At 45.2% G+C, this 123,682-nt stretch overlaps 2 protein-coding genes across 2 annotated transcripts; both read right to left on the bottom strand.

Moving 5' to 3' along the window:
• Positions 1-20,262: 20,262 nt before the first annotated feature.
• SOX7 (SRY-box transcription factor 7) lies at positions 20,263-27,029 on the bottom strand. Its single transcript, XM_037135605.2, has 2 exons — positions 26,591-27,029; positions 20,263-23,017 (listed from the first exon to the last, which is right to left on the bottom strand). Exons 1-2 carry the CDS (start codon positions 26,826-26,828, stop codon positions 22,098-22,100), a joined length of 1,158 nt encoding a protein of 385 aa, XP_036991500.1. The 5' UTR covers positions 26,829-27,029; the 3' UTR covers positions 20,263-22,097.
• Positions 27,030-47,682: 20,653 nt separating this feature from the next.
• Positions 47,683-117,309, bottom strand: PINX1 (PIN2 (TERF1) interacting telomerase inhibitor 1). Its single transcript, XM_053658434.1, has 7 exons — positions 117,188-117,309; positions 113,118-113,227; positions 111,367-111,459; positions 109,802-109,880; positions 102,882-102,977; positions 97,233-97,309; positions 47,683-48,383 (listed from the first exon to the last, which is right to left on the bottom strand). Exons 1-7 carry the CDS (start codon positions 117,204-117,206, stop codon positions 47,913-47,915), a joined length of 945 nt encoding a protein of 314 aa, XP_053514409.1. The 5' UTR covers positions 117,207-117,309; the 3' UTR covers positions 47,683-47,912.
• Positions 117,310-123,682: the final 6,373 nt, after the last annotated feature.

Here is a 123,682-nt window from a genome sequence, read left to right as displayed (position 1 = left end):
AGTTCCTGGCTGGTGTCTAAGGTCCATCTTCCACATATGATGAAATAGATGAAGCACTGCTTGCTATTCCCATTTGTCAAGGAATTCAATGTTCAAGGAGGTGTGGAGTGTTTACTCAGAGCCACTCGGTGGGGCAGCACATGAACCAGGGCGCAAGCTCAGGTCTCCAGACTCTCACTGCAGTGCTCCTTGCCCTGCAGCATCGTGCCTTGTGCAAACAGCCACACAGTCCTGTGGTGGGTGGCTAGCACAGACATACAATTGACAGGTGAATGGGTCCCCGAGATCAGGCCAGAAAGGACGTTTCCTCTCACTGTCTCTTCCAGGCCAGTGACCAGCTGTCTCCTCTGCCATCTGTCCCACGCCCCTTGCTCACAGTGAGGCAGGCCACAGGGCAGCTCTCCCTGGCGTTACTGTGTTTGGGCCTCCATGACCACAGCTGCTTTCTAGGTCTTGCCACTAAAGGCGTGCTTGGGTCTAGGTGTTTCAGGCAAAGTCAGCCTGCTTATGGAAGACAGGCTGGACTTAGGGAGACAGAGCCCCCAAAAGGACATGTCACCAGCCCTGGAGGCTAGGAATTCTGAGAGAATCCAGGAGACAGCAGATGCCTGGCTAGGAGGGTGTCTCACTGGGAATACTACCCTAGACTCTCCCCATGTCACCGAGGATAAATTTGTTCTCAGACAGGGTGATTTATACCTGAGACATTTGATAAGCTTCCCAGCACCTCTTTGGACAGAGGAAGGAGGTGTCAAGTTTTTCTTAAACTCTTCATTTCTTCATTCACTCACTGATGCATTTATCCTCCACAAACATGTTTTAATATCCACATCTACCATGTCACTGAAACCGCTGTGCTCTAGAGGGAAGATGGAGAGCTGCCCTCCCATCCTGTCCAGGCCTCATCAGGGTCCCAAAACACCTATGCAGCCTGTGTGTGTAGTGTGTGTATGTCTGTGTGCAGATATGTGCAAGCACGTATGTGTATGTGATATATGTTGGAGGGGGCAGAGGCGAGCCAGTACTCTTCCAGACCAGGCCATTTCTGGGGACCCGCACCCTGGCCATTGCAGGAAGAAGCCAGGCTGAGAGCCCTGCTATGGTGTCCAGGAGGCACTGGAAGTATCTGTTGACGCTGGGCCAGGAGTGTTCAGCACACAGGAACTAATGGCTCCCTCTCGCCTTGTCTTACTTCCAAGAGGAGAGCGGTTCTACCATCCTGTCCACACCCACACCCTAGTGTCCCAGCCTTGCCCTGCCAGTGCCTAGAGAGACCCTCAGAACCCCTAAGGCTTTGAAGCTTTTCGGATTCAGGCCATTTGTACCGGGATCTGTGGACAATGGGCTACTGGCACTGTCCTCCTCGGTGGACCTGACCCTTCCCAGGAGGGTCCTTGCCATGGGTGCCTCCAGTTCCCATCTTATGGGTAGACCCCCAGCCTGGCCAGGGTCATCTGCCTAGCACCAGCCAAGTGACAAAGGGGTGGGTGCTGCAGAAGCTCCAAGGGGAAGAAGGTGGTCCCCATAGCTGTGTGTCCACTCAGTCAGTCTGCAGGTCCTCCCTTCACCCTCAGGGGTGGCTCTACCCCTAACCTGGAAGGGCTAGGGTTGGAACTAGGGTTTCAGCCACACCATAGATACCAATGTCAAATAACACTTGGGAAGTGAGGAAGAATGAATGAATGATGAATGAATGGATTATGAATGAATGAGTGAAAAATTTAAGAAAATCCTGGCATTTCCTTCTTCTGTCTGCAGAGGTATTGGGAAGCTTACCAAACTTGTCAGGTATAAGACACTCCTCCCTGTGACATCAGACCTGCCAGGGCAAGAGCAGAGTTGGTAAAGTAAAAGACTGTCCTGCCCTGCGCTGCCCTATGGAATCCTCCACTGTGCTTGAAGTTTCTATCCTAAAAAATATCTCCCCATTTATCAAGGGAGACCAACACCTGCATGCCCAGCTGACTTCCACAGTTATTTGGAATCACCTGCCCAAGGACAAGCAGGGGAATCCTGGGGTGTTGGTGTCTGAGGAGGAGGAGAGTCACCCTAGTAAACCCCAAGGCCCTTTTGACGTGGGAGAAAACCAAGTGGCCTCTGGAAAAGTTGAATTTCAAACACAGATCCCTGAGCAACCTTGAGAAGCTGCCCTCTTTCCTTAGCTCCTTCCCACATATGTACACATGCTGGTCACAGAACTTGCTAAATATCTATTGCATGTGTCTCTGAGTTGCACATATGAAGGGTGTGGGGATGGGGAGGTCACAGGGACCAGAAGTGTGGAGGGAGGACACAGTGAGGAGTGGATTCAAGGCTTCCTCAGAAACAGGAGTGGAGGCCTCAAGCCCTGTACACCATGGGAGCTAAAACTGAGCTTTCTACACCAAGGTAAGAACAGAGAATGGGTGGTCCCATTGGGAAAGCCCCACCCGTTCCCCCACCTGAGGAAGTGGCACTGAGCAATCTTCTGCAGCAACCCATGGAGGACCCCAGGCCAACTGTGGAAGGGCAGAGTCCCCCCGGACCCCCACGTTCAGGCAAGGCCTGGACACTGACACCAGGCGTGGAAACCCCAGGCTGAGAAAATACCCTAAAACTGGGCTGAGACTGGAGCATCCCTACAGACCGAAGATAAAGTGCCCCATAGGTGAGGCGACCACACCTCCTGGTTGACTCCTATTGTCCCTGTGTCCTACCTGGTTTGTCGTTGCTTAAGGGAATCCAGTTTAAAATGCTTCTAAAGAAGTCAGGACAGAACTGGGAGCCCTCCACTTGCACTTCCACCTTCTGCCAAGACCGCATCCCTTGGTGTGTGAGACACAGTTGCAGTGCGCGAGCTTTCACCTCAGCACAAGGCTAAACTTGGAAGATGACGAGGGCTGACCTGCCCTGTCTTCCCCACCCTCTCCAGACTCAGTGTAACCCTCTTGGGGACGGTACATGCAGCTCTCCCTGAGAGGGGAAAATGCTTGCAGACAGAAGCAACCGATGAGCATTCATTTCCCCTTTGGGGTGATGCTGAGAGACGAAGTCAGTGTTGCTGCTCCTGCCCGTCATGCCACAGCCTGCAAAATGCATGATGCCACCTGGCCCCCAGGCTCCAGGGACAGCAGGGAGAGGTGGGGGTGACCGGTCAGGGGTATCTGCCTGGTGTGCAGGGGCTGGAGGGCTTGGGCAACCATGGGAGCAGTTTGCTACAGAGACTTGGCCATTTACTGCATGGTGTGAATTGACAACTATTTATTTTAGTGTTTGCTATGGCATTTTCATTTTTCAATAACCCTCAGTAGCAATGAGTTCAACAAAAGAAAGGGAAAGTACATGAGTAATGAAAATGTAAGTTACCTTGACTTATTCTTTTTCAAGAAAATTAATGATGAAACTATAACATGCATAAAATGGTTCCCTGCATTTACTGTCCCCCTGAGAACCACAGTGATGTCAACCATGATATAAAAAGCAAGACACAAATCTGCTCAAGGGCATCAGCATCTAATTCTAAGGTTATCAGTAACTTTAAGAAGACTGTCTAAAGTCCTGGCCAAACATTATTCTGGGTGTTTCTGTAAGGGGGCTTCAGATGAAATTAATATTCAACTCAGTAGACTAGATAAAGCAGATTGCCCTCCCCAACATGGTGAGCCTCGTCCAATCAGTTGAATGTCTGAATAAAACACAACACTGACCTCTGCATGGTAAGAGAAATTTCTCCTGCCTGACAGCCTTTAAAATGGGACATCAGCTCCCCTGTTTCTATAGCAGCCGGCCAGCCTTTAGACTTGAGCCGAAACATCAGCTCTGAAGATTTTGGGATTGCCAGTCTCTCATATATATGTAAATATATATGCTCACACAATCTGTATGCATATATGCGATCATATAATTATACGTATATTATATCCTATTGGTTGTTTGTTTCTGGAGAACTCTGTTCAGACCATTCCTCAAATCCAAGTTTCCTCAAACACGTGCTAAGAGGGAAGTGATAGCTGTTCATTTGCTAGAGCTGCCAAGAGAAGTTCACACATGCTCAGACGACGTCAGTTTTGTATGAGTGTAATCACATCCATCAACAGAAACAAACCAGTCAATGCAGTAACAGTTCACTTTTTTCATCTGTTCAGGCAATCAATGTAAAGCTTTTGGAGATTTATGCTGTTTAAGCTGAAACCTCTCTCCATGTTGTAAATGCTCCTGGAAACTCACTTTTTAAAAGTTCAATGTGAAAAATAGAAATGTTTGCTGTTGAGGTTAAAATATTATCCCATCGATATATAAATATGTAAATGTTTGTAAAAAGCAATGTTCTCACTAAATTGAAAGAACAACTACGGAGCAGAAACGTGCCCAGAGTTGGTTGCTGGGCGTACTAAGCAGTCAGACCGGCACCACGAGGGTCAGAAAGTAGAGAGGAGTCTGAAGGAGGGATGGGAGTAGGTGGTGAGCCACTCAGAATACAGAGTCAGACTCCTTCCATGAAGACACTGTGCTTTCATTCATCTAACAAATGTTGTTCGACCAGTGGTTTATACCAGACACTTTTAGGCACTAGGGGCTCAGAAATAAACAAGGTGAACAAGGCCTCCATCTTTGAGGAGCTCACATTCTAATGCAGGATGCAAACAAGCCATGAAACCAGATACTTGCTGACTGAGATGCGTGATATGAAGGCCAAGAGCAGGTAGATAACAAGTAACTTCGGGGTGTCAGCAACCTCACTTATTAAGTGCCTGTTATATTAACGACATCGTGCTGTGGATACAAAGATATGGAAAAGACACAGGAGAGATTCTCAGATGAAGCATAATGTGAAATAAACATGGAAAGATAATTAGGATTCTATCTGAGGGGAGTATGAGAGATAGCACATTATACAGAAAAAATATGCAAGAGCCCGGCTGGAGAAGGCTGGAGCCAGGAGAGCAAGCAGGCCGTGCCCAGTGGCTGCAGGGACCAGAGCAAGGGCAGCTGACAAAGATGTCCGCACAGGGTAGGACCAATTACACAGCAAAGGGCCGGGGAGTGTGGACTCTTCCCTTGTGGAGAACGAGTCATGGACACAGTTTTAGGCAACGGAGCAAAACGATCAGGGGAGATAGAGGTTGGAAGAAGGGAGACCAGGAAGATGAAATAGTTCAAGTCAAACATAATGTTAGCTGTCAGTCTGCTATACGTAAATATTTAGTAAGTGCCTACTGTGTGCCGGGGACCACTCTAAGCCCTGAGAATACACCACAGAGGAAAACCTTCTCCGCTCACAGTTCAGTGGGGAGAGAGTAAATGAACGGACACTCGGTGGCAGTTACCAGTTGAACACATACTGTGTGCTGGGCGCTCTTCTAAGCACTTGATATATACTAACATATTTTTTAAATTTTTATTAATTTTTTTAGAGAGAGAAACACTGATTTGTTCTTCCACTTATTTTTGCATTCATTGGTTGCTTCCTGTATGTGCCCAGACTGGGGAGCAAACCCACAACGTTGGTGTATCGGGACGATACTCCAACCAACTGAGCTGCCCAACCAGGGCTAGGCAAACGTATTTTAATTTTCATAACAGTTCTATGGAGTAGATACTGTTATTATCATTCCCATTTCATAGATGAGAAAACTGATGGGCAGGTGTTAAATAACAGCAGGAGGTCAGAGCTCACACTGTTCACTTCCACATTTTACTGCCTTTCAAGGGCTGGGGGCCTGGCAATGACAGGGGTCTTCCTCCCACCAGATCAGGCACCTCGAGCGTCCCTGGCTCCCTCCTCTCTCCCCTACCCAGCCAGCACCCAAGCACTCACCCCTCTGCCCTGTGTTTCCCAGCTGTCTTGCCTGCTAGCCTGAAACTCCCTGACAACCAGCAGCCTTGTAGCAGGAGTGTATCTTCTTAGAGGTACTGTGTTGGGCACGCGGCAGGCACATGGGCTCCAGAGCACTGCCAAAGGCCCCCTGTTCAGCTGAGATCAGCTGTGCTGATCGAGGAGAAAAAGAGAATCATGATGGGCAGGACCACTTTAAGAGGACTCATCCTGTGTTCTTTGTTTTAAAAGGAAGAACTGTTATATCTAACAGACACGAGAATTTTCACTGATGGGTAAGAACTCAAGTCCCCATTCTTCTTGGTCAGGGTACTCAGAGTGGAGCAGGGTCCCAGTCCCCAGGTCTCCTCACAGGACTCAGGTACAGGGCCAACAACAGAAATATTGATGTTACCTGGAACCAGTAGGCTTACAAAGTAGCCCTACACCGCAGTGGGTATTTACAGTTTTGACTTCCAAGGTCAACAACAGCTCCTTCTTTGAAGAACTGTTCTCTACCTCCTCCCACGAGCAGCTGGTTCTGATGGGGGCTCCCAGCCACAGTGCCTCCCTAGGTGGCCAAAGGATAAGCACATTTCCCAAGTGGACCACTCATAGTACTCCATTGCTCTTGGTCAGAGTGATTGGGCCAGACATCAGCACATGACCCAACCTAGACCAATCAAAATGCTTTATCCTCATCCCACCCACCACAGCCTCAGCCACAGTGATTGATTCAGAAATTTTCCTACCTACTGCTGGCAGGATTCTCTTCTTCTTGGTTGTGATGGCTATAAGGATTCCCGTGGGCCAGAGCAGCCAGTAGCTTCTTCCAGCCTAAGAGAAGAAAAACAACAGACAATAGGAAGCAGGAGAGAAGAAGATTGATTGAGAGACTGCTGCTTAATCCAATCACCCAGGAGGCAGCTCCACCCTGGCTGTGGTATGCACACACCCATTGTTTGACTGATGTCAATGAGACAGGCAGGGCAGAGAATGCTTCCTCCAAGATAGAGGAGGAAACTGAGGCTTGGACAGGTGAAATGATTGTGCAAGGTCACTTGCCTAATAGAGGGTGAAGCTGGGATAGAAGCAAACAGAACTTCTACCCTCTTGTTGAGAGTTCTTGCCTCACCCATGAGCTAAAGGGTGTGGTCCCTGGAGCCAAGACCACCCTGCCCCTGGATGTAATGGCCCCTGGATATAAGCCAGCCTGTTTGTTCTGGATTCTGAGGGAGACCACAGCATCTACTCTTAAATGGAAAAGTATTGAGGGCTCAGGGGACAGACCCCCCTTCTCTGGGAACCTGGGTACACAAAGCCAAGTGGAGGATTTGAGTAACGCTAAACAGCATTTATCAATCATCATTGGTCTCTGTGTTCAGAAAATGTCTACCCCATCATATCCTACTCATTCAATAGGGTCTCTGTCATAAAATGCATTAAGTTCAGCCCTGGCTGGGTGGCTCATTTGGTTTGAGCATCATCTCCTGCACCAAAAGGTTGAAGTTTAACTCCCCATGCAGGCACATGTCTAGGTTACGGCTTCGATCCCCAGGTGGGTGTGTGCAGGAGGCAACCAGTCACTGCTTCTCTCTTTCCCTTCCCCTTTCTCTAAAGTTAATAAACATATCCTCGAGTGAGGATTTTAAAAAATGCATTAGGTCCAAAATTCTATCGACCATCAGCACTTTATCATTACAGCTCCTCACAGTGGTACATGTAAAATGTCTTCCCAAGAACCCGAAGGGCTTTCTGACATTACCAAGTTCTTTCATACTTCCACCAAAGGCTGAGAAAACAGAGAACATTGCCAGTGCCTGCAGTTTTTATACGAGGAGCAAGGTAATGCTCGTATTCTTTCTGAAGCCCCTCCCTGCTGCAATGTTCTAAGAACAGGGCAGCGTGGCTCCCAGTCCCGGTGCCCAGGCACCTGAGCGAAGGCGGGCATAGGGAGAAACTTTTCTGAACCAGTCCCTATCAAGGCAGAGGAGCTTCTCAGGAGGTTGTCCTTCGCAATACAGCTGAAGAAACAGAGTCCCTGGGAAAGGAAGGGACTGGCCCACAGTCACTGTCACGGTCCCTGGCCAGGTGAACACAAACCCAGGGCTCCAAGTCCCAGTGCGGATCTTGCAGGCACCTGGCGATGCTGCCTGGAGAAAAGCAGGAAGGACTGTCTTCTCCATATCAACCTCTACCTTCCCAATCCCTTGCAAGTCTTCATTCCCCAGAAACGCCACGCTCCAACCTGATGTAAGCAGCTGTTGGAAACTCTTCAGAACCGAAGCATAGGAGAGAGCCGGTGAATGGAAGAGGGGTCAGGACAGGGACGGAGCTCAGCCCGGACCCAGCAGGTTGGCAAGGCCTCTGTGCGGCATTGCCGCTCCGCGTCTGTGCTGCCAGGGTCACACAGCCCAGCGGTCCCCATCGTTGCCTCCCCATGTTGGGGACGTGGGTGGAACCCCTGCAATACACGAGGCGCAGAGGAGAATGCGAAAACAGCACAACGAAAGTCATCTCTAACTGAGTACTCAGTACCTACGCAAGTGCCCACGGGCACTTTGTTTCAATACCCTCATTTTACAGGCGAGGAGACTGAGGGTGGCAGGAGTCAGGGTCTTACTTCTGTGGTTCTTGAGCTAATGAGTAATCTGCTGGGATTCAAACCCAGGCCCATCTGACCTAACCGCAACCATTTACCCGCTTCCCTAAATCAGTCATCACACTAAGATGACCCCTCCCTTCCAGGCAAGAGGCTGAAAAGCTCACGTTCAACCCTTAGGCATGTGCCCGAGGGCAGCAGGCCCCCTGGCACACGGGGGCAGGGCGGTCGCAGGAGAGACAGACTCCTGCCCAGGAGGAACCTCAGAGGTGGGAGGTTTCAGAGAGGGAGGGGCCAGGGCACCGGAGAGGGCAGTGTGCCCACCCGAGCAAAGGCTTGTTGTTGAGAAGAGGAGTAGACAGGTGGAGCCGGTGGCAGTGCCAGAGGTGAGGCTGGAATCCCCGGCCTTGGACCGGCTCTTCCGGAAGTGGGGGCTCCTGTCCTCCAAGTTCACGGCGGAGAACGGGGAAGCCTGTCTCGATGCTGCACTGGCACAGCGAGCTCTGTTGTTTGTTTTTGTAAATCTCATGTTAAGGGAGGTGTAGTGCCCCCTCCACAAACCCTGTCTTGCCGCAGACAAAAGCTTGGAGAAGAACCTGGAAAAGGGCCTAGATGTGAGGTGGAGCCTTCTGGAGCAGCGTTACCAGGGTAGGGAGCCACTGCGATTCCCAGATGGGCAGTCACAGGAGGATGCAAAAGGGGAAAAAAAAAAAAGCTCATTTCAGTTACAAAGGGCCTGCTTTGAATCATTCGAGGACAGCATGGAATTTCAATCCACCCTGGAAGGGGGCTCGGTATCCCTGTCCTTCCGGCTGGAGAAACCGAGGCTCAAGGAAATGAAGTGACTCACCCCGGGTCTCATGGCTAGCACTCAGAGGAACTGAGAGCCGAGCCCAACTGTGTACTGTCTTGACCCTGCAGCAAGCTGGAAAGGGTTGAACCTGGAAAGGTACAGGAGACAGGAAGACCACGTCCTGCACAGTCACAGTCTGGCTGGACAGAGTGGACACACACAGGAATGTACCACCCACAAGCCTCTTGTGTGGTTTCTAGCACAGGGAGGCATCTCCAGGTCCAGGGACACCCCAGGGCCTTTGCCCCTCCTTCCCAGGAAGACAGGTTTCCGCCCTGAGCAAGACAGCGCATGCACGTCAGAGGCCAGGACCTGGCAGCCCTCCGTCTGGAGCCTGTTCCCAGCACTCTCCGGGCAGCTGCGCCAAGCTGCTGACTCACTGAGCAACATTCAGACAAGTCACTTCCCTCCCGGGCACCCGGTGTGGCATTGAGAGTGGGCATCCCTGTGTCCCTCACCGCCCACAGCCTTTCCAGCCTTTCCTTCCCATCAGAGCAGCTGGTTTGGTGGGGAGGGAGGTCGGGTGATAGTGGAGAGCAGGACATGTCATCTGAAAACTGATATTCCACGAAAAAATATAACCTACATTTAGAGAGTAAAAACAGTGCCTACCTATTTTCGCAACACACGCCACTGAAAAAGAAAGCCCCATACACATCTTGATTGATGGGAGCACACATGGGAGCAAGTCCAGGGGGTGGCTGTACTCCTGGAAAGAGGGGACGGCTGAGGTCTCAGAAACCCCAAAAGGCTGGGATCATACGCTGTGCTCATCAGATGTGAGAAGCGGCAAACTGGCTAGCAGAACAGGAAGGGCCTCATCTGGGGCAACTCGGGCTTCTCCAGCAAACTGCAAGGTGCTCAAGGGGCCCAGGAACACGAGGGACAGCAGCGTGACTCCGGAAGGGCCACGCTGAGTGTCCATCGCCCACCAAGAGGCAGGCTTTGATGCAGAACAGATTCGGGCTATATTTTCACTTTTTTAAAAAGCGAGTTTATGAAACAATGTAAACCCAATATTCTAAAATTAAATTTAAAAAATCTGTTTGTGAGGATGCACATGGATAGAAAACTAGCCTGGAAAGAATACAGCGACAGGTTCACAGGAGGCGTCTTTGCAAGGTCAGACTGCAGGGCCTCTCTCTCTCTCTCTCTCTCACTTGCTGTGCCTCTGTATTTTCAAGTTTTCTGTAAGTACCCACACAACATATTTCATAAAGGAAAAAACTAAATGTTTTTTTAATTAGGCCTGGGAGAGGCAACTTACTAAAGGGCTAAGTTTATTTTCAGAGGGCGTTAAGCATTTTTATTACTATAGAATTAGCAGCCAGCTCCTCACTGTGGTGAACCCTGACACTAACTGTTAGTGTCGCCCCTGCATCTGTCCCTCTGGGCCAGCCAGAGAGCAAGGTATCCCGGGGTCTTTCATATCAGGCCTCGTGAAGTCACGACACGTGTGTGTATGAGTGTGTGTAATACATGTGTGTATACATATATCTAATCTCTACATGCAGCACAGATTTCCCTTCTTATTGCTCTGGTGGGGACAGTATCACACATAGTTCTCATTCCTGACTGATGGCCAAGGGTGGGGTGAGGACCCAGGCTAGGAGGTGGCAGAGAGCCAGTGAGAATTAAATTTTTCCAGGGATCAGCAAAAGGCGATGGTATTAGGATTTTGTACCTCGCATTGATCATCTCCGGCGCTATTCCCATTGCCTCTGTTTAGTACCATAATCAGAAAGGTCTTGATATGAGCCAGGACCAACTTACAGAGAGAAAAGCTGAATCGTGGAGAAATGAAGCAGCGAGTTGAAGTTCAAATACCGAGTAGGTGGTGGGCCAGTGTGGAGCTCTTCCACCAGCAAGCAGATATTGACTGCACACCTACTGCGTGCCTGGCACAAAGTAGGCCCCATGGAAGGAAAGATACGTGAAATGTCTTTCCCAGCTAAATACATTCCCAGACTAGTGGGAGGATAGAGGCTTACAAACAGAGGGATTGCATCAGCCCTCTACAGATACCGTATGAGAGGCGGTGGGAATATGTGGAAAATGGGGCCACAAACTCACTTGGGGTGGAGACGAGAGGAGAGGAGGGTGGGCGGGTGGGTGGAAGGTGTGAGGAAAAGGCTTTCTGAGAGGGGGAGATATTTGAGCTGGGTCCTGAGATGTAAGTACGGATCCTCGTAGTGAAGATGTAGGGAAGAGCATTCCAACCTGAGGGAACAGCCTATGCAAAGGCACTGGGGTATGAAGAAACAACTCCCAGTTGGAAATTTGCTATGCCCAGCACACAGGGTGGGGAGTGAGTCAGGGGAGATGAGGCCGGCCAGGTGAGTTGGGACTTTCACATCCCTCTGAGAAATTAGAGCTTCACCTTGTTGGCAGTACTGAATAGGCAAAAGCTTAAGCAAAAGGGTGACATTGTGAGACCTTATGGACCCTCTAGCTGGATTGGAGGGGAACAGGCTCAGGGTGTTAGCCACCAAGTGGCTGTGCTGAGGGCCTGGAGTAGACGGGGGTCGGGAAGATGAAGTCTAAGAGGCTCCATGGACCATGGAGACCCCAGGCTCCCTCAGGAGGCCAGATGCAACCTCTGTGCCACATCCTGCCTGGCAGGGAGGGAGGCGCTCCTGTGTGTTTTACGTGAGGACCTGTCAGGCTGAGCTCAGATGACAGAGGTCTCTTGCCCCATCCTGTCCGGCCCAACGCCCCCTGGGGAGAGGTAGTGAGATATGTGATGTGGGCAAGATGGGGCAGAGTTCCAAGGAGGTGGGGCCAGGGCCCAGGTGAAACGTAGGAATGGGGCCAGGCCAGGTGTCTGGGGGCCTCATGCCGTGGCCCCAGGGCAGCTGAGGCAGGAGTGGGTGAAGCGGTGGGAGGTATTCAGGGCCTGGATTGTGGAGCCACAGCTCAGCTCAGCTCTGCTCAGAGGGCCACCCTAGCACTGCCCGAGGACACCCACCAGTGCCACGTCCCCAGAGAGCACTGCCTTGTCTTGTTGAAGCCAGGAGCAGAGAGGAGGGGACACTCCTCCTTTCCTTTCTCCCATTCCACAGTCTCAGAGAACCGTGGTGTTCCAGCCCCCGAAGACTCCCAGTCCTGGAGTCCTAATCTGCAGAGGCCTGGAGAAGGAAAGTGACTTGCCCGAGTGAGCTTACCCTGTGGCAGGCGGCTGGGCCAGCCCTGCGCAGTGTAAGATGAAAAGGCCTACAGCCCAATCTCCCTTCCTTTCCCGCCTCTGCCAGGTTCAGGTCTCCCACAACCAGGAGATCCCAGGTTAGCGAGGGCCGCTCAGCTGAGGCAGCTGGAAGGCCTTGGGCCACCGGCAGGGCTGCAGACAGTCTGTGGCTCAGGGAAGTTCCCCCCTCTTTCTCTCAGCCGCCCACCAGCTGTTCAGGCTCAGCTGAGGGTGCTGCCCCCAAGAGCAGGCTGACAGCCCCTCATTCTGGGCAGAAACCAGGGAGGGCAAGCTTGTCTCCCAATCCATGGGCGGGTCACTGTCTCTGCTTACCAGTGACGTGACCTTACTGGCTCCTTCGCCCCACCTGAGCACCGGCTTCCCTACCTGCGACAGAACAGAATCGGTACCTACGTGGAATTGCTGTGATGATCCCATAAAATACCAAGCGAGAAAGCGTTTTGTAAATGGCCGTTACCCCTGCATGAGAAGGGCAGGTGCTGCCTGCTCACCTGTAATGCGTGAGTGCGCATGCTCAGGGGCCTGTCCGGGCCCACGCAAATGTTTCCTCCAAGGCAGCACATGCTCCCCCGTGCTGGGTGTTAAATGCTGCCTTTTTGCACCTTTATCCCCGTGAGGGTGGAGGGGGTGCCTTCACCAGCGGCTGGGGAAGCAGGTCTAGGCTGTGGGGAAGGAGGCGGCACCCACAGTTTGGGGGCGGAATGCCTGGGGCGGTGGGCCTGGGGGAGCGCCATACTGTTGTGAAAGAGGCTTGACTGGGTGTCAGTGGCTCTCAGTTCGGGTGGCACTCGTGCCTATGAACATGTCTCTGAGGAGCCTCCATACCCTCCCTGGGCCTCCATCCTTACTCTAGGGATGGCCACCGTCCCTGGTGCTCCTGCAAGTGTTCGGGTCCAACACCCTAGTCCTCGATCCTGAATGCTGGGAGGGAAGAAGGGAAGTTCTAGCCCCATATGGTCATCCCTTCCAGCTACAGATGAGGAGCGGAGCCCAGAGAGGGTGGGGTTCTCACCCCTGACACAGAGCCCACAGGGTAGAGCAGGGTGGGAGCTGGGTCTTGGGGAGCCAGCGCCTCCCTTCCCTCCACATCAGACTGGCATCGTGCTTTCCAAGCCTGGCACCCTCTGTACTTCATGCCCTGGGACAACTGACCAGGATTGGGGGGGCAGGTACATAAACTCGCTGTGAATAAAAACACCAGTTTTCTAGGCCCGAACTCCAGGCATGAGATCTGACAAACACATAAAAGTTTTGCAGTCACTGCCCTCCTTGGAAGGGGCTGACTCTGGAGCTGCAAGGCTTCCGTACTCGGGGAACTTGGTGGGGCCCCCAGACAGCCCCCAGACCCTGGGCCTGGAGCCCGAGTGCCCCGAAGGTGGGGACCTCTGGGTGTGCTGGGCCCCAGCCCCATTTCCTGTGGCCGCTGCAGGGACAGGGGTGGGGGAGGAAGGCTTGGCCTGGGCCAGCTAATCTGGAGAAGTGATTTTCTTCCTCAGCCGGCCCCTCCCTGGGCAGGGCCCTAGGCTGGAAGGTAGGCCGGCCAGGGCTCCAAGGGAGGGGCCGGCTTATCAGGCAGGAAACACTGGGTCCGGCCACATCCTCCTCCTCCTGGTCACAGCAGCTCCCAGGGGCAGGAAAACACTCAGCGCCTGGCTGCCCCTCCACCCTCTGCAGCCCCTCCTGCGCGCCTTCGCCCTCCTCCTCCTCATCTTCCAGCCCACTGGGAGGCAGGGTGTCCGGTGTTGTGGTCTGCTGCCCTCCCAGCCCTGCCCAGCCGCCCTGGCTTCCCAGCCTTTCTGCTGCCCCTGGACTGCCTGCTGCCTTTCTCTGCAGCCTGGACACAGGGTGGGGCAGGCAGGGATGGCGGAAACATGGCAAAGGGGCACCGGCTCCCAGAGGTGTCCACAGGGGCTCCTCGGGCCTCACTGTACCAGCCCCTGGCCCTCAGCAGCCACCACTTTTTCCCTGAAATGTCTGGGAGGTCTAGGGCATGTGCTTGCCTCCCGGGGGGGAGTACAGTACGTCTCTCCGTCCTCTGGGAGGCCCATTCCCAGCCTCCCTCTCCTGGGTCAGGACCCACCAAGACCACCTGAGCTGCAAGAAACACAAAAAGAAACTTGGAGGGAAGTCTCCTGAAGGCCTGCTAGCGCACAGGGCTTCCGCCTCACCTCCCATCTACGTTTCCATGACCCCTTCCCCCCTCACCCCACATCTCTGTTTCTGTGCCCCTAGCTCCTGCCCACGGCTGACACCTCGAGCCAGCAGAGAGAGCAGTGGGGGCACTCTCTCCCACAGTCCTGTCCTGGCTGCCCCCTAGGCCACCGCTGCTAAGGAGCAAAACGACTGGCTGTCCCTAAGGAGTCTCGGCAGGCCTCCTCAGGCCCCCACCCTTCATAGTGCCCCTTCACCCCCAGCCCTCCGCCAGCTTCTGGCTCTCAGGCATATCCCCTGACCTCTCTGGGCCTCCATTTCCTTTTTCATCAAATCTGGGGGTTGACAGAATGATAACAGGGATTTTTTTTCCAGCTCTGACCGCCAGTGATTTTTTTTTCAAGGTCACAGAGCTGGGACGAGAATCTCCTAATTCCAAGACCCACGTTCTTTCCAGTTTCAGTACAGACGGAACTAACTGCTCTGTTTGCATTAGGGCGCCGCCCCCCCGACCCTCCTCCCACCTGTTGGTCTTCAGCAGAGCAAATCACTTTCTCTTAGCATACTCGCTCTGGCAGAGCTGAAGCTTACACGGGCACACTGACGTGTGGACTTGTCAGGATTGAAACGGAGCAGCCATGGCGGTGTCACAGAATCTCTGACGTGGTCAAGAGCAAAGCAGCATGAAGAGACACAGGTGAGAGCAAGTGGATGCCTGTGGCCACCTGCGTTCTCACCGCCGGATGTCGAAGCCTCGCCTCTCAGGTTCATCCTCAAACGCTGTCGCCAGCTCGCGGAGGCCCCTGGGGGCTGCAGAGCATTCGACCCATCAAAACCTAGTGCTTTCTCCAGCATCCTGTGAGAGCTTGGTCTTGTTTCAAGGTCCCCTTGTCCCAGATCGGTGCCATCCCACTGCCCCTCGGAGGGATGGAAGGTGAGTGACTATTTGATCCAGTGACGTGAACCTCTGGACAGTGATCACACCCTACGCCTACTTGCAGAACATTCCAAAAGTGCCTGAAGAGTCTGCTCTCCCAGCGCCGGGTGAAATCCTGCACCTCGCCCGCTCACAGTGTGGGTGGGGAGACCTTTCCTCACCCCTCCCTTCCACATCCACATCCACATTCGGCCTCTGACTAAAGGGGATGCAGACCTGAGAGAGGGCCTGGAGGGAACCGCGGCCCCTACCCAGCCTCAAACATGGTCTGGTACTAACCTCCAGCCTTCAGGGCAAGTGTGTGAGTCCCCGCAGATGACGTCACACAGACATCGACTCAGACTCAAGCAGAAGGGACTGAGGGGAGGTAAGAAAGAACTTTTGGACGATGGAACTTGTTAGACTAACTTATAGAAAGAAAAATCCCTTTTTTAAAAAAGGACTCTCAAGTCAAATGCAAGACCACTCAGAATGGCTAAGAGGCAGGAGAATGAGCTAAATGACCCAGATGGCCTCTTTCAGTCCCGGCTCAGGGCCTGAAGAAGAAAACTGAGTCCCCCAGGGGATCTGTCCCCTCATTTCTCCCACATGATCAACCCCAGTGCGCTGAACGCCGAACACATGGCTCCCGATTCTTCATGCCAGTACCAGCCTCAAGGCCTGAAAGGAACTGAAATTGTCTGAAGAAATCTAAGATAGACAGTAGCAGAGCATTTGAGACCCCAGCTTATGTTGTCAGTTTGGCTCAGATAAACTCTTAATACAAATTTCCTAGCCCTGGCCTGGCCACGTGGTACTACTGGTCAGAGCGTTGTCCCAAAACACTGAGGTTGCAGGTTCAGTCCCTGGTCAGGGCACAAAGAAGAAACAACCAATGAATGAATAAATAAGTAGAACAACAAATCTCTCTCTCTCTCTGTCCCCTGCCTCTTTTTTCCTAAAAAGTCAATAAATAAAGTTTCCCTAAAAATATAAAACTGGTCAATAGCTATTCTATACATGCATATAAAGTTCTATAATTTCTCAAGCGCCTACAAATTCACTAAGTGCCCATTAAATGAGAAACAGACCCAGGGATTAACCTAAATCCCAATCAAAATCCGCTGATGGGGTAGGTTTGATGCCTGCCCCAGGTCCCAGCCCTTCCCAGACACTGTCCTGTGGTACCCAGGGTCCTGAGCATCCCGAGCATGCAGCTGGCAGCCCTGACGGAGCGCTCCAGGGACTCTGGGAGCCAAACACCTTGCCTTGCTAACTGATGGAACAATCCTTCCCCCCCGTGTGTTAAACTGATGCTCTGGGAAGAGGGAGCCATCCACCGTGGTGTGTAGGGAGAGGAACAGTCTCCGTTCCCAGTGGAAACCAGTAGCAGGCACTGGAAAGGTCCTCAGGAAGGCAAAGGCATCGTGAGTAAAGTCACTTAAGCCTGGTCAGATGTACGTCAGTTATAAATAATCTCCAGGGCTTTTAATCCTTCCTGTTAAGAAAGAGTCAGTTCATTCCGGGTAATGAATGAAGTCACTTTGTGCCTCAACTATCAACTGAGACTCTTTGGAAACTTGTCCAGAGGCTTAGACCCAGTGATCCCTTGCTGGGAATGCAGCCAAGGACATGAATAAATGTTCACTGCAGTTATCATGGCAAAAAATGAAAATGGAACAATTCGGTTATCTAATAGCATACGGGTGGTCAGGTAAATTGAGCTAGCTTAATGCACCAAAGCATAGTGGCATTACCCAAAACGGCAAATATGGACAGATCTGTATCTGCCCTGTGAACACATCAGGTACAATTCTGAACATGTGAATACAAGGCTGGGGAGTTCAGTATACAAAAATAAGTATGTTAAAAATAGTTATGCCGATGAAATGGGTAATTATTTCAAATTGCTTTCATATTGATTTTCAACTAGAAAGGAAACACTGTTTGCAGAAATATATACTTTAGTGACATAGGGATATGTTTATTTAATATAAATGACTAAAATGTCTATTATAAAAGACACAGGTGTATGTAGAGTGAGGCAAAAAGACTGGATGGAGACAAAAAGTTATCAGTAATCTCTCTAAGTTGTGAACCATAGATGACATTTTTTCTCTATGATGTGATGTTATTTTTTTTCCTAAACTTTCTACAAAGACTGTCTCTTTTGAGAATTAACATATGAATAGAAGGATGATAGGTAGGTAGATAGGTAGATAGAATGGATGGGATAGAGGAAAGATAGACAGGAGGGTGAGGGGTAATGAATAGATGGGTTCCTGATAGATAATAGAGAGATAGGTGACAGATAAGATGGATAGACAGATAGAGCTATCTACCTTCCTTCCTTCCTTCCCTCCTTCCAAATCCCTTTCACTGAGATGAAATCAAGACCACAACCTTCTAAAAGGAAGAGTAGGCAGTTACAAATGTCATAGACCATCCGTGCTCAGCTCTGCTCTGCTTCTCTGAGACAGGGTGGAAGAGAGTCCTCCCCACTGTGCTCGTGCCCATCTCCTGACCCGTCTGCTCCAGGCTGTGCTCCAGCAGGTGACTCCAAGTAGCAGAGGCTGCATCTCATCCAGGCTCGGAGCCTGAGAACCACACACACAAAGGCTCCAGGGTCTTGGTTTCCGCAGAGATGGGCCCAAAAATTAGAAACCCAAAGGGCTCAGGTTTTTCCCACTAACATGAAGCAGAATACCTACAGGACGTCTCAGATGTTTACTTCATTCATTCATTCATTCATTCATTTGTTGAGCAGCTACTATACATCTCGGGAAAATAATTCTGATGCAAGGCAGTAAGTGCTCAAGCCCTACCAGCACTTCTCCCAGCAGGGTCAGGGACATCTGAGCCGGACGTGAACAGTGAGTAGGATGTCACTAGATAGATAATGGGAGAGAGGGTCTCCCTGATCAGCCAAAAGCATGGGAAAACATGAAAGTATGGAAAAAGAGAGCACTCTCAGGGGACAATAAGCTTTCTGTGCAGTAGGTACAGTACACCTTGTGGAGTGGGTGATGGGACCATGAGAGGCTTCTGCCATGGGGACACTAATAGGCCACCAAGCCAGGCGTTAGGGGTGTTGAAGCTTGTACAATTAGAGGAAGGGGCTTTTAAAAGAAAAGATAAAGAATAAAATCTTCTTTTTTGCAAAGCTTATAAAAACGGATGGCCATGTGGCTACATTACCAGGGTCCCTCCCAGGAACCAAGGGACTAAGAGGCATGAACCCCACGATCCCACTTCTGTGCTCATCCTGTGCCGTGGGTGATGAGCAGGCGCTGAGGGATCTTAAGGAAAAGAGTGAAATGATAACATCTTCATTTTAGAAAAAACAACTTACAGGTCTTCATACCCATGACTCCTTATCAGGCAAAGCAAAAGGTTCTCTTGTCACTCACAGCTGAGTGAAAGAGACAAAAAAAAGAAAAAGAAATTGAAAGAGTGGCCCTATGGCCTGCCTGTTCCCTGCCCTGCAGAGGCAGGACAACACCCCACCCCCATGCTGTGCATCCTGGAATGAAACATGCCCCGTTGGCACTGCCAAGGGCCAATGTCTTAGGCAGATGCTGCCAGACAAGTCCCAGCCAGCTGATGACCTTGCAAGTGCCACTGTCTGCACAGTGGCCTGAACGGCATTGAGTTCGCCTTCCGTCTGTCTGGCCCTGTGATTTCCTTTGTTCGTTCTTTCCCTGGGCTGTGATAGGTATGCACTGGGCCGCATGTACGGTAATTCCACGTCATGGTGGAGCCCAAAGCCTCGTGCTGTGAGACTGTTAGGCTGAGGCTGCCAGCAAATGTCTAGGACAAGCGAGGGCTGAAACCCCAGCCACCACTGACCGACTGGGGTGGGGAGAGCTACACAGCCCCACCTCCCATCCTGGACCTCAGCATCCCAGGCGGCACAATGGGGTGGATGGATGACAGAGACTCACCTGGGGCTGTGGATGAGAAATATCCCATAAAACTCATTGTAAAACTCCCTACATCTAGAAGGTGCTATTAAAGTAATGACTACAGATTACGATCAGAATTGAAGGGGAAACATATGCCCAGCTGGGCCCTCCCAAGCCCACTCCTTGGCCAGAGGGCCCGAAAGAACAGAAGACTGCCCTTGACTCGAGCAAGTTACAACTGCTACACCAGGGAGAGAGCCAGACATGGGTGACCTGCACGGGGACTGAGTAATCCCCAGTTTTTTCCAGGCAATTTGTGGCTCGCATTTTAACCCTAAACCTCATAAGAAGTTTCTTCCTTTAATTGCTGGCCTGTGCTCTCCTTCCTCCCCACCACGTTCCACACAGTTCTGAGAGCCCACACACCTGTCACCGCCACGTCCGTACCTACCTAGTAAAGAAGGCAACCCGGGTATTTCTCAAACTACTTCAAAAAGGAGGAAAAAATTAGTGTGGTAGCCTTAAGTAAGCAAGTAATTGGACAGAATTTATTTCCTATCTTGAGATAACACCTGGTTCTAATTTACAAGTGCGAAGATACCCTGGGGAGAAAAGTGTTCTGCAGATAGACTATAAATTAGTCTTTTTTTCCATTACTAATAATAACAGCACTGTTTCCAATGTATAATATTAGACTTTATGACTTCACCATAAACTCAAAAATCAAATGAGCCACCCCTATAAATCACAACTTTTTAAAATGAAAAAAAAAACTGAGGAGGCATGATATCTCTGCCTCACTTGAAAATGTTTTCTTTTTTGCACAACTAGAATGGTCATTATACAAAAAGTGTTTATTTAAATTAAATATTTTAGACAAATCAATATCTACAACCATCCCAAAGTATGTGTAGTTCTTAGCAGAAAATGGACAGTTCAGCTTCACATCTGTGATCATGTTTTACAAGATAACATTAATACACGTTCCAGACGGTGCCAGTCTATCATCCTGCCAGTGATTTACTATTTATTACCAAACATTGTATACAGTAACAGCATAAAGATTAAGCATATTTTATAAGTGACTTTACAATTGGACTCCTTGGAAGGAAAAAAAAAGGATCTTTCAACAATACAAAATAGAAGGTGAAAATAATAGGAGAATATATAAAACATATTTCATACAAGCAATAATATGCTGACATTAATAGACAAACAACTAACTGCCTTTTTGCTCACTGTTAGGTATGTCCGTTCGAAGGAAGTCTGAGCGAAAGACAGCAATGATGCGGGGTGAGGGGCGGGGCTCAGAAACCTGCTCTGGATCACAGTGGGTCTCTGCTCTTTGGGAAGCGAGCACAGCGAAGGTGCCGTGGAGAAGTCGTGTTAAAGTGCCGTGTGAGGATGTGACCTGAAGAACCATCTGGCTGGTGAGGAGGGTGAACTCCCGCCCCAGCCATGGGCATCGTCAGTCTTGGAATCTTTCAGTTAGTGGCCGAGTCAGGTATGGAGGAAGAGCAAAGGGAAAACAAACTCGGAAACAAAAACAACCGCAGGAGAGGCAGAGAAGGAGTTGGAGATGCGTCTGCAGAGGGGAGTTGGACTTTTGCTCAAGAAAACAACACCTTGAGAAGAGGGGAAATTCTTTTTAGGTCCCCTGTTCTTTGGGTCATTAGAAATAGGGAGTTGACAAAAAGCTGCCAATGTCAACAAGAGTGTCTGACGTGGGCTGCACAGGCATGCATGTGAGGGTGTGTGTGCATGCAGGGGTGCGTGCTGCGCGTCTCACACACTGACTGCATCTGTTCAGGCTGCAGATACTCTCTGGAAATGTGTGCATAATTAAAAAAAACCATATAAAATATACTTAAAAAATACAGGTTGAATCAATCTCATTTTCAGCGACACAGCCAACCCCAGCGGTAAATTTCCCAAGTCAAGGTGAGTGTTTTCTTTTCTCAAATTGGAAAGGAGTCCATCTGGATGACTAAGACCAGATGCAGTACAAGTGCAGAAAGCCCTGGGCTGTGCCCAGGGAATCATCACAGGTTACACCTTAACCAGTTGGTTGAGTCAAACCTCGTTTTCCTTTCAGCCTTTCAAGAATCCAAAGTCAGAAAACCCTGGAGCAGAAGGGACCTTGGATGTCAATTGTGCCCCTCACTTTACAGATGGGGGTGCAGGCTGGAAGGGGAGGAGAGGCCAGCTGGGGTGTCACCAGCCCTCTGAGGATCCTGGGTCCCTGGATCCCAGCCCACGGTTCCCTCCGCATGAAGACCCCAAGTTCGGCTGCATCCGTGCGGCTGTGTCGGAGCCTGGGCGGTGTCGGTGCTGCTGGGCTTCTTGCACATTCGTTTTTGAGATGGGGACAGGGAGGCGAGGTCTGTGAAAATTCTACCTTGGAACCAGCGTCTCTCAGCAACGACCTTGCCTTATTCCTAGGTGTAGCCGGTGCAGACTCATTTGAAGGAATATACTCAGAATGCAGACTTCGGGGAGTGGGGCAGGCAGGGAAGGGGGTAGAGAGGGTCCTCGGACCTGCGGATTCCGGATCGCAGCACCCGCAGGGCAGACGCGCCCGCCCCGGGCTGCAGCACCGCGAGGTGGCTCTGCTCAGTGCGCAGGACGGAGAGTGGCGGCGTCCAGGCAGGGCAGGGCGGGCGGCCGGGCTCTAGGACACGCTGTAGCTGTTGTAGTACGTGGCCGTGGCGTCGGCCAGCACGGAGATGAGGCTGGTCTCTGTGGGGCCCGTGGGTGTCGCCTGAGAGCTCGGGGCATGCCCGCCGAGAGCCACGGCCCCTGCAGCAGAGTCAGGGTGGCCGGGAGTGTTCAAATACTGGTCGAACTCATTACGATCCATGTCCCCCAAGAGTTCCACCTGGCTCAGCTGATCCAGCGCATCAAAGCCGGGGTGCTCGGGAGGCGGGGAGAGCTGGCCCAGGTGGGCGTGAAGGTTGGAGTGGAGAGGCGGGTAGGTGGCCGGGGAGTAATAGGCAGGAGACGGGGGACAGCCGGGAACAGTGGACATCATGGAGACGCCCGGGGACTGGCCGAGGGCCAGGGAGCCCAGCGGGTGCCGGCAGTGGAGAGGGCTGGGGGCGTACTCGGGGGAGTAAGGGGGCCGGGGCAGGTGGGGGATGCGGCGGGAGTGCGCGTGCTCCTCCTGGCAGGGGGAGGAGAAGAAGGTCTGCTCCGGCTCCAGCACGTCCAGGGGCGACATTTCCGGGGGCGTGGGCAGCCCGTAGGGGTACGTGTCCGTGCTGCCCGGGGTGCCGCCGCCCGCCGGCCCCTCGTGGTAGCAGCCCCGCAGGCTGGGCAGGGCCGCGCCCGGGGAGTACTCACCCCTGTCCTCTTTGTCCCCCAACGCCTCCCGGCTGGCGCCCCGCTTCTCGGGCAGGGCGTTCTGGTCCCGGGAAAGGGAGCTCAGGAGGAAGCCGGGGTCCACGCGCTTGCAGAGGCGCTTGGCCTGCTTCTTCCTGCGCGGGCGGTACTTGTAGTTGGGGTAGTCCTGCATGTGCTGCAGGCGCAGCCGCTCCGCCTCGTCCACGTAGGGCCTCTTCTGCGACAGCGTCAGCGCCTTCCAGGACTTTCCTGCTCACACAAGTCAGAGAAGGCCACGTTCAGCATCTGCACGGCTTGGGCGGCCGGTGCACCTGTCTCAGACTGGCGCCCCCGAGCACCCGACGGGCACACTCGGGCTCCCTCGTACCCGCCCGAGCCCCGTCCGGCCCGCGGCCCCACCTCTCCACCAAGTCCAGGAAGGCACTCCCCCTTCGCGCCCTCTTCCCAGCGCAGAACCTGCCCGCGCAGCGCACCGCGGGGCCAAACCCACCTCCCTCGCCTGCATGGGGCAAAGCCACTTCATGCCAACCACACACACAGTCACATCACCTCATATAAAACCCATCAGGTAACACAAATATGGAAACGATGCGGGCCCCACAGCGAAAGGCCAATGTCAGCCACGGGATAGAAACATGTAAGGACCGCGGCATTGATGTGGATACTTTTAACCCTTGGAGAGACAATTCTAATTATTTGTGCATTTTAATGAAAACTCTCTGCCTTTGCTGATGGTTGCTGTTTCTCAGGAAGTGATATTGTGATATTTATTTATGGCATAACTCTCGCAGGCCTTCCCCTACCGAGCCCAGGCAGAGTTCGGTAGTGTCACAGACATAACTGAATTATAGGATCTCACTTATTATCTCTTACATCTGAAGGTCAAAAGGACTCCTCTGTGTGAAAACCTGACCACGGCAGAATGCTAGCATTGGCCTGCGGCATGCACATATGTAAGACTGCAACAGGCACACGTGTACACACACAGGCCCGTGTACCGCAGCTTCCTGTCATCTACTCAGGACCCTCTGACCATGGCAGGGGCACCTGTGCAGCCGCTGACTTTCCACATGGAAGCAAACACCCCTTAACTTCCCCGGTCTCTGTTTTCCTCACTAGAAAAAACATTGTGATGCTACCCAACACAAAACTCTCTGTAAAAAGCACCGCACACGTGCGTCCCACTGGTATGAAATGCCGGTGTCACTTGTATTTCCTATTTGTCCTTCTTCGCTTGTGTGTTGTTTTGTAAACTGCTTGAGTCTTTCAAAGTGCACTGCACATCCTGCCAGCTGCAGGTTTTCTGAAGGTCACTTCTGGACCCCTTAGGTGGTTACCTCCTAGGGTGAACTCAGATTCTACAACTTTGACAAGTTCCCCACACAAATTCCCTAATGTGTGCTGAAGTTTCAGAGTCACTAGCCTGGAGGACAGGCCCGGATAAACCCTGTAAGGAGAAGGGCACACCTCCCCCCAGAACCCTCTGCACAGGGTGGAGTAGAGCTGTGTGTGGCCACCCTCCTGCCCCTGCCGTGCTGGCTGGCTCTGCACCCAGGCCCTCAGAGGCGGCTGGAGGATGGTGATTACTAAAGGTGTCTCACCACTGGGATGAAACTTTATGACTATTCTGACAGTCATCAATTAATGTCATTAGCTGTCACTTAAAAGGGCAACATAAAAAGTGTTAGGAACTCTGGATTTGGAGCTAACTGGTCTGCAATTCCCAGTGTAGGGCTGACACCACAAAGTTGCTGCAAGAGACCCAAGCCCCAGATGCACCCCCACCCCCCGTCTGTGAACTGAGTACATAAAATGTGGCTCTGATTTTAAGTGTACCCGGATGTTGCAGTATTAAGAAAATATAGGTTAATTTTAAATGCTGCTAAATGGGTAATTGCCTTTATGTGTTTTCTCTAAATAATTTTAGTAGGGGCTAAAAATACTAGTGCTCATGGGTGAAACTTGTAATGTTAAAGATTAGAAAGCTTATAGTCAAAAAAATTGGCACTCACACCCAGTCCTTTCCTTTTCAAAGTCAGAAAGAAAAGGGTCGGGCGAGATCATGGGAGTGGAAATAGATCGTCCTCTGAACAGATTAGAAAGACCGTATTTGAAAGAGCAACATCGGGTTGGTTCCCTTCACTCAGTGCCAACGGCTGTGTGGTTAAGCAGGAAGGAATCTGTGTCTTTCCTGCAAAACGAACTGTAACCTCTGAAAGCTTTCGTGCAAAGGGACAGCAGGGATCAGCGTATCAGAGGTATTTATCACCCAAGTCCCTTGGCCTGCCCTTTCCCTGGACGCAGGCAGCCTCAATTCTACAAGGCTTCCCAAATCAAGTTCTGCTCCATCTCTGGCCCTGGATCTACAAAGAAACCCTGCTGTACTCCTGCCACAAGAGCATCTAGGAAGAGCACGCAGGACCCACACACACAACAAAAATTAGGAGCCCACAAAATAGAGTTTTTATTTCTTAAGCAATCTGAGGGAAGATATACACTTACAGGTTGAAGAAAATGTTTTATTGTTGTGTATATTAATTCATTTGTCTTTGGGCCAACGGTGTAAAATACAGTTTTAAATATTTTTTATGGAGGAAGGAGCTCACTAAGATGAGGGCTTCCTGGGCAGGGCGAACCAGGAGGCTGGGCCGTAAAAGGCTCTTTGAAGTCGGTCGCTGGACTGCAGGAGAGACCCCTCTGCCAGGCCCTCGGCTTTATCAGCAGAAAGGGGGGCAGCCTCAGTCCCTGGTTCCGACCGGAAAGGAGCCCAAAGCTCTGACAGAAAAAGGAAACCGGCTCCTTTGGTTTGGGGTCTGGTGGGGTTGGGAGAGCAGGGCTGATCTCTGGTTACAACACACTGTCCCTGCCCACAGGGCCTAGGGTCCCCTCCACACACAGTGTACTTTCAAAGGTTTCCACCAGTTAAAATGGATAAATACTGCATCGAAGGGGCTAAGAGGTTAGGAGTAGGGTGGAGTTGACAAAGTGTTCAGCTCCAGACCGGGGAGAGACTAGAAACCCTGACAGGAACTCTGGCTTTTCCGACGTGCCCTAACAGCCCCTCTCTCTCTCCTCTGGTCTGGCTCACCCTGTCCCTAGTGCCACCACTCCTGCTGGGACCGCACAGCATCTCTAGGGAAGCAACCAGGTCAGGCTCCCAGACAGGCAGACAGACAGACAGACTGCCCTCAACAGCTGCCCTAAGTATCCAGATGAAGTTAAGTAAACTGGTGTGACTGAGAAATGGCGTCGAATGGACTCTACTCGTAGTAGTCTTTTTTTTTGCTGTTGCTTTAATAATAAACTTAAAGTAGTGGTGCGTCCCCACAAGGTCTCTCTATGAATATTCGTTAATGGTCGTTACCATCTCCCTCTGTGACGGTGCCCGCGGTAAAGTGGTTTCCCACTGTGGCGTCCCCAGCAAAGGCCAGTTCCACCCCGTCTCAGGGTTTCCATCCTGGCAGTTTCCTGGGTGCGGGTCTCCACAGCCCGGCGACCCGGGCCTGGACGCTGTCCCGCTCCGTCTGTTCTCTAGGACCCCCGATTCCTCTCCTGACTTCACGAGTGGACCTCCGAGGCCACCCCGGAGCCACGTTGTTTCACTTTGGGCCTTGCCGTGGGGTCCCTACTCTGAATCCCGGCCACGGCGCTCACACCCGCGCGGGCACAGATGCCCGACCTTGCGGGCACCGAGACGCCCGAGTTCTCCGCGCGCCCCCACCGGCCGGGTTCTGCCCCGCTCTGCGCGCTTTGGCCCAGGCCGCTTCTGCCTGCGCCCCCAGCCCGCGACCTCGGGGCGCGCCCTCCCGCCCGATCACTCACCCAGCATCTTGCTGAGCTCGGCGTTGTGCAGGTCCGGGTTCTGCACCGCCAGACGTTTCCTCTCGTCCTTGGCCCACACCATGAAGGCGTTCATGGGCCGCCGGATACGGCTCTCCGACCCCTTGTCCCCTGGAGGGCGCGGGGCCGCAGGCGGCGACAGCCCATCAGACAGCTCGGCTTCCAGAGCCGGGCACTCGAGCCCCTCGGGCCACGGGTAAGTTCCCAGCAGCGAGGCCATGGCCGCACGGGGGTCGCCTCGCTTCGCCTCGCGGGGCGGGCGCTTGCCTGGCCCTCGCACTGGTCGGGGCGTCCAACTTGGCCCGCAGCCGCCTCCTGGCCCCTTATTTATCAGCTTTGGGCTGTCGCGTCCTCCAGTGACTCTGGAAGGCGGCTCCGCCCCTCCCTCCGTCTCCGCGCGGCCCCCTCCCTGCGTCCCGGGACGCCAACTCCCCTCACGGACCTGCGGGGAGCGGGAAGAGAAGGAGGGCCGCTTCCCATCGCCCGCCCCCAGCCCGCCCCTCCGCCTCGTTGGTCCCTCCAGGGATTCCGCGCCCCGCCGCCCCGGGGCCGCCTCCCGGCCCGCCCGCTCCCGGCTCAGGTGCCGCAGATCTGGGAGGCGGGCACCGCCCGCAGTCACCTCGTCCGAAAGTAGGAGCCGGACTCCAGGGCCCTGGCCGCGGCCTCCAAGGGTCAGACACCACCAGCTCCTCCCGGGCGTGGTGGAATCCTACAGAGAATCGAGGCCAAACAGGTTTCGCTGGGAATGGCGGGGCACGAGGGACATTAACCACGCATCCCCGCCACCCCCCCAGAGAACACACCTACTGCTTTTCTAAAATGACCCCGGCTCCCAGACAACTTTGGTGATCACCAGAGGCTAAACTTGGCTCGGGTTGGATCCCGCAGCGGGTTCTACTCAGTGCCCTCCCGAGGGCCCCTTTCGACGGCCCGGCAGCACCCCGGCTCTTGGAGAGCATTGCTGCCTTCTCAGTCCCATTCACTTTGCCATCCGCTTTCTCTCTTTTACCATCCCTCTCCCCGCCCCACCCGAGTGTCTGGTGTCCAGGTCTCCAGTTCCCTTGCCTCCAGTTTTTCTCTCCAGGAATTCCCTTCTTGTATTTTCTCTTTTCTCCTCCCACCAGCTCCCACAGAGCGAGTGGAGTCACCCAGCCCTCCCACACAGCGTCCCCTATGACTTTGGCAGGACTTGAGAGCCCTCGGGTTCCCCTCATCCTGACCCCCCCAAGGCAGACGGGAGCTGCAGGTTCTGTACCTGCGCTCAACTCAGAGCACCGCGGGCTGATTGCTTACCGACATCTCTGGAGGACTTGAACCCCTTCCCCCCAGTGACAGGTCCCTGTTGCCCTGCTCAGTGTGAGTAGAACTGTTTCCCTGGCTCTTACTTCATTGCTGGCACACAGTAGGTGTTCAGGCACCACCAAATAAGTGAATGAATAAACGAGTGAGTAAATGTGGTTTAGACGCACCCTACTGTATAAAAACCAGGCAATCACAAGGCTTGACTAGATTCTGGAATTCAGTCCACAAATATTTGCTGAGCGCCACCCCTGTGCCTGCTCCGCAGAAGGACCCTGAAAGGAGGCAGCGTTGTCATGGGAGGACTGCGAGGCTGGAGTCAGGGCCTGTCCTCTGTGTTTGGGTTGCCTAAAGCGTGACTCTGGGCAAGTCAGGTATCTCTCTAAGCCTCCTTTCTTTATCCTTTAAGGAGGACGTTGATAAGACTCATCTCACAGGGCTCTTGTGAAGCTTCGATGAGATAATATATGGGAAGTCCAAACTCTATACATAGTGGAAGATGTTAACATAATTCTAGACAAAGAGCCTGTAAGCTCTAAGTCCAGGTTTCAATTTGCCAGTGTGAGTTCGCAGGGGGCATCCTGTTCGTAATATGCACCCTGGGATGGCCCCAGGGCTAAAACTGCCGCAAATGAATGGAGAATGTCCCGATTTTAAACTCTAAAACTTCGGATAATTTTCGTACAAGAAGCAGCTTTCCACAGCAAACTCACAGTTATTAAGAACCACACCTAAAACAAAAGCAAACTAAAAGGACAGCTAGATCGGGAGTGAACCATAGAAATAAAGATCACGTGGAGGGTTAGCAACAGGGGAGTGGGAGAAGGAGAAGGGGGGAGAAGGTACAGAAAATAAGTAGCATAGAAGGTAGGTAGAAAATAGATAGGGGGAGGGCAAGAATAGTATGAGAAATGTAGAATCTAAAGAACTTGAGACACCTGGTCATAAACTAAAGGGGGGAGAATGGTGGGGGAGGGGTGTGCAGGGTGGAGGGGAATGAAGGGAGGAAATAGAACAACTGTAATGGCATAATCAATAAAATATATTTAAAAAAATAAAAATAAATGGAAAGCTTAGTTTTCCTCTCTCTTCGAGCCAGGATCCAGTAGCGACACTCTAGGCCCTTGCGCTTCATCCGCTGCTCTCGCGGGCCGGGGTTGACCAGCGAAGGGCGCCTGACGCGGCGCAGCCCAGATTGGAAGTGGGTGGCCTGCAGCCAGACAGCATCCTGGAACCCGAGGTGGAGCGGTGGGGTGGGCAGGGAGGGGTGGCGGAGGTTTGCGGAGAGAATGTGTCCGCGGTCTAGGCGGGCTTCCCTGCACCGGGAAGCCTAGGCCATTTCCCGTGTCGGACCCCTCTTGCCAGAAATTCCTTTAGAAAAATCCTGGGCCAGAATGCTCTGGGAACCACGGGGAGCTCGGGCCGCGCCCGTCCGGGGGAGGGCAACTTATGGGGGGCTGGGAAGGGGAGGGAGTGGAGAGCGGATCGCTGCAGGGGCAACTGTGCTGCAGCCGAGAACCGCTGGAAAAACTTGTCTTCGACCCTCTCAAACCCTACCGCCCTCCAGGGCGGAGAGGGTGCTTCACAGGGTCAGAGGCCTCTGGGGGACAGCGCCCCCTTGCCGGCCGCGGGCGTCCCCACTCGGGCGCCAGCCTCTGGCGCCCTCCCAGCCTAGTTCCTGAGCAGAACGCGCACGCTGTGGGGCCGCGCCCAGGAACCACGTTTGGAAGATACGCGAGACCCCAGCTGCGCAGAGCGGGCAAGTTGTATTCCATAGACCCACGGCAAAAATGGAGAGAATAGCGGGGGCGGGAGCAGAGAGAAAACGTATCATGATTGCTGTTTCCAATCGTTTAATTTCCTGTATTTCGTCCGGAGAGAGCGCTCCAGCCTGGGTTTTCCAGGACCCGAGGTTCAGCAGCCACTTGCTAGCACTGGCGCAGCCCCGATAGTGTGAGCTGTCCGCGTGCGGGAACCGAGCTCTCTCGCTCGTTCCATTCCTTAATTTCTTCATTAACTTGTGCCAATGCATTGATTTACTTGGGTAACTTTATACGAGCGTACCCTGGTGCGGGTGGTGCTAAGGGACGCGGGGTCAAATGTGATTCTGACGCCTCTCAGATCACTGCGACCTTCAATCCTCCGGAGCTCTGCTGCCAAGCGTCCCCAAAGTCCGGGGCTCAGAGGGCTGAGCAAGAGGGCCAGGGTTGACTCCTGCTCCGGCCAGCGCTGTGCCCAGGACCGCGGCCAGTTAGCTGTGGGTCCAGAGACTCATCGGTCGAGGCTCGGCGCGGTGAATCCGCAAGCAACCCAACCAAGAAGTGTGGAGACGTAGGCGCTGCTGCGTGGGTGCTTGGACGCGCCGCGGGGTGGGATGGGGGTTCCCGCAGACAAAGGAGAGCAGAGTCAGAGCGACGGGGCCGCCCGTGGCGACTCGGGGCCACAGTGGACACTGTGTGCGTGCACCGTGTGACGACCCTGCCCGGCACACAGACCCGAGCCTTACTCTTCCGGTATGTGATGTGTAAACTGCGCTTTCTGCTCCTCTTAAACGTCCTTTTCCTTCTTTCTTTTCTTTACCCTTTCTTTTCCCGCTCCTCCTTCTTTGCTTCCCTATTTCTCTCCTTCCTTTCCCCCTCCTCTCCTCCGCCCTCGCCCCTCTCATTTCCCCCCTCTCCCTTTCTCCCCACTTTCCCCTCTCTCTGCCTCTCTACCATCTTTTCCTTTGGCTCCCTAGCTCCATGAACATCGGTGCCCAGGAACACAGGACTTGAAGTCAGAAACCCGAGTGCAAGTTGCATTTACCTGATCTCAGCCTCAGTTCCTTTACTCGTAAAATGGGGATAGGATTACTGATATAGTATTTGTGAGAGCACCTTGTATGTTTAAAGAACTGTGAAATGTTATAAAAATAATGAATGAATGAAAATTTAAATAAAATTAACAGGGTCAGACCTCCAAAACTTTCTCCTCGAGGAGCTTTCCTTATTCTGTCCCCTTGTTCTACTCCAAACTGAAGAATTGTGGTGACTCCAGGGCACCAGGGCACCAGGGCACCAGGGCCCCGGGCCAGAGCAAGTTCCGCAGTATTGCTACAGTGGGCTGGTGGAGCCACGGTGCCGAGCCTTCGTCTTTGCAGTGGTTTTCAGCATGTGTTTTGCTGGTGCTTTTTGTCCCTCACAGCAGGCTGGAGGTAGAAATTATCATCACCATCTTTTCTGCTCACACTGACTTATCCATACTCTGTACTTTATGGGCAGTCTTTGGAAGGCCATTCTCTGGCTCCTCGGAGCCTCTATGTAGCCCCCTGAGAAAGTAGACAGTCCAAGTTTTAGTGTTAAGCTGTTTCCCAGTGATGCAGGTGAGGCTGCAGTGTGCAGGTGGCAGGCAGTGCAGAGACCTGGTCATACGTCTCTGTTCCTCATGCCTTTGCTTCTGGGTTCCAGAGCTGCCTCGGGCTGAGCTCCCCGCTCCGCACCCTCCCCAGAGTCCCAGACCAGATAGCAGGGCTTCTAACAAGCTGCTGAGTCTCCCTGTGCCCTTGTACCTTCTCCACTCCCAACGCTCCAAGTTCCATTGGACCTTTCCTCATCCAAAGTGTGCTAAGAGGTTCAACGTAATGTGAAAAGCAAATGGGCAAACCCTGTTGGCTACCAATGAGGCCTGTGCTGGAGAGCCAGGAAACTGGACACAGACCTGCTGGCCACCTTCTGGTCCAGCAACCAGACACCCTGACTTCCCTTCAAGAATCTGCTCTCAGAGTTCCATTCTTTTAACCCACATAAATCTCTTCACAGTCATAGAGGAGAAATGCATCAAGGTCCCTAATTTAGAATTATTGGGGGGAAGTGGGGTTCAACCACACTTTGTGGATTTAAGATGTGCCTACAGTCTTACTTGCATGTACTGGCAGCAGACTAGGCACAAGGACACGGGGACAGAGTTTCACAGCCTCTAAGGTTTAACAGCTTTTCTGCTGGGGACTAGGAGGAAAGAAATAGGATTATCAGATAACATTGCTCATGAACGTGGGGAGTATAGACCCCCTGACCACATCCAAACATTTCTGTAGGAAAGACTTAATAGTACCAAAACACTAGAGTTCAGAAACCCAAATTTTCTTGGGGTCCCCCAAATCAGATGTCCTGGTTATTAGAGGGTCTCCCCTCTATACATGCTTCCTCATCCATGATTAATCACATCTCCTACTGAATGCTGGGAAGCACCTGGACTCGGAGCCAGAACGCATGAGTCCAGTCCCATCTGCCACGCATGTGCACATTTGAGCAAGTCCCCCGCCCCATGCTCAGGGCGGAAAGCCTTGTGGGCCCAGGGAGATGAGGGCTTGCCTGTGTGTGCACGTTCTCACAGCAGCTCCGAGATAAGCTAATGCTCACTCGGGGTTTGTGTGTGCTTCTGCCTAGCACCCAGCGCTGGGAGAATTCCATGTCAAGGACAAACCTTCTCTGTACTAATTTCCCTCCATTCCACTCTGAACAATGACTAGTTTTTCTTCTGTAACGAGGAATGATTATGGCACTGCAATGATCTTTATTTAGTGGGTCAGAAGCTACATTTTCAAATTTGGATAGAAAAACCAACAAATTATAAGAAAAACTAACAGTTGCTTCTGGGGGTATGTTTCTATCTCTTTACTCTATTGCCCCTTCTTTCCAGATCCCTGAGAGGAAGAAGGAAAGCTGACTGAAAAATGCCCATAAACAATGCAAAATGAAAAATAAGTCTTTTCTCAGGCTACCTCCACGCGTCTGATTTCTGGGTAAACAGTGTCAGGCTAACGACTAATGTCACGAAGCAGTACTGAGAGAGGTGTCATCATGGAGAACTGTCAGCTGCCAACAATTCTGCTGTAAGAAGCAGGGGACACTTATGTTTAGTGTGTGAGGTTGCTTTAATGGGTGCATTTCAAACTGCCATTATTTTACGTTTATGTTTTTACCGAGGTACGGTATGCCTACAGCACAGTGCAGAGACGGGGAATGCTGGCTGCGACTTCACTGCACGAATACACCTGTGTACTGCTCAGCTCGCGAAACAATGTTACCGGGTCTACTGGTTTAGGGCTCCCCTTCCCACTAAATTTTAAGTTTCCTTAGGGCAGGAACTGAGTATCATTGGGTTTTAGAATATAGTGTATTAATAGAAAATTTGAGGTATAATAAGGCTAACAGAGCAGAAGATGACTGCCACTGAAAAGCTAGTGATTGACAGTTCCCAAGAGGCATCTCATGCTATGGGGACCACATGGAGAAGTACTGGGAGGTGGGCAACTGTGGGCAAGAGCCTTCGGTGGTTCCTCCAGAGGGAACAGTGAGGGAGGGCAACCAGGCTTGAGATCAGCTAAATATGAATAATTTGGGTGGGCACTGGGGCATAAAGGTATCCCTAGTTGTCAGGTACCTGCCCGGGGGGTGATTAGGGGAGGTGGACGGTGGCCCAGAGTTCGAGAGTCCCGTAAAGGAGGAGGTTGGGGGTGTGGGTTTGTATGACAAGTGACTAGCAGGTAAGTTATTTACTACTTGCAGGAACCGGCTAGCCTTGGGAGGGGCAGTCCCTTCAGAATCACCGAGGCCAGAGATGGCAAAGCAACAGCATTTGCACACTCATTAATGCACACTCATCTTTGATAGTCCAGAACCTAAAATAATGTGCATGATGGGCACTCAGTGAAAGGGGAAAGATGGAAGGAAGTAAGAAAGGAAAGGCTGAGGTCAAAAGGAACTGCACAGTGGGGCTGGCTAGTTGGGCAACAAGGGGCCTGCCTTCGACAGCCTCACTTCCCACAAGCACTGGAGTGAGTTACCTATAAGCAACTCATGTGAAGAGACTCCATTCAACAACTCCTGGATTTATATTCAGAAAGTTGGGATGTCTCGGCAGTCTTAGACATCCCTTTGTGATGTCTTCACTGGAAACATACTCCTCATTCAACATATCCATTTAGACTAGCTGGCTAAATTGGTCCTCAAACCATTGGCCCTGTATCTGACAGCGGGTCCGTGAAGGGCTGTGCTCCAGTTATCTATTGCTGTGTAATAAGCTACCGCAAGCTTAGTAGTGCAGACAACAGCTCTCATACTTGGTGCCTCTGTGGGTCAGGAATTTGGAGAGTACACAGTGAGGATGTCTGCTTCATGTCAGATGACGTCTTAGCTGGAAGGACATGAATGACTGGAAGTAACTTGAATGGTCACGGTATAAAAGCATTTCAATGTGCTGTTGAATTCCATTTTAGTATTTGGGGGGAGGGCTTTTGCATCTGTATTCACGAGGGATATTGGTCTGTGGTTTTCCTCGAGCCTTCAGTTTTGGTATCAGGATAATGCTGACTTCACAGAATAAGTAGCAAGTGTTCCCCTCCCCCTTTGGGCTTTAGATGAGTTCAGGAAAGACTGGTGTTAATCGTTCCTTATATATTTGGTAGAATTCACCTGTGAAGCCATCTGGTTCTGGGCTTTTCTTTGCTGGAACAATTTTAATTACTGATTCAAACCCCTTCCTAGTCATAGCTCTATTCAGATTTTCCCTTTCTTCATGATTCAGTTTTATCAGGTTGTGTGTTTCTCTCAGAATTTGTCCGCTTCCTTATCCAAGTTGTTGGCATACAATTGCCCATAGTGCTCTTATTAGAGTACTTACATAACATGCCTTTTATTTTCGTAAAATCAGTAGTAGTGTTTCTTCCTTCATTTCTGAGTTTAGTGTTTTGAATCTTTGCCCTCTCTTTCTCAATCTAGTTAAGAGGTTTGTCAACTTTATTGATCTTTCATAAGAAGCAACTCTTGTTTTTGTTGCTGTTCTACTGTTTTTCTATACTCTATTTTATGTATCTCTGCTCCAATCCTCACTATTTCCTTCCTTCTGCTGGCTTTGGATTTAGTTCTTTTTCCTAGTTGCTAAAGGTATAGAGTTAGATTGTTGATTTGAAACCTCTGTCTTTTTTTTTTAAGATTTTTTTTTAATCTTTAGAGGGGAAGGGAAGGAGAGAGGGAAAGAAACATCAATGTATAGTTGCCTTTCGTGCATCCCCTGCTGGGAACCGGCCTGCAACCCCAGCTTGTGCCCTGACTGGGAATCGAACTGCAATTGTCTGGTTCGCAGGCCCGCGCTCAATCCACTGAGCTACACCAGCCAGGGGAGACCTCTGTCTTTTTTAATGTAAGCATTTACAGCTACATTTTTCCCTCTTAATATTGCTTTGTTTTATTTTATCTGATAAGTTTTGGTATTTCTTAATCCCCTTTGTGATTTTTTTTTCTTTGGCCCATCGATTGTTTGAGATTGTGTTGTTTGATTTCTACATATTTGTGAATTTTCTAATTACTCTTTTGTTGATTTCTAGTTTCATACCACTGTGATTAGAAAAAATACTATGACTTCAGGTTTTAAAAATTTATTAAGAGTTGTTTTATGGTCTAACATATGGTTTCCTAGAGAATGTTCCATGTGCACTTGAAAAAAAAATGTGTATTCTGCTGTTGTTGGGTGGAGTGACCTGAATATGTCTGTTAGATCCAATTGGTTTCTAAGGTTATTCAAGTCCACTGGTTTTTTTTTAAAGATTTTATTTATTTTTATTTTAGACAGAGGGGGAGGAAGGGAGAAAGAAAGGGAAAGAAACATTCATATGCAAGAGAAACATTGATCAGTTGCCTCTTGCACGCCCCCAACCAGGGACCTGGCCTGCAACAAATGTGTGTGCCCTGGACTGGTAACCTTTCCAGCTTTGCTGGATGATGCCAAACCCACTGAGCCATGCTGGCCAGGGCCAAGTCCTCTGTTTATTTATTAAGCTTGTGTCTAGCTGTTCTATCCATTGTTCGCATTGGGGTATTGAAATCTCTTATTATTACTGCAGAACTGTCTATTTCTCCCTTCAATTCTGTCAATGTTTGCTTCATATGTTTTGGAGTTCTGGTATTTGATACACACACCAGTAAGTTTATAACTGTTCTATCTCCTTGGAGCACTGACCCTTTCTTTACACAGGGCCCTTCTTTACCTCTCGTAATAGTTTTTGACTTAAAATCTATTTTGTCTGTAATTAGCACAGCACCCCTGCTCTCTTTTTGTTTTTGTTTGTATGGAAAAATCTTCCATTCTTTCACTTTCAACCTGACTCTTAGATCGAACGTGCATCTCTCAGATAGCACATAGTTGCATACTGATTTTTCTTTTGTTTTTGTGCATTCTGTCATTGTATGTCTTTTGATCGAGTTTAATCCACTTACATTTAAAGTAATTACGGATATGAAAGCACTTGCTTTTGCCATTTTGTTTATTTTCTGAATGCTTCTAGCTTTTTTGACCCTCCTTTCCTCCATTACTGCTTTCCCTGTGTCCAGCTGACTTTGTGCAGTGACATGTGTTGATTCTCTTTCCATTTCCTTTTCGTACATTCTACACATGTTTTCTTTGCAATTATCAAAGGGATTAGATACAACATCCTAAAGTCATGACACTCTACCCTGAATTGATACCAACTTTATTTCAACAACATACAAAAACTACTCAAGCTGTAGCTCTGCTCCCCCCACTTTCTGTTAAAGATGTCACAACATCCTTATATTTTGTAAATTAACATAGATTAATACATTGTATTCATTTGTCTTTTAAATACTATAAAAAATAAAAGTTGGGGCTATACACCAAAATTACAATACTATTTTTTAATATTAGTCTATGTGTTTACCTTTACAAAGAACCTTATTATTTTCATGGGGATTCAAGGTAGATTTCAACTTGAAGGACTCCCTTTAGAATTTCTTGTAAGAACAGGTCTAGTGACAGTGAACTCCCTCAGCTTTTCTTTGTCTGGGAATATCTTACTTTCTCCCTCATTTTTGAAGAACAATTTTGCCAGATATAGGATTGTTGATTGGCAGTTTTAGAATTTCGCATTTTAAAATATATAATCCCATTGCCTCTGCCCTGCAAGGTTCCTGCTGAGAAATGTACTAATGATATTATTGGAGATCTCTTGGATGTGATGAATCATTTATCTCTTGCTACTTTCAAAATTCCTTTTTAAAAAAAGTCTTTCAACAGTTTGATTATAATGTGTGTTGGTGTGAGTTTCTTCGGATTTATTGTATTTGAAGTTTAAGATTCTTGATTCTAGCTATGTAGTTCATTATATTTGATACATTTTCAATCATTTCTTCAAATATTTTCTCTGCTTCTTTCTTCTGAGACTCTCATAATGCTTGTATTAATTTGCTTGTTTATGTCCCACAAGTCTCTTAGGCTCTCTTCATTTTTCTTTCTTTTTGCTCCTCAGACTTGATCAGTTCAAATGTGCATACTTAAAGTTTACTGATTCTTTCTTCTGCCTATTTGAGTCTGTTGTTGAATCCCTCTAGTAAAAATTCAGTTATTGTATTTTTTCAGCGCAGAATGTTCTGCTTGGCTCATTTTTATAATTTCTATATCCTTGCTTATATTGTCATTTTGTTCAGATGTAGTTTTCCTAATTTCCTCCAGTTCTTTGAGCATATAAAAGACATTTGTTTTCAAGCTTTTGTCTAGTAGCCAGTAGTTCATTAAAGTATAAAAATATAGTTCTCTGTGGCCCTGTATCATGTGAGCTATTTAAACTTGCTTATCAGTTCAAATATGTTTTTTAAAAGATTTTATTTACTTATTTTTTAGAGAGAGGGGAAGGGAGGGAGAGAAACATCAATGTGTGGTTGCCTCTCACATAACTCCCACTGGGGACCTGACCCACAACCCAGGCATGTGCCTTGACTGGGAATTGAACCAGTGACCCTTTGGTTCACTGGCCAACATTCAGTCCACTAAGCCACACCAGCCACACCAGTGCACAGTTCAAGTATGTTTTAAAGGTCAATTCCAAAGGCTTTTTCATGTAGACAATCGCCTTGCAACTCACTATTAAGAAATTGCAATGAAAACATGGGCAAAAGATTTGGATGCTTTAGGAAAGCTTTGAAAATGGCCAATAAAGCATATGAAAAAGATGCTCAACACTATTAGTTATCAGGGGAAATTGCAAATTAAAGCCATAATGAGATGCTATTTTATATATCTACTAGAATGGCTAAAATTAAGATGGAGAGTACCAAGTATTGGTTAGGATGTGGAGCACAGAGAACTCTCATAAACCGCCTTTGAGAATGTAAAGTGGTAGCCTTTGGGAAACTGTTTGGCAGTAGCTAAGTTAAACAAGTGTTTCTCATGTGACCTGGCCACCCATTCCACTCCTAGGTATTTCCCCACAAGAAATGAAAGGGTATGTACAAATGAGGACTTTTACTTGAATGTTCATTTGAATGTTCTTGTATCTGAAAGCTGAAGGTTTATGCACAAGACTACACAATTGCAAAACTCCAGATGTTTGTCTGATGACTGGATAAACTGTGGTCTGTCTATACAGTGCAGTTTATATAGTAATCAAATGAACAAACTACTGACAAATGCAACAACACTGTTTACTCTCAAAAGAATTATTCTGAGTTAGAATGATTCCACATATATGAAATTCTTCAGAAATAATAACACTGTGATAGAAAGCAGGTCAGTAGTTGCCAAGGGGCCAGGGCGGGAGGAGGGAAGTGATAAGGAGCATATGGCACCTTGTTGGTTGATATAAGTGTTATAAATTACAATAGTTGCGCTGACTACACAGCTGTATCCACTTCTCAAGAAACACTAAATTAATTGCACACTTAAAATTGGTGATTTTCATAAATTCCAATTTCATCAATTTGACTTTAAAAAATACAACATTGAGTGCTAGGCACAGATTTCTTTGGGCTACAGGTACCCAGTGCCCCGAAATACAGAGACATGTGGAAATAAGAGGAAATCATTTCATTTACTCAGTCACTGAGTCCATCATCTATTTACTCGAACAGTAATTCTTAAACATGCATTAGAAGATAGGCACAGTGTTAGGTGTTGGAAATACAGTGGGAAAAGCTTCTCCAGTAACAGGTTTGGAAAAAAGCCCACAGTCACCTCCAAAGGAGCCAAGGAGAGGGGCACATAACCCACACCCAGAGTGGTCAGGGAAGCAGCAGGCTGCCGAGCAAGAGCTCGGACCATAAATCTGTTGCGCTTCTTCTCAACCGTGTTCACAGGATGGTCCTCCCAGGGACAGCTGGGAGGCTCTGCAGCACAGAGGAGACTGGGTGCTCTGGAGTCAGGTGGATGGGGCTCCAGTACTGGTTTGGCTACTTACTTGATGTGTGATCTTGAGAAAATGTCCATCAAGCAGAATCTCATTTTTTTCACACCCCAAATTAGGGTAATCATAATTGGCTATGGGTTGTCCTGAGAATTGGAAAATAATTACAAAGCATCCAGCTTAATAAAAGATGACTGATAATGAGATACGCACACCAGCTATCCTCCCTGGTTAGCACGAGCCTCTTTTTTGAATTGAATGAATTCGATGTGTGACCTTGGGTAGGTTTAAGGTGCACAATGTGTTACTTGGGTACATTTATATATTATGACATGACTGCCAAGGTATTGATATTTACCACATTAATTATAGTACATTATAATTATCTATATTAATTATACTGTGATCTCTATGGTATAAACCTCTTTCTACCATCTTGGTCAAGCACAAGTAATGAGAAAAGAAAGGACTGGGACCCCTGAAATTGAAAACTCACACTGTCACATCCAGAGGACTTGGGGTGGGGTGGTCTCTGGAGCCTGCGTACCTTCTGGGGGCCAGCCCAGAGATGGCCGTGGCCCAGGGACTGGAACAGGACATGGGAAGTTATCTAGTCCCTTTCTTTCTGCACAGGGTGGTTCTTCACCAAATCACTGCTCTCTGGCTTTTGTCCTTCTGGTGAAATTCCTAAGGTTCCTTCCAGCTCCCAAACTCCAAGATCCATGAAGCAAAACTCAAAATACTTAAGTCCCATTTCAGCAAAGGGATTTCAAGGTCATCACTCCCGACTGCCTTCTGAAGAGTGTAAGTACTCTGCACTAGCTCCTTCAGACTCTGAATTGTCATTCATGCCTCCGTACACGGGATCTTGCTGCCCATGGGCACTAAATGAGCATTCCTTGGCTAGCAAAATCTTTTAAGTGGACAACTTCCTTTTAATTTGAATACATAAAATTGGGACTATCCAAAGGAAGCATAGGGCTTTATTCTTCCAACATGCATGACCCAGTTGACTACATGGTGAGCTTCCTGAGGGCTGGGACCATGTCTGTGTCCTGTCTGTATCCCTGGAACAGAGCTGCAGCCACTCAAGGTTTGTGGAAGGACTGAATGAGCCCATTTGACGGTGCCCTCCATGTCATTCTGGACACCTTTCCTCTTACATGTGAATTACATAGTCATTGCTAGGAAGGCACTTTATGCCCCCAAATAGTTTAATCACACACTGAGCTGAATAACTCCAATTATTAAAAACTAAAATAAAACATAGTATCTGTAAACTCTCCAGGATGAAAAAGGGGTTGGAGCTTGGGAGACAGCCCTTTCATCTTCCACATCACAAACTGGTGACCTTGGTGTAGACACTGAGACACTCGGAGCCTATTTCTTCATCTACACAATGAGGAATGGAATAACACAGCTCTTGATGGGTGGAGAGGAGCAGGCCTGCTCAGCTTGGGCCTGAATGTTTGGAAGACTCCTCTGATTTGGAAGACCCACTGTGGCCCGAGTATACTTGTTCTCCCTCTTCCAGCACAGCTACCATCATTTGTTCATCTCAGCTTGGCAGGGCCTTGCCCCATCTCAGCAGGATTTTGTAATCCCTCCAGGCTAATCTGCAACAACTTGCTCGACTAGGGCTGCCTAGGAGTCCCAGGTGAGGGCAGGATCCTGTAGCCTGTCACTTGAGAGGTCTGAGTCAATGTGAGTGCACCCCACCCTGCCCTGGGCCTGCTCACAGCGTACCTCCTTCATGGGGAGCCCTAAGCCCTCCTGAGACTCTGGTGTCTTCAGGATGACCTGACCACACCTTCCTGTTTCATCCTGGAGCTTGTCAGTCAAAGAGAAGAGTGGCTGCAGCGTGCCAAGGGTCATTCAGGAGTCATGGCGATGGCTCTGTGGAGCCTCCCTCTGACTGGGGTCCCTGACTGCAGGGAGTGCTGACTTTCCACTTTCCCTTGTGCTTGGAGGAAGAGAAGAAAATGTACTGAGGGCCTTGTCAAGTTTTTTTTTTTTTTTTTTCCCACTTAATCCTACAGGCACCACTCAAGGGAGTCTTAAAAATGGAGCCCTGGGAGGGGGGTCACTTGAGATCCCAGGGGCAAGGCGAGTCACAGACAGGGCAGGGCCTAGGGGAGAAGTAGGAATTCGTAACCCAACCCTCCAGTCGGGTGAGGAGGTGTCACGTATACTGGTTATAGTGTTGAGAATTTGAAGGGACCCTGAGTGCGGGCTGTGGTCCCAGCAGTGCCCCTGATTTGATATCCGTATCTTGAATACAGTGCAGGTCTTCAGAGCATGGGCTCTTGCCCTGCTGTGGTGTGTTCATTTGCTTCCTCGTGTAAGAGTCCTTCTCTACCTGCTGTGTGACAGGGGTTGTTGTCCTGGGTGCTGTAGAACTGGAGAGATTACTTCATCTTCAGGGGCCCTAGACTTGAACGGGGGGAAAAGCAGACATCCACAAGCACTAATACCAGGCAGACTTTGATGAGTCAGAAAGCACTAGGAAGATTCAAAATAGGGAGAGATTGCTTCTGAGGGCCAGATGAGGAAAGGCCGGAGAAACTTAACGACAACACGGGCCGGCCTTTAGAGCCAGTAGGCAGAGAAGGCCAGTAGGAGGATGGGGGGCAGTGACACAGAAGAGGCCCAGTCATGCACTAGAGCCAGACAGAGTGACAAGGGGAGGGGGCGGGGATCCCCTTAAGGCATTGGGCGCAATGGTCTAGGAAGAATTATGTAATGAATTGGAGGAAGGGAAAAGAGGGGTGTGACTCTCCAGACAGAGGGATCAAGAGGGAAGGAGCTCTGAGCTGAGAGCTCCTAAGAGCAAGGACTGAACCTAGGACATGGGTGGCAGTCACTTAATGAGGGCGAATGGCTATAAAAGACCATGTTAAACCAGAGTGAGAAGGCAGGGTTCCCACAGCAATAACAGGGCCCTGAGGCGGCCTTGAAAGGAAAAACAAAAGTTCCTGTGAGACCCTTTGAATGTGAGGGGCCCTCGGGATGGTTGGCTGGACATGCAGGATTAAAGCTTGAGACTGACCAGTGGGGGTGGGGGTGGGGGCAGAGATACAGACCCAAGAACTATCCAGAAAGAAGCAGAAACATTGGCCATGAGTGTATATATGGGGAGGAGAGACAGAGAGAGAGAGAGAGAGGCAGAGAGAGTGAAGACAGACTAAAACATTCAGACTAAGTGTCCTCCTCGGAGAACATGTAGGTGAGGGGAGGAGAGCCGAGGAGTATTTAGGAAAGTTTTAGGGAGTCTAGGCTAGTTGAAGGAAGACAACTAGCAGTCTGGAATAACGCCACCACCTGGGGAGCCCTGTGACTTGTGAGGGTGAGGGAGGAAATGAGGATGCCCCGTCAGTCAGTGGAGGCTCTGGGGCACCCACCCCTGGATTCTGACAGCCTCACTTCCCCAAGCCTTGAAGGCTGGAGCTGCAGTTTGCCTTCAGCCGTTGGCCACTCCTCGAACAAATGTTTGTCAACATCTGGTTTTTGTTCCATCCCGGGTCAAAGGGTGTCCCTGGTGGCTAGGTGAAATAGGCCGACCGCAAGGCCACCTCCCCTAGTCCTTCTGCACCCAGTTCCCTCAGCAGATATGCTAGTGACAGGAGGGACAGGGCAGAGGAGGGGCTGGGGTCTATTCTTCACTCTCCACTTAGGTAAAAGATTTTTAATTCACTCTATGTGGAAGAATGTGCATATAATTTTGCTTATTTATCACAGTTAGAAGTGCTAATAAGGTAGATTTTAGTAGAAAGTTGCTCCTCAGGTTGAAGCTAATGAGTCAGCAAAGAACTGCTTTCAGATTACTACCCGACTTGATAAACATTCACATGAAGGCTGAAGGTGACGAAACACCATTGAACCGGGGCAGAGGAGGCCAGGCCCGGGGTACGTCCCATTGACGCTGTTCTAGGACATGGCAACCTACTCTAAATGACACAAGTTCGTAGATCTTGAACGTGGGTGGACCTTGTGATGGATTAGTTACCCAGTCCTCAGTTGGTCAGGGCTTAGTCCAAGGTTGGTGCTCAGCAAATGTTTTTATAATAAACAACAGCCTCTCAGCATCCATGGACCTTTTTCAGAGGAAACCAATACCGGAAATAGAAGATGTAACTGATTACAAAATTCTTCCTTTGAAAGTTCACTGCCAATGCTTACACAAAAATTGAACTCGGGGAGAAAAAGGAGCCACGGAGCTGACTGCGTCCACCCACACACTGCAGCCATACCCAGCGCTGTGGCGCCCGAGTGAAGTCCCCTTCCCACCTCCCTTTTCTCCTTGCTGTCTCTCTGCCTTTGTCCCCCCTTACTGGTCCCATAAAGGCTTTTTTTTGCACATGCCATTTTAGTGTAGGCCATATTTCCTAACTAGATAGTATACTTTAGGCAAGGAGTCTAGTCACCCTTTTTATTAGGACAGGATACTAATTTGCTCACTAATAACCGAGAGCTATAAAATTGCACATCACGGCACGGATCTGACTTCCCCGGCCCCACAGCCAGCACAACAGGCTCCAAACTGCAGCGGCTGCAGAACCCATGAGATAAACAGGGTGCAGGTGGGGGAATTCTTACTCAAATCTATAAATACAGCCACTGCTTGCTGGTCCAGGCTGAGATCACTCAGGCAGACGGTGCTGAAACATTTCTCTGATGCTGTTTCTAAAAAAAAAAAAAAAAAAAAAAAAAAAAAAAAAAAAAGGCAGGTCCCAGCTTGCTCCCGAGGAGTCAGCCAACAGGTAAGGGAGAAGCAGATACGCACTGTGATGTAAAACCAATGCTCATTTTGGTTTCGCCTATGGAAGCATCACTATTTCTTGCAAATTAGAAGAAATTCTTTTTTTTTTTAAAGCCTGGCAAACAGGTTTTAAGAAGTTGAGTTACTTAGCCAATTTCCCACCAACCTCTTGACCGAGTTGGCAAGGAAAGTCCACTGAGAATTTCAAATGTGCAGGCTACCTAAACACATTTTTTTTACAGCTCACGTATCAGTAAGTAATACTAACTCCAGTTCACTGTGAAACTCTTTAGTTTGCCACCTGCTTTCACTGGTTCTCTGGGAGCAGCAGAAATCTCATCATAAAAAAAAATCGAAAGCAGTCCTTTTATAAAAACAGAGTTTATCTGTTTTTAAAGGAGATAACTAATGATAGTGCTCATATAATAGGTCGAGGACTATTTGAGCTGATTTACTTGAAGTGTTGGAATAGGGCCAGGCATATGGGACCCCATGCAGTAATAACTATCTATTAACAGAAAGGAAAGAAGGGTGCTGTGACATTTAAGAACTTCGAAATTGGATAAATCTTTTCTTGGGTATCTACTTTCCCTCTTAAAACTGAAGGATGCCAAGGAAAGCATTGAAGAATATAAATATATGAGAGTCTGTCCAGAAAAAGTCCAGCCATTGTTAATATAACAAGAATGGTTTGCGCAACATCCATGTAACTTGGCAGCCAACGCGAGTGGACTGGAATGCGCATGTGTGAACAATGACTTCACTGTAGTAGTCAGCAGGGGACTCGAAGGTGTCCAACGCCCCCACTGACTAAGCGTGTATATTGTGTGGTCGTTGCATTCAAAATGACTGAGCAAGTGGAGCAGTGAATCTGTATCAAATTTTGCATTAAGCTTGAACATTCCTCTGCAGTAACTATTTGGATGATTCAGAAGACCACAGCTATGGGCAACTGGTGATTGGCAACTCATCACAACAATGTTCCCGCTCATGCATCATGTCTCATGTAGTTTTTGGCAAAACATCAAATCACCGAAGTGACTCAGTCCCTTCCTATAGCCTAGATTTGGCACCCTGTGACTTCTGGCTTTTCCCAAAACTAAAATCACCTTTGAAAAGGGAAGAGATTTCAGACCATCAATGAAATTCAGGAAAATATAATGGGACAGCTGGTGGTGATTGAGAGAACTGTGTGAGGTCCCAAGGTGCCTACTTTGAAGGGGACTGAGGCATCATTGTCCTATGTACAATGTTTCTCCTACCTTGTATGTTCTTCAATAAATATCTTTATTTTTCATATTACATGGCTAGGTACCTTCTGGGCACACCTCATAGTTTTTACTGAGTGAAAAAATTAAGAGGCAAAAAATATGGTTCATCTGTTAACAATGTAAGAAATTATCATGTCACCCTGGCTGGTGTGGCTCATTTGGCTGGAGTATCAGGGCATGTGCCTAGGTTGTGGGTTTGATCCCCAGTCAAGGATTCTTTGAGAGGCAACCAATTAATATTTCTCTCTCTCCCCCTTCCTCTCTTTCGAAAAAAGCCATGAAAAAAAATGTCCTCAGGTGAGACTAAAAAAAGAAATATGTCTAAGAAGTGAAACTTTGAAGCATGTTTATTTCATTGTTCTAACTTCCGCTTAAATCCAAGAAACCAAGTGGCCTAAAGAAGAGACACTTGGGGAAATGAAAGCAGTGACCCCACTCCACGCCAGGAACTTGCTGACGATCTGGACAGGGCCAGAGGCACTGCTGGGCCCTACCACCCGCAGGAGGCTGGGTGAATGGGGGTGGTGTGGGCTGGTGCCTGGGCCCCACCCGAGCCTCCCTCCCCACCCGGGCCATTGGTCCCAAGCCTGCTCGCTGCCTGTCCCCAGATCTGCAGACAGCCCTGGCCTTCTTCCTGGCTTCCATGTCCTTTGAAGCAAATGGTCACACCATTTGCTCTTTGCTGGGCATGTACTTTTTTCTCAGGCTACCCTGAAATTCCTAATATCATCCAGGAATTCTTTCTGCAGTCCATTAAAATAATAAAAACCAGACTATAGGTTCTCTCTATTTGGCTGCACCTAAACAATCTTGCAGTGCTTCCCTCTTGCCTTGGAATCCCCAACTTCCAGAACTTCCCTCCAGCACTTCCCTACTCTGGTCCTCCCAGCCGGCCCCTCACCCCACTTGACCTATGCCTCTCGCCTGCTTCCAAAGCACTCACTTGCTTCCTTCTCCTGCACACAACTTGGTATATTCTCCTGGCTCTCACTTTGGTAAAAAAAAGTTGAAGTTAATAAAAGGAAACCCCCCCAAACCCTATATATATCTACACACACACACACACACACACACACACACACACACACACGGAGGGAGAGATGGGGGGAGAGAGAGGTTTCACACAATCCCACTGCCTTCTGGAACTCATTTCATATACAAGACAGAACGAGCAGAGATGACTTGGGCATGTGACTTTTAAAATCTTTGGTGCTTTATTAGACTGGACGTTAGCCTCGGATTCTGAACTCTGGGGACCTTGATAAAACTCAGGACTAGACCTCAGGCTCTGAATTTGCAAGAATTTCCTGTATGGGTTGTGTGTGTGATTTTTAAAAACAATTCACACCTTTTAGAACTCTTAAAATACAAAAGTCAAACATCCTTAATATATTTTCTCAGTTCTAAGAAGCTTTGGGGCCATGCTTCATGTCTAATGCCTGATTCTCCCCACCCCGTCCAGTTAAAATCAGGGCAAAAGGTCATCAGATTGTGTGTGTGTTATCCAGTGTGATCTATAAATCAGTGGAAAAGAGCACCCGCCCGCCCCGCCCCCACAGCTACCGCGACACGTCGGCCCTCAGAAGCAGGCCAACCTTCCAGACTGCAGAAGCAGGGCGGGGAGCAGGCAGCTAGAACGGGGTTAGAAGAAAACTGGAATTGAAAACTAAGGGTGGGGGGCAAGGGTGAGGGAATAAATGGACAAAAAGATGGAGAAGAAAAGAAGGAAGAGATAAAGAGAACAAAGAAAGGAAGAGAGGAGAGACGGGCAGAGAAAACAATAGGGCTGGACCTCTACGTTGTAAGCACACATTCTCATTCTGTGTCCCCAAGAGGGTGTGAAGGGATCTGGGTAAATGGCGCACAGGGAGACGCCAGGGTGTGGCCGAACCCAGCACGAACTCAATGCGGAGATAGCCTTTGGTTTGAGCAGGGCTGAACAGTATCTTTTACATTCATGTATTATTACCACTTTTAAGAACTTTCACAAGTGAGTTCCAATCTAGAGAGTGACTGACTTCCAAACAAAATGAATTTCCTGACCCTACACTCCCAGTTTTCTAACCTTCCCAGGACCTCGTGATTGTTATAAAAAAAAGTAGAGCCCGCTACAGGGGTCTGTGCTCCGGCACCACCGCACAGACTGCCCACTCTCTCTGAGAGCTGCGAGGTTAAACCGTCCGGAGTCAGTTCACGTACACTTCGCCGTCTGGGGGAGAAGGCCTCAGATCACGTGGCTGCCACTGCTTAGTGGAAGAGAGGGCATTAAAACATTTCCCCATCAAAACTACACCAAACTAAACCAAACCAAACCAACTCTCTGATTTGGAAACGTAATCATATAATACCTACTTGGCAAAAATATATGGTTGGCTATAGAACAAAAAGAACTATCTGAATCTAAACTATTACCCTTAATCCTTTAATTAGACTGAGTTCTTCAGAAGGAAGTATACTTCACTGTTATGGAAGGAAACCAAAAGCAAATGTAGATTGTGATATACCCACACACACCGGTGCACACACACACTCGACGTGTGCATACGAATATCAATGAACACTCGTGGCAAAGGACTCGGAATCTACAAAGAAATCTGTTTATGAGAGCCATGATTTGGAACATTAAGTTCTTCTGGGAATACGATTTGGGAACGTGTGGAGAGAGGGCGAGACTCGGCAGTCCACGGGCATGTTAAAGATGTGCACAGACTCTCCGGGGTGCACTGTGCTCTGACTCTGGGCCAAGCTGTTTGCCTGGCAGCGTCCTGACACCTGAGTGGCTGGAAGGCCCTGGCTCGAGAGACTTTATTTGGAACCTTTCTTCTTTTTCTTCTTCTTTCTCACTGGCGTTTCATCTAGTGTAGCATCCACTACTGTCTCAACTTGCTTTTGTAGGTTTTTCTTTTCTCTCTTTTTGGGCTTTGGTGGTAAGTCCTGGCCATCCAGTGGCCGCACATGATTCTCTCCACCCTCAGAGTAAGCATCAGAATTCTCGTGCCAGTGAGGGTCTTTGAGCTGCTGTTCAACTTGGTCTTGCTTTTTCTTGATCTTGGGTTGCGTGTAATTCTCCACATTTGTATCTCTTGCCTCTTTCTTTCTTTTCTTTCCCCCTTTCCTTTCCATCTGGGTCTCTGGAAGGTCGGGCCCTGAAGCCATAGCCTGCGGCTTGTTCTTTAGCTCTGCCATCCGCTTGGCAAAGTACTCCTGGATGGTGAAGGCACTGGTGGTCGTAGAGGAGGTGTCAATCCCATCTGCAGTAGCAGGACTGGAATCACCCTAAGGTGTGTGGAAAGAGTTAAAACTGGTTAGGCGCCAGCTGTTCACTTCTCAGGGCACCCAGAGGACTCCAGCTGGAGTCAGCAGTTAGAGACCAGGCCGAGTACCCAGTTTCTGTCAATCCTGCCCCCGTTCCCCCCGCCCACCGCTCCTGTAGAGTTGAACTGCAAAGCATAGAACAGGGTGGCAGACACTTTGGTTGAACACTCTATGGGGTGGTAGATGGAAGAGACTGAAGCTACTTTCAAAAGTCAGCTGGAAAGTCACCTAAATGAAATTCTGGGTTAACAGCACCTTAGCAGCAATGCTATGAATGGGGATGAAGTTCCCGGAGCATTCCGAGAATAAGCGGGACACCGAAGCCCTCGTGCTTTGTGATGTGGTCAGATGCCCATGTCAGCTCTGTTATGGATCACGCAGGTCTTTGGGCACTGATGTAGGACCTGAGATGCCACGTGTATTTGCTAACTCTTCTTATATCAGGAGCCACATGCCAGCCTGGAGCCTGGCGTGATGGGAACACCTTCTCTCTCCTCCAAAGGCAAGGCGTGGGCGCTGGCTGCCATTCCAGGAGAGAAGGCACCGGGTTGGACATGCACATGCTCCGTGTCCCTCCCAGAAAGGACCGGTTAGCTCGGGAGCCCTCCTCCCCTCGGCGGGGGATGGAGAGAAGGGAGATGCCTCCAGCCCTGCTCTGACATGGACTAGATACTCATGGCTGTGTTAGTGTTGTTTCTAGATGAGGAATTGCTCATATTTAGGAAGAGGGCCCACCCACATTTAGTTACAAGGGCTCACTTGTAACAGCTGAGATTAAATAAGGTTTACATTTTAATTTTAAATAAATACATTCCCACTATAAGGCCTGAGAAGTGAGAGAAAATTTATACCTTAATAGGCTGGGATAAAAAAGTGAAATCCTGGTATCACTGTATGGGTTGCAGCTGGCTGGCAGTAGGTGATGAACATGAGTGTTGAGGAATGTAAGGGCTATGCTTTAAGGAAAGTCACTGTCTAGAATAACTTTGCCCTCGGAGACTTTTTAAATAATCAAACCACTAAACAATAATGCTAAAGTCATAAATACTGGGCTTCTTCCTTCATACTTACTCATCCGCACAGGAAGAGACAGGCTGTGTGAACCTCTCACATGGGGAGTGTGGGAAAAGAGTCGCCTGGAAGACTCCATTTCCAAATGGAGACTCCACAAATAATTCCGAACTTGGTGGGGAAGCTCTAACTTTATTACAAACCAACCCATATACATAGCCTGACCACGCATTTTTCTGATAGACCAGCACCTAAATATTGGCTCAGTAGCACCAAAGAGCATCACATTTGAAACTCTGGCAGAATCAATATTATATAGGCGGACAATTGGGTTTGAGTGGCTACTGCCCCAGAAAACTCTCCCCAGAGGGCACCTCACCAGTAACTTCGCACCTTATCCAACCCACCCACACTGTATTTTACCCAGGCCCCTCAAGAACAGTATCTGTGGTCAGATTTTAAATTTCAAAACAGAAAAGGTGGAATAAGCCAACCAAGCTCTGGGAAGAAGTTTAAATGTTACCTATTAGCATTCAATTTTGGCTGGACTCCCACCAGGTAATTCTGGGGAAAATATAAAAATAGCTGTCCCAAGAGACAAAAACGTCACTTTTTTTGTTCCTCAAATGTTGAAAAAGGGCTGCAATTTTGCGTAGCAGGATGGAAAATCTTCCCAGGCTGTGCTGGTGCGCGCTGATCTCAGTTTAATGGACAAGAAAGGTCTTGCCTTCCACTTCAGGGCACACAGCCACACACAGGCTCTGTGACGGTGGCCTGTTTACGTAAAACAGGGCTCATTCAGTTTCAGAGATTAAAAGGAGTTTGTCTTCCGTGGGTTAACCCTTCTGGAGTGTATCTGTGTCTTAGGAACTCAAATTTGAGTGATGTCCTGTGGCTCCTAACCTTGCTCACCTATTATTACCTCCTGAATTCCTGCCTTTCAGAAATCATGGGAACTAATTGCTAGTGTTAATTGCACTTTAATTATTAGGAAATAATAAGACCATTTGTGAGTCACTTGTTGAATTCAGAAGGCCTTTCTAATCCCAGAAAATAACTATGCTCATAAGCAACTCCTCCGGTGGTAAAGATTTAATAACCATGGGCCACTGCACACCAAGTTTAGCAGGGCATGGCGACAAGCAAGAGAGGTGCCAGCACCTGAGTCCGATTCACTCGGAGGAAAGAGGAGGCAGAACAATGACTTGCTGGGGAGAGAAAGCCCTTGTTCTGGTGGCTTTGCCAGGGCAGCCACCCTCTGACACTGCAGCCCTGTACCTGGGTCAAGAACCACAGAAACAAAGGAGGAAGGAGCAGGTTGCAAATCTGATGAAGCCTAGGACTTACATTTTACAAGCTCATAATTTATGAATTTAGAATCATAAACCCAGTTTTACTACAGTGATTATAATTCCCGTTTCTATATTCTTGTCCATGAATATGAAACAATGTATACCTTTTCAAGAAAACTAATATTTTCTGTATCTGGTCTCAACTTCAAAGTGAACAAGCCTTGGGAAAATCACCAGTGACTTCTTAGTATTTTGAAATAGAGACAACTTGCATCTTCCCATGTTTTCACTCAACATAAAATATAACCTCAAAAAAATCCATAATAACAAACATGGCTTTCACTACTTTGTAAACTTTGAGACTGTTCCAATTTGCTAACGATGTTTTAAAAACAAGTAAAATAAGTTTACAATTATATGTCCAGAACCAAGCAATATACCTAAGATGAAGCTTTTTGAAGAAAGACTTCAGTGGACGAGGGGAAATGTTTAGAGAAATTAGCAAAACAGTTTTAAAGATCTCCCCCTACATTTGTAACAATCCACTGTTCTACCTCCCCTATCATTAATTAATTACGATTAATTATTAGACTCCTGAAATATTTTCGATGCATTAGAGAAGCTATTTGTATGTTTTAAACATACAAATAGAACCAGTTTCTGGTGTTGTTGCACAAGATGGTTTCACAGGTTCATCTTGTCTGTTCTCGGCACCCCCGCTCTCTGCTCATTTCTTTCAGAACTGATGAGTGTAACAGTATGAGTTAAAAATGTTTTTGATGGTCAATTTTCCCAAATGATAGCCAGGGCCTCGATTTCTACCCCGTCAGTAAACATTCCGTGTGTTAGCACTCAGGAGGACCTGTTCCCCACTTCACAGAACCTCAGGTCGAAAGTCCTAAGAGCCCTGCAAGACTGGCCCACTCATCACATACGGAAAGTTCACCCAGAGTGGCCGCAGCTGTCACTTCTTAGATGCCTTCCCCATGCCAGCCACTCACCACGTGCCACCTCACGTGGCCCGCTCGGCAGCAGTCTGAGCAGAGAGGCCTGCTGCCCCTTTTCAGAGACAGAAACAGAGTCGTGGCCTCCTCCCTATTACCGCATCCTGGCTTCTGGCCTGCGGCACGCAGACTCGGGAGTCCTCGTGTCTCTGTGTAACTGGTCACATGGTCCAGGGACTAAGGTCTGCATTCTACTTTATGAGAGCACAAGTTAATCGAGGCAAAGCTTCATGTAGAAAAGAAAAAATGTCACCAGAAAGATACTGTTTTCTAAACAGAATAACCTCTATTACCTAGCTTGTAATTCATATAAATAAAAAATAGTCTAAAGCCAGCTTGAAGAGTTTTATAATTTGCCAAATTAGCATGTAACTTCCCCTGGCAAAGTGTGTTTTAAAGCAGGAAGTAAAACCCAAGGCTGACCATCCACCTAAGGACTCTTGCTGGACAGATGCTAGGTAGCTTCCACCTGGACATTTTTACTACAGACAGTGGTTACGTGGTATGGCTGGCAGTCCATTCCACCGTGAACTTGTGTGGTCTGCTTCCTTATTAGTAACAGGCAGATTCAAGTGGTTTATGACAGTATACTGTATGCTGTGAGTGGAGCTGGAGAATCTGAAAGCCTAACCCTACCTCTGGCCACTCTGAATCACCACTCGGTGGGGGTGTGAAAGGGGTGGATGCAAAGGACACAAGACCTGGCAGAGAGACATCCTTAAGATATTCATTATAATCACCAGAATCACGCCGGGTGCCTAAAAGATGCCCCAAACTATGCATGCCAGCTTTTCTCAAGTGCCTACAGAATTATGACTTTGTTCTTTGTTTTGATGAGGAATTCTCTATGGAGGCTTTGCAGCTCAATGAGCTATCTGCTCAAGCTGTTCTGGGTTCCTCCATGTCATTCAAACACGTGTTCTGAGATGGATTAATAGTAAAACGCCCAAATAAAGAGGACTCCTTTTTTCACTGTTCTCATTAGAATGTTGTCAGTACCTTTTGGAGAGAGAATTGAGTGAGGTGCTGGGGTACACGCAGCATGACTATAAACGCTTACTACTTACGATAAGCTCACCAGTCCAGGGATGGGGTTCAAAGGCAAAACCTTTCATCTCAAAGCCTTTATCATCTGTCACTGCTGATCTTAAGTGACAACATGACTGAAGCCTTTTGATTTTCATGTTAAGACAGAGATCATGTTGCAAAAGTAATTCTTCAATGAACTTTTCTCATTAAAAAAACAAAACAACACTCAAGATAATGGATTTAGCAACTGGGGTTATTAGCTCCGATAGCTCTTGCTTGCAGTGAACAAACACACGCCCCATCCCAGCCTGTCTGTTGTCAGCTTGTATTAGATCAATCCGAGAACAGTTAAGAAAGCTTGGCAAGTGAGTAGTTTGAAAGAATGTTTTGTGTTTTGTCCAAACCTTACAGCAGGATAGTTGTCTTGACATATTCCTGGGGGATAGAAATTACACCCATCCACTTTGGACAGAGATAAATTCAGGTACAAAGTGATTTCATGACTCATCAAGATGAAGGGAGTGCTGGAATGTGTGGGCACTAAACCCTTTGCCAACAGAGGGAACAGAACGGACTGATGTAGTCACCCCTATGCTGGACTATGGTGTTCTTCCAGACCCCTCATATGTAGTCATGTGAATCACCTCCTTTTTAAAATTTTAATCTTTATTGTATTTTTTCCATTACCATTTAGTCCCCTTATACTCCCCTCTCCCACATAAGCTTCTTGAGATCAAGTACAAAACTGTCTCCTTCAACAAGTCTTACCCCGAGGAACATCCTTGTATTCACTTCCTATGGCTAGCAATTAGTTACATCTATTTTCTGATTTTGTATAATTTGCTTTTTTGTAAGCATCTTCCCAAAGAAATTCTAAATTCCTTGAGGACAAGAGATCATGTCTGTTTCATTTGTGTCCTGCACATCCTCTCTAATGAGGAACAAACATACGGTGAGTGCTCAGGGACAGCACAGAAGACACCCAGCCAGACAGATCAAGGCCGGGATGTGCTCCTGTGGAATGATAAGCCTTGTATTTGTTGGCGTAGGTTCGTCTGCACGCCAGGCAGGGCTAATGACTAGAAGGGGTTTGGAAGAGTAGGAAGGAAAGAAAGAGTCAGCATTTTGCAGTGTATATTCTTCCCATCCAGATAAAACCATTCCCTTCTAATCAGATGCCTCCTTCCTTAGGTGCCAACTGCTTAACTCCTGCAAGTACATCGGAGTGCCTTTCAGTGTTATCAGCCAGTTATTGTTCCCTGTGGCTTTAGTGATGCAGAGGAACCCAGGCAGACAGTCCGTCCATTTCTTCTCTATTATTCCACGTTACCACAGTCACCTTCTGGGAGATAAGCAAACAGAAACAGAAGCACGGCAATAATATAGCCTGCATGAGATGGACTGTTCTCGCCCTCAAGAGAAAAGGTTGGGGAGCAAGAGGGTTCTAGGGCATATCGGAGGCAAAGGCAGGAGCTCCTGGTGAGAAGATAAACAGGTGGGATGAAAGTTCCACCAGAAGCTCCTGGTAACAAGTTGTTAAGGTGGACATTGTGTCCTGAGCTGAAAATACACCTGGGAAAGCTTCCGATTCTAAGGAGCCACCAGATGGGTTTGCCTCCAAAGCTGGGCTGAAGCAGGGATCTGCATTGTCAGCTAGAAAGCAGGAACTTATGTGAGCATTTCTTCTTCTGCCTTCTATGGCACCTGTTTGGGTTCCATGTAATTGAAAACATTTGGTGTTTTACTGACAAGGAGCTATTTTTGCACTCATAAATAGTTTATTTGAGTGTTGAACCTTGTGTGGTTTTCTTTTTTAAGATATCTATCACTCACATCTGGAGTTGGACTACACACTCTCAGTAATGACCAGCCTTAGAGAATCCTCCTGGAAAACGCAATCCCTGTTGGTAATAGCAAGGATCAAGAGTTAAATACAAAACTTTACTGATTGAAGGAAGTTTTGATTTGCAGTGGGAGTGAAAACCAAAACTATAGTAACAGAACTAGAATTATGCAGCCACTCAGATGCAAAACACCTACAGGAGTTGTGTGGATGTGTGATGTGTTGGTGACTTTGCAAGCAGGTTCAAGGAATCCACGTCATATACGGAAGCCCACTTGGCTGGCGTTCCTGGAAGGTTCACTCGAGAGCAGGGTCGGTAAACTGTGGGTCCACAGGCCAAGTCCCCCTCATCTTTGTGCGAGTCCTTGTCAGCTAATAATGGTTTTTACACTTTAAATGGTTGAGGGGAAAATCAGAAGAATATTTCATGACATGTAAAAGTCATATGAATTGCAAATATCAATGTTCATAAATAAATTGAATTTCATCAGTAAAATGTATGGAGGTCTGTTTTTTGTCTAGTATGTAAGTAAGCATAAAAGGTGTTAAGTACATATTTGCTGGATGACTAAATTTATTATGAAATTTGGTTTCTTTTTCAGAAATGCTAGTGCACACACAGAACTGGAGGACTTTGGGTTTTGAGGACGTTTTCTAGCTCAGTGTCTCAGTAGCTTAACGAGTTACGCTGGTAAATGGCAGAGAGGCTGCTAACTGCTGCCTGTTTTCAAGCAGCGAAGGATGACAGACAAGCACAAAGTTTGGTTATGAAGCGACCTGGCATCAAAGAGAACTCTCAACACCCTGTAAGCCTGCAGAGATACCTTGCTGATGATTTGGCATTAGAACTTGGTTTGGAATTTATGAAATCAAATGAACTGGACACCTCAAAGTATGATAACAGGGAAGGGACAGGGTATCTTGTTTTTCACTGGACACTAGTAGAGAAATACAAATAATGCCAAATTCCTTATATGAGGGCCAATGCTAACAAAGCTCTTCATTTTTTCCCCACTTGCCTAGTCAGCTGCTCAAACCAACACTTGTTAAGAACAGCCAACGTAAACATGTTTTAAGAGGATGGTTCTCTATGGCAACAACTTCTCGAGTAACTGCCATCAGAACTACTGACAAGAGTCATACAGCCTCTGGGGGCAAGGGGGGGAGTGGAAAGGAGCTGGTTTCCTGCCTCCTTGAAAGGTCCTACCACTTGGAAAGTTGCAGTGACTCACATGACAACATTTCACAACACACTGGCCATTATAAGATAAACGAGGCTTCTCCAAAGCTAGAAATGATCATTGTGACATAGGCGCCAACTTCTCTGAATGAAGTCTAAAAATAATCCACATTGACTATATTTTATAATTCTAGGTCAACTGGTTCCCTTCCCCACTATCTGGAGGCAGCACAAATAGCTTTTCTAAGTAGCTGAAGGCTAGTATCAAATCTCAAAAAAACAGAAAGAGCTAACAGAGCGTCTCTTCCATCTCACTCCAGGGGAAGACTTGAAAATTGCTTAAGAATCCTGACGAGTCAAATTTAGGCTCCTTGTTATAGAAAGCATAGCATTTTTGGAAGATTTTTAAGAACCTCGTATTTTGAAACTAGGAATAGAGTATGAATCGATTAAAATCATTTATAAGAGAAAAATATATTAATTTAGGCAAATAAAGTTATAAACAAAGAGTCCCCTCTCTCAGTTCTTGTATACTATATAAGATTAATTTTTACACACCTAAAAAAATAAAATTATTTATACATTTTTAGAGACAGGGAAAGGGAGGGAGAAAGAGAGGGTGAGCAACATCTATGAGAGAGGGAAACATCGTATCAGTTGCCTCTTGTATGTGCCCCAACCAGGGGCCAAACCCACAAGCCAGGCACATGCCCTGACCGGGAATTGAACCTACTACCTTTTGCTTTGTGGGACGATGCGCAACCCACCAGTCAGGGCTAGACTCTTTTTAACTGAGTAGAAATCAAAGTAGTAAATAAAATACTTCAAAAATATTTTTAAGAGTAAAATTGATAGGGCAAAATATTTCCATGTTTAAAGGATATTCCAGTTGGTAAGAATAAATTAGATTCTGAACTCATTGAGTCATTAATTAAAGTAAATTACACAACAGTAAGATACTGAGATGGCTGAGGTCCAAAGCGACTTGGCCATCCAGTCCTTTATCAACGGCCACTGAGCAGTTACTGCTTTACTGACTGCGGCCGGGGCCCAGACAAAACCCCCATCCCAGGAGAGACAGGCTATAAAAAATACAATTGAAAATAAGATCTGGGTGGATCTCATGTAAGTGTCCTTACCACAATAAGAAAATTAAAGTACACTGGGAAAAGTTATCTTTGAATAGGTAGAAACTAAACAAGATAACCAACTATAAAACAACTCCATTCAACGGAACCCCTAACCAATTAAATTGGGATTATAATTCTAAAGAACTCATTAAAAAACATTATTACTGCTATTAAATATATAATCCTACTTACATATTATTATATATATTAAATATATAATCTCCTAGTTTTACAGAGCTATAATTTTTTTATTTTATAAGCAAGAAAGATATTAAAAAGCTTAAGCAAAAAAGCAAGTAATACCTCTCTATGTACTCAGAATCCAAAAAGTTCTTTAAAGCAAGACCTGCCTCTTGTTTGCAGACCTGAACTGGCGCATCCTCTGCAGAAATTCAATGCCCGATATCACAGGGCTTCTCCACTACCAGGGATGAAGTGCCAAATTTTTTCTTTTGAAAATCTACAATCCACTGGGGGCAAGATTTTTACAAAATACAGTTTTTTTAATTACCAGGAAAATAAAATAAAAAAAATACAAGATTCAAGTTTCAATTTATAAAAATTAATATCAAACTACTATAAAAGGTTCTAAATGCTTACCATCAATTTCTGTCCTGGTGTGTGGGCCACACCTCGAGTGGCACTGGCATAAAATATTAGCTACCAAAGGAAAGTAAGAAAGGTACTAAAGGAAAGGAAGAAAGGTGTGGTAGAAGTGACAATGACCTGGGTGTCAAAAAATCCAACTCACACTTGACAGAATGTACAATCTTGGACAAGTTACTGGCCTTTCTGAGCCTCAAAATATGGTAGGGAAGTATTAAGCTTAGTCTCCTCAATACTATAAAGTCTTAGGTTGCAAACTGGGTCCTCACTGATCCAGATGACTGAGGGTGATATCAAGGTTGGCTGACTCTTCTGGCTTTACCTGTTGGGGCTCCGAAGAGGACCTAGACGGGAGATGGTAACACCCAGACTCACGTCACAGGTTCCACACCAGGTCAGGGCCCCTTCGGGCTGCAGCACAAGAAACAGAGCACTGCCTGCTCACCAACCTGGCTGCGCCCTCCCCGAAGGGAAGGTTCCTCTTCATCTATTTCATTACGTCACAGGGTGGAAATCTGGGAGAGAATGTTATTTTTGCTTTCCTGGCAGGACAGAGAGCTAGAAGGAAAAATGAGCCAATATTTCACTCTTCTCCTCCAACACTGGGTCATCTGCATATCAATTTCTTATTATCACAGAAGCTGTTAAAACCATTTGCTTAATCTGTCAACAAACAAAAAGCCAAATCTAATCCTTTCAGGCCAAACCTATGTCCTGGCAAAAGTGTAACCCAACAGAACAGCCCAGTGAGTTCAACTCCTGGGTTGTTTCAGTGGTCCTCCCCACCCCTCTTTTTTCCTTCTTTTTAAATGAGTGTCTTGTAATGAGGTCAGACTTGCTGATCTAGAAGACAAGACGTTTTTCCTGCTACTAAAACAAAAATGCAATGACCCACTTTCTCCTTTTTGGCTTTTACAGAAAGTAGAGGCAGGCGCCCAAACCCTGTTTAAAGTCCTTGCTGCCAGGAGATGGTCGGTTTATGTCTCTTGTCCCAGGACAGGAAAAGGATGCACTCTCGGCACCGTGTGCGAGGGAGAGATAAGGCCAGAGATTTCTGTCCTCAGTACCTTATCGGCTTTTCCTGATACTTTCCAGAGCAGACAGCACGGTGACTGGCAATAAACTAAACTTGCCAAAGGCGGGGCTGTGTGTGTGAGCAGCGTGGCGATTGGAGGGAGTGAGGTCGGAAGGGGTGCAGAATGAGGAAAAGAGATGAGGCTTTTAATGTATCTTAAAATGGTCTGCCCCACATAAAATCGCCTTTAACAAGAAAACACGTTTATATCTCTTTTTGTTATAAAAAAGCAACAGAGATAGAAGTTTTTATAAGAACTTCCTTTCTGGTTGGAATGCACCACCACTTTCCTCTCTTTGGGACCTGCCCCTAACTAACTGCCTTGTGCTACTGGCTCCTGAGCACGTAGGCCAAGACCAATTTGCTGTGGGTGCTCCAACAGCAGGCCTATAAACCAGAGGCTGCAGAGGGAATGTTTTCTATGGGCACATGCACCTCCATTCAGACCACCAGTGTTTTGGGGGGCCAGGACACTCACAATTCCACTTCCACACTGCAAAGAATGAGCAAGGCTATGAAATACTCCTCTGAATAGAGAGGATGCCACTGATGACCTCTCACTCTGCAACAAATTACACCCATGAGTCCAATTAGAATTATACTCATACACTGTAGAAATCCTGGTGTTTGGGCAGGTGAGGAACACAGCTGCTGAAGAATCTAGCCTAAGCAGGAAAATTTAAATTAATTATGGCCTCAGTTATCCTAATGAAAGCAATACAAATTTGGCAGTCTTCTCCTAAAAACTTTCATCATGAAACATTTCAAACAAAAAGCAGAGAAAATAACACAATGAACCCAATGTACCCTTATCCAGCTTCAACAATTATCAACACACAACCCTTACCAACTCTACTCCCATTCATTTAAAGCAAATCAAAGACACCATATACTTTCATCTACTAGTATTTCAGAATGTATGTCTACAAAGATAACAGCTCTAAGAAAAATTCATAACTATAGTAACATTACCACATGACAAGATTAACAGAAATTTCTTAACATCACTAAATATCTAGACTGTTCACATTGCCTATATTGTCTTTGAAGTTATTTCTTATTACAATTTATCTGAATCAGGTGCAAATACTGGGAATAATCACTTATATCTCCTGCTTCTTTTGGGATACAGCTTCCGTCCCCTCTCTCCTATTTTAATTTCCTGTTGATGTAACCAAGCCATTTGTTCCACAGAGTTCTCTTGGGATCTGAGTTTTGCTGAATGGATGGATCCTTGTAATCAGGGCTAACACGTTCCTCTGTCCCATGTATGTTCTGTAAAGTATAATCTAGATGCAGCCTTATTTCCTAATGCAGCACTTTTCCAATGCAGTGTATCACTTTATGAAAAATTGGGATGGATTCATGGTTAAGTGCACTTGGGAAATATACCTGTGCTCTTCCTCCCTTTGATTTAAAAGGCACATCACCATCCCAGAGAACTGGTAGTTGTTACACTTCAGAAACACTTTTTGGTGTAACACCCATTGACATCCTGTAGAAACAGCATTTTGTTGAACCTACTTTGAGGACTATTCACAGACATTTCCATGACCTGGATAAAACAAGCAGCTTCTTCATTAAGTCTTGTAGCTAAATCTTTGATTGACCTTGATCTTTCTAAGTGGGTGGGCTTTTACCAATGGACCACATATTTTATGCAAAAATAGCTGATACTTGGTAGGAAATTGAAAAGAGGGCCAGGCAAGTACTCTGTTATGAACAACCTTGCTAGGTGACTTTGAGATAAGAGGCCAGCTCTTCCCTAGATTTCCCATTGTCGAAAGGGGAATATCTGTTCATAGGCTTAGTCAGAAAAATCACTCTTCCCTCTTGGAAGGGAAGGTGGCAGAAGATAACATATCCTAAATCATGTCAAGTATGTATGGCTCATGTTTGAAGTCTTCCTACAACCTAACCATATTTTCTTTTTAGGGTGCATGCAAGCAGGAAGGGCTGTGCAGTCTGACCAGTCAGATAACCACGGTGAAGAAGGAAGATCTTGATGCTGAGTTCCCCTTAGAAGTCTGTAAAAGTTTCAAACTACAGAATAGTGAATAATTTGAAACATAATCAAGTGAACAAAAATAGAGAACGTTATCAGGAATCAATGGACATATACCAACATTGAAATTAAAGAAATCAATTCATAAAAATAAAATGACACTAATCAATCTGATTGTGTGACCAGCTGGTTGAATACCTACACAGAATGAAATTGCCAATGCCTTTAAAACACTGTACTTTGTACATAACCTAATGGGACAGACCCTACGGACAAAAAGAAATGGCCAACCCCTATCCCCCAGTCTCTCTCTCTCTTTTTGATTATTAAGTTATTGGTGTTATTCTGTGACTATTAGGTATATAATAGAGAATAAGCAAATGCGTAATGTGATATTTTAAGGCTTTTGCTGTGAGTCAAGAAAAAGATTCATGAGGTTAAGTCTTTGTAGTCCTGAATTTTAATTGGCAATATGCATATAAATTCATATTTTATCATAAAAAATTATAGTTCTCTCCATGGAGCAAGGCCGAGAAACAAAAAACAACCTGGTGATAACAAGTAACCCTAATGCTCAGATTGTGGTCCCTAAACACCATTTACCACCAAAGGAATCAGGGAGAAATGGAAGACTCAGAGTCTGGGCAGTGAATGTCAAAGATGGGCCTGGAAAATCTTATACCAGGTAGGACGGAGGGATCAAATACCACTTAGTGTCACGTCAGAAGAAAAATTCTATTGGGCAAAGATGGAAAATTCGATCATTAATAATTACAATAAATACAACACACTGAAACAAAGCAAATATATGGCAACCCATTAGTAATTTTAAAAAAGGGAAAACTCATTAGTCTCAGAGAATGCTAGAGAACCTCCTCCATTTGAAAACTGGTAGATAAAGGAAACAAATAAAACATTTATTATTTATGTATTACCACTTTAGGGTAATCAAATAGTAGATATGTGGAAATTTCTATTCTAAATTTCATTCTAAAAAGAAAAAAAGAAAAGAAAAATATGGAAAAGAAATCCATAGATTGAAAGAAACTTACAAAGATGTATCAACCAATTGTTATGTGTGACTCTCATTTGGATCTTCATTCAAACACAGATACAGTAAAGAAAACCAACATTTAGGACACTCACAATAATGGAAACACTGAACACTCACTGAGATGACAGTATGCGATAATTACTAATTTGTATACAATAATGGTCTTGGAGTTAAAGGGTTAAAAATAACCCTTTAACTTTACAGGATATACACAAAAGTGCTAAAATATTTATAGATGAAAAGTTATGATTTCTGGAATTTATTTCAAAGTACCACAGAGGGGAGAAGCATACGGGGCACTTGCCCCTCTCTATCCACCTTTACGGTCTAACAACATCCCCAAAAGGTCCTTGGCTTCTTCAAGGACTTGTGACTTCTCCTTGTGAGGCCTTCCCACCTGGCTGAGTACTACTCTTCTGAGGCACCTCTGCCACCTCCTTTAACCGTGGCCAGCTGAATTCATGAGTACATCCTAATGTCCCGGACCTCTGGCCCAGTGCGTGAGGCCTTTGCCCCCATTGATTGTGTACATCTCTGACCTTTTGACTAGATTGTAAGTAGCGATTGTTCATTTGCCATGCAACAATGCTACTGATGATAAGGACACACATCCAAATGAGTAGAAAAAGGAATTGAAGGGTCTGGATTAGGGAACGAGACAGAAAGAAACGATTATAATTGTACTACTTAGAAGAAGAATGATGAAATAATAAGAGATCACACTGAAAGGAGTCACAACCAAGACTCTGACCCTGTGAAGACACCGACTCAGCCGAGCCTGGCCCTGTCATTCTCGGCCATCCTTCAGAGGACGAGAGCAAGCTCTGCGGTGGCTCACCTAGAACTTCAATTCACAGACAGCAGGATTGATTTGAAGAACATGCCCCTAAGGTGTCAACTCATAATTCTAGCTGTCTATAAGACAAAGAGTCTAAAGGAAACTGTGACTTGTGATGATAATGTGTCACGCATCATGATTAATCCACTTTTGAGTAACTGGTATCCATTAAAAAACAAAATAATATGAATGCCATGCTTTTGTTCCTCTAATAATGCATTTATCATCTTATTGGGGAGAAAGGGATGGGATGAGTTGTGAGGATAATAATCTAAAATTAAATGACTGATTTAACTGAATGAATGTCACCATTTGACTTTATAAAGTATATTGTAAATAGTTTTTTAGAAGATTTTCCTAGAATCATAAAGTAAGCAGAAACATAATTTTCAATCTGAAACTACTAATTTTGGAATATTAGATAAATATCTAAAGCTGTTACTTACAGATTTCAATGACACATAGAAATACAACTAAGTCTACTGATTTCCAGAGCCTATGCAACAATTTCCAGTGAAAGCTAGCTTCCTTTGAGAAAGGGCGCTGCCGTGAATGTTCAGACTTTACTTAGGTAAAGCAGCTTCCCCCGGTCAGCTTTTCTGTTGAAAGAAGGGGGAACTCCACCAAATCTAGGTTACTGAAACCAAGACGTAAAATAAGTTAAGCACCTGAAGCTACTTGGAGTGCAGGCTCACAGAATGCTTCAAAACCAGTCAAGTAAAACTTAGAGCCTCCGTATGATTTAAGAGTCAGAAGAAGAATTACAAAAGGGGTCCTGGACAAATGTCAGGGGATGAGAGTGACTGGAGGCTGCTTGTCATAATTGCTACTTTGCTGAAAACAACTCATCCTGATACAGAAAAGATAAGCTTGTCAACAGAACAGAAGACAAATCAAAATCCGACCACTTTCACCTTGTGCTGTTTGCAGAGGCTGAGAGCTGTTTGAAGGAATAAAACTCAGTGAACTTCCTTGAGCCTCAGCTGGTTTCAGATAAAGACTAACAGAACCTGAGAGACAGAAATACGTACCAGCACTGATACCTAACATACACAGAACCTACGTTTTAAATCCTAAGGAAAAAAACTGGAAAATTCTTGTAAAGTTTTAGGTTAAAGATTGAGGTTTAAATTTTTTTTTGTTATAAGGTAGTTCAATGCAATTACATCAAATTATAATTTAATAACTGATAAGCATCAAAAAAGTATATTAAACTACACTTAGAGATATTAGTGAAATCCTACTAATTTAGGGCTGGGTTTAAACTACTTCTCACATTACTTCCATAGAAGGATTAGCCTAGCAAATTAACGGATCAGAATTCTCAACACTTCACTTTAGAACCAAAGTCTACAAAAGACAAAATTCTTAAATTCCATCTAATAGTGTTCTGGTGATCCAGATGACTTAATTACAAAATAGTTTGAATTATGAAGGATTGCTAAGGTTAAGGAAAGTACTTATTTAAATTACTTAGAAGAAATGCTTTCGGGTAGCTTCAAGCAATTTAGTAACGCTCATTTATATACAAACATTTGCTGTACTAATTACAATTAGTTCTTATCAAAGCAATCCCATCGTGACAGTTTAAAGAATAAGCTGGGGTTGAAGCTGTTCTTCCCTGTGCAACAAAGGTTCTTAAACCCCAATTTTAAATAAGAAATGAAAGAAAATCTTGAATTCAAATATTTTTCACAGCACTGAACATATAAGCATTGAAAGGGCAATTCTGAAGTACAGTGATCTCTCACCTATCGTGGGAGTTATGTTCCAGAGACCCACTCGATAGGTGAAAATCTGTGAGGTAGTGGCATTATACTTACTTTATTATTTATATATATTTATTTATTTTAAGGCTTTATAAACCCTTCCCACACTCCTATAAACCTTTCCCACATTCTTATAAACACTTCATATGCTCTTAAACACTTTCTACACTCTTAAACCTAATTTTAGAACATATAAAATTCTACATGGGTACTTACCAGTGAAGTTTACGTACCCACTTTATGAATGTGTGTTGACTGTATGTGTTTATCGACACCTACCTATCGTTCTACGGTGGTGGGCAAAAATAGGTTTATAGTGATAAATATAGGAAACAGAGTTGACTCCTGTAGTATTTATTAATTATTCTATTCTTTTCCATAGGAACAACTGTAAGCCTACTTTGGCTCACCCCTGTGTCTATCTACGAGTGCACACTCCCTGTGTTAGGATGAAGTAATGCATAAAGGAACACACACAATGTACGGTGAGTAGTTCTTTCCTCTCTAGCTAGATGAACCTTTAGATTTGTTGCCAGGCAAATTAAACTAATGATGGTAGGATTAGTTACCTAAAGATTCTGGGCTGGGCAGATCGCTAGGAGATTAAAGGGTTTTATGTTGCTGTTGTGGCAGAACTAGGGCACGGGAGTAGCAGGAGGAGACTGTCCATTTTATCACGGAAGGTGCACATATTCTACGAGACGTGAAATGTCTGGATTTTACTTAGGCAGAGTAGCTTTGCAGGCCAGCTTCTCTGTTGTAGAAATAGAAACCCCACCAAATCTAGGTTACTAAAGTCAAGACACACGCAGCTTAAGTACTTGTTCAAAAGCTATTTGGAGTTCACGATCCTAGTCATTTTCTTCACATTTTCATTAATCAAAATTAATGCCTTGAAGATTACCCTTCAATATTTGCTTGTTTCCTTGTCAATATATTTAAAGTCATTAAAAGGAATTAGCCAGCTGAATTTTCTGATGGCCAGAGAAATCTATTATTTTCACGGTTTCTCTGTTGTTTTGTGGTCTGTAACTGGGTGACTGTGTGATAGCATGGAGAGAGGGGATGGGTAAGTCAGAGGATGAGTAAGTGCCACCATGGGAAGAGCCTTACATTTTAGGCGAGTTTCTTTCGGACAACTAACTACACCTGATAATTAACTGCCAAGGCCAAGTCTGGGAGTGGCTTCAACACTCTGAAGTCACCGAAAAAGTGAAGAGGCCCTGATGTTACTCTTCACTCATCTCTCACAGTTTGTTCTGTCTCAACATCTGTTTCTGTAACACCAAGCAGCTCACTGTCATTGGTAAACAGGGGAACAGTGACAGTGAAGCGCGGAAGTTGTGTGATTTTCCGAGGCCAAGGGAGCCAGGATGCTGTAAGAATAATCGTAGTACCAGAAGGAAAGATAAAACACCCCAAACCTCTCTGCTCGGCTACTGCTCAGGCAGGACCCCCTCCGCTCTATTTCCAGACAATTAAAATGAGCAGTGGTAACACTTCGTCCCCACTTACTGTACATTCGCTTGCCTAGCATTTCCCGGCCATTATTGTTAACTACTTTTTTATCATTTCACCTGACACTGTGAAGTCCTTACTTAACCTTTTCCATGGACCCAGCCATGTCTGCCAAAGCCCTTTTGCTTAGTCGTGGGCAAAAAGAGAATGCTGTGCTGCAGCCCCAGATGCACCCTTCTGAACCAACAGGTCTGCTCTCCCAGGGCTAACAGCCCTCAGTTCTCGGTCCTTTTTGGGTATAGCCACCTGGCCTAAGGTCACCCTCTCATTCCTGGGGAGCAGGGGACTGGGCCGGTGACTGGTCAACGCAGCTTCCTAAAGGCCTGGCCCCCTCCAAAGGTCTGGGGCAGTTCTGAAGAGGTCCTGCAGAGTCTGCTGAGGACATGTGACTACATCATGGCAGCACAGCTTCCGCCCAATCCTGATTCATTTCCTTACGTCCCCCTCCCAGCCAGCAACCCCGAGAGCACTTCCAATGCACTTCCTATGTGCCACTTAGTGTCCCTCTTACAGTCTGCTTCCCAAGGAACCCAAAAGCAACAGCATTTTCATCAGGGCTCCTTCCACACAGAGCTCTTGGCTGGCACAGACTGCATGCCCTGTGTTCACCTTAGGTGGCCCCGCAGCTCAGGGGTCCACTCTGGTCCTTAGGAACTCAGCACCTGTAAGCCAATGGGTTCACTCCATTGTTTTTGAGCATTTTTAAGATCCCCTAAGTAGTCTCCCTGGTATGAATGAATTATATATCATGAGCAACAAGTGTAGAGGTGTGTGTGTGTTCTTGGTTGCAAACACCCATAGATTTTAGTGATGTACTGTTTACCTGGTTTCCCTCATGAGCTCTATTATTTTTAACAGGAATTTTGAAAAAATGTAACATTTTTCATGAACACATATATGAAACTGACTAGGTCTCATGCCTAGGTTTGATGATTTTGTGTTTAAGAGTCCTTATCTTTTAGAGACACATAATGAAATGCTAAATAAGATGAAAGTACGTGATAGCCAGGAAGTGCTTTAATGACCGGGGAGAGTGCAGCCGACACAAGCACTGACCACTGTTCAGCTGGGACTCTTACTATTCTCTCTACTTTTACTGCATTTTAAGCTTTCCTAATAAAATGTTTTAAAAAGTGAGTGAATGTCTACTACTATATAATTTTCCTGGAGAGCAGTAACTAACCCACGGCAACTGTGCACAAGTGAAAGTGACCATGAACTGGCTTAACCGAAGCTGACGTTCCATTATCATAAGAAAAATCGCCCTGGACTCCCACAAAAGGAACAAGGCGGAGGAGAACCCAAGCGAGGCAGAAAGGTAATCCCATCTGTGCGCTGACTCAGACAGGAACAGGGCAGCCAGCAAAGTGGTGTGTTTCCCATATGAGATCATGGATTGGCCACCAGCAGCTGCTACTAATGTTAGAACAGGGATTTTCCCTGAAAGGGTCACGATTCCTCTCGATAGCAAAACAGGAACTGATCCTAACGGGAGTATTATGTAATACCAGGGAACTGGAGACTGGGAAAAGCAGGATGAGGGGTAAGAAGAGCTACAGGATGACAGGATGACTGTGGGGGCGGGGAATGGAAAAGTCGCCCACAGGACCTTAAAGGGACCAAGCCCAGGACAACTTCCTGCTAGCCTCACCCCTTCCTGTCAGTTCTTTCTGTCCCTCGATTACCACGCAACTCTTAGGCCATCACAACATGACTAGGGAATAAAAACTCACCTTCTCATAGTTAACGAGCAGAACTGAGAAGATCCCAGGTTTAAAAAAAGGGGGGGGGCAACGAGGTGGGAGGCGCACAGGGCTGCGGAGAGCAGCGGTCAAGCAGGGAAACACTGCCCTCAGCACAAGGTCAGTAAGCAGCAACCGCACAGGCTTAGTGGCAGAGCCGAAAATGCCAGCTCCTGAAGAGACAGGGTGTGTGAATTTTTCAAAAGTTACAACACAGCATGTACATTAGGATCCTGCTTTTGAGGCTGCCAGGACTCAGAGACACCAACCACTTCTACCACACCTGCACGCCTGCACACGCCGGGGCTTTAATTTCGGTTACCCCCAGGTGTCTGGATCATGGGTGTTTTTTCTTCACGCACGTCCATAGACAATCATGTTTCTACCGTGAATATTTGCTGCTTTCATAACAAAAAAGCATTTGAAATTAAAACACACACAGAAAAAAAACCCCACGAAGCTGGAGGCAGAGTGCTCCTTTTCCAGGATAATGATCGCCTTTAGGTCAGACTGCTGTTGTGCCAAGAGGCAGGTGCGGGCCTTTGTCGTGGAGCTAATCACAGGAGGTGGCATTTCTCAGTTCCCTCTACCACTTGCTCCACACTCTTTCCCTCATCTTTTCCACTGCAAGACGGTCCCGACGTCTCTCTCAAGGTTCTTCCTCCCATTACACAGCACCGGCTGGTGTCTGGAGGGACCCTAACGAGGCAGACTGCAAAGGCCTGTCACATGGGAGTGACAGGACAAAGCAGGCGAGTTAGAATGACCGAGGCTTATCGGGAAGGCACGACCCCAAGGGAGAGGGACTTTAGCAGATGCGGATGAGTCCGTGACACAAATAAGAACTTCACAGCATCAGACGAAATGTGAAAAAAAAGTTACCAGGACACAGATATGGCAATAAAATGACGGGAAAGTAAGTGAGTGGGGAGGAAGTGATGAGGATGTGTGGAAGGCCTCGGTGACCCTCCCATTTTAACAGTTCATCACTGAACTGGTCAGCACCCCCAGATTTGCTCTTCCATGTACTCCTCACCCCCGTGACCATGCCATCACCTGCTCTGGCAGCTGCGCAGACCCCGCACGACAATGACATGGCTCCCACGTCATTTCCTTACACCCTCCCGGCACACTGTCCCTCTCTTCACTCTCTCAACTTCATGTTTGCACACGATGCTGCTTTGGCTGCAAAAACCCTCCCTCTTTTCTTTCCTTACCAACTCACTTGTCCTTTGTGGAAGGACGCCTCCTCCAGGAAGATGAAAGCCCGTGTGAGGGTAGGTGTCCTACCTGGGTTCCACAGGGCCGCGTGCCCACCTCCAGCACTACGTCACCCAACTGCACTGACACGATGGGCCAGTTCTCTCTTCCACGGCACCGAGAGGCCCCGGGGCCGGGCCGTGCCTTGTCCTCCCAGCCCGCCGCCTCGAAGAGTGCCTGGCTCACACACGCCAGATAATCAACAACCGCTCATGGGGCTCATTAATGAAATAAAGCAAATTTACAATAAAAAGAAATAATCTTAGTGATTGAATTCATGAGAGATTTCCAAATGGCATGCCATATGTGGATCACAGGGCTGGGGTAAGGTTTAATGATATACTTAGGGTCTTCAGACTAATGGTTGTAGTGACAGGTGGATGTAAGAAAAAGAAAGAACAATGAGGGGAAAGGACTGCCTTACTGTTGCAATGTATGGCCCGCCGTGTACATGACTCTGAGTGAGTTACAAAAGGTATTCTCTATGTGTGTGCATGTGTGTATATGTGCACACACATACGGGGGGCAAAGTAGGTTTACAGTTGTTCGTATGGAAAATATAATAATTAATAAATTAATAACACACAAATAAACTCTGTGTTTCATGCGCTCACAGCTGTAACCCTATTTTTCCTGACCCTGTGTATGTATACATGATATAGCTACAACCTGTGTGAACTGCTTACGCCCTAATGTGCATTATATACAGCTATAATATATAGCATGTGTGATTAAATAAAATAGGCCATTTTCTCGTTTGAGACTGTCATCTTACAGCCTCGTCCAGGGTACTGTTCGACCCATTCCTATTCAGGCGTCTCTCGTTCCCATGTGGAAGTTGGCGCTCCGTGCTACTACCCTCCCAGCCATGTTCCACACAGATTTCTTCCTACTTCCACATATATGCCAAACCAGCTCCCCCAAGTGGGTTTCTCAGTACACTATTCCGACCCTTGTCAACATCTGTTGAGTGCCTACTATGCACTAATACTTTGCTAGGGGTGGACAGCTTGCCCTTGAGGAGCTTCTAGAAGCATAAGCTTGACCCTTTTAAGGGTAGTTCCTGCCCTTAAATCTGTATCTACTAGTGTTTGCATTCCTAAACCATTTTAATGAGCATATTATCTATACAATCCTCTAGTAGTGGGTCTACAAAAAAAACCCCTCAAACACAATTATTATTTATAGCACAAGAGTTCTCTGAGCAAAGAGCTGTGTTCCTGAGCTCATCTGTTCAAACGTTTTGACTTCATTATTTTCCAACCAAAGAGCTTCAAGCAGGCGGATGCTCCCGGAAGAACACACTTGTCCAGTGTGATGCAGGCACTTGTTTTTAAGTTTTACTAGGAAAGGTCATTATTTTCAATAAGCAAACAAAAAGGACTTTGTATTCAAAAATAAAAGTACAGTGAGTCTACAAGTCATTTGGCCTCAGGGATCTCCGTCAGGGCAGCAAGCAAATACAGTGAATGAATGTTGTTGTAACAGATCATGATAATATGAGTCAGAGTGTTTTAGCATATTCCTTATTACCTATCCAGATTTAACTTCAGATAAACTCAAAACAAATATTATTGCAATGAGTACCTATTAACAGATTCAAACGAGAGGCAAAATAAGTCACGTGGGGTGTGTGAGAGCTGTGCTGCCCAGAGTGGCTTTTATGTACGAGGACAACTGCACACAAAGGTTTGGAAATGGCTTCCAAAATGTTAAAAACAGATCTGGTAATTATTTAGCAATTGTTTTTCATTAACATAACTCTTCATTGATTTTTCTCCTCAAAAATGAGAAAGGCAACGAAGGGGTATTTCTAGGAATGGGCTAGTAAGAACCAAAGCATTCCTGCTCACTCACTGGTAATTTATCACCAATTCAAATTTATCACTACAAATATATCTTAAAATATACAGATCCTATAAACAGTCACACAAACATGTGGTTTAACCTACAAAGAAAATTAACTTTGGTTTTCTCACAGAAAGCAGCTTTATTATACATGGCTATTTGCTTAAGGCCAAAACAACATTACAGAATAAAAAGGTTTTTCCTTCTAAAAGAGTGGGAGGAAAATCTATGCCTTCCACTTAGATTTTTGGAACTGGAAACTAGAATCTGAGTGCATAAATATTTTTAAGATGGCATTTAGTTAGTGACATCACCTACGAGAAGTGCTATGAAGGCCTCCCAGGATCAGAAAGACCATTTATCTACTGCATTTGCTTGGGGCGAGCTTCCCTGTCCGTGTCAGACTGGGACACTGAGCATCACTAAGGAAGAGAAACAGTCCTAAAGGCAGTGCAAGTCAGAAATGAGCACAACACACACTTCTAAATAATGAAAAAGAGGGCAAATATTATGCCCAGCTAGAAAGTGGCGATTCATTTAGAAAATCAGAAAATTAAATTCGAAAGCTTCTTGATTTATAAGTGCAGCATTCTGAGATTAATTTACACAACGACAACAACAGAAGTCCCTGGGGCTGGATGAAAGTGCTGATATCAAGAAAGAAAACTCACCAGACCTCCACGGCCAAGGCTTCTCAAACATCCACGGTGGCCAAGTAAGTTCACAGAGTTTCTCTGACCTGCCACGGACCAAAGACCTGGCTCACTCCCATGCTCTTTCTTAGCTGCTATAATCAGTGGAGCAGAGAGGTCCTTTCTAAAGGTGCCAACAAAAATTTTCAACAATCAGTGTCACCTTAAATTATAAAAGAAAGTCCTTGCCTTGTAACACCGTGACTTATTCTAAATCTTCCTCGTGCAGCCTAAGTGTCCTTCCCTCCCAACTGAACACAGTGAAGTGGCTCCTGCTCTAAGTGTTGGGGGTGGTTAAGAAAAACTCACAGCCCTGACCTGCTGTGGCTCAGTTTGTTGATCTGTCATCCTGCAAAGAGAAGGGTTGCCGGTTCAATTCCCAGTCAGGGCACGCACCTAGGTGGCGGGCCTAGTCCCCGCATGAGGTGTGTGTGAGAGGCAACCGATCAGTTTCTCTCATGCATCGAGGTTTCTCTCCCTCTCTTTCTCCCTCTTTTCCCTTCTCCCCAAAAATAAAATAAAAAATTTAAGGGAAACTCACAGAAGAAAGGTAAAGGTATTTCGTAAAGGGAATTGGTCGATGACCTCCGATGCCAAGTGGTGACACAGCCCGGAGGCTTGGAGAGGAGTGGGCTCCAGTGAGAAGGAGACAGAAGATTCCTGGGGCTGCAAACCCCGGTGGGGAGAGGAGCACACCCAGTACTGCTGAACGCATGGAAGCAGCAGGTCTGCTGGGGTGAGAACGGCTTCTGTGAAACTGAGGGCAAAACCTGGGGGGGTTGGGCAGTCGGGGGGGAGTCAGAGGCCCCAGGCAGGTGGAAGGCACAGCTGTACCTGGGGCCAAATGGAGCTTAGAGGAACTTTAATTCATTTCACTTCAACCAGAATGGAGAGAATCTGTAAGCATAGGCTGAGCTGCATCTTTTTTACCTTGTATTTCAGCCTCCCTCAGAATATTCACTGGGGCATCAGCTCGCGTTTCAGAGAGCAGAATGGAAAACAGAATGAGAACGACTGTCTATTACACTGACGACCCAGCCAGCTAGACATGCCTTCCACAATGCTGTTCTGTTTGTTTAGTTTTATTCTGGTAATATATTTTCATCAAAATATAAAATTTTTAGGACACAGTAAGTCCTTGAAAACTAGCTTAAGAGGGGTCCACAGTCAAGTAAGTAACAGGCTCTGGAAATACATTATGTTCATTACCACATAAAAGGTTCTAAGAGGCATGCAGTAAATGAAACAAAAACCTTGTGTTATATTACCACTACGTTTAACCTGGTGTTCCTCAGACGTGTTGGAACACACACACATGACATGACACCCATCAGCCCCCTCCCATGCCTTTCCCCCAACATCTACCGGCCCCACCAACCGTGCCAGGAAGCGCGCATGAGAAGCCTGCACCGCAGCAGTGCCGACAGTGAGAGCCAACCAGAGGAACTGCAGTACAGCCCTGTCCCCTCCCAGCACAGCTTCCTGCGTCAACCTGCAGCATGACAGAGCAGTGTGACATCCAGAGTGACACTCAGTTGAAGTCAAAAGACCTGGTCTGTGAGCATGGGTGGTGGGTGACATTACTAGTGTGAATCTTCAACCAAGTTACTTACTTCACCCTCCCTCAGTCTTCCTCTTTTGATACCCACCTTGCTTACCTCAAGGATGTGTAGTGTCTAATGACCTAGGATGAAACAATGTTGAGACTGTACTCTCTAAAAGCTTAAAAAATAAGGCATTATTATTATTGTTGGATAACTCTTTGTGACTCCAGTTTAACAGCATGGACTCAAATCTGCCAAGCAGAGCTTAGGACCAGTGAATAGTAATGATCTATTAATCTCAACTGAGGTTTCGAACACATGGTTATGGAGGCAATACAGGCCCTGGCCAGGTGCTTGGGTGGTTGGAGTGTTGTCCTGTACGCCAAAAGGTTGCAGGTGTACCTTTCGATTCCCGGGTGGGGCACGTATGGGAAGCAACTGATCACTGTTTCTCTCTCGCATTGATGTTTCTCCCTCCCTCCCTCGAATCAATAAGGAAAAAAAAGGCAATACAGTTGTTACAAAAATAAAACCAAGCAAAACTCTCAAGCAAGACCAAGAAAAACCAAGCAAGACAAACAGGGTCTAAATCATGTCTATCACTGCAGTTTGAGAAGTATTAGTAAACCATTATTTTTTTTAAGATTTTACTTATTTTTAGAGAGAGGGGAAGGGAAGGAGAAAGAACAGGAGAGAAACATTGACTGCTTGCCTCTTGTGCCTCAACCAGGGACCAAGCCCATGACCCAGGCATGTGACCTGACTAGGAATTGAACCAGAGAACGTTTGCTTTGCAAGATGACACCCACCCAACTGAGCCACACCAGTCAGGGCAGTAAACCATAATTTTATTGAAAATAAAAGGGAACTTCAGAATTGAAGATTTAGAAAAAATAGCTAGGTATAGATGCCTGGGACCAAGGACACCGGAAATTCACTATTACTTGTAGTGCTTCTTCCTCATGACAAAAAGCTTCCAAGCCATATTTGGGAATTTTCTAATAATTTGAAGGAAAAAAACATAATAGCATACTTTGTTACAGAGAGAAATTCATAATTTCCTTAGATATTTGGTAATTAGGAGATGGTTTCTGAAGGACAGCGGAAAATCGCACAAATACACCAATGTCAGAAGAATCTGTTGCCATCCCTACTGCACTGAAGTGTGAAGGACGAATGAAGTCACAGCAGTAATCGCGACTTTAATCAGAAATAAAAGCACGCGTTTTCAAGTCGCAGCAATGTGAAGTCTTTACCTTGACTTTTTCCAGAGTGAGAGCTACATTGGAAATAAAACAGACGATGAGGGGTGTCCATTCTGGGTTTGTCCTATCAACATATGTGTTTCTGGGGTGACCCATGACATGGGCTGTGAGTAAGCTGGTCAGCCACACTTTTGGAAAACTGAACCCTTCTAGAGGTCCTCTGACCTGGGGAAAGCTTGCCAAGTGCCTGTTACAGTGCGCATGTTGTTGAAATACTGCCGCAAGGAGCCATGTGGTTGCCTTCCACACTCTCCCACATCCGTTTGCCTTAAACGTGACTGGAAACAACTCAGAATGAGGTATTGCAACTATACATTACCAGTTTTTAACTAGCGTATTCTTTAAAAAAAAAAGCCAATATAACAGCATACTTGCACTTGATACATATATAAAAGAAAACCTAAGATGGAAATTATTAAAGAAGAGTAAAAACATAACTTCTTGGTGTCAGTCACGCTTGCAGTAGAACTCCCGATTAATAAAGTCAATCACATAATTCAAAAGCTAAATTGGTGGGTATTTAGGCAAAGTCCTTTGGCAGTAATCTGGTGAAACCTAAATGCTTCCTTGTCCTTATCAATTGCTTTTGTAATTCTCTCAAAAGGGGAAAGCCATGCACCCTAACTTCAGAAGAGGTGAATTCTTACAAGCCTAACAGCCTAGTCAGTGTCTCTAAAACTGAATATCACGGTTATCTGAAGGTGTGTTAAAAACACTTATTTCTAGAGGCCAGCCAGAGCCCACAATACGCATTTTTAACAAACTCACCCAGCTACCCGGTGACTCCTCTGCCTGCTAAGAGGAGTCAGGGGCTGAGAACTGGAGGCAGTGAATAAATTCCTGCTCAGCAGCGCCTCCTAGTGCAGATTTTCAGAAAATACTGTTTTCCCAAACTGCACAAGAAGCAATTCCTTCCTAATAAAACAACCATCTCCACCCAAATCTTCAGTACAGTGAAGAGGCTCTCTGCTTGCTCCAATGGGGGAAAACCCCTTCCCCTCCTCTCAGCTATGTGGTTAGGGATTATTCATGATGTTTGAGTTACATATTTTGCCTACACATCTTCTGCTCTAAGAAAAGTCCCTTCCATCACATGAATTGTAGGAAAGTGAGAGCTTACATCCAAACACACCTTTACAGAAAAGAAATGAGAGATGAGGACCCTTCCTACTTTCTTACAAAACTGATAAATGCAGCATGATATCTTAAAATTCCAGTAAAATACAACATTTAGAGAAAGATCTTCTATATAATTTTTTTTATTTCAATGCTTTTGGAATCTATTCAACCATATTTGTACAAAGGAAAAAAGACTACAGAAAATGGTAGGCTCAGGTAAATGTATGGTAAACCTGCACTTATGTTCTATGCTATTAACTATATTTGAATACAATGTCAATGTATGGCAGTCTTAGTAAATCTGACAAGGCTTTCCCAGGTGTGTTCACACCTGAAGTGTTTCGGTAGGGCTGATCTTACAGCACGAGATGAAGGGTCCCCTCCAGGCCCCAGAGGCCTGATAGAGAGAAGAGACAGTCACGTCTGCGCCTGTTTCATTTTCTCCAACTTAACTCTTATTCCCCTTACTCTGCCCTCTGCAGCTGCCATAAGGAGAGTCCAGTTCATTCCCACCATCTGTGACAGGGTCTGAAATGTACAAGGGAGTGGCCTACCTGGAGAAAGCATGCAGGGAACAGAGCAGCCACTCGGGCCAAAGCCCAGTAGGCAATACCCCACGGGGTCTCAGACCACCTGCTGCCTTGCTCTCAGCTGATGTCTGCGTGCCTCTGGGTGAGGGGCACAGCACATGAGCAAGTAGCCATGGGCCATAAGGTAAGGGTAAGCTGTCAGGCTATGAGGACAATGTTTAAGGGTTATGGGCTTGAACTTGGATCTTAGGGATTTTAGAAACAGGAAAAGTAGGCTTTTCCCAATGAACCTGTCCTGGGTTAGCCCTTGCTAGACTATTTGTCAGTAGCGGACTCCCGGGGCTCAGAAAGGTTAAATTCCTGCCTAAGGTTGCACGTCTTATAAGGACCAAGTCAAGTCTGAGACTCAGGTCTGCACAAAGCCCGCACTGTTCCCATTATCCGACACCATTTTTACATTTGTTACTTCTGTTCTTTAAAATGTTTCTCCTTCTTAGTTTTGGTTTAAATTACATCTTTTTTCTATCTACATTGTCAATTCCACAGAGCGAGATCCTAGATGCAAGGATATTACCTAATGAGAGTCTGTTATACAGAACTTGGTGCAAGTCTTAGGGTTTGTTCAATGCTGCATGTGTATAATCACACCGGTCCAATTCAGGGGTGACCCTGCTGCTAAACTGCACTAACACCTGCAAGCAGGTGCTGGTGCCAGGCTTTGTACAATGGCAATGGTAGTCATTCTGTGGTTCTTTTACTATAACTGCTGTTATAGCTAAATTGGTTTTCTCTTGGTCATGGTTAGCTAAAACAATAGAATGGAGTTTATCTACGTGATTCAGCTGAGAATAAAATGCAAATTCATAATGTTACAATAGCCTCAAAAAGAAAAGCATACCGCTCTCTTCTCTTTGCTTTTCTATAGCCTTTGGCCAAAGCAACTTAGTAGGACCCACGTAACTAATTGTGTGGATGACGAGTCTGGCTCAAGTCTCCTTTCTGCACAAGCAGACTCTCAATTCATATAGATAGTCACCACCTTGCTGAATCTTTGGTGTAGGTATCCCGAGTTCAGCAAGATGGAGACAAAAACATTTTACGTACATGCTGCTACTAAAAAGCAGAATTCTAGAACATATAAATATGTACATGATTTCTTCCCTGTATGACAGATTAATCATGCCTCAGCCTGCAGAGAGAAGGTGGGAAGAAATACAGGAATGGGATGGATTTCCACTGATGGCTTGCAAAATTGTACTTCAAACTTTATTTCTCATATATCAAAGTAGGAGAAATAAATATGATCCAGGTATTTGCTTGTACTGCCTTCCTATCATTTCATGACACTTTTTACATTTGTTTTATGCCTTAAGGAGTCTCAAAGTGCTTTCACCTGTATTATTTCACCCATATTTCCCAGCGGAGGAAGCAGAAGCACAGAGGAGCTAAATGGCCAGATAAGTGGGATGGTGCCCTCGTCCAAAAGTTAAAGACTGGAACTCTCTCAGTCCAGCCCTGTGGTGCTCAACTCGACCCCCACAGACCTCTGGTTTCTTTTTCTGGGGAGAAAGTCAAAGGAAGAACTAGATGGTCTCTTTCAGCTGTAAGATTCTACAACTTTCCCAGAGTCACGATGAGGGGTAAGTGATGGAAACTGGGACTTGTACATATGTTTTCTGACTTTTAAAACAATTAATACTCACTGAACTATGCCAAACCACTTCTAATAAAATAGAATTCCTGTTGTCATTCCTGCCTGAGTCCTGGACTCTTTGACCTTGTTGTGATCAGTACTTCAAGAATCCTAACTACTCAGTGAACAGGTTTGCCTAGAACATAGAGGCGCGTCTATCACTAACCATCACAGGCCCCTGACAGACTGCTGGTAGTGGACTGGAGGTGGTAAGGAAAACACGTATCACACACGAAGCCACTGAAATGTGGCCGACTTATTGCTAGTTATTCCTCCAATGTGAAAGGAAAGTAAAAGACATACTATATGCCTTATGAGTCATGACTGTGTCCTACTGATAAACTAAAAAATGTATAATGAAGATAAAGAAAAGGATCTAAAGACCTCAAAGAAACAAACAAAATGAGGGGAATGGAGGAGCAGAGGAACAAGACAAAGCTCCTAACATACATCTCTGAGGAGCTCCCTACTCCTGAACATACAGAATAACTTCAGGAAGAAGCTCATGGAAATGACGACCTGGGTCACAGTGGCCGGTGACACACAGGGAGACACTCATACACTACAGACAATTCCTTCAGAATGCTGCTCTCTACTTACGAGTGTGAACTTCACTCTAGGAAAACAACTTTCACTCCTGGAACACCAGTCAGATTTGTATATTCCAGACAAACAGTTCTACACTCCCTTCCTTCGACCCACAATAAAACGACCACTTCCTGAGCCTGCTCCCATTCTGGGACTGCTGTCTCTGGGCCAGAACCAAATGATCACAAAAACCTACTGGTTACCCCACGTTCCTAAATCTCCCTCCCTGCTTGCTGCTCCCGGATCCAGGTCTCCCGAGCGGGGAGGGGTAGCCTGGTGACAGTGGAACCAGGAGGGCTCTGGTTCTCTGCTGTTTCTATGCCTCGGGTCCACCTCACTCGGCCAGGATGATGAACCGTAAGTAAGGCACGTGCAGACTTCTAGGGACGGGGGATTACGTTCTGCGAAAGAATCAAAATATCTATTCTCTTGTAGCAATGAATTTCGCCCACCTTTATTCTCTCTCTCCACTGGCTTCCATCCCTGATTCTGTTGATACTAATGTAGATGACAAGAAAACTCACTGAAAGAATCTAAGAAAGGAATAAACTAAAACATATTAGGACAAAAATAAACTGGGAACTAACAGCTTTTCACTTGAAGGATGACCATGACATTTTGAACCTACCACACAAAATAATTTCACCATTCTTTGAGCAGAGATAATTAATAAAAAATATTATAATCAGTAGACTCTTTTAACACATTTTGTATTATGAAAACTTGCAAACATGTACAAAATTACTGAACCCAAAACATTCCTATCAATAATTAAGAAGGTTTTGGCACATTATTGCATCATTCCTTGGCTCCGTGCTCATGCATTTTAAGGCAAACCACAAATATAAATCATTTTACTTTTACTTCATTCAGTACAGACCTCCAAAAATAAGAAAATTTTCGTATGCAATCACAAAGCCATTAGCACAACTAACAATACTGACAATAATTACTTGATAGACACAATCCAAAATTAGATTCCTTAACTACCTTAAGTATATCTTCTTACGGCTCCAATCCAGTCCCAAACATGGGCCCACTTATTATTAATGTGTAGTTACTTACATCTCTTAAGGCCTTTCTATCTACAGTCTCCCCCCTGGAAACCTACCCCCTGTCCCCCACTTTTTCATGCCACTGACTTATCACATAAATTGGGTCAGGTGTCTTAAACAATGTTTCACATTTAGATTTTTACTTGAGGTCCTTAAGCTGGTATCTATACACCTGTATTTTCTGTGAATGGAAATTACTTCTAGAGACTTGATTAGATTTAGATTTGGATTACAGCAAGAGTACTTCACGGGTTCACACTGCACGTGTCTGGCAGGCGTACACCTGTCTACTTTCAGATGACTAAGTTGATCTGTGGGATGGTAGGTTCTCTAGTAACACTGAAACATATTTTTTCCTGTTGAAACAAATTTCTATGGATTACCATGAAAGTAAATTTTAAGTAACTCTTAAAAAAGTGGATATAATGTATATGGTTAGTACTAGTAATCAGAAACTTAAGAACTCTTATACATAGTTATCAATAAAGAAGCTAGGAAATTAGCCTGTAATTAAGACAATACACTTGATTCCCAAGAGCATTAAAAAAAAATTCAATCTCTCTGTCCACTTAATTCTACCAAGTAACTCACAGAGAGCTTCCCAGTGAGCAGCTATTAAAGACGCTGAGCCAGGCAGAGCCTCTGAAGAGACACAGACCCACGGCCTCTGTCTTATGGGTGGAGTAGTAAGACACACACTATTAAAAGGATAAAAAAAACAGCTCACAAGCTCAGGCAGCACACAGTGACAGCGAATGCAAACACATGCTGGGTCTGGTGAAGGAGATGACTGCAGTGAGGACTTTCATGACGATGTCACTGCGACGCAGGCTCCCTACGGGCAGTGATTTTTGTCTTTTTTGCTCACTGCTACATCACTAGTGCCTAGAACAGTGCCTGGCACAGGAGCATTTAATAAAATGAACAAACCAGGACTTTAATTAGCAATGCTTGTTCGATCGAACAGCTGCATTCCTTCTCTTCCTTCCTCAGTGGCAGGAAGCAGGAGGTGAGCTGCGTTGGAAAGATGCAGGCGGCCAGAGTGGATGAGGCGAGGGCAGAGAAAGCGGAGGCGATGCTGTGGGGACACAAAAGTGTGGGAAGACAAGACGCGTGGAGGGGGTGGGGCAGCCCTGGGGCAGCCCTGGGTTGGGAGTCGGTGGGCGTGCGCACCTGGGGCAGGAGTGCGCACTTGTTAGATGCAGGGAACTAGTAAGGGAGGACGGACTACCACAAAGGAATCTGAGGGAGGAGATAGCAACGGGAAGCCCTAAAAAAGGGAAAAACTGGAGTCAGGAAGACTAGTTAGGAGAGTAACTCAGGAGTAATAACAACTGAGAGTAATAATGACTGGGATATTGGTAAAAATGGCAAAGCAGGATGATTGCTGTAGATGTGAAAAATACAGTCAACAGGAATTGGTAAGGTCTCACTGGATATGATGACCAACAGAAAGAAATTAAAGATCACACCCAAGTTCATTATCCAACTATGCTGCGGTAAATAAGATGCACAGTGAGGAAAAGGCTGCGTAGTGTTTTCACTCCTTTTCCCTACTACTCTGGGTTGCGTTTGATCTGCATCTCACCTCATTGCCACAGACAGGCCGCTTCAGTCTGCATACCAGGCCCGGAGAAGTCAGGGCTGGGCTCGGGGTCAGAAGGGTACCTACCACGCATCTAAGACTGCAATGGAGACCCTCCTGTCACTCAGCAAATCACTCCTTCCACTTCAACATCCTAAGTAGTTTCCATCAATCTCTCCCAACAATGCCATTACAACATCGACGAAGGGCAAACGTGCAGCAGGTGAGGCCTGTCTCTCCTGGCGACACACCCTGTATTCTTTCTGTGGGAGAAGAAAATGGGAGCCAGGGGCGAGACAGACATCTGACCGCGGGCCTCCTGCCACATGTGCTCGGACAAAACCCACAACCGACGCTGCTTGCTGGCTACGGGAATCGCACCCAAACGGCTTCCTTATAAGGGTAACAACAACAACGTCATTCTGGAGCTCAGAAAATTTTCTGCAGTCTACTCACATATGTCTAGAAAATGAATTCAGAATTGTATATTTCCATGATATTTTAGACAACTGAGGGCCTCAGCAGGTTCCTTGTGCTTAACTCATAGCAGGAGTGAACACTGGGGCTCAGAGAGAGGACGGGTACTGACAAATACATATTCCAGAGATCTGAGGATGAGAAGGGGAAAGAGGAAATACGCAGCTGTGCAGGGGAAGTCCACCAGCAATAAGTGAAAATTTAGATGGTTTCCAGGGCAATCCTGTATAAATACACCTTATAGAGGAGTAAAGCTGAGTAGCATATAGGGCAAGTTTTTATTTTTGTTTTAAAATGGGAATAACACTAGGGCCAGGATTTGAAACAACAGCTCTCCTCACCCCCAAGACTTTTGAAATAAAAGTTTACATTGTGGCATTGATGGATGAGAAAAAGGGTTGTTAAATGTTTAGACAACAATTTCTTTTGATCAAAGTGAAAGGGTTTTACTTTAGTATTCCATCTAAGATAAAACTGTGTGAGGAGACAAAAGGTTTACTCTCTGGAAAGACTGAGCCTGAGAGGCTCTGTTGGGTAAGATCTGAGCTGCAGCTGGCGGGCGGGGGGAGATGCCGCCTGAGAAGAGGGGGGCCAGACCAGGCCAGGGTAATGACCTTCCCACCACATCCCTTACCAGAATCTAGGCCTCGTTCCCCAAGCAAGAGTACCTTTCCGGACAAATGGAGCCCCACTGAAGACAAATTCCTGCACATTCCAACATCCGAGGGGTTTCCCAAAGAAAGGCCACACCTCACTAGGAACATGCGGCCGCAAAGCTCGCCGGAGGGGCAGTGCCGCCTGGGCACCCAGCGCTTCCGATCGGGTGTTCGCTGATGGACTCTTAAATCCAAAAGAAAGGAGCTCAGACAACAAAGACAGAAAACAGCGTGTAAATCTCCTAACAATGCATTCCGAGATAAAAGAATATATTGTATTCATAACACAAGAACAAGATGCTATTTTAAAACAGTATGAAGAAACAATTAGATAATGAGAGTAGCTCTCGGAAATTAAATGAGAGCAAAATTAAAATTTTTAATAGAAATTTTAGAAGATTAATTCAAGAAAATCTTCCCCAATGCAGAACAAAGACACAGAAAAATAAAACAAAAAAAATTAAAAATCTGAGGAATAATCCAAGAAGTCCACCACACGACTAAGGACTTCCAGAGAAAACAGAGTGGAAAACATTACCAAAGAATGAATAAAAGGTAACTTTCCAGAACTCACGAAAGGTCATGAATCCTTACACTAAAAAGCCGATCAAGTGCCTGGTGAATAAAAACCCAACCAACTCACATTTCCACAAGATTTTAGAAATCCAAAGATAAAAAGGTCCTAAAAACTCTTGAAGAAAAGACAAAGAAAACAGATACATGTAAAGGATCGAAATAAGAACAGCAACAACCAGTATCAGACACTAGCATAATACCTTCAAAATTCTGAAAGAAAATAACTTCCAACCCAGAATTCCATGCGCACAGAATCTGCCATGATACCAGGATACAGATGCCCAGACCTGTACCCCTTCCCAGAAGGCTGCTGAGGATGAGTGAGGGGACACGGGAGCCAGGACAGAGGAGGTAACGGGCGAGGTGCAGGGAAATGTCTAGGATGACAAGAGTGGAACAAACCAAGCAGCCAGTGCAGAATGAGCAGGAAGAAGGGGGTCGGAGGAGGGCAGCCTCCTGGGGAAAGACTGATGCGACGGAGCACCCGCCATACTCGGCACTTCAGAGAGCTTTATACTGAGGCTGGTAGACGGTACGGGGAAAATTACATGGTTCCCCTTTTGTTCCCCACCAGAAAACACAAGTATATGAAAGGAAACGTAATTACAGTTCACTACCTGGTTTAACAGGGAATGGTACAGACATAAAAACATAAACACCAAATACCAAATTAACTAATAATTATAATACATCAGTATTGAGTGGTTAAAGGCCCAAATCCTAATCTACCAAAAAATATAGGTAATGTTAAAAATGAACACATCAAGAAAGTCAATGTAAGATAGCATAAGAAGTCAGAAAAAGTTCAGAATCATATGATTTTACTCACGTGGGATATAAAACTGAAAGCGACAAATGAATAAGTAAGAAAAACCAACACCTGGCTGGTGTGGCTCAGTGGATTGAGTGCCAACCTGTGAACCCAAGTGTCTCCGGTGAACCCAAGTGATTCCCAGTCAGGGTACAGGACTGGATTGAGGGCCAGGTCCCCAGTCAGGGGTGTGTGAGAGGCAAGCACACATTGATATTTCCTCTCCCTCTTTCTCCTTCCCTTCTGCTCTCTCTAAAAATAAATAAATAACATGTTTAAAAAAAGAAAAAAAAACAAACAAAAACTCAGACAGATGACACAGAGAAGGGGGTGGGGAGGTGGTAAAGGGAGTCAAATATATGGTGGCAGAAGATAATTTGACTTTGGTTGGTAGGTACGCAATCTGTATCATTTCTATGATACATATGATGTATCATAGAAATGTACACTTGAAACCTATATAATCTTTTAAACCAATGTCACCCCAATACATTTAATTTAGAAAGGGAAACAATGGAAACAAATATAAATATCACATAATTTAAAAAGAACTGGAGGTGCTACAGGGGACAGGCTGGGGAGATGAGGAGATAAGGGGTAGGATTGACGAATGCCATTTTTCACGCTGTTGAGCAGTTCAGTTTTTAAAATCTATGTGCATTTATTACTTTAGTTAAAAAGAAAAATGAGTATTTAAAAAGTAATCATATGTGCCAGGCACTGTTCCAAATGCTAGACTGATGACAATCATTTAGTTTTTCACGACCACCCTATTAGGTAACACTACCGTTAACCCCTCTTAAAGATGAGGAAGTTAAAGCATAGAGAGGCTGACTGATTGGCCTGGTACCATCCACCTTGAAACTGAAGGGGGCTAGGACCCAAACTCAGGCAGTATGGACCAGAATCGGGGGGTCTTGACTCTAAAGGAAGCCAGGACATTTTAATAATTTCATAAATTACTTTGGGAATAGCTATTTGAATTCACCTACTGATAAATGCAGACAGTCAAAACCAAACTAACAGACATGACTAAGTAGAAAGTATTTATTCTCTCATATCCAAAATCCTATATTTTTCTATCAACAAAAATGCAGCCTAAAGAGCAAGAGCAGCAGAAAAGAAAAAGTTGGAAAAAAACTGCAGTCACACAAACTATAGTTAAAAAATGACTAAGTTTCCTTGATATATGAATTTGTTGGAAAACCATTTATCAACAGCCTGTTTCTCTCCAGCAAAGTCCCTCAAGCCGAGAGCCATGTCATTCCCCGTTGACTGATTAATTAGCCAATCAGGGGACATTTTTCATCGTGAGGCATGATGGGTTATTCCAGCTAATGTTTGGTCTCTAATGGCGACATATTAAAGCCAACTCGGCTATTTTAGCCCTGTGGAGTGACCAAAAGGGAAGGATAGAAGATAAATCAAAAGAGCTCCCTTCAGTTCCCTTCATTCCTTAACAAAACCCCCAAGGAGCAAATGGCTGGAGGAAAGATCCTCTACCGATAAAAAGAAAAAACAAAGAAAAGAAAGGGAGACATGCCTTCAAGCCAAGGGGATCCTTTCCTGTTTCTGAGGAGCAATAATTTATCCTCTGTTGATTAACAGACCACTGATAGACCAGGCACCAAAAAGTCAATATCCAGCTCTTCTTCCTTTTATCAAAAGCTGTGCTCAATAGAAAATCTAGCTCTGCAATGCTTCTTACTCACTTGGAATGATTTCACCCCCACCCTGGGTTAGACAGGCCGGCCAGCAACCTGATCTCGGCAGTGTTTACGCACCCACCCACCTCACTCCGGTCAGACAGTTAGCTGCCCACATGGCACGTGTTCTCTAAGCCTCTTATCCATCCCTGTGCCTTTGACAGCTACCAAAGCAAGAGACAGCAGAAGCTCACATCTCAGAGGAACGCCAGTTCCTAGAGAGGAAAGATGTGGATATTCACATGGCCAGGAGATAAAAAGCACACCTAAGTATGTTTCCTATGCTGCCTGGCACACTCACCAAGATGGTTCTAAGCAGCCAGTCTCTGTGGTGCAATCCCACATGAGAAGATGAAACTACCCAGCCTTCTCGCTCTCGGATCAGCCCAAGATGGCAGACCGGCAGTCTGAGTCGGATGACACCACAAACATGACTCACTCGCCTCCAAGAGGATTTACCAGCTCCAGCGGCAGCACCATCATCATTGTTACTCATGAATCTTGGGTACTTTCAGGCAGGAATATCAGTTTCCCTGACTCCCTGTTGTCTTAAAGTCAGGCTATCTACACATTTACAGTCACATGCCTGGACCCCGTTGGCATTTGAGTTTGAGACCTTGGATAAGTTGTTGCTCGTGTTACATCTTCTTTCCTGTAGCTGATCCATCCAGAGGTTCCTGGCCTTGGGCCCTAGATCAATGAATGATTCCAATCTGTAACTTTCCCTCACATCCACACTGAGAATTACTGGCTGCCTGGGCTGTGTTCCCACAGCGTTTAAAGCATTCTTCAACAACTGAATTCAGTTCAACAAAAACCTCACTGAGAACCTACTGGATGCCAGGCATCATCCTAAATCTATTTAGGGTCATAAACTAGGGGCATGTCATTGGGACCCTATTACCTTAATATAAACAAACAGGCTCTAAGCCTGTCAAATGTTGACAAACATTGTAAATCTTTTAGGATTACAGATAGCATAAATTTTAAAATTCGGTACCATCATCTCCACAGATACTCAGTAAATGTCGATGATGACAAAGAAATTCTATCTCAATTTTCTTTCAATTTTTTTAAAGCAATGAGTTCTTTAAACAAATGCATATACCTCTACACAAGGTTGTACAGATGTTGCACCAGAAGGGAGATCAATACCTTTGTCTTTACTTATCCTAACTATCAAGTAAAACAAACTGATGTGCTAAGACATCCTCTACCCCTGCTGTGAAGGCAACATGAAAAGCCTCTGTACTAGAAGATTTTGAGAACAGAGAGACCTCGCTGGCAACAAGTAAGTTTAATTAGTATATTTGTGTTGCATTTTGTTCAGCATGTGACCATGCACACATGGATAAAAATGTTCTCATCTCAAAATTATGGTTCAGTGGAAGTTATTACTCACCACCTTAAATGTGAGTGTGTTAACAACTAGGACAGCGATCTTAGCAGCAACTAAGATACACTGGGCAGTTATTACACACTAGGGACTGTGCTGAGATTTACCTGGCTTATTACTTACCCTAGATATTTTATCATTCCCATTTTATCATCCCCATTTTATGAATAAAAAAGCTGAGGTTCACAGAGGTTAAATAACTTGCCTCAAATCACATAAACTTCAAACTACTCATGGCCTCAGATGCAGACTCTAAACTCTAAAGAACCTTGTCAAACTCTCAAATGCCTATTCTCAATACTATATTCCACTAAATGAGCCTCCCAATAGAAGAAACCAGAGAAACAGAACATTCCACTAGATGACATCATCTCTTCATCCTACTGATTCAGAAAGATAGTGACCTATACCATGTTCACCATCAGTGTATAAACAGAAAACTACAGAATGATGGATCCTAGAGAGACATTCAGTGAACTAGGTAACAAACCACCCCAAAATGTAGTGGCTTAAAGCTTAACAACAATTTCATTGTTACTCACTATTCTATGGCCAGCAAGTCAAAGAGCTTGGTTGGGCAGTTCTGGCTCAGGGTCTCTCTGATGTGCCTGTGGTCGGTCTAGAAGTAGTTAGAGCTGCCCTGGCCAGTGTGGCTCAGTTAGTTGGAGCACTGTCTCAGAGACCAAAAGGTCACGGGTTTGATTCCTGGTCAAGGCACATACCCAGACTGCAGGGTTTGGTCCCTGGTCTGGGCATGTGTGAGAAGACAACCAATTGATGTTTCTCTCTCCCCACCCCCATCCTCTCACTCTAAAAGCAATGAAAAAGAAAAAATACCCTCCAGTGAGGATTAAAAAAAGTGGTTAGAGCTGGCACAGCAGGGGGGCTGGCCAGACATCTGTGTCTCTTCCTGTAGTCTTGAGGCAGCTACCTAAGTCTCCAAGTCATGCACACGGTCTGTGAACTACTTTGGCCTTTCCCACCGCGAGGAGGCCTAAGGCAGCTAGACCGCTAGACCATTTACACAGGCCCAAAGCTTCAAGAGCAAGTATTTCAGCCTACAAGGCCCTTGGAGTCACACAGCATCCCCACCACTAGATTCTAGTGGCTACAAGCAAGTCAGAAACCTGCCCTCCTGCCCAGAGGAAAGGGGAAAAGAATGGGCTCCACCTTCTGATGGGGAGGGGCCAGGGGCAAGCTAGAAGAATGTGTGAAGAGGGAGATACTGAGGCCATCTCTGGAAAACAGAATCTGCTACCAGAACATACAAGTCAACACGCTCATTCATGGTTAAGAAAACTGAGTTTACAGACATGAACATCCAAGAGAGCTCATTTCACTTTCATACTCAAAATTTCTAATAACTATTTGAAGTCTTAAATTGTTAAGACAATTTGCTATTTTATCTCAGGATTATTAAACTTCTTGTTTGAACATACCAAAGATTTGTCCCATTCATCTCCTGAATAAATAACTAAGTAGATAATGCAAAACTTCAAGTCAAGTAGCATTTTAAATGTGAGTTTTTCATGTGTTCTCTTTATTCCAGAATTAAAGAACCTTAGACTTAAAAGAACTCACATGCATTAGTTCAGACACCTACCTCTTACACGAATCCCTCCAGGAAACTACCCACGAGGCACATCCTGTAGCTGGCGGGCCCCACCATCCACGCTGCTTTCCCTCTCCAAGTAGAAGTCTTTCTGTAAATTTCGTCCATTGCACTTGTCCTTCCTCATGAAGCACACTAAACGAATCTGCTCTTTTCTACAGGGCCACGGGAAGCATCTCGGTTTCAGAGTGAGGCTCTCCCTGTAGTCCAGGCAGAATGTCCTGACCACCTGTCTGCTGGCTCCTCTGCATAACAGTCTTTCTAGGTACCTGTGTCCTAAATGCCATTCTCTGAATGCACTCTTTTAAAATATGGCACCTAGTCATGAATAGAACAGTTCAAATACAGTCACCAGTGCAGAAAACAAGCAAAAACCTTGTTGCTTTCAGCATACAGGCACAGCCCTTCTGAAGCAGCCCAAGCCTGCATTCAGGATAGTCGGTATTCTTCATATTTTGGAATAGGTTGAACTCACGGTCATGTTACATGCCCTAGCCTCTAATTTAATTCTCGTCTAGCTGCTATCATATTAGGCCTCTTTCTAGGATTAAATGAGATTTTACATATTGTCATAAAATTTTATTTATTTAGTTTTGGCTAAAATGTCCCCACTTAGATGATCTGAATCTTGATTCTGTTATCAATGGTCAAAATGATGACAAGAATTATTGAAGACATCATTGTTGACAAAAAATAAACTGTAGACATTAAATGTATTATCTTGGTTATGAATTTAGCTTAAATTATCTGAAACTAAAAGTTTCTTCACTTGCCCTGACCGGTGTGGCCTGACCTTAGGCATCAAACCACAAAGCAAAAGGTCAATGGTCATTCAATGGTGAGTCAGGGCACACGCCTGGGTTGCGAGTTTGGTCCCCTGTCGGGGCAAGTGCAAGAGGTAACTGATTGATGTTTCTTACATCAATATTTCTCTTTCTCCCTCCCTTCCCCTCTCTTTAAAAGTAAGTAAAATAAAATCAAAAATAAAATAAGACCCCGGCTGGTGTGGCTCAGTAGATTGTCAGCCTGTGAACCAAAGGGTCACTGGTTTGATTCCCAGTCAGGGCACATGCCTGGGTTGCAGGCCAGGCCCCGATGAAGGGGCAGATGAGAGGCAACCACACACTGATATTTCTCTCGCTCTCTTTCTCTCTCTCTAAAAAATAAGTAACTAAAAATCTTTAAAAAATAAAATAAAATAAAAGTTTCATCACTAGAAGATTACTTCAGCCAAAACCAGATTGGAAGACCTGCCCGACTGCTGCATGCTGAGGCCCAGATTGGGGAGGGGGGGCCGGGGGGTGAGGCAGAGTGACAGGGGTTGCAGGAATGGAGGCGACTCAAACTGAAGACTCTACCCCCCATAAGCCATTTACGAAACTTAACCTGATTCATAAAAATCCTAGAAGCAGCAAGAGATAAGGGGACAGTCACCTACAAAGGAGTTCCCATCGGACTGTCAGCTGATTTCTCAAAAGAGACCTTACAGGCAAGAAGGGGCTGGAAAGAAGTATTCCAAGTCATGAAATCCAAAGACCTACATCCAAGATTGATCTATCCAGCAAAACTTTAATTTAGAATGGAAGGACAGATAAAGTGCTTCTCAGATAAGATCAAATTCAAGGAGTTCATCATCACCAAGCCCTTATTATATGAAATGTTAAAGGGACTTACCTAAGAAAAAGAAGATAAAAAAGATGAACGGTGAAAGGACAGCAAACTCACAGTTATTAAGAATCACACCTAAAACAAAAGCAAGCTAAGAGGACAGCTAGATCAGGAGCAGAAACATAGAAATGAAGATCACATGGAGGGTTAGCAACAGGGGAGTGGGAGGAGGAGAAGGGGGGAGAAGGTACAGAAAATAAGTAGCATAGATGGTAGGTAGAAAATAGATAGGGGCAGGGCAAGAATAGTAGGGGAAATATAGAATCTAAAGAACTTGAGACACGTGGTCATAAACTAAAGGGGGGCATGGTGGAGGAGGGGGTGTGCAGGGTGGAGGGGAATGAAGGGGGAAATAGAACAACTGTAATGGCATAATTAATAAAATATATTTTTTTAAATACTGGAAAAATGTAAGAAGCCCTATATCATATTAAATTAAGTTCAAATTAAAAAAAATAGGCCATGAACACAAAAATTCAGAAGTAAGGATAAATAATACTGTTCGACTCCAAGATTCCGATATTTTAAGTAAAAATTAAAATGGCTCTTCTTTTCCCAGTGATCTTCCCTGTGATCTGATCAGGGCGGTTTACAAAACCAGAACATAGAATGGTCCCATATACCCCACGAATTCAACCAACCCAAAAGGAGGGTCTGCTTAAAAGTTAGTTTTCAGATTTGACAATCAGTAAGAAATGGAAAAGGGGATTCATCGTAACTGATGAGCAGGGGACACAAACCACAAAGAAGTCATGCTTTGGTTCAAAAAGCAAAAGTCGTCAGAAGAATTCAAGGAAAGTGACCATTAATTAGGTGTCCCGGGAGGGTAGGAGAAAAATTCACAAGGTTTCTAATTCAATCAGGTAAAAAAATGGACCGATTACTTTGCCAGGAGACTAGGCCAGCAACATGTTCTTCGGAGAAACAAAGTAGAAATGCTGGTGATACATTCTAATTCCTTGATACGGTTCAGGAGTATTTTCTCTAGTGATAAGGCTGAATCAGGAAACAAGCTGGAGAGAGGAAGGAAACTGGTACGGTGGGGGGGGGGGAATGAGAGAAGAAAAAAAAAATAAGGAACATCAGGAAGTTCAACCAGATAGGAACTAATGGAATTTGTTTTTCAATGTCTCCTATTCCAACTTGCAAACCAAGTGAGAAAAGACACACACACACACACACACACACACACACACACACACACTCATATCCACAACTTCTGGCAGGCACTGGCCAGCACAAGTACCTGCTGCAGGTCTCAAGGGGCCCTAGTAATTTCAATTCAATATATTCGATCACTTCTTTGTCTCTGTAGAAAGTGCATATACATCTCTAATTTAGGTGCACTCCAATCCAGAGTCACTGTCTTCTAATTAATATAGTACAAAGATGGAGAGGAAAAGAAGGACCTGAAAATTTAAAATGTACAGAAATATAAAACCAGTCATTCTTACACTGAAGAGTTTATTAAAAGTGTTTGGAGTAACTGATAGTTTGTGATGATCTTTCACTGATTAAGCAAGTAGTTCTAAGTAGCCAGTTTTGGCCAGGGGAACAGTGCCCCAGACCACCTCGTGGCTTAAGGGACACTGGGTGCCACTAAAGTCAGGCACAGCCCTGAAGGTCGGAAGCCTCTAACTGCTGCAGCGATGGAACACAGTCAAGCCTGTGAAAAGCTATTCCAGAGGGAAACGCAATGTCTGAAAGCTCATTTCTGGCAAATGGGGCTGACTTTTAAAAATATAAAACAGCACAGCACACATTCATTCAATAATCCTCGAAAATCTACTACATACACCAGGGGCGGGGGGGGTATGCTTGGCATGGACTGGAAATTAAGTGGTGAACATTTTGTAGTCTCAGGGAAGACGGTTATTGATCAAAACATTTCAAAAGGAAAAGCTATTTCAAGTATCAACTTTGAAACTATACAAACCATGAGTAAAAATTAAGTCCATTTTAAAAGTAAAAATTTAAGTCCATTAAAATCTCACGTGATTTTAATTGGCTGAAGCCCTACCATGTACCAAGCACTGAATTTATCACATGCTGGGGGCCCGGAAATGAGCACAACATAAACCCTCTCCAAGTGGTTCACTGTCCAATGCATGTGGTGGGTGAAAGTCCACATAAAAAAAAAAAAAAAACAGAGGCTGCAATTCCCTGTTAGAAAGGTTGGAGAAATGATAGAAAGTGCAATTTGAATTTCAAAAATGTGTCCTAGACATCTTAGGTTTAGCTTGGATTATTTTGTTTTAATGTTATTCTCTATTCTTATTTCTATACATTATACAGTAAACAAGAAATCAGATTTGCGGCTTAGCAGTTTGTTCTACTACACGATACAAGGCTTACTATTACCCTCCGGATGAAAATTGTCATTTGAAGTGATTTTTTTTGACTAGGAAGAGATTTTCATGCATAGGCCTGGATTTTAAAGCTTCTTTTTGTATCAAGGACTCCTCTGAAAATCTGATAAAAGCACTGAACTTTATACACATTCATGCACACATGCCTGCACGCAAATCTCCACATGCAATTTAACAGCATTCACCGACCTCACTGTAGGGAGTGTCCGAGGTACTGCCTAAGAGGCTCTCCTATGCCAACGTGTTACAGGTGACAAAATGGTCACATAGTAACCGTACCACCTGGCATTTACATATCAGTTTACAGTTTGATACATTTCCAAAATGAGTAAAGTGAGAGACTTAATCGACAGGTTTGGATTTCTTAAAGACATTGAACAATCTGATTTCTACAAGTCTTCCTCTAAAGACTCATAACAGAGAACACGTAAAATCTAGCGTGAGTAAGAGAGGCAGGCAGGCAACGCAAACTACAGTCAGCCCTTAAAACCTGTGTATCGATCATTATCGGCATGAGCAGACTCGGCATCAAACTGAGAGATCGGATCGTTCACGTGTATTCCACTGCAAATGAGACAGTGCCCTTGGCAGCAGTGGTCCTGGGGCCAGGGGTGGAGGTGGGGGTGTGGCTGAAGTGGAGGGCGCACGAGGGAGACGTCTGTGGTGGGGGAACAGTCTGCACCCACACGTGGGGCTCAGTGGCATAGGACCGCAAAGGCCGCACCGCTGGCAATGTCCTCGCTTTCACCTGCACTACAGTTACGTCAGCTGTAACCACCGGGGCGACTGGGGAAAGGGCACACAGAACCCCTGAACCTCTGAACGAGCTTCGCAACTCCCAGTGTGTCTGCAGTTAACTCAAAATAAGAAGTTAAAAAACAAAAATCCAAAACCCCACGACTATTACTAATCTAGGGCTGCTGACAGTGCTTTTTTCAATAAAAACCTATTCAGATCATTCACTTCATTTGAGAGACCACAAAATGCACCAGTGACACAGTGTCTATGCTCAGAAACTCAAGCCAGCCCTTCCTGAATTCAGCCTACAGCTCCGACGACAAAGCAAAGCCGTCCCCAGTGCTGGCCCGGGCACTGGAAATGTGCTTCCAACCCGTACCTGCAACTCCGCCTGCTGGCAGGGCAGACGTCTGAAAAGTCAAACTTCGTTTTCAGCAGAATGAGAATAACAGCCGACCATTTTCCCAAGAAGTCATGATAAAGTATTAACTACTTATGTCTTTGATAAGCAGAACTAAATCATTTAAATGAAGATTTGTTTTAAAAATGTAAAGGAAGTTAAGTGACACTGGCAGGACTGTGGTAAAAGGAAAGGACACATTTCAGGGTCACAGGGGCCTGGGTTTAAGTCCCATCTGTGCCACTTGGGAGTTTTGTAACAAATATTCCTGAGCCATGGTCCCCTCATTGCTGGAAAGGCTCTAACCATGCCCACTTCATGGAGTTGTTATGAGGGTGAAGTAAGATACTACCCCCAAGTGTCTAGCCGAATATTGGGCACACAGACGGCCAATAAAGTTGTGATTTCTATTACTCCAACAGTCAGGGGTTGTAGAGATCAGTAAGCTGGTGTTACTGTGAGGGAGGATATGAGGCCACCCCAAGCCAGACGTGGTTAATGTCCAATGTTCTTTAAATCCAGATGCAGCGAAGACATCAACCTCAGCACCTTACCCAGGGCCCCCAGAGAGGTCTCGCTGCCTCCATACTCAACGCTGTCATGGTTTCTGAGGTTCTTCGGCTGCCTGGCCTCCAGCAGCACCTTCGCCTTGGCGGTGCCAAGTGTAAAGTTGGGCCAATGTTGCTATGGGGGTCAAGGGAGCAAAAACAAAGCAATATTCTTTCCAACTGCGAACGGGAGCCAAAAGAGGTTGTATGTTCAAACACATCTGATCAAAGGCCTCCCGCCCTTGGCTATAAGGGCTGTTGTAACTAACAGGTCAGGTTTCTTAGCAACAGTTTATTCAGGTGTGCCTCAGTGAAAACAAAGTCTACACAGGAAAGTCCTTATGTGTGTAAAATTTAAATTTAAAAGTGACTCTGCAGAAAGACTTTTTATTCAGTGTCTGGAAATGTACTGAGACTGAGATATGTTCTATCTTACACATACATACAGGCAGGTGCCAGGCGTGAATTACGGCATCGATCCCGCCTACGCAGCATGGTGGGTGCAGCAAAGCTTGGCCGCCAGCGGCAGCGGCAGCGGCAGCTGGGAGCTCCCACCCCACCGCTGGGAACCAGGATCTGCAGTTGCACAAAACCCCCAGATGATTCATGTACGTATTAAGATGGGAGAAGCCCTGTTCTAGGCAATATTTGCGATCCTAAAGCCGGATACTACAAATACAGGGTAGCCAAAGTAGGTTCACAATTGTGGGTACACAAAACACAAAACTGGGCTACTGTTTATTAGTTCTTGTGCTGTTTTCCATACAGATAACTGTAAAACTACTCTTGTGGCATCCTGTATAGTTACATACCAAGGCTTCCACCAGTGGTTCTCAACCCCTGCTCCTTACTGCACATCAGAATAATCACCTCAGTCACCTGGGTGGGCTTTTTCCCCTTAAATTTTTCTTCCTTTCTTAATGCTTATGCACGAGCTGACCCCAGGTTGTGGATTTGCTAGGTGTGGGGTGGAGCCCTGGCCTTGGCGTTTTTTAAAGCTCCTTAGGCAGTCTGAGCACAAGCGTCCCTGAGAACCACGGTGAAGGCCAAGGGCTGCACGGCGACGTGAATCCACCCGCCAACCAGCTCGGGCTTTAAGTCCCTCAGCAGAAGAAAACACGAAACTAGAACAGGAGACTGGGATGTGGCTGGATGTGAATCCTGCACAAAACAAGGTGGGTCTTCTTACGTCAATGGCATCAAAACAGATTATACCAAGGTTATTGTTAAATAGTATCATTTAGTAATTCTATGTACTATTATTATGTTACTATATAGAGTAGTACTATATGTTATCATCCACATTATTAAACATCTTGATAACATATTATCAAATAGTACTGTTTAATAATATATCAAGGTTATTATTAAATAGTATCATTATATCAAGGTGGGTCTTCTCCACATCAACTGCCCCAAAGCAGACTTTCCCTGGGCCGGTGGTGGGCAACTGTCCCCTCAAATGCAGGCTCACTGTAACATGACCACAGACGGCGATGCCATCGACAAGTCAAGTAACACCGCACAGCGCAGAGAACCTCGGGGCATCGAGCACCAGTGAAGTCCTCAAGTAGATGTCTGCTGAGGATTGGAACCCTCTGATCCCCTACAACGAAACATGTCCTCATGTTTACCACATACACGCTTTTAGAGTTCTACCAGAAGCCCATCAAAAGTACTCCTTCCTTGACCTGTTCAACTGGAAAACTTCAAAGAGAGTGCTGGAGAAGAGGCGGGCTGGGGGCAGTAGCTGTGGGCAGCGAGGAGAAAAGGGAGGACAAGGGACCCAAGAGTGCCCAGGTCTGGAAAGGCCAGTGCTGCGGGAATGCCAGTCTGGGAGAGCGGGGCAGCAAGTCAGCATCAGGGCTCCAGGGGGGATGTGGGCTAGTGCACAGGTGCAGGCTGCAGCCCCGGGTGGGGCTGCTGGGGCAGAGCGGAGGTGACAGAGTCTCCCTGGGAATACTGAAATTACTGACGACGGTCAAGCGAGGGGTTGGAGAGGAAAGCGAGAGAAGGCAGATACACAGTCCTTAGTGAACAGGGGCCTAACCCAGGCCACACACCAACCACACGGGGGTAGAGGCATGACCAGGAGCGGGGCTGTCCAATGACCTCGGCTTTTCCTGCCACCTCGAGAACAGTCAGTTTGACTGATACCGGTGGCCTCCTCCCTAGTGACCACGGGTCTTTGACACGACCCAGCAGACCTGCTGGCACCACCCCTAGAAAGCTGGGGGCCCAGGTTCCCTCTCTGGGCCTGCTTCCTCTGTCCCCACTGGTAAGGGTATAGGGTCACAAAAGTGCTAAAAGATAAAAAATGTAGTCCCAAACTACAAAGGCAACTGCCAAACAAAATTTCTAGTAAATGGCCATTCCAGAGTCTTTGAAAATAATATCAAGTAACAAACAGCTATTACCCAGGAAAAGTTTGTCAGTCTGGAAAAATGTAAGAAATAAATGAAACAAGTCTTTTCTGTTCTCTAGTCACCAAGGGTTTGGGCTGAGAACCAACACAGCAACACACGCATGACGTAGCAAACGAGCTGAGTACCAGCTGCAGCATCCACACAGTCCAGATTTTTGTAGACAACATCAATTTTAAGTACTTTGGTCCCATTATCTCAAAAAATCCATGTTTTAAAAAAATCTAATATTGACACCCAAACTATATCCAGGGCTGGCCTCTTACCACTGGGACTGGCGTGCGGGGGCGCATGCACACACACACACGCACAAGTTGTGCCACACTGCACAGCCCCGTCTAACAAATAGGTTATGAAGTATGGATTCATCCCATTCAGGGTGTAGTGTGGTCACCTGGTCCTTCCTTGTCTTCTGGTTCTGAAACAAACAGTGCCGTGCAATGGAAGGAACACTACACACGTGAGTCCCTTCCTGACTCCCAATGCCGATCCAAATTCGTGTTTCAGAACGTTTTTAAAATGGGCCCTGGCTGGTGTAGCTCAGTGGATTGAGTGCGGGCCTGCGAACCAAACAAAACACAGTTTGATTCCCAGTCAGGGCACATGCCTGGGTTGCAGGCCAGGTCCCAGCAGGGGACGCATGAGAGGCAACCACACACTGATGTTTCTCTCCTTCTCTCCTTCCCATTCCCTCTAAAGATAAATGAATACAATCTTAAAAAAAATGTTTTAAAAATGGAACAGACCAGAGACAGGTATGATATCCCCCCCGCCGCCCCGCCCCAGCCAGACCCCACACGGAGGGTGTGGACTGAGCAGAGCTAACAAACCGGCTGGTGTGCGAGAGGCCTCCCTCTCCTGGAGGCAGGAGAGCTCCTGGCCCCCTGGACGGATCCCCCGTGGGATTCACCCCCAGGTCAGTCTAGTCCTCACACAACGACCAAACCCAGAGAGCATGCACCCTTTTCAAAGATTTCTTATGAAACATATTATCCCCTAACAATGAAGAGGATCGCATTTAGACCTTGTAAGAAGCCTCTAAAAGGTTTTTGGTAACTTTGTCTGAAAACTACTATTCATAATAAACAGCTCCACATGCAGCTGAGTCAAACTGTGAAAACAGACATGTGTTATCAGATATATGTGGCTTAATACCTCTGGAGTCTTCTTACTCTGTCTTTTCCCGAAAATGCAGTCCAGATCTGTTTTGCTCCGAGATGATAAGTCCTTCCCTAGAAAAACAATATGATGACTTTTAGTGACAGCGATCTTGGAAAACACAGAGCACAAATACAAGCTATGAACCTCCTAAAAGCAAACTGAGTTCTGAAAAAGAAACAATTTTATACACTATCGACTTTCTGTCTCCACTGTACAGATGAAAATCCTGTAATTAACTAATAAAATTACAGTTTAAAATCACTTATCAAATAAGTGTTTCAGATCCAGCACCACCGGCAGCCTCTTAGTAGCAGAAACAACCAAGAACACACGGACTGCGAGGAGAACAATCCTGAAGCCACCCCACTGCTGGGGCACCTTCCAGGTACAGTTTCTGGGTCTCTGGCTTCCCCATTTGTAAAACAGACCTTATTTACTTCAAGGAGACATGAGCTACTTAGGATTATGGGCGCAGAACAGAAAGCGCTGCTAGACTTGTACCTTCAAAACCCCACACGCGCACATGAACGAAGACAGACTACATTTGACACACGGGCGTTCAGTAATTCATTGAACAAATGAAATTTCAAAAGAATAAATGCAAATAAAAATACCGGATTACAGTGAAAGAGTGTGCTATGTCAGCTTTAAATAATGGGGTACATGATAAGAGCAGGAAATTAAATGGCTTCTCACAAGAGCAGTGGCCAAAGGACCCATGATTCTTATTAAAACCACTAAACTTTTTAAGTTCAAACCCACAAACCAAATGATTTAATATTCACTTCTTTGGAATTTCCACTTCTACCAAAAACACTCTGTGAGCAGTCAACCAAATCTACTCCCATTTGTCAACTTCATGGTTAATTCCCTTTAAAATGTAACTACCACAGGTCAAGTCTGAGGCTCAGGGGGAGCAAGGCTCTGGGTTAGACACCAAAATCTTTGTTTTGAGTTGGAAGTCTGAGTTCACTGTCACAGACTGACTTCTTGGTTTCCCGTAGCAAAACTGACTTTGCAAAGTAATGTCCTGACCCAGAAGGTTCTAGTTCACTGACTATCACTGGGGCATTCAAATATGATATTGCTCAGCGACTCCATGAAATTAAAAAACAAAACACCCTTCAATTTAATGCAGAGCCAGGTGCCAAAACCAGTTTCACCGGCAGCAGTTCCAACGGTCCCATCAGCACAGCCTGTTCTTATCCGGAAGGACGTGCTCCTCCGGGGCTCTGTGCTGTTCTCCCCCTTCTCCCTGAGCCCGAACAAAGGCCTCCAGGTGCTGACTGACCACTACTCGAACCCGACGAACCACTCCCAGGGAAGCCGACTTAAGAACAAAATGAAGCATATCCCGGACAGAAACTCAGAAGATAAATCAGAAACGTGGGGAATCAAATTGGTCGTGGTGGGGAGAGGTAGGCAGACCCTCAGGAGGTCTGGTGGTCTGTTCTCCTCCTTGTCACCAGCACAGCCCACTGCGGGGCAGAGCACATTCAGGTGGCAGTTTCTACTGCAGAAAAAGGAGGTGTACTAGCTCGAAGTGCGCAGTTATCCATCCTCAACTACCTTCTGAAACGGGACAGGCAGGCCAAAGGCGAGCAAATGAAGATCGCTTTTGTAGCAAGTCAACTAAAGGGAATGCTGGAGTGATTAAGAAAAACAGGGCACATGCGAGATTGCAGTTTTAAAACAGGATGTCAAAATATGATCACACAGAGATCAAAAGCAAATCTAAAAATCAAAGGGAAAACTGCCAGGCTGGTAGAGAGTAAGCTAGACCAATGAAGGTGCAAGTATTTCTACAGTTTGGGTGGTGGGTTCTTGTATCAGAAACGTTTACCCTTTAGCAAAGTGCACTTAAGGAAATGTGGAAACCAGGACTGTTACAGGTCTTGCTTGGGATTTGATCTGGAAAACAGAACAGAGGAGAACTGAGTCAGAGACCAATGGAAAGGAGCTCTGAGGCGGATAAAGATGGGGATGGGAGCAGAACTGAAATAGTTATTAGTCAATGGCCCTGGCTGAATGGTTTATAAATGTTATAAAATTATGTGTGGCCACTTTTACATAAAATGCACATATTTAAAAAGTTTAAAAGCTTATTGGTCTCAGTTCTGAATGACAGTCAAATCACAGCAAATATTACTGATAAACTTAGAGAAAATGGCAATAAAAAAAAAAGAACAGACTAGGAAGTACGTTGTCTGTCTGGACATGGTTCATGTGTCTATTAATCTTTAACTGGCCACAGCATTTCAAAAACCAGGATGAGCTGATAAAAAAGCTCTGCACGACCACCTCAGCTGTCTTTCTAGCAATTGTGAACATCGGGGCTTCCAGCCACCAGAGTAGAAGACTGGAGGGAGGCATCACCACTGTGGGCAGACACAAGCATACGCCAAGAAGTCCCCATGGGAAGCAAAGGAAACCTAGAAAACATAAGAATTTATGAATCACAGATTTGGGGCTTTTTAGTTTAAGGGCAAAAGTCATATAGAACCCAACAAGTTCTAGAGAGAAAACAGTGAGTTTTTCTACTCAGTAAATGAATAAGGGCAAGAAATGCAGATCTGAGAAATACATTTATTATAATAAAAAGTTAAAGCTTAAGTAGGTAGCTTCACTTGCTGAGAAAATTCATTTGCACTCCCAAATCAGGAGGATAAAAAAGTTGTGGGCACAGTGTCGGAACCCCGGGAAATGGGCAAGAATTAGGGTAGAAGGTGAAATAATAACAAGATAGCTGAATTTTTAAAAGCCTGCAGTGGGGCTACTTTATAGTCTAATGCCAACAGAACCAGAGGAGGAAACTTAATGTCCATCCCTCGGTGGGAGGAGTCGGCCGTGGGGGATGCAGTGCAGCCTGGGTCCCCAGACGAGCAGGCCCGTTCCCAGGACATGTGGTGTGCGTGTCGTGTCCTTGTTTAAGAAGCAAAGCACGGGAAACTGTCACAGGGATAAGAAGTGTGGGTCAGTTACCATGATGAAGTTGCACAACTGTAGTGTCAGCAACTTTTTACCCACCGCTGCACCGCCAGGGGGAAAGGCAATGCTCTCCACAATCCTCACTGTGCGTAGCAAGTCATTTGGGAGAAATTGATCTTTTCCCTATGATTTCCTCTCTGCAGATATGGCATTGCTGAACAATTTTTCAATTAAAAGAAACCACATCGAAGTCAGGCTTTTAAAACAAATATGAATGAAATTAACTTTTGAAATTATCTAATAAATTATTTCAAATTAAAATTAAAATTCTGGACTAAAAAAGATAATTATGTATCAGAACTAAAATGATAGGCAGTAGCAAATTTCACAATGCTATCTCACTAAAATAAAAGTCGTATCTTCACCCTTCACATGGAGCAGTATAAAATGCCATGTTTTAACTGTGTGGACCACAGACAAAGTCACAGCATGAACCCTCCTCATCCAATAAGTGAATCAGTTACTTTCACTACGATCGTACCCACAGGCTAAGGTCCTCATTATCCAGAATGCCGAACAATCGGAAGTTCCATATAATGGGGACATTTCTGATGTCATAAAACAGAAACCATTTTAGACCTCAATGGTGTTTTAATAATCTTCCCTCACGTTATGCAAGAGGAAACTGAGTCTGAAGAAGGGAGCGGAGGCCAGCGCCCGTGTCCCGCCACCTGAGGCGGTCACCTCAGGGGAGGCGAAGTGCGCCATTCACGCGCTGCACCAACAGTGGCTCTGCAAGAGAGATGTTTCTTTCAGTCAATTAAAGAACTTCAAAATATCTTTCCCGGTGAACTGTTAAGATGGATGATAAATACTTTTTTCCTTGACTACCTGGATTTCTGCCTCCTTCTCGCGTCTCCTCCACTAACCCACAGTCTGCGCTTCCTCGGTTTTCCCACTCATCTCCCCTGCCACCTTTCTCCCGACGGACGTGGAACTCTCTTCCCTGTACACCAATGCCCCCCCAGGCAAGGCTAACAAGCGGGGGTCATTTTAAAAGATAAAAAACAAAGGTGCAACACACCAAGCAATCTGACAGGGTCACTTGCAGTGGCTTAACTAGAAAGAGAAAGCAGGTACTTCCAGCATTCGTTAGATTAAAGAGGTTTATACTGGCTTCGGAAAATGCTTCAGATGAACTCACGTAAGTAGTCAGGTACTAAAAGAAAATCAGAATATTTCAATCGTAAAAGTGGAAGTCTAAAAGGATGCCATGCCATCCAGAAGTTGTAGGCCTCTTCTATTGTCATTAGCTTGCTCAGTACCCTTCTGCTATATCTCTTTTTTCCTGGAGTGACTACATGAGAAAAGGAGGACATTTAATGGCTTGGGTATGATGTGACCGGGTAGCCTCTCCTCAAAAGGACTGAGGGCCAAGAAGGACTGTCTTCTGTTCTGCGCAGGTCAGGGGTGGAGAGAAACCCTGATTGGAAGCCATACAGGAAAACGACAGAGAAGTTCTCTCCTGAGAGAAGGAGGAATGACAGGAAGGGCCAGCAGCCACACCTGCTGGGACAGGCAAGAAGGAAGCACCAGTCTCTCCCTGCACATCCCAAAGCTACGCAGTTCCCCGTGTCATTCAGCTCTGCCGTGGACTCTCATTGAACCAAACTCATTCCTACCTTTTGGGGTCCTGCGCCCCATGAGAACCACCATTAATAGTTTAAAGCAGTGGGAATTTCAGTGATTCTAGGAGTTAGGGAATTCCCAATAACGCCAACGAGACTAAAGCAAAGAGACATGTCTAATCTCCCACAGAAGAACCATCAGATGATGCCTACATATCACAACATAAATTATCATCATACTTATACTTTAAGTTTATTATGCAATAAATAGGCTTCTGTGCCTGGAAAGTGCACTTACTGCATAATACCCTTCTACGGGAAAACCTCTGGGGAGTTGAGGAGTTCTAGTTCAATTGTTTCTTACCAATACAACACCGCCACCTAGTGGTTACAGCGGGACAGCTGCACTCACAACTGCTTCCAAGTACTGGGAAGGCAGTGGGGAGGCGGTAGAGGAAGGGCAGGATTTCTCACCCAGTTGTCAACCATGTTTTCTAACTGTCTTGGCAATGACCATGGAATCATGAAATGAAGAAATGGTGTGCAGTAATATAAAGATTAGCTGGGGAGTGAGATTTCTCAAACTGGAGATCTCAATACAGAAAATAATTCTGTAAACTGAAAATTTTTAAGAGCTACCCAACACCAACCATTATAATTTGAAAAGCAGGAAAATGTAACTTAAAATGTTGAGCAGTCAGTTGGAATTACTTCCTGGCCTAGCCACGTAAAGTCCCTTTTCTCCTTCAAATACCACCTTGCCTTCTGCCCCCACTTTGCCCACTGCAGAGCCCATGACTCTGAGCCCACCCTCTGAGTAGGCGACTGCAGAGTAATGGTGAGGGCCGGAGCTGCAGCCCCACTTTGTCCAGTAACAGTGAGGGCTGGAGCTGCGGCCCCACTCTGTCCAGCAACGGTGAGGGCTGGAGCTTTGGTCCCACTCCGGACCTGTCCAGTCCAGCCACCCATGATTCCCTGTTTAAATGGGAAATAAAATGTAATGCCAGTGAAGAGCTAAAAGTGCTTTAAGAAACCCAGTGTGAACACAGAGGTATCAACAACACATTAAGAAAATGCTTAGTTCTACCTTTTGTGAATTTCTTATAATGAACACGGTTTTTGGAGGTTTTGGACTTTTCTTCAAGGCTGAAAGATTTCTTTTCCTTGTTGTCTGAGGAGGAGTCTTAAAAAAAAAACAAGAGAAAGCATTCCATTAAACTCTGTAATCGATTCTCATTCATTCTTGTACAGTGACATAATTTTATTTAAATAAAATCTTTGGGAACCCTATCAATTATTATTGAACTCTAACCAAATGATTAGAAATATTTTTCTTAAACTGTGTACTACAAATCAGGCAAACCTGTTTTCCAGAAATTTATACAATCTTTGAGAAAGGGAAATGAAAATTTGTATTCACACAAAAATTTACAAACCAATATATATAACAGCCTTATTCATTATTATAAAATACTGAAAATAACCCAAAATCCCCTCGGTGGGTGAACGGCTGAGCAAATTCTGGCACACCTTTGTTCTGCAACACCACTCTGCAAGGAAGAGCAATACCATAAGCTACTGACACACCCAACATCCTGGATGGACCTGAAGGGCGTGATGCTCAGTGAGGAAGGCCCATCCACGTGCTACATGACTCAGTTCACGTAACATCCCTGAAATGACAAAAGTACAGAGAGGGGAACTCCTGAGGGTTTCCAGGGGACAAGGCTGAAAGTGGGGCACTGCAGGCTAGAGGGCAGGAGTGGGCGTGAACACAGAGGCTGCATGACCGAGGCAGCTCTTTGGTGGTGATGAAGGAACCCTGTCCAGACTGTGGCAGTGGTTACATGAATGTACACATGCGATAAAACTGCTTGCACGCACGTGTGTGCGCGCGCACACACACACACACACACACGGCATGAAATACAGAGAAGACCCAGCACTATCTGTTGGTCTAGTTAACAGCCCGCAGCGGCGTTGGTTCCCTGGTTCTGAGGTCACACTACCACTCTGCCAGACGTCACCACTGGGGAAACTAGACAACGGTGCTCAGGGCTCTTCACAGAACCGCTTCTGCAACTTCCTGTAAGTCTTTAAGGGTTTCAAAATAAAAAGTTATTTTAAAAGGTAAATGAAGGTAAGACAGGTTAATAATAATCAAAAAACAGATCAGAGATGACAGCCACATAGAGTGTGAAGGCGCAGGGCCACACTGAATGACTGCCTCACATACCAGGTTTTACCAGTGGCTCATCTTTAAGGGTAAAAACAAGAAGAAGAAATCATTGAGGAACAAACTCATGTGATTTTTTTCCCTGACAAAACCAAAAAATGTGAGCCATAAACTAGTGTGTTGGTTGAAATATCAGAGTAAGTAGCTCCAGGGTTAGAGTGGACTACAGGACAGTAAAAACCTGCCTGTATGTATTCCCTCAGCTTTACCTATTGGTCAAATCCATCAAGTTCAGGTAGCAGAGCAATAGAAACAGAACGTCATAGGTAGAAGAGAGACGGAATTTTCCTATAGTTATATCAATAGGAAATAAAATTATAAAGCTAGGCATAGGGGGAAAAAAGAAACTTTTTGCCTCACTACTGGAGCAAAACAAGCTCTTTTCCATCAAACAATATGTTAGTACTAATCCTTTTTAGGTCCTGATCATTCCAAAAGCAAAGTCAGAGCCCTTACAGAGTCAAGGCTCTAACAACATACAGATGAATGTGTTAAGCTTTCTGACAATGCTTCACGTCGGTTAATTATTGGGTTGGCCAGAAAGTTCATTTCATTTTTTCTGTACAATGACTCTAGTGGTGCTTAGTTGTCTTTAACTTCATTTGAAACAATTTTGTTAGATTATATTGTGTTAGCTGTCATACCAGCGTGCATTTAAACAAAATCTTATCAAAACTGGTGAATTTCTGTGCAGCCATTTTAATGCTGAAGAGGGAAGAAAATATGTAACATTTTTGGCTTATTATGCTTTATTATTTCAAGAAAGGTAAAAATGCAACTGAAATGCAAAAAAAGATCTGTGCAGTGTGTGGAGAAGGTGCTGTCACTGATCGAACGTGTCAAAAGTGGTTCGTGAAGTTTCTTGATACTATTGACATTTTGGCCAAATAATTCTTTGATGTGGGCTGTCTTATGCATTGGAAGATATTTAGCAGCACACTTGACCTCTCCTGTAGCCAACAGCAGGAGATAGGCCACCTACTCAAGATACCCAAATCAATAAAGTTATTGGTGCAAATGAAAAATGTGTCTTTTATTTTATAAAAAAAAATCATACAGACTTTTTGGCTAACCCAGTATATAAACAACCTGAAACACTCTCTTCTGCAGTCACTTCCCAAGAATAGCTTGTGATTTTTTTTTTCTAAAAAATCTTCACCTGAGGACATGCTTATTGATTTTAGAGAGAGAAGAAGAGAGGGAGAGAAACATCAATCATTCGCCTCTCAAACACACCCAACCAGGGACTGAACTCATAACCCGGGCACGTGCCCCGAGTGGAAATCACACCTGTAACCCTTCGGTCTGGGGGACGACACTGCAACTGAGCCACACCAGCCAGGGCTGGCGTGTGATTTTTTTTTTAAGATTGTATTTCTTTATTTCTAGAGAGAAGGGAAGGGAGGGAGGAAGGGAGGGTGAAAAACATCAATATGTGGTTGCCTCTCACATGGCCCCCACTGGAGACCTGGCCTGCAACCCAGGCATGTGCCCAGACTGGGAATTGAACCAGTGACCTTTTGGTTTGTAGGCCAGCACTCAATCCACTGAGCCACACCAGCCAGGGCTGGCTTGTGATTTTTTTAAAAAGACTTTCCACAAGTTCAGGTAGCAGAGTAACAGAAACAGAACATCACAGATGAATAATTCTCCTTTTTTTATGGCCAAACACTCCATATGGCACATAATATTCTCAATTGTGATGTTCCAGACAGAAATCACCTTGCAAGTTATCAGCTTAAAGTAGCCATCGTCGACTGAAGGCATATGGAGTACTAGGCTCTAGACTAAGAGCTCTCGATGCGTGTTTGTATTTCATTTTAGAACCACCCTATTCAGTAGCTGCTGTGATTATTCACAGAAGGGCAGTGAAGCCCAGATGGGTTGAGGAATCCCGTCATAGGAAGGGGCTATGATGGGATTCCAACCCAGGCAGATGAAAGTGAGGGTGTACACTCGGAACCCCTTCGCTGTCCCCAACAGAGCTGCTCTCCCATGTAGGAATCGCTGGCGATCTGTCTTCTCCACCTTCCCAGCACGAACTTCCCAAAGCATATCGGAGCAGGGACAGACCTCAGGGGATTTTCTATCTACCTGTTCACGTGCCCTTTTCCCTACAACTGCTCCGTTTTGGAGTAGATGCATCAGTCTGGCTCTCCTTCCCCACTTCTCCCACACATCCTCCACCCACTTTCCAATACAAAGGCACAACTGTCCTCCACCAGAGAGAAACAGGAACAAGCCAAGTACCGGTGCGAGGGAAGCACCCTTCAATCAGAATAGTGGAAGCAGCCCCTCCCCACACCGCCCTGTCGCAGAGAGACACGCTTCTGAAGAGATTTTACTGTCCTAATAGTTGCTTATCAGAATTTAGGATGTATTTCTTGTTTTAGTAACTGTAATCTACTAAAATAACTTAACCCAAAGGTAAAATATTTACACTTAAAGCCTTGAGTGTACTGGAAGTAAACCAAAAATTTCTATGTATTTGCTTTGTGTCAGGGAAATACGATAAAATGATGAGATTTTAAAAGTTTAAGCAAAAGTGTATTAACATAACCTACTATGGGATACACACAAGCAACGTATCGTTTCAGAGGAAATGGGACTGTGGCTTGTTTGTGCATTCCTAAATCAGTGGCAGTCGGTTTCAAACTACTCTGGCATTTTTCTCCTGGGTATATTTGGGACTAATGTAATGGTTTTATTTCAAAATGCCAATATTTCCCAATAGGCCAGAAATTATAGCACTTTGCAACTATTTAAAGCTATGATTAAAAACTTCATAGAGACTGATATAAAAATGTGAGATAGGGTATATGGGTTTTCGAAATTCCCTTAGAGGATGTGTGAGCAAAAACCTGAGAACCCCGCCCTGAACTGCACCTCTGACGACGGGGTCGCAGCACCCCAGTTCATTTCCAGAAACATTTAAAATCAGAACGAACAAAATATCTGATGGAAGTAACAAACACTGTCTAGAACAATGAGATTAAGTCCACCAAACAGCTAAGTTGAGTCTGGTAGAGAGTAACTGAGATAAAATTAATTTTTATAAAAATGAACATTTAAAAAATATACTGGTTTTTCTGTCCCACAAGGAGACAAGGGTTATTTCTAGAATCTTTGCAAGACGCTATGCAGAGGACGATATAGAATCTGTTTAATTAAAAGGCAAGTTGTATGAATTTGGTAAGCAATCTTTTTTAAAAAATATTTTATTTATTTATTTTTAGAGAGAGGGGAAGGGAAGGAGAAAGAGTAGGAGAGAAACATCAATGTGTAGTTGCTTCTCATGTGTCCCCTACTGGGGACGCGGCCCGCAACCCAGGCATGTGCCCTGACTGGGAATCGAACCGGCGACCCTTTGCTGCACAGGCCTGTGCTCAATCCACTGAGCTACACCAGCCAGGGCTAGCAATCTTAAGAAAATAAAAATATTGTAGCAAAAATATTTGTTCTTGGGCCATGCTGGATCTCCCGCTCTTCAGCTTTAATACAGTAATTTCAGCTTTACTGTGACCCAAAATTCTCTCGCATAGAGAGGACATGGCAGAAAAATAATCTATCAGCTCTCCAGGTCCACTCCTTGGGCAGGTTTTCCCTAAAAGGAATCTTCTAAAGGTTGTTCAGCACAGGGACTGGCAGTTAGCAACACAACTGGGTTGGACTGTATTGAGCTACACAGAGGGAGCAGGCCACCAACTGCCCAGTCCCTATCACAGGGCTACCAGCACCCTCTAGTGGTCCTGAGGTGGAACTTAATCTATAGATTGGTATCTAACGTTCCCACTGCCAATGATATAAGATGCTTCTCTGTCTCACACAGAAAAGAACCAGCCTGCACAGATGAATCTGTGGCGGGGCCTCCCAAGGACAAAGCACCACTGTATGGAACCTGTCAGGCACTAAGCACCTTCCTGACAAATAACAAAGTCCCTGGGTCACTTGAAACATTTTACTGACTCCCCTTCGGTAATGCATCTCAGGAGCATGCTGAGGAAAAGCAGCCAGGTAGCACAGAAAATACAAACCTACATTTCTATTGACTTTAACTGTGATCCTAAATGTGAGGATGTTTCTGTTTACAGTTAGTAAGGCCTAATGTCCTTGAATTTTCCTTTGGCATAGATCCCGCATTTCCTAACGGTGGTCCAGTCAGTGTGTTCACAAAACACTTTTCTTACGTTTTTCTTTGCCTAGCAAATCGTCATCTTTTATGTCAGGACCACACACAGGGAAGTTCTAACAGTTACATCGTGGATAATAATAAAAACTGTACAAGTTACAGATTTCAACAAGAAGTCCGTTCTCCTGAGCAAAAACACAAAGTACCTCTGCTTTGAAGATTGTGGGCTCAGCCCCACACAGAGCAGAGCAGCATCTTCTGCGGTTCGGTGCATGCTGTTTCACCCCCTGCTAGGATACTCTGTCACTGCTTCCCAAGCAGGGGTTATGTCTCACACACCTGCACGTCCTCAGGTCTAACTTCACATCCAGTGCAGAGCTCAACAAACGTTCGCTGAACTCAAGTCTAAATTGTTTATTTTATTCCACAAAGTTCTTCCTCCTTTAACCTGAGAAACACAGTTTGAAGTTCACTATGTGCCAAACATTGTGCACAGGGAATAAAAAGCAATTCTCTATGACAATGTTTGCAGAACCCAACCCCAAAATAAATAAATAAATAAATAAATAAATAAATAGGACTGATTCAAAAATGGGCAAAAGACTGGAAAAGACATTTCTCCAAAGAAGACACACAAATGGCCAGCAGTACGTGAGAAGTGCTCGAGCTGACTAATCACGAGAGGAATGTGCACTGAAAGCATAATGAGGTATCACCCCACAACCCACAGGAGGGCTACTATGAGAAACACAGAAAACAACAAGCGCTGGTGAGGATGTGGAGAAACTGGCACGCTTGTGCACTGTGGGTGGGAATGTGAAGTGAGACAGCCACTGTGTAAAACAGAGGCTCCTCGAAAACTTAAAAACAGAGCTATAGTATGATCCAGCAATCCCACCTCTGGGCATGAACCCCAAAGAATCAAAAACAGGGACTCGAAGAGACATTTACACACCCATGTTCGCAGCGCTGTTCACGAGAGCCACGACGTGAGAAGAGGAGCGGCCCAAGCATCTGTCAATGGACAAACGGATAAGCAGAACGGGTCGCCCACCCTGTCCTCCCCCCCCAACGGCAGCACCCTTCTGCGAACTTGATATGGAAACCACAATGGTCGACTGTTTCACCTCTAGTGCCTACGGCTTAGGAATACAATTTCTGATGGCGAGCCCCTTGCAACGAATTTCACTATACCCCAGAAATCCAAATCTCTTACACACAGTAAAAGATAAAACAACTTCATTAACCAGAATCAACACAAAAAGGGCTTTTCTATTAAGCCTTCGCAGGCTGCTCATTTATGGTCCCAACTGATATTTCTTGCTTTATATATTAAAAATGTTTTTAGGCACACTCAAAAATCCCTAGAACGATCACTTTACTCCTCGAGGTTGTAAATGGAATAGACTTACCTTGCCATTCTCTTGATTTAGAAAAAAATGTTTGCTTTCTTCATGCAATGAAATAGGGTCACACAATAAAAGCACTATTAAAAAACAGACAAAAACTGTTTCTAATAACTTCAATAAATGAACTTGCAGACAAGTGATGCTTACAACAAAAATAGTTGGTAAAAGTATTTTAAATTGAGAGACTGTATCTTCCAGAGATCGGATGACTAACGAAGCACGGATCTCCCCACCTGCTGTTTCCGGTCCATGGCAAGTGTTCAGTTCAGCCAGAAGCTGGTTAAAGTCATCCTGGTGAGCAATCCAGTTGTCCTGAAAATAAAATAAAATAAAATCATTAGAGGCATATCTGTAATTTACCTACACTGATTGGTTGAGAAAAGATATATTTTGGAAGCAAGGAAATCTGGTGGTTAATGTGAAATTTTAAGTATTTCATCAAAATATTGATGAAACAATATTGACTGATATAAATTTGAAGTGTAATTTATTTATTTTAGTATTAAAAATGGGCTTCTTGAAAGCTTCAGTCCTGACTTCAAATGTGGACAACTTATCAAGAGTCAATTTATAATCAAATAATCAATAGGAAACCTGGTGCTAAATAGTAAAGCAGTATAAAAGTTTTTCTAAGGGAAAATTATGTAAGTCAAAGGTAAAAAGCTGTGATAGACTTGGGACTCTCTTCTTTGGTGGTCTGAGCTTCAAATACTTTGCCCAATTCTGTCTGCCGGCAGGGAACCCTATTTCACAAAATAACACTGAGGAAGGCAGGAGGAAGGCCTCAAGTTCCATGAACCAATCGGCACCCATTTGTAAGGTGATAAGCTAATAAGTTCATTATAACAAAGGGCATCAGACTTTGAGAGAGAATGAATATCTCCAAGACAACCTACACCAGTGGGAAGCAAGGTATTGACCTGCCTCATGCGCACTGTTTTAAGACTGTTTAAGGTCAAGTCTTGGCAAATAGGTTTACTGAGCAATGCTTCTCCTAAAAAATTAAGTACCTCTGTATATGTATTTCTCAACTACCTTCGAAATCAACCTCCATCTTCAGTTACTTAAAATTCTAGTTTGAAGTCCAGAAAATTTTAGCTGACTTAGTCTACTGCTCAGGGCTGCTGAACTAATCAAAGTAATTTGGTTTACTTAGAGTAATTCTCCAGATTCTCTACCAGGTTCTGTCGGTTGTCAAAGTTTAAGACCAGAGCTTTCAGCTTAGACACTTTCCAAAGCAAATAATAATACTGAAAATGAAAAGCACCAGAGGACCGGCCATTGATTTTTAGTTACAGTGTTATATTTTCAAAGTGCCAGTGCCTAAGGGGAAGTACGAATAAATTTACCTGCTGTGCACCAAGAGTCGGAAACAGACAACAGTACAGGGAAAGAACACCACTTTCTTGCAGAAGAATCTTTTCATTTTTTTTAAAACTAAATGTCAGCAACTTTTAATAAGCTAATATTAGAACACAGGTAAAGGTAAAAAACTCCTTTCTGTCCTGAAATGAGTACTTCTATAAAAAGAACACTTTTTGAAAAGTTTAGCATAAAACCAGTTTACATCTTTTACACATCAGCAAGTGAAGAACCCCATGGAGACAGCCAGGAAAAGTGAGGCCCGGACACCTGACCAAGAGCCAGCTGAGCTACGACAGGCTTTTCACTGAACCAAAACATGAAGGATGCACACTGAGTAGTTGAAAACTGATCAACTGGATTGACTTAAAACTTATACATTAACAAAAAAGTCAATTATGCAAGGAAAACCCTCAGCAGGCAAACTGTTGCTCACTTCATTACTGATTGTGGCTCCAAGTCCCAAGTGGTTGTTTTTAACTTGAACTTTAATGTGATCTGTGGCTCCTTGCTCCTGAGCCCCTAAACCCTGTGGAGAGGAAACACAAAGAGAGTTAGCTTTTTTATCAGGTGTCAAGAGTGACTATACGTATCTCCCCTTATCAACCATTCAGTTAATTACTAAACATCTAGGAATAAGGCACTATGTGGGCCCTCAAAGAGAACATAGTCTAATGGATTCTTACAGGACGTGTCTGTAATGTGAAAAATGCACTTACAATAATGAACACTGGTTCTTCAACTTTATTTAAGACCTCCATGTAAACACTTTGAAGAACATGCCTTTTCTAAGGCTCCAAATCAGAGTTCCACCACAAAACTGCTAGAAGCCCATAGAGTTCTTACGAATCTATGGCTCTGTCCATTAAATAATCTTATAGGCAATACAGAGAAAGAAGAAGGGGATGCCAAGTCCCCTGAACCAATGAACACTCATTTGTGAGGCGTCCCAGAGAGCGTGGTGTGCGGCAGCACCTAAAAGGCAACCACCAGGGTGGCTTCGGCAGAGTGAATGAAGAGGAAAATCAGATGATATGAAGGGGCTTGACCTCATGGGACCGTGGAAATTACAGTAGAAAGTTGGATCTTATTTTTTAAAACAATGGAAATCACTGAATGTTTAAGCAAAGGAATGACAAGATATAACTTCTTTATTTTTAAAGGCTCATTCTGGCCGTTGTATGGCACAAGGCCCAGGGGAGGGGAAGGAGAAAGCAGATGCAGTGATGAGAGTGGGCGGCAGCGGCAGCGGCGGCGGGACGATGTCCTGGGTGGAGGGAGTAACAGTTGGGATGGAGAAAGTGAGAGGTGGAGGGATCAAGGTCACTCCCAGGTTCTGATCTTGAGTAAGTGGGCAGATGGGGAACAGTGTGAAAAAATGGGGAAACTTAAGAAGAAAAAGATCTGGGGGGATCAAGATAAACTTGACTAATTTATAAACTTGGAGTTCAGATTTAGGCTAGATACAGAAAAGTAAAAGAATTAGATAATCTCAGAATTTATGTAATTTAAAGCAGAGTACAACAAAAAGGAGCTCGTCTGAGCAGAGTACAGAGCGGGGCCTGCGGCTCCAAAGCTCAACCACCTGGAGGATGAAGAGCCAGTGGCCAACGCAGGAGGGGCTGGTGAGGCAGGAGGAAAAACGACAAGAAGAAGCAGAACTGTGGGGGTCAGGGCAGTGTATCTCAAGAGGGAAGTAGTCAGCTACGTCCAGTGCTGCTAAGGGATTAAGTAACGTGAGGACCAAAAAGGGTCCATTGGATGTGGCAACGAGATCATCACTTAAAGACCCTGACAAGAACCATTCAAGTGTAGAGACATCAGTATAAGTCCTATTTGAGTCAGGAATAACTGGAATGTGAGGGAAAGAAGAAAATGTGTAGTCTAGCTATAAAAGGGGATAAAATATACTGTTAGCAACATAAAACTGTGATGGTTAGCTGCAAAAAATTAAAAGGCCTGTCTATGAAAGATGCTAATCATGCAGTTTAAATGTAAACAAAGAGAGCTGACATGTATGTTCAATTCTAACTTGATCATCACAAGCTCACTACAGTTTAGTTATTCCTCCGAAATTACTTATTGATCCAAATCATACATATTTCTCAGTCTCCTAAGAAAGGTGCATTCTCCTGACTTGTAATCTCCTTGCATGGCTCAGACTTCTTTTGCTCTTCTCCAAAATACCTTTCCTTTAGACCACCCCATCTTCTCCAGCATTCTCTGGCCAAACTTGGAATCATCATTACTCCATGTGGTGTTTCTTGGATCCACAGCCCACTTCTGCTTCCGTCGACCTGCAAAATGACAAAGTACCTCTTTAGCACCTTATCTTTCAAACCTGGAAAATACCACACAAATACATATACACCTAATACATACATACATACTTGCATAAAATATGGCATATATTATGTTTTATTAGATACAGGTATCATATTCAGCACCAGATTGGATCATTTACTCTGGATTCCCCAATAACTATATTCACAACCTACAAACTGACTTTGACTTTATAAGACAAAAATAAAGATACTCCTATTCCCTCCAAAGGTGAAAAATCAAAATAGCTAGATATACCATCAACTGGGCTTTCCCTAGTCAACTGAAGGCAGCACCTTATTAAAACACCTGCCAACACCAGCAGCAGCAGCAGCAGCAGCAGGTCAGTCGCATCGGCAGCAGCCGCCAGTATAGCTTTTGGTGCTGTGCATTATGTGCCAAATGCTGCCTGCACGTTACCAGATTCAATTTCCACAGTAACCAGTGAAGGCAGATATTCTTACCTCCTCATTTCAGATGAGAAAATCTGAGGCTTAGAGACAAAAACATGCCTAACTTCCCCAGGCAAAATCCAGAGCCTTTATACAAACAAAGGTCCTACTGATGTCAGTGCTTACAGTCTTTTGGTCCCAGGGAGAAAGTCCACTGTGCCTTCCACATACGGTCTGCAGATACTAACGATGCCTTCCTTTTTCTCACTGAAATGCCCTAAAGTAATACAACTCCTATAAATTTTCAGAATAAACTACCTGCTTCTTTTTTGGTATTTAATTAACATTTTTCTATATTATGGTTATTTGTATCCATCTTTTATGTTTCTTATTAGACCATAATCTCCTATGGTCTTATTTGTATCTTATTCTTTCATATTTGCTGCAAGAAGTAAAAAGCACTGTCCATGACAGGCACTCAATAAATATGTGAGTGAATGCACAATTGCATAAAAAATCCTAGAAATAAATTTAACCAAGGTTGTAAAAGACCTATACTCAGAAAATTATAAGACACTAAAAAAAGACATTGAGGAGATACAAATAAGTGGAAGCATATACTGTGTTCATGGATAGGAAAATTCAACACCCTTAAAATGTCCACACTACCCAAAGCAATCTATAGATTCAATATAATTCCTATCAAGATACATACAAATATTTTTTCACAGAGCTAGAAAAATTATTCCAAAAATTTATATAAAACCACAAAAGACCACAAATAACCTCAGCAATTTCGAGAAAAAAGAACAAAGTTGGAGCAATCACACTACCTGATATCAAGTTATACAAGGCCATAGTAATTAAAAAGCACAGTACTGGCATAAAAACAGATGTATAGATCAATGTATAGAATAGAGAGCCCAGAAATAAAGCCACAGCTTTACGGTCAATTAATATTTGACAAAGGAGGCAAGAACAAACTATTGGGTGAAGACAGTCTATTCAATTAATGGTGTTAAAAACTGGATAGATACATGCAAAAAATGAAACTAAACCACCTTCTTACACCATACACAAGAATAAACTCAAAATTTTAAGAACTTAAATGTAAGGCTCAAAACCATAAAAACCCTAGAAGAAAACACAGGCAGTTAAATCTCAGACATTTCTCATAGCAATATTTTTTTTCTGCTATATCTCCTCAGGCAAGGAAAGCAAATGGGACTACAAATGGGACTACATCAAACTAAAAAGTTTTTGCGCAGCCAAGGAAAACATCAACAAATAAAAAAGACAACCAAGGAATGGGAGAACATATTCACCATATTCACCTTATGACCCAACAATTTCACTTCTGGGAATATATCTTAAGAAACTCGAAACACTAATCTGAAAAAATATATGCACCCCTATGTTCATTGCAGCATTATTTACAATAGCCAAGATTTGGAAGTAGCCCAGGTGCCCATCAGTAGATGAGTGGATACAAAAGCTGTGGTACATTTACACAATGGTACTACTGGGCCATAAAAAAAAAGAAAATCTTACCTTTTGTGACATGATGGACCTGGGGACTACTATGCTAAGTGAAACAAGCCAGTCAGAGAAAGACAAACACCATATGATTTCACTTACATGTGGAATCTAATAAAAAAAAAAGAGACTTACAAACAAAACAGAAACAGACTCATAGATACAGAGAACAGACTGACAGCTGTCAGAGGGGAGGGGGTTTAGAAGGCTGGGTGCAAATGTGAAGGAATTAAACAAACAAACAAACAAACAAACAAACAAACAAAAAACCACACAGACACAGAGAACAGTATGATGATTACCAAAGGAAGTGGGGGATCAGGGGAGGTAGAGGAAGACAGTAAGGAAGGGATATATGGTGACCAAAGGAGACCTGACCTTGGGTGATATATAGATGATGTATTGTAGAACCGTACATCTGAAACCTGTATAATTTTATTAACCAAAGTCACCCCAATAAATCCTATAAAATTTTAAAAATAAAATAAAAAAGAACTTGGCTGTGTTTTCATATTCTCATATTTAAAATAGGAACAGTAGCCCAAAAGATCTAATCCCAAGAATGTCATAGGCATTAATTTTGCAAAACTTCTAAAAACACATAAAATATTATATATTATCACGACAAAGATTTGAAAATTTGGAGTTATGGCTCAGAGAGAACTGAAAATATTCCCTTAAAATCATGCAATTTGAATTACTGATATGTACAAATAGACTTTACACCTGTGTACTACTTCATACTTTGAACTACTTTCACATTCACGTTTCACTGGCTTTTTTAATCATCCTAGTGATGAAGATAATAAATAAGGTTTTTTAAAAGCCCCATAGAAAACTAGTCGCGGAAATAGATATAAATGAATAGCAGAGCCTGGAACAATGTTCCCCAGTGCCTACTGAATTCAGCCCATATCAAAGAACACTAAAACCGGAAGAGACTTCAGAGAGCTAGGCTCTAAGGTCACCATCTAACTAAAACGTATTCCTTTCTATGAGTCCCTATTTGAAAACAGTAGAAAACTGCTGGTACTAGTGGCAATAATGTAAAGATATAGAGATAACGTGATCAATACTGTCAATTTCTAGGTTAATGACTTGGGGTGATTTTTTTTCCCTCTGAGCGTTAATTTCTGCTCCTATAATCTGGAATGAAGCCTAACCCATTTCGTTCTGTGCTCACATTCCTCCATCCCCTTAGATACGAGGATGTTGACAACATTTATTTCACAAAATCCCCAAGTCTATTAAGGTATTTGTTGGTCTATTAAGTTGTTTCTCTTCATTGGTCACCACATACTTGCAAAGTAATGACCAAAGCACGACCGCCCTCTGGCGGCAGGCGATCTTAGTTACAGGAACCATTCAGAAGTTACACAGCAGCTCCAGAAAGGAAGTTAATGAACTTGACGAAGTGACCGCAAGTGTCAAAAGGCAAAGGAGACAGATGAGGCATCTCGGCCAACACTCGTATCACAGAAGAGTGCTAATTCCAACAGTCAAAACCGCCACAGTCTTACTTAGCCCTGCATCTCCTAAAACAGGCTACTTCCAGTCTTTGATGCTTCTAATTCCTTTGCATTTCTATTTCTAGGTTCGATGCATCTTCGAGAATGAGATTTCAGTGCCTAAGGGGATTCTGCAGGCGTAACCTCCTCCTTCTAACCTAACCTGCTCTAACTAACCCAGGGAAGTGTAAATAATCAGTTCGGTTTCCCAAGACCAGTGTCCCGGTTCTCATTCAAATTCACCGCGCGCGTGCTTAGCTCTGAACTCGCAGTCTCTTTCACTAGCAAACCCGTAGCTAACGTTTGAGGAAGGTTGGGCTGGGAAAGCTCCACCGCAGGCAGGGCGAACCGAACCCAGTTTCCCAGTGTCCCGGCCCGCGGCATCCTCCAACACTTTGAGCGCTAGGGACCCGCACTCCTAGTTACCGGGTCCCGTAGGGGGCGTAACCCGAAACCTTCGCCCACGAGTCCCGGTTGGGCCTCCGCACTCAACACTCACGCTCAGCCAGCATCGACATGTTGCAGAGCCTGTGACGCCTGGGGCCTCCGGATCTGAGAAACTGGAGCTAAGGGACAGACAGCTACCAGGGAAGTTAGAACCACCTGACACGCACGGCGCTAGAAACGCTGTGGCGAGGGCGCGCTCCAGTGACGTCACGATGTGCGACCGGTTGCTGGCTGCGAGGAGGCTAGTGGGCGGGGCGGGGTGGGAACTCCTGGCAGGTGGGAGAAGGCCGAGGGCAGTTGGTTGAGGTCGGGGATCTCCGGATGGAAAGGAGATGGAGAGGATCGATTCCTTCGCTCGAACAAGTTCGTGTACTAAATGGATATACGTAAAGCCTTTTTAAGAATTTGTCGCACAGCAAGCTCTCTCATCATTCATTACTAAATGTCAATCAGTGGTCTTTCTGGAAAGAAGAAATGAACTCTGCTCTCAAGCAGTCCACAGTCTAATGCGGAAAAGAAATATGTAAACAACAGTCTTTAGAACTCTCAGCATTATTTAAAATGTGGCTTGCGAAACTCGTTTGGAGGGGAAGACTGCACTGCACTGTAGGGTCCCATATCTTAAATGTCCTACCTCCGCCCGCGGGGGTGGGGGGGGCGGGGAGGGAGGAGAGAGAGGGAGGGAATCCCAAGTTAAGCAGGTAAGCAAATCTGGAGGAAGTGTTCTCTTTAAATAACATGATGCCTTCAACAAGACAAAGTTGTTTTTTATTTTTCTCCATTACGACGTGCAGTCTGGGACTTTGCTTTTTTCTTATATCTATATCCATACCAGCACCTAGCAAAATTATTTGAGTATGGTAAGATCTCTATGGATGTTTGTGAATTTTAACTACAGTGCCTCTGTCTCCGGGGGCGTTCTAATGAGATCCTGACAATGAGATCTCAGACAGTAAGGACACATTTTTGGTCAGGTTACTCTCCAGGGAACTTTGGGTGATGGTACAGACAGAAATCTGCCCCTCATAAGAGGAACATAAAGAGAGCAGCCAAGTGCTAAAAGAGGCTTCGAAAAGGACTAGATTCCTGTTCTAGATGAGTTCACCCTTTAATTAGGAGTCTAGGCAAACAAAGCAAACTTCTCTACTTTCACAAAAATCAGAGAAAAGAAACACAAAAGAATAGTCGCTGCTATCAGTGAATATCCAGGAGCTGGGGGGCTAAGGAGAAGCAAAAATGAATGGAATTTCTACAGGCAAAGCAGAGAGCAAGAGTCGTGACAGAGGGAACAGGATTAAAGTAGGGAGTGGGGCTGGCACAGAACTGGAATCTTGGGATAAATAACTGATCTGTTCGATTAGACCAGAGAAAGTGAAAGGGGGTTATATAGAGTGGACAATTTCGAATTGATCAGGAAGTCAGCCTTTTCTTCAAGTACCACATATGTTGGTATATGATTTCAGGAAGATAATTTTGTCTCTAGGATGGTCAGAAAGATTGAGGCAGAAGTTTACAACACTGTCGCCATGGTGCAGGTGATAGAACTAAAGTAGGACGTCGAGTGTGACAGTGAACAGAAAAGAATGATAGTGTCTTGTGATTTGGTGAGCTTTCTTTCTTGGAAATGTTCAGTCAGAGGCCACAAAGGAATGTAGTAGATTAGAAGGAGGGATCTGCCTTTGGGTGAATGCAGTTTAGACTCATGGTTTCCAAGGCTTGTTCTTGCTCCAGCATCCCTTGAATCTATGAAACATCTATGAGGATCATCTACTGAAAAAAATACTGTTAAGTTTGAGGTTTAAAAAAATTATAGAATCTATATTTTATATTTTAAAGTTATCATCTGGGAGTGGACTAGTGGACTTTTAAGAAGAAGGTGATTAAATACGAGACATTCAGTTTTACTCCACACTCTATTGGCAGACCCTCTTAGATCAGGGCCCCTCAACCTATAATGTGTATGTGAATCACCTCGGGATATTGTTAAAACGTTGTTTCTAGTTCGGTGGATCTGGAATGGGGCCAGAGATTCTGCATTTCCAACAAACTTTCAAGGATGTGGGTGCTCATGATCCACAGACCTTACTTTACATAGCAGGCAATCAAAGTATGCACTAACTCAGGGTAAAAAATACTTTTTCCTGTTCAAGAAAATGCTTTCTGAAGAACACATCTTGGTGACAGTGACAAATGCTTTCAAAATACTTCAAAGAACTGAACCAAGAAAGTACTTGGATGAGTCATCTGAGCTAGTCACCTAAAGATCAATAGCAGGGATGGATAATTGCTACTTCTTTTCTGTATCTCTGGTGAATCCCAATCTATTTCTCAGTATCTAATGTTTCTCTATACACATACAGAATTATAAAAGTTGGTTACACATTATGTGCAATCATAAAAATGAATTCTTACATGTTGCATTTTTATATCATATTTCAGATATAACACTAAAATTTTATCTATGAAAGACAGAGCTGAATTTTGCCATTTAGCTCATTCCTAAGAGACCCCAGTTTGATTACAGCATGGAGGGGAAAAAGCAGTCAGAAAACATAATCAAGCCTAAATTTCACTACCAGCTTGGACTGTGACTTTGAGCAAGGCATTTCACCTCTTTTGACATCAGTGTTTGGATCTATGAAAAAAGGATGATCTCTGAAAGCATCAGTGGGTGATATGAGCATTAAAGGGAGATGATATGGAGGGAAAGAAATACTCTTGAATCAGAAATCTGGCATTAACGGAAATTAACAAAAAGCAGAAAAAACAAAATGGGAGTTGATCTAACATAGGAAAGAAATGGGAGGAAAAAGGCAAAGCCATATCAGAAATGAGGACTAAATTGCAAGGTGCCCAAAGGATAGATTCAAATTAAAATTTAATAAGAGATAGTAAATAAAGCCAAGAGAACAACTAAGGAAATGAAAAGAAGTAAAAAAGTGTCAGAAAGTGGTTGAAACGGAAGAGAGGCAAAGAGGAATATATATAAATATATATTTGTGTATAAATATAGAGGTAAAGAGGAATATATAAATATGATATATATATATATATATAACTGTAGCCCTTGAAGAAGAAAAACAAAACTAACATTTAAAACTATAATCCAAGAAAACTTTCCAGAAATAAAAGAAGATCCAAATATATATATATATATATATATATATATATATATATATATATATATATATATAAATAAGGCTCATCAAGTACCTGGGAAAATTGACCTACAATGCTCAAATACAAGATATATCTCCTAGTACAATTATTAGACTTTATCAAAGAGAAAATCTGTAGGTAAAATAATAAAATGTGAATGAATGAATGGCAAAAAATTATTAGGTCAATATCAGACTTTTCAATATCAATGTAGAAAGAAAGGCAACTATGGAGTACTATTTTTTTTAAACTCAAAGAAAGAAAATATGACTCAAGAATTTTATACCCAGCCAAGCTGTTCTGCAACCAGCAGGTCTACAGCAAACCGGTTCTGAACGTGCCAGAACTCAAAGAATACTACACTCACAAGCCTTTTCTAGAGGAATCTGCTAGAAGGCAAGCTTCATCCTACCAGGGGTGGCTGGGAAAACTTTGTCAACAGGACCAATGGTAAGCATTTCATATATATATAATTGCAAACAAGTACTTCCTTGGGACGTTGATCTTATGCCAAACAAAAATCTTGAAAATGGGTTGTGGATTCTGTTTTAGATAAGATACATAGGTTGAAGAAGGAGGTTGTCAATTCAGGTGAAATAAACCAGAGTGAGTCTCACCTAAAGATGTCGGGAGACCGTGAGGGCCAGTTCATTCATAATCTCTTACTCTGTTACCATGGGGAGTGAAAATGCCTCAAATCTGAGTCGAAAGGGCCTTTCTGGCTTCTGTGATAGATTCACGAGGGGCTTGCCTAATTTCAGTCTAAATGTTCTAAGTTTATATAATTTTAGTCTCTTCATTTTTATCTGAATGTCTAATTTTTGTCATTGGAGTATGACTGAAATAAAGTTGGGGAAGTTAGTTTTTTGGTTTTGTTTTTTTAAGATTTTATTTATTTATTTTTAGAGAGGAAGGGAAGGAGAGAAACATCAATGTATAGTTGCCTCTCGTGTGTCCCCTGCTGGGTACTGGCCTGCAACCCAGGCATGTGCCCTGACTGGGAATTGAACCGCGATCATGTGGTTTGCAGGCCTGCGTTCAATCCAATGAGCTATACCAGCCAGGGGGGAAGTTAGTTTTTAAGTGTTTTCCTTTCCTAGGTTTTCACATTAATAATTACACAAGTTAGAGAAGGTTTTTATTACTTTCTAAATTCTTTCACAAACATCTCATTCTGATTTTGATCTCAAGCTTTCTAGTGGTAAAATTAATTTTAAGATCTAGGCTTAAGTCTTTTTGGCGCTGTTTAAATTAGGTCAGCCCATCCTATCTTTCCCAACCATCTCCTTCCATCTTCATCCCACCCGAGGACAATTTAGATCAAGAGTAGATGATGACAAGACAAAGTATAAAACCCAGAGGTGAAAAAATGGCAGCTATGCCTTAAAAGGGAAGCAAATTTGAGTGGCAACAACTTTTCAGTGTCTGCAAATAATAAAGATGAGGGAACATGGAGAAGCATTAATACAACAAGGTAGAGACTAACAAGGAAATTAGGTGACATTACAAAACATGCTTTTTTAAAAAAGTACACTTCTCCTGCTGAGCACTTTAGTGAAAAGATAAATGAAATAGAATCTACTTCTCAGAGCTCCTGTTCTGGGGGGTGGGGGGAATGAATACATGCCATCCTAATTCTAACACAAGGCAGATTGTGTTCAGTGTTCTAAAGAGGCACAAATTGCTGTGGAAGCATTAGAAGGAGAGAAAGCCCTCTTCCAATGTCAGCCTCCCCTAGAAATTTGTTAGGAATGCAACACTCAGGCCCCACGCTAGACCTACTGAATCCAATGCTCTAGGGATGGGTCTGTGTGTTTCACTGAGCCCCTCAAGCAATGCTGACGCATGCCGAAGTTTGAAAATCACTTACGTCACATATTCATAATCAGTAGTACGACTGCTAGGGGGTCTAAGGAAACGTTATCCATTTTATACAAATATTCATGTTCCAAAGTGTCTTTTGCAGCCTAAGATGTGAGATGAAAAGTTGAATACAACCTGTGTCCAACAACAAGAGAATTACTAAGTGAATCCTGGTGTAGTTATATGTAGGGACACCAGCCTCATCTATCATCCCTTGTATGGGAAACTGCTCAGCTCACAGTCTCTGCCAAGAGTGGCAGCCCTGAGCCACTTCATATGCAGAAGTCCCATCTCTACCATGGGAACCTCTTTGCCAGGCCTCAGGTGACTGGATGAGGTGTGCAGCCCACTGACACTGACGTGTGTCAGTGTGGAAGGCTGGGCAAGCATGGGACGACGTGATCAGCTTCACTGATCAGGTTCTGCCTCTGGGACGTTTGAGCTAGGAAGGAGGGAGAAGCAACCAGTTAGCGGAGAGGGGTATGTAAAGTATGTTTCCAAAGTTCTCATTGTGATTGTCTCACTTTGAGAGTGAGGAAGAGGCAGGAGAGAGAGAGGTCGCAGAGAGAGAAGGAATTCCCACAGAATATTGTTACCAATCTCTCTCCCTGGAGAAAGAGAAGTAAAAATATAACACCGGTGTCTGGAAGGTTGTTTTAAATTTTTATATTCATTTTTTATTTAAAATAAAAGTAAAAATAAACCTACACATGACCCAGGAATCCCACTCCTAGGTATTTTTGCCCAAGAGAAAATAAACCAGATTTTGACAGAAATCTGTGTGCAATTCAGAGCGGCTTTATTCACTGTAGCCAAAAACTGGAACCAGCCCTGGAGATCACCAACTGGCCAACGGATACACAAACCCATGTATTCCTACAAAAGAATACTAGGCGGCAATGGAGACGGTGCACCAAGAGGAGGACCCCTGAGGGAGTGAGGCTCCTTGAGGTGGAGCGTAGAGGGAGCAGTCACAGCTCCCGCTGGGGTGCTCCTGCCTGGCTCTGAGCAAACTCGCTTCCATCCCTGACCGCAGTCTCAGCCCTCTGCTTCCCGCAAGGTCCAGTCGTTTGTTTTCTATCCCCTATGATCTTAGCTGAGATTCCTATTTCCTTATTGCTGGTGGTCTCCTTGTAAAACACTTCCTATTATTTGAGGTAACTCAAATGAGCATTGATTCTCATAACCAAAAAAGTAGCATAAAGCGAATGGGAAAGTGCTTAAGATTGTAAAGGCAGAAAATCAGAATACCAAGTTGTACCTATGTTTGATTATCCATAATTGATGTAATTAAAAAAAAAATGTATGGAATAAGAAGTAGCAAAGGTGCCGGGCTCCTTGGAGCAGAAGCAAGTGAAAGCCCCTGTGGTCTGTCTTGGAAGTCTAATGGCCTTTCTGCCAATCAGCTGTTTCAGCAATTTTGCCATCTACATAATCTTGCTGCACGGAAATAATCATCTTTGCTTTGTGGTCAAAATCCAGAGCAATCAAATACAAATCATAGTGAGGATGAAATACGGACAAA

This window comes from Artibeus jamaicensis, unplaced genomic scaffold, assembly GCF_021234435.1.
Source record: "Artibeus jamaicensis isolate MK-2021 breed Jamaican fruit bat unplaced genomic scaffold, CSHL_Jam_final scaffold_537, whole genome shotgun sequence".
Classification (NCBI taxonomy): domain Eukaryota; kingdom Metazoa; phylum Chordata; class Mammalia; order Chiroptera; family Phyllostomidae; genus Artibeus; species Artibeus jamaicensis.
Note: the sequence above shows the minus strand (reverse complement) of the source record. Positions and strands in the feature narration are given on the sequence as shown.

Coding starts and splice junctions, on each gene's coding strand:
- SOX7 (XM_037135605.2), bottom strand. CDS start 26,828: ATGGCCTCGCTGCTGGGAACTTACCCGTGGCCCGAGGGGCTCGAGTGC. Junction 23,018..26,590: donor CGAGCTCAGCAAGATGCTGG/GTGAGTGATCGG, acceptor TTGTGTGAGCAG/GAAAGTCCTGGAAGGCGCTG.
- PINX1 (XM_053658434.1), bottom strand. Junction 102,978..109,801: donor CCATGGACCGGAAACAGCAG/GTGGGGAGATCC, acceptor TTTTTTTTTAAG/ACTCCTCCTCAGACAACAAG. Junction 48,384..97,232: donor AGAGTAAGAAGACTCCAGAG/GTATTAAGCCAC, acceptor CACACACCTTAG/GGTGATTCCAGTCCTGCTAC.